Source organism: Mesoplodon densirostris, chromosome 3 (genome assembly GCF_025265405.1).
Source record: "Mesoplodon densirostris isolate mMesDen1 chromosome 3, mMesDen1 primary haplotype, whole genome shotgun sequence".
NCBI classification, from domain to species: Eukaryota; Metazoa; Chordata; class Mammalia; order Artiodactyla; family Ziphiidae; genus Mesoplodon; species Mesoplodon densirostris.
The window spans coordinates 44,335,036-44,479,214 of NC_082663.1; the positions used below are offsets into that span (position 1 = coordinate 44,335,036).

General features: G+C 40.5%; 3 protein-coding genes across 5 annotated transcripts; all 3 read right to left on the reverse strand.

Moving 5' to 3' along the window:
- Nucleotides 1–28,333: 28,333 nt before the first annotated feature.
- Nucleotides 28,334–28,828, reverse strand: LOC132486751 (developmental pluripotency-associated protein 3-like). The gene has a single exon (XM_060094328.1). The coding sequence runs from the start codon at nt 28,826–28,828 to the stop codon at nt 28,334–28,336; it is 495 nt and encodes a 164-aa protein (XP_059950311.1).
- A 1,202-nt stretch (nt 28,829–30,030) lies between these two features.
- On the reverse strand, nt 30,031–31,802 carry LOC132485209 (rho GDP-dissociation inhibitor 1). The gene has a single exon (XM_060091701.1). The coding sequence runs from the start codon at nt 31,739–31,741 to the stop codon at nt 31,127–31,129; it is 615 nt and encodes a 204-aa protein (XP_059947684.1). The 5' UTR covers nt 31,742–31,802; the 3' UTR covers nt 30,031–31,126.
- Nucleotides 31,803–40,946: 9,144 nt separating this feature from the next.
- On the reverse strand, nt 40,947–90,417 carry IL6ST (interleukin 6 cytokine family signal transducer). 3 transcript variants are annotated; one of them, XM_060092895.1, is made up of 16 exons: nt 90,183–90,417; nt 75,735–75,813; nt 69,840–70,145; nt 68,816–68,936; nt 64,540–64,706; nt 63,838–63,992; nt 61,921–62,080; nt 59,913–59,995; nt 58,698–58,908; nt 57,936–58,118; nt 56,055–56,156; nt 55,721–55,867; nt 55,308–55,448; nt 50,811–50,907; nt 46,750–46,831; nt 40,947–45,898 (listed from the first exon to the last, which is right to left on the reverse strand). In XM_060092895.1, the coding sequence occupies exons 2-16, from the start codon at nt 75,796–75,798 to the stop codon at nt 45,161–45,163; spliced, it is 2,757 nt and encodes a 918-aa protein (XP_059948878.1). In that variant the 5' UTR covers nt 75,799–75,813; nt 90,183–90,417; the 3' UTR covers nt 40,947–45,160. The 3 variants fall into 3 exon arrangements, with proteins under 3 accessions (XP_059948878.1, XP_059948880.1, XP_059948879.1); XM_060092896.1 differs by lacking the exon at nt 50,811–50,907 and having other exon boundaries at nt 45,758–45,898; XM_060092897.1 differs by lacking the exons at nt 59,913–59,995; nt 63,838–63,992; nt 64,540–64,706; ... (2 more) ...; nt 75,735–75,813; nt 90,183–90,417 and having other exon boundaries at nt 61,921–61,980.
- Between the last annotated feature and the right edge of the window lie 53,762 nt (nt 90,418–144,179).

Genomic DNA, 144,179 nt, shown 5'->3' on the forward strand with positions numbered 1-144,179 from the left:
GGCCTGTAATATTCTTTTCTTGTGTCCTTGTCTCATTTTGGTATCAGGCCTACTAAAATGAGTATGGAAATATTCCCGTCTCTTCTATATTTTTGGAAGAGTTTCAGAAGAATTGGTATTAATTCTTCTCTGAAGGTTTAATAAAATTCACCAGTGCAGGGTTTCCCTGGTGGCACAGTGGTTGAGAGTCCGCCTGCCGATGCAGGGGACACGGGTTCGTGCCCTGATCCGGGAAGATCCCACATGCCGTAGAACAACTAGCCCAAATGCCAAAACTACTGAGCCGGCACTCTAAAGCTTGTGAGTCACAAGTACTGAGCCTGCGAGCCACAACTACTGAAGCCCGTGCACCTAGAGCCTGTGCTCTGCAGCAAGAGAAGCCACTGCAGTAGAAGCCTGCTCACTGCAATGAAGAGTAGCCCCTGCTCACCGCAACTAAAAAGAAAGCCCCCATACAGCAGTGAAGAGTGAAGACCCAACGCAGCCATAAGGGAAGGAAGGAAGGGAGGAAGGAATTAAAAAAAAAAAAAAAAGAAAAGAAAACCCGAAACAAAAACTTGTAAAAAGTACAAACCCAAAAGAAAAACAACAAAACGAAACCCAGGGCTCCTATTGACTGAATACCATCCTTTGTGCTCCTCCTGCACTCCCTGGATGGGAGAGTCCCAAGCAAATGAGCTTCTGTGTGTGGGGGGTCCCTCCGAGGCCTGTGGTCTCAGGTGAGGACAGGGTGGCACTGGGGACCCATGACTATGCTGCCCACAGAACAGCAGACATGCAGGCCCACAGGTGGACACATTCCTGACTTCTTAGGCCGGGAAAGCAGTCAGGCTCCACGAGAGCCTGGGGACAGCACACGGTGGTGTCTGGGATCAGAACCGCTACATGTGAGTTGGGACCAAACCTGGGGTGGTGGTGGCAGAGCCATCCTTGGGGCTCATGAACGGGCACCCCAGCTTCCTCCCACTGCTTGCTGGCTTTGGTGCCTGGCCACCTTTGCCGGTGACGGGCAGCAGGGAGGAAGTGACCGTGAAGTCTACGGGTGTTTGAACTCGGGTACTGATGCCGAAAACTCAGCCTCTGTGCACCAGTGCCAAATCGAATCTCGGAGACAGAGATTTGGGTGAAGCAGAAGAGAATAGCTTTACTGCTTGGCCAGGCAAAGGGAGGCAAAGGGGGATCCAGAGGGCTCCTGCCCTCGAAAAGAGTGTGTCCCAACCTGGGAGGATAGGTGAGGAGTTTTACTGCAGTAGTTCAAGGGTGGAGTTGCTCACAGGATTAGGGTGTGTACACGGCCTGCACTCCTTTAATCTGGTCTCAGGTGGTCTCTTGATGAGCATCTCTGTTTCCTTTAATTTGGCCTCAGGTGGTCTTCTCTGGTATGAAGAATGCTAACGTCTTCCATTTGTTGGGTTTTAGTTCTATAAAGAGCTCAAAGATATTGTTAACGTGTCTCCCTTGAGGTGGAACAAAGACCCCAAGGCTGCGCTATAGTTTCTTGTCTGCCCCTCCCTTGTCTCTGCACACCCCCCCCTTCCCTGATTAGTAACTGTTCAAATCTGCCCTTTGGAACTCAGGGAAGGTCACGGAGGCTGGAGTCTCTTCCCTACAAACAGGAAACGGGGGACTCAGGAGCCCCATGGTGTCCTGCTTGATTTCAGCACCCTAGCATCCACAGGCCACACCCTTGGTAGGATTAGGACACAGACCCAATAACAAACCAGCAATTCTCTGGCTTATTCTCACCAGCAAGACTACAGAACGCTGGCAACAAAGCCCTCTTTTCTAGGGTTACAGGCCTACCTGCTTCTCCCTCCCGCTGTCTGCTGTGTCCCCAACTCCTGAGGGGCTGTATGCAGCCCTGGCTGTGGGTAGGGTGCTCAGCTGTGCGGGACTGACGAGTACCCTGGGATGTGTGTGGGCCCTGCAGCGCTAAAACTCGAAAGTCCCAGGCAAACCAGGATGGGGTAACCCTAGGCTGAAGCCCCTGGGCCTGTCCCCTCTTTTAAGGTTATGTCCCCGGGCTGGCATTATCTTGAGTGTGATGGTCCAGCTGTCCCCAGACCGTCAGCCAGCTTGTGCCCTGCAACAATTCCCTCAGGGAGCCCATCCCCTAACTGGAAAAGCTAGAGTGTAAGGGTGGCCCTTGCTCTCCACTCCTTGGAGGTCCGTCAGCCTCCAGTCAGGCTCCAGGGTCCCTCTCCGTTCCCATGATGCTCCTCACGACCCCAGCTGGCCCCTCAGTACACCTGGTCACGTCACAGAGAACTGCCCGAGAACACTCATTCTTTTTCTTACAACAGCAACAAACTGGACTGTCTCCTGGCTTCACCCCTGCGGCCCATCCGTCTTTTAACCATTTAACCACGAAGTGATTTTGCCATCCAGCCAGGTGGGTGTGGGACTGCAGACCTCAGGGCTTGCTCTGTCCCGTCTCCTAGGACGACCTGGGCTTTATACACAGGCCAGCCCATCCTCCCTGAGGGCCACTGGTGTCAGACGTATCCGCTTCTCCCGGTGGACCAGAGCCCTGCCAGGCTCTTGGCAGAGACTGTGGTGTCCATCCTCGTCCTCACTTTGAGGCTCCGACCAGCCCCCTCAGATTAGATTGGCCAAATGTCCCAGCCCCTTGTAACACAATGGAGAATAGGGTGATTTCTGGCTGGTCTGCCAGAGTTGTGGCTGATGAGTTGGGGCATGTTGGTTGGTGAAAGTAGGTGGGGATGGTACAGCGTATGTTGAAAGCTGGGCACCCTGAAAGCTTTCGTGGGCCGCAGGAAGCCCACATACTGTCAAATATATTGCAATTTCCACATTTCACATTAAGTATAATTTTTTTTGCCATAAAAATTTGGGGAAGGTTTTTATGTTTTTTTTAAATTATTTGACTGTATGTAACTTGTTTTGTGATTTCTCAGCAGTTATCCTGCATCTATAGGGATTCTTGTGAACTGAGAAAATCCATGTATTCTAATATAATTTGCAACTTGTTTATAAACATAACATTTTTTCTGAATTCCAAAATAATGATGTTTATTTCATGTTATGTTTGATATCAGCTTACTTACATAACCTTGAAATTTTCTTTTCTTGGTTTGTAGCCAATAATTGTTTTTCTCAGGTCACATATATTTTCTTAGGTCCCTGAAAAACTCACCCACCTCTCATGCCAGAGTATAGAATAACTCGAAACGGCAAACTGGCTGCTAATCAGAAGCTGTTGCGAGGCCAGCACTTTCAAAATGGGGCATGGAGCGGAAGGGGGAAAGGGTGTTTCCTCAGAGGCAGAGTGGGTCCACATGGAGGGCCGGCTCAGGGCTCAGCTTTCCTTGTGGGTGGAGAAGCAGCACAGCACCGGTAGGGCTGACAGGACCGAGCAGCAGGCTCCCCCTATGCCAAGGGGCGCCCGGCTGTCACATGGAATGCGTGAAGAGGCCATTCGATGGGCACTTTCTGAGTTTGGTAGGCTGCGGCCAGGCGAGAGAGTCTGACCCTTTGAGTGAGTCAGCCTCCGACCATCACCTGGGCCCTCCTTGCACACCTGTCCGCTCTCAACCCAGATCAAGCCTGGGCCCATTGTGGTCAGAGCAGTGACAGCTGCCTCTGTGCAGGGTGCTGGGAGGGAGGTTACCTTAGGTTAATTAACCCAAAGCAAACCCTGAGACACCAAGTGTAACAAATTTACCAGCAATGCGTTCCCAGAAGGCACTGGGAAAGGAGTGAGGGAAGCTTGATGGGAAACGGGAAGACGCCAAGGAGGGTGGAATTTCAGACGTGGTCCCGAGGACGGCAGCCCCGCCTGACTCCTAGAAGATGCTGGAGGTAATTGTCTGGGTCCCCAGAGTGTGTCCTCAGCCAAGTCGCAAGGGACCTGGGCTTTTAGGCTCTTAAACCCCTCGGTCATTGCTACGGGCTTCCCCACTGGATGTGTAACTTTCCAGGCACTTTGGAATATGTGTGGAGGCCGGGGACACCAGCTGCCCACCAAAGAGGAGCCACAGGGAGAGGGGCAGGAAGCAACGCTTGGGCCATTGGGTGGATGGAGAGGTACCGTGGCACCCTGGCACGGTGGCCACATTTAGCAGCTAAATATACAGAGCACATGTTTATTTAACATATACCAAGTACTGTGCTATGTGCGTTTGTCAAAGATTATGTCATTTAATATTCCCCTTTGGCCCTCGCCTGTGGGTGGGTGACCCGCAATATTTAGGCTAGAGCTTGGTGCTTGGAGCAAGAGCATTGCCGGCGGACCTGTTTTGACCCCAAGCTTTGCTGCCTGCTCACTTGTGGCCTTTCATGAGTTTCATGAGTTTCTTAGCCTCCCTAAGCCTGTTTTTTTATCTATAAAATGGGGGCAGGGGGAATAGTATCATGGAATTCAATTAAGGGGAGATAAATGAAGTGATGATTGTTCTGAGCTGAATACAGTGCTTGGCACATGGTAAATGCCCAGTAAATAAGAGATATGCTTATTGTTATGTGTTTAAAAAAAATTTTTTTAATAGTGGTTTGAATGTGAGGCAGGCTTATCTCACAGGAGAGTAAATGGTGATGGAAGTTTTGAGCAGTGAAAGGTAAGAAATAGTTCTTGCAGAGGTGAAAGAATAATTTTACGTTTGTGATTGTTTGGTCATGGTGCTGGTCTGCCCAAAAATATTTTTCATGTAGGAGAGACAGGTAAGTAGGTTTATCCTGGGTGTGGACCTCCAGGTGAATGTGATGGAGGGAGAGACACCTACAGGGTGAAGGCGGGCAAAGCTGATAGAGAAAGCAGGGGCGTGTTAGTTGTTGAAATGGACGTTTTCCTATGGGCGTGTTGGGGTGAGTTGGGAGGGGAGGGGAGCGGAAGTGCTCTAGAGATTTTGAGGTTGGGGAACCCGGAAGCCAGGTGCATTGTCTGCTCCAGACCTGGGGGTCCCGCCTCAACACTTTGTGTCTTCTTTTCACTCAGTATTCATCAGATCTTGGAAAGTAATTACTGATACCTCTTTTTTTTTTTTGTAAAAAACTTTGAAAAAGCTGTACCACCTGTCAACTGGAAAAAATGCACAACTTAAAAGCTGAGAATGATGTTTTAGTCAGTGGTCTTCCTGAGGACTATAGCCTGGGAGACAGCCTCTCAGAAAGCTCTGAGGAGCTGTTCTAGAGAGATAAGGTAGGGGCCAGTATATACAGGATGGAAAACAAAAACCAAAAAACACCTACGTAGTCGAACATCAAAAGATTACTGTGAATCACAAAAACCAGACATTTCAAGTTAATTAATTTAATGCCTTTTTTATGTATGGGAAGACGCAAGACTCTGGGCTTATTGTAATCATTCCTTTGGTATACACCTTAACTACCTGGGGCTGGGATCCTGTTTTCTCCCTCCTGAATTTCCCTCTGGTAGGGGGCAGCTGCAGTGGCTGACGACTTGATGGCCACAACATCCTTTGTTTACTGATGTGGCAGGTGACATTCTTAGTCCACACACTTTTGCTCATGATTCTCAAGCCTTTGCCTCTAGCCCAGGTATCTTTTCTGCGCCAGTCTCCTCTTTTCACCTGCTGCATATGCATTTCTGAAGCCAACTTGACTCTCCCCAATGCATTCTCTTCCCACTTGACTGCCTCTCCTCTCACATTTGGTAAAGCAGCTAGAGTGCCCGCTCCCTTACCTACCATATCTAATCAGTTGATCACATACTAATGATCCTACCCCATTAATACCCTCAGCTATCCATTCCTTCCTCTTTGTCTTCCTGACCCTTTCACTGTTCAAGTCTCTCCCAGAATTAGAGCAACAGCCTCTCCACTGCTCTCCTTGCCTCTGATTTCACACCCCACATTATACCCAAGCATTTCTCCCCGTTGAAGACAAAGTGGTCTTTTAACTCTTTCAGTTATATTCCTACCTAGTAAGCTTAGATTATGTTTGGGACAACAGTGGTGGAACATTTCCTAATCTCCTGATAAATTAAAATTCCCATCCACGTGTGTCCTTTAATTGATGCCTAGTCTTCCTGAGGTATATTGGGAAGGAAAAAAACCTTAGAAATTCAGGTTTTGTGTTCTTTCTTCTTACTTTCCATATCATTTCACTAATGCTAAATGCCATTTATTGAGTACTTACTATGGACCAGTCACTATGCAAAAGTTTTATGGGTCTTATTTTATTTAAGCCTCAAAACAACTCTGTGAGGTAGGCTCAATTATTATTCTCATTAAAAAAAAATAGAGCTAATGAGATGACATTGCCCAAGGTCATATCACTAGAAAGCGATGGAACTAGGATTCAATACAATTCAGGTCTGTTTGAGAAAGTTGTGTTCTTAATACACTTAATGCCTCTATCGTCACAATAAATTTCAGTGTTTTGCAGGGTGGATTGGGAGGTTGATGTGAATTTAGTTCAGGAGTTTTATGGCTTCAGGTCTTACATTTAAGTCTTTAATTCATTTTGGGTTAATTTTTGTGTATGGTTTACGAAAGTAGTCTGGTTTAATTTTTTACATGTGGTTGTCCAGTTTTTTTCAGAACTCTTTATTGAAGAGACTGTCCTTCCCCACTATATATTCTTGTTTCCTTTATTATAAATTAATGGACCATAAATTCATGTTTTTTTTTCTGGGCTCTCTATTCAGTTCCGTTGATCTATGTGTCTATTTTTATACCAGCACCATACGGTTTTGACTACTATAACTTTGTAATGTAGTTTGAAATCAGGGAGCATGATGTCTCTAGCTTTGTTGTACTTTCTCAAGATTGCTTTAGCTACTTGGGGTCTTTTGTGATTCCACACACATTTTAGGATTTTAGGTTTGTTCTATTTCTGTGAAAAATGTCACTGGAGTTTTGATAGGGGTTGCATTGAATCTGAGGTAACTTTGGTTAGTGTGGACATTTAAACAGTATTCTGCCAATCCACAAGTACAGAATATCTTTCCATTTATTTGTGTCTTTATCAGGGTCTTATAGTTTATAGTGTATAGCTCTTTCACCTGCTTGGTTAAAATTATTTCTAGGTATTTTATTCCTTTTTTTGAATATTAACTTTATTTAGTTAATTTTGATTTTATATTGGAGTATAGTTGATTTACGATATTGTGTTGGTTTCGGTGTACAACAAAGTGATTCAGTTATACATATATATATATATCTGTTCTTTTTCAGATTCTTTTCCCATATAGGTTATCAGAGAATATTGAGTAGAGTTCCTTGTGCTCTATAGTAGGTCCTTGTTGATTGTCTATTTTATATATAATATAAAATATTACATATTTTATCTGTTTTTGTGCCAATACCATACACTTTGATGACTGTAGTTTTGTAGTATAGTCTGAACTCAAGGAACCTGATTCCTCTAGCACTATTTTTCTTTTTCAGGATTACTTTGGCTATTCAGGGTCTTTTGTGTTTCCATACAAATTAAAATTTTTTTTGTTCTCGTTATGTGAAAAATGCCATTGGTAATTTGATAGGGATTACATTGAATCTGTAGGTTGCCTTACGTAGTATAGTCATTTTGACAATATTGATTCTTCCAATGCAAGAACATGCTAGATCTTTCCATCTGTTTGTGTTATCTTCCATTTCTTTCATCAGTGTAGTATAGTTTTCAGAGTACAGGCCTTTTGCCTCTTTAGGTAAGTTTATTCCTAGGTATTTTATACTTTTTGATGTGATGGTGAATGGGATTGTTTCCTTAATTTCTCTTTCTGATCTTTCTTTTTTAGTGTATAGCAATGGAAGAGACTTCTGTGCGTTAATTTTGTATCCTGCAACTTTACTAAATTCATATATGAGCTCTAGTAGTTTTCTGTTTGTATCTTTAGGATTTTTTATGTATAGTACTATGTCATCTGCAAACAGTGACAGTTTTACTTCTTTCCTTCCAATTTGTATTCCTTTTATTTCTTTTTCTTCTCTGATCGCCGTGGCTAGGACTTCCAAAACTATGTTGAGTAAAAGTGGCAAGAGTGGGTATCCTTGTCCTGTTCCTGATCTTAGAGGAAATGCTTTCAGTTTTTCACCATTAAGTATGATGTTAGTTGTGGGTTTGTCGTATATGGCCTTTATTATGTTGAGGTAAGTTCCCGTTATGCCCACATTCTGGAAAGTTTTTATTATAAATGGGTGTTGAATTTTGTCAAAACTTTTTCTGCATCTATTGAGATGATGATATAGTTTTTTTGTTTGTTTGTTTTTTTGTTCTTGTGGTACGTGGGCCTCTCACTGTTGTGGCCTCTCCCGTTGCAGAGCACAGGCTCCAGATGCGCAGGCTCAGTGGCCATGGCCCACGGGCCCAGCCACTCCGCGGCATGTGGGATCTTCCCGGCCCGGGGCACGAACCCGTGTCCCCTGCATCGGCAGGCGCACTCTCAACCACTGCGCCACCAGGGAAGCCCGATCATATAGTTTTGATTCTTCAGTTTGTTGATGTGATGTATCACACTGATTGATTTGTGTATACTGAAAAATCCTTGCATCCCTGGGATAAGACCCACTTGATCATGGTGTATGATCCTTTTAATGTGTTGTTGGATTCTGTTTGCTAGTATTTTGTTGAGGATTTTTGCATCTATATTCATCAGTGATATTGGCCTGTAATTTTCTTTTTTGTGATATCTTTGTCTAGCTTTGGTATAAGGTTGATGGTGGCCTCATAGAATGGGTTTGGGAGTTTTCCTTCCTCTGCAATTTTTTGGAAGACTTTCAGAAGGATAGGTGTTTCTTCTCTAAGCATTTGATAGCTTTCACCTGTGAAGCCAGCTGGTCGTGGACTTAGTTGGAAGTTTTAAAATCAGTTTTGATTTCAGTATTTCTGATTTGTCTCTTCATAGTTTCTATTTCTTCATGGTTCAGTCTTGGAAGATTGTACATTTCTAAGAATCTGTCCATTTCTTTTTTTAATTTTTATAAATTATTTATTTTTGGCTGTGTTGTGTCTTCATTGTTGAGCGTGGGCTTTCTCTAGTTGTGGTGAGCGGGGACTACTCTTCATTGCGATGTGCAGGCTTCTCATTGTCGTGGCTTCTCTTGTTGCAGAGCACAGGCTCTGGGCACGAGTGCTTCAGTAGTTGTGGCATGTGGGCTCAGTAGTTGTGGTTTGCAGGCTCTAGAGCGCAGGCTCGGTAGTTGTGGTGCACAGTATTAGTTGCTCCGCGGCATGTGGGATCTTCCCAGGCCAGGGCTTGAACCCGTGACCCCTGACTTGACAGGCAGATTCTTAACCACTACGCCACCAGGGAAGCCCTGTCCATTTCTTTAGGTTGTCCATTTTATTGGCATATAGTTGCTTGTAATAGTCTCTTATGATCCTTTTTATTTCTGCAGTGTCTGTTGTAACTTCTCCTTTTTCATTCCTAATTTTATTGATTTGAGCCATCTCCCTTTATTTTCTCGATGAGGCTGGCTAGAGGTTTATCAATTTTGTTTATTTTTTCAAAGAACCAGCTTTTAGTTTCATTGATCTTTGCTATTGTTTTCTTCATTTCTACTTCATTTATTTCTGCTCTGATCTTTCTGATTTCTTTCATTCTACTAATTTTGGGTTTTGTTCATTCTTCTTTCTCTAGTTACTTTAGGTGTAGTGTTAGGTTGTTTATTTCAGATTTTTCTTGTTTCCTGAGGTAAGATTGTATTGCTATAAACTTCCCTCTTAGAACTGCTTTCGCCATATCCCATAGGTGTTGGGTCCCTTTGTTTTCATTTTCATTTGTCTCTAGGTATTTTTTTTGGATTTCCTCTTTGATTTCTACAATGATCCATTGGTTGTTTAGTAACATACTGTTTAGCCTCCACGTGTTTGTGTTTTTTGCAGTGTTTTTTCTGATAGTTGATTTTTAATGTCATAGCATTGTTGTCAGAAAAGATGCTTGATATGATTTCAATTTTCTTAAATTTACCGAGGCTTGATTTGCGACTCAAGATGTGATCTATCGTGGAGAATGTTCCATGTACACTTGAGAAGAAAGTGTATTCTGCTTTCAGAAGGAATGTCCTATTAATATCAATAATGTCTATCTGGTCTATTGTGTCATTTAAAGCTTGTGTTTCCTTATTGATTTTCTATCTGGATGATGTGTCCATTGGTGTAAGTGGGCTGTTAAACTCCCCACTATTATTGTTACTGTTGATTTCTCCTTTTATGATTCTGAACATTTGCCTTATATATTGAGGTGCTCCTATGTTGGGTGCATATATATTTGCAATTGTTATATTTTCTACTTGGATTGATCCCTTGATCATTATGTAGTGTCCTTCTTTGTCTCTTGTAACAGTCTTTATTTTAAAGTCTATTTTGTCTGATGTGAGTGTTGTTACTCCAGCTTTCTTGTGATTTCCATTTGCATGGAATATCTTTTTCCGTCCCTTCACTTTCAGTCTGTATGTGTCCCTAGTTCTGAAGTGGGTCTCTTGTAGACAGCATATATACGGGTCTTGTTTTTGTATCCATTCAGCCAGTCTATGTCTTTTGGTTGCAGCATTTAATTCATTTACATTTAAGATTATTATTGATATATATGTTCATACTGACATTTTAAAATTATTTTAGATTTGTTTTTGTAGGTCTTTTTTCTTCCTTCCTCTTTTGTTCTCTTCTCCTCTGTTTTGGTGACTATCATTAGCATTGTGTTGGATTGCTTTTTCTTTATTGTGTATGTATCTATTGTAGATTTTTGGTTTGTGGTTACCATGGGGTTTTGATATAGCAGTCTATATGTATACAAGATTGTTTTAAAGTTTCTGGTCTCTTAGTTTCAAAGGGATTTCCAATATCCTGCATTTGTCCTCTCCTCTTCTCACTATTGCTGGCTTTGATATCATACTTGCCTGTGGATGATTTCCTACCTTAACTGTCTCTTTGCCTTTACGGGTGAGCTTTCCCATTTGTAATTTTCTTGTTTCTACTTGTGGCCTTTTCTGCCTAGAGAAGTTCCTTTAGCATTTGTTGTAAAGCTGGTTTGGTGGTGCTGAATTCTTTTACATTTTGCTTGTATGTAAAGTTTTCGATTTCTCTGTCGAGTCTGAATGAGAGCCTTGGTAGGTAGAGTATTCTTGGTTGTAGGTTTTTCCCTCTCATCCCTTTAAATATATCATGCCACTCCCTTCTGGCCAGCAGAGTTTCTGCTGAAAAATCAGCTGATAACCTTATGGGGGTTTCCTTGTATGTTATTTGTTGCTTTTTCCTTGTTGCTTTTAATATTTCTCTTTGTCTTTAATTTTTGTCTGTTTGATTAATATGTCTAGGCATGTTCCTCCTTGGGTTTATCCTGTATGGGACTCTCTGCGTTTCCTGGACTTGAGTGATTCTTTTCCCATGTTAGGGAAGTTGTCTGCTATTATCTCTTCACATATTTTTTCCGTCTCTGTCTCTCTCTCTTCTCCTCCTGGCACAACTATTATGTGAATGTTGATTCATTTAATGTTGTCCCAGGGGTCTCTTAGATTGTCCTCATTTGTATTCATTGTTTTCTCTTTACTCTGTTCCAATGATTTCCACCAGTCTGTCTTCCAGCTCACTTATTCATTCTTCTGCCTCATTAATTCTGTTACTGATACCTTCTAGTGTATTATTCATTTCAGTTATTTTATTATTCATCCCTCTTTGTTCTTTAAATCTTGTAGCTCTTTCTTAAACATCTCTTGTATCTTCATGGTCTGTGCCTCCACTCTTTTTCTGAGATCTTGGATCATCTTTACTCTCATTACTCTGAATTTTCTTTCTGGTAGGTTGCCTATCACCCCTTCATTTAGTTGGTCTTCTGGGGTTTTATCTTGTTTCTTCATCTGGATCATATTTCTCTGCTCTCTCATTTTGTCTAACTTTCTGTGTTTGTGGTCTCCATTCTGCAGGCTGCAGGATCATAGTTCCTCTTGCTTCTGGTGTCTGGCCCCTGGTGGGTGAGCTTGGTCCTGGAGCTTGTTCAGTTTCCTGGTGGGAGGGACTGGTGCCCATCCACTGGTGGATGGAGCTGGGTCTTGTCCCTCTGGTGTGTTTGGAGGTGTCTGTGAGCTCAGGACAACATCAGGCAGCCTGTGTTTTCATGGGCGTGGCTGTGTTCCCACCCTGTTTGTTGTTTGGCCTGAAGTGTCCCTGCACTGGAGCCTACAGGCTGTTGGGTGGGGCCAGGTGTCTGTTCCAAAGTGGTGACCTCTGATAGAGCTCACATCAATGACTATTCCCTGGGGCCTCTGCCACCACTGTCCTTGTCCCCACAGTGAACCACAGCTGACCCCCACCTCCCCAGGAGACCCTCCAGGATCCGCGGGTACGTCTGGCCCATGCTTCTATGGAGTCATTGCTTTGCTCTGGGCCCGAGTGCACAGAACAACTTGCGTGTCCTCCAAGAGTGGAGTCTCTCTTTCCCCCCATGCTGCACTCAAGCCCTATTGGTCTTCAAAGCCAAATGCTCTGGGGGCTCCTCTGGGAGTCTGATGTGGGGCTCAGAACTCTCCAGTGGGAGAACCTCTGCAATCTAATTATTTTCCAGTTTGTGTGTTGCCCACCTGGTGGGTATGAGATTTGATTATATTGCAAAAGCTCCTCCCTTCCATCTCATCGTGACTTCTTCTTTGTCTTTGGATGTAGAATATCTGTTTTGGTAGGTTCCAGTCTTTTTGTTGATGGTTCTTCAGCAGTTAGTTGTGAGTTTGGTGTTTTTGTGAGAGGAGGGCAAATGTTAACTGTTTTGATTTTTATACACTATAGTAAGATACTACTGCGAAGTCTGCCTAGGAGGGTCCAGGTTTGGGTTCTTGTCCTTGCTCCTCTCTTTACCTTGAACTTTTATTCAAATTTAACTCCCTTCTATTTTATTTCATTAATATATATTTTAAAAAATTGGGGGGAGATCTGCGTTGGAAATTTTCTGATTAGTTGTGTGTGACCTTGGGCAGGCTGCTCACTCTCTTCTGGTATTCATTTTTACCATCTTTTTCTTCTTTTCCTTCATGCTTGGTCTAGTTTCATTAGCTCACAAGAGACTGCATGCAGAGGCCTTGCACTAGCCCTTCAGACCAGAGTTCCTAGTGCCAAAAGGCTGCCCTGACACTGCAGCTGGGGAACCATGTTCTAGGTTTTTATTCTTTTTGATGTAATTGTAAATGCAATTGTGTTCTTAATTTCTCTTTCTGATAGTGTTATTACTGCATAGAAACACGTGATATTTTGTATATTGATTTTGTATCCTGCAACTTTACTGAATTTGTTGATTAGTTCTTACAGTTTTTCTGTGTATGGATTCTTTAGGGCTTTCTCCATATAATATCATGTCATCTGCAAATAGTGACAGTTTTACTTGTTTTCCAATTTGGATGCCTTTTTTTTCTCTTTCTTGTCTAATTGCTCTGGCTAATACTTCCAATACTATGTTGAATAAAAGCTTCAAGAGTGGACATCCTGGGGCTTCCCTGGTGACACAGTGGTTGAGGGTCCGCCTGCCGATTCAGGGGACACGGGATCGTGCCCTGGTCTGGGAGGATCCCACATGCTGTGGAGCAGCTGGGCCTGTGAGCCATGGCCCCTGAGCCTGCATGTCTGGAGCCTGTGCTCCACAACGGGAGAGGCCACAGCAGTGAGAGGCCCGCATACCGCAAAAAAAAAAAAAAAAAAAAAGATAAAAGACTGGGCATCCTTGTCTTTTCCCTGATCTTGTAGAAAAAGCTTTCAGCTTTCCACTGTTGGATAAAATGTTAGCAGTGAACTTGTGATGTATGACATTTATTATGTTGAGATACCTTTCCTCTATACCTACTTTGATGAGAGTTTTTAATCATAAATGGTTGTTGAATTTTGTCATATGCTTTTTCTTCATCTATTGAAGTAATCATATGATTTTTTATTCTTCATTTCATTAATGTGGTATATCACATTGATTTATGTATGTTGAACTATCCTTGCATCCTGGAATGAATCCAACTAGATCATGGTGTATGATCCTTTTTATGTGTGATTGGATTTGGTTTGCTAATATTTTGTTGAGGATTTTTGCATCTATGTTTATCAGGGATATTGGCCTGTAATATTCTTTTCTTGTGTCCTTGTCTCATTTTGGTATCAGGCCTACTAAAATGAGTATGGAAATATTCCCGTCTCTTCTATATTTTTGGAAGAGTTTCAGAAGAATTGGTATTAATTCTTCTCTGAAGGTTTAATAAAATTCACCAGTGCAGGGTTTCCCTGGTGGCACAGTGGTTGAGAGTCCGCCTGCCGATGCAGGGGACACGGGTTCGTGCCCTGATCCGGGAAGATCCCACATGCCGTAGAACAACTAGCCCAAATGCCAAAACTACTGAGCCGGCACTCTAAAGCTTGTGAGTCACAAGTACTGAGCCTGCGAGCCACAACTACTGAAGCCCGTGCACCTAGAGCCTGTGCTCTGCAGCAAGAGAAGCCACTGCAGTAGAAGCCTGCTCACTGCAATGAAGAGTAGCCCCTGCTCACCGCAACTAAAAAGAAAGCCCCCATACAGCAGTGAAGAGTGAAGACCCAACGCAGCCATAAGGGAAGGAAGGAAGGGAGGAAGGAATTAAAAAAAAAAAAAAAGAAAAGAAAACCCGAAACAAAAACTTGTAAAAAGTACAAACCCAAAAGAAAAACAACAAAACGAAACCCAGGGCTCCTATTGACTGAATACCATCCTTTGTGCTCCTCCTGCACTCCCTGGATGGGAGAGTCCCAAGCAAATGAGCTTCTGTGTGTGGGGGGTCCCTCCGAGGCCTGCGGTCTCAGGTGAGGACAGGGTGGCACTGGGGACCCATGACTATGCTGCCCACAGAACAGCAGACATGCAGGCCCACAGGTGGACACATTCCTGACTTCTTAGGCCGGGAAAGCAGTCAGGCTCCACGAGAGCCTGGGGACAGCACACGGTGGTGTCTGGGATCAGAACCGCTACATGTGAGTTGGGACCAAACCTGGGGTGGTGGTGGCAGAGCCATCCTTGGGGCTCATGAACGGGCACCCCAGCTTCCTCCCACTGCTTGCTGGCTTTGGTGCCTGGCCACCTTTGCCGGTGACGGGCAGCAGGGAGGAAGTGACCGTGAAGTCTACGGGTGTTTGAACTCGGGTACTGATGCCGAAAACTCAGCCTCTGTGCACCAGTGCCAAATCGAATCTCGGAGACAGAGATTTGGGTGAAGCAGAAGAGAATAGCTTTACTGCTTGGCCAGGCAAAGGGAGGCAAAGGGGGATCCAGAGGGCTCCTGCCCTCGAAAAGAGTGTGTCCCAACCTGGGAGGATAGGTGAGGAGTTTTACTGCAGTAGTTCAAGGGTGGAGTTGCTCACAGGATTAGGGTGTGTACACGGCCTGCACTCCTTTAATCTGGTCTCAGGTGGTCTCTTGATGAGCATCTCTGTTTCCTTTAATTTGGCCTCAGGTGGTCTTCTCTGGTATGAAGAATGCTAACATCTTCCATTTGTTGCATTTTAGTTCATTAAAGAGCTCAAAGATATTGTTAATGTGTCTCCCTTGAGGTGGAACAAAGATCCCAAGGCTGCGCTATAGTTTCTTGTCTGCCCCTCCCTTGTCTCTGCACACCCCCCCTTCCCTGATTAGTAACTGTTCAAATCTGCCCTTTGGAACTCAGGGAAGGTCAAGGAGGCTGGAGTCTCTTCCCTACAAACAGGAAACGGGGGACTCAGGAGCCCCATGGTGTCCTGCTTGATTTCAGCACCCTAGCATCCACAGGCCACACCCTTGGTAGGATTAGGACACAGACCCAATAACAAACCAGCAATTCTCTGGCTTATTCTCACCAGCAAGACTACAGAACGCTGGCAACAAAGCCCTCTTTTCTAGGGTTACATGCCTACCTGCTTCTCCCTCCTGCTGTCTGCTGTGTCCCCAACTCCTGAGGGGCTGTATGCAGCCCTGGCTGTGGGTAGGGTGCTCAGCTGTGTGGGACTGACGGGTACCCTGGGATGTGGGCCGTGCAGCGCTAAAACTCGAAAGTCCCAGGCAAACCAGGATGGGGTAACCCTAGGCTGAAGCCCCTGGGCCTGTCCCCTCTTTTAAGGTTATGTCCCCGGGCTGGCATTATCTTGAGTGTGATGGTCCAGCTGTCCCCAGACCGTCAGCCAGCTTGTGCCCTGCAACAATTCCCTCAGGGAGCCCATCCCCTAACTGGAAAAGCTAGAGTGTAAGGGTGGCCCTTGCTCTCCACTCCTTGGAGGTCCGTCAGCCTCCAGTCAGGCTCCAGGGTCCCTCTCCGTTCCCATGATGCTCCTCACGACCCCAGCTGGCCCCTCAGTACACCTGGTCACGTCACAGAGAACTGCCCGAGAACACTCATTCTTTTTCTTACAACAGCAACAAACTGGACTGTCTCCTGGCTTCACCCCTGCGGCCCATCCGTCTTTTAACCATTTAACCACGAAGTGATTTTGCCATCCAGCCAGGTGGGTGTGGGACTGCAGACCTCAGGGCTTGCTCTGTCCCGTCTCCTAGGACGACCTGGGCTTTATACACAGGCCAGCCCATCCTCCCTGAGGGCCACTGGTGTCAGACGTATCCGCTTCTCCCGGTGGACCAGAGCCCTGCCAGGCTCTTGGCAGAGACTGTGGTGTCCATCCTCGTCCTCACTTTGAGGCTCCGACCAGCCCCCTCAGATTAGATTGGCCAAATGTCCCAGCCCCTTGTAACACAATGGAGAATAGGGTGATTTCTGGCTGGTCTGCCAGAGTTGTGGCTGATGAGTTGGGGCATGTTGGTTGGTGAAAGTAGGTGGGGATGGTACAGCGTATGTTGAAAGCTGGGCACCCTGAAAGCTTTCGTGGGCCGCAGGAAGCCCACATACTGTCAAATATATTGCAATTTCCACATTTCACATTAAGTATAATTTTTTTTGCCATAAAAATTCTGGAAAGGTTTTTTTGAAATTATTTGACTGTATGTAACTTTGTTTTGTGATTTCTCAGCAGTCATCCTGCACCTATAAGGATTCGTGTGAACTGAGAAAATCCATCTATTCTAATATAATTTGCAACTTGTTTACAAACATAGTAACATTTTTTCTGAATTCCAAAATAATGATGTTTATTTCATGTTATGTTTGATATCAGCTTACTTACATAACCTTGAAATTTTCTTTTCTTGGTTTGTAGCCAGTAATTGTTTTTCTCAGGTCACATATATTTTCTTAGGTCCCTGAAAAACTCACCCATCTCTCATGCCAGAGTACAGAATAACTCAAAAAGGAAAACTGGCTGCTAATCAGAAGCTGTTGCGAGGCCAGCACCTTCAAAATGGGGCATGGAGCGGAAGGGGAAAGACTGTGTCCTCAGAGGCAGGGCGGGTCCACATGGAGGGCCTGCTCAGGGCTCAGCTTTCCTTGTGGGTGGAGAAGCAGCGCAGCACCGGTAGGGCTGACAGGACCGAGCAGCAGGCTCCCCCTATGCCAAGGGGCGCCCGGCTGTCACATGGAATGCGTGAAGACGCCATTCGATGGGCACTTTCTGAGTTTGGTAGGCTGCGGCCAGGCGAGAGAGTCTGACCCTTTGAGTGAGTCAGCCTCCGACCATCACCTGGGCCCTCCTTGCACACCTGTCCGCTCTCAACCCAGATCAAGCCTGGGCCCATTGTGGTCAGAGCAGTGACAGCTGCCTCTGTGCAGGGTGCTGGGAGGGAGGTTACCTTAGGTTAATTAACCCAAAGCAAACCCTGAGACACCAAGTGTAACAAATTTACCAGCAATGCGTTCCCAGAAGGCACTGGGAAAGGAGTGAGGGAAGCTTGATGGGAAACGGGAAGACGCCAAGGAGGGTGGAATTTCAGACGTGGTCCCGAGGACGGCAGCCCCGCCTGACTCCTAGAAGATGCTGGAGATAATTGTCTGGGTCCCCAGAGTGTGTCCTCAGCCAAGTCGCAAGGGACCTGGGCTTTTAGGCTCTTAAACCCCTCGGTCATTGCTACGGGCTTCCCCACTGGATGTGTAACTTTCCAGGCACTTTGGAATATGTGTGGAGGCTGGGGATACCAGCTGCCCACCAAAGAGGAGCCACAGGGAGAGGGGCAGGAAGCAACGCTTGGGCCATTGGGTGGATGGGGAGGTACCGTGGCACCCTAGCACGGTGGCCACATTTAGCAGCTAAATATACAGAGCACATGTTTATTTAACATATACCAAGTACTGTGCTATGTGCGTTTGTCAAAGATTATGTCATTTAATATTCCCCTTTGGCCCTCGCCTGTGGGTGGGTGACCCGCAATATTTAGGCTAGAGCTTGGTGCTTGGAGCAAGAGCATTGCCGGCGGACCTGTTTTGACCCCAAGCTTTGCTGCCTGCTCACTTGTGGCCTTGCATGAGTTCCTTCGCCTCCCTAAGCCTCAGTTGCTTTATCTAAAAAATGGGGGCAGGGGGAATAGTATCATGGAATTCAATTAAGGGGAGATAAATGAAGTGATGATTGTTCTGAGCTGAATACAGTGCTTGGCACATACTAAATGCCCAGTGAATAAGAGATATGCTTATTGTTGTGTGCTTAAAAAGTTTTTAAATAGTGTTTTGAATGTGAGGCAGGCTTATCTCACAGGAGAGTAAATGGTGATGGAAGTTTTGAGCAGTGAAGGAAAGGTAAGAACTAGTTCTTGCAGAGGTGAAAGAATAATTTTACATTTGTGATTGTTTGGTCATGGTGCTGGTCTGCCCAAAAATATTTTGCATGGAGGAGAGACAGATAAGCAGGTTTATCCTGGGTGTGGACCTCCAGATGAATGTGATGGAGGGAGAGACATCTGCAGGGTCCTGATGAGGGTGAAGGTGGGCAAAGTTGATAGAGAAAGCAGGGGCGTGTTAGTTGTTGAAATGCATGTTTTCCTGTGGGCGTGTTGGGGCGAGTTGGGAGGGGAGGGGAGACTGTGTGGCTGAGGGGAGGGAGAGGAGCGGAAGTGCTCTAGAGAGTTTGAGGTTGGAGAACCTGGAAGCCAGGTGCATTGTCTGCTTCAGACCTGGGGGTCCCGCCTCAACACTTCATGTCTTCTTTCCACTCAGTATTCGTCAGATCTTGGAAAGCAATTACTGATATCTTTTTTTATTTTTTTTGTAAAAAAATTTGAAAAAGCTGTACCACCTGTCAACTGAAAAAAACTGCACAACTTAAAAGCTGAGAATGATGTTTTAGTCGGTGGTCTTCCTGAGGACTATAGCCTGGGAGAAAGCCTCTCAGAAAGCTCTGAGAGGAGCTGTTCCAGAGAGATAAGGGAGGGGCCAGTATATATAGGATGGAAAACAAAAACCAAAAAACACCTACATAGTCGAACATCAAAAGATTACTGTGAATCACAAAAACCAGACATCTCAAGTTAATTAATTTAATGCTTTTTTATGCATGGGAAGACACAAGACTCTGGGCTTATTGTAATCATTCCTTTGGTATACACCTTAACTACCTAGGGCCGGGATCCTGTTTTCTCCCTCCTGAATTTCCCTCTGGTAGGGGGCAGGTGAAGTGGCTGACGGCTTGATGGCCACAACATCCTTTGTTTACTGATGTGGCAGGTGAGATTCTTAGTCCACACACCTTTGCTCATGATTCTCAAGCCTTTGCCTCTAGCCCAGGTATCTTTTCTGCGCCAGTCTCCTCTTTACACCTGCTGCATATGCATTTCTGAAGCCAACTTGACTCTCTCCAATGCATTCTCTTCCCACTTGACTGCCTCTCCTCTCACATTTGGTAAAGCAGCTAGAGTGCCCGCTCCCTTACCTACCATATCTAATCAGTTGATCACATACTAATGATCCTACCCCATTAATACCCTCAACTATCCGTTCCTTCCTCTTTGTCTTCCTGACCCTTTCACTGTTCAAGTCTCTCCCAGAATTAGAGCAACAGCCTCTCCACTGCTCTCCTTGCCTCTGATTTCACACCCCACATTATACCCAAGCATTTCTCCCCATTGAAGACAAAGTGGTCTTTTAACTCTTTCAGTTATATTCCTACCTAGTAAGCTTAGATTATGTTTGGGACAACAGTGGTGGAACATTTCCTAATCTCCTGATAAATTAAAATTCCCATCCACGTGTGTCCTTTAATTGATGCCTAGTCTTCCTGAGGTATATTGGGAAGGAAAAAAACCTTAGAAATTCAGGTTTTGTGTTCTTTCTTCTTACTTTCCATATCATTTCACTAATGCTAAATGCCATTTATTGAGTACTTACTATGGACCAGTCACTATGCAAAAGTTTTATGGGTCTTATTTTATTTAAGCCTCAAAACAACTCTGTGAGGTAGGCTCAATTATTATTCTCATTAAAAAAAATAGAGCTAATGAGATGACATTGCCCAAGGTCATATCACTAGAAAGTGATGGAACTAGGATTCAATAAAATTCAGGTCTGTTTGAGAAAGTTGTGTTCTTAATACACTTAATGCCTGTATCGTCACAATAAATTTCAGTGTTTTGCAGGGTGGATAGGGAGCTTAATGTGAATTTAGTTCAGGAGTTTTATGGTTTAAGTCTTATATTTAAGTCTTTAATTCATTTTGTGTTAATTTTTGTGTATGGTTTAAGATAGTGGTCTAGTTTAATTTTTGCATGTGGCTGTCCAGTTTTTTTAGAACTATTTATTGAAGAGACTGTCCTTCCCCACTATATATTCTTGGTTCCTTTATCATAAATTACTAGACCATAAATTCATGGGTTTTTTTCTGGACTCTATTCAGTTCCGTTGATCTGTGTGTTTATGTTTATACCAGCACCATATGGTTTTGACTACTATAACTTTGTAATGTAGTTTGAACTCAGGGAGCGTGATGTCTCTGGCTTTATAGTACTTTCTCAAGATTGCTTTAGCTACTTGGGGTCTTTTGTGATTCCACACACATTTTAGGATTTTTTTTTTTTTTTTTTTTTTTTTTTTTTTTGCGGTATGCGGGCCTCTCACTGCTGTGGCCTCTCCCGTTGCGGAGCACAGGCTCCGGACGTGCACGCCCAGCGGCCATGGCTCATGCGCCCAGCCACTCTGAAGCAGGCAGGACCCTCCCGGAAAGGGGCACGAACCCGCATCTGCTACACCAGCAGGCAGACCCTCAACCACTGCACCACCAGGGAAGCCCCCCATTTTAGGATTTTACATTTGTTCTATTTCTGTGAAAAATGCCACTGGTATTTTAATAGGGGTTGCATTGAATCTTAGGTAGTTATGGTTAGTGTGGACATTTAAACAGTATTCTCCCAATCCACAAGTACAGAATATCTTTCCATTTATTTGTCTCTTTTATCAGTGTCTTATAGTTTTCAGTGTATAGCTCTTTCATCTCCTTGGTTAAATTTATTTCTAGGTATTTTATTCCTTTTTGAATATTAACTTTTTAAAGTTAATTTTTATTTTATATTGGAGTATAGTTGATTTACGATATTGTGTTAGTTTCAGGTGTACAACAAAGTGATTCAAATATATATATATTTGTTCTTTTTCAGATTCTTTTCCCATATAGGTTATCACAGAATATTGAGTAGAGTTCCTTGTGCTCTATAGTAGGTCCTTGTTGATTATCTATTTTATATATAATATAAACTATTATATATTATATCTGTTTTTGTGCCAATACCATACACTTTGATGACTGTAGTTTTGTAGTATAGTCTGAACTAAGGGAACCTGGTTCCTCTAGCACTATTTTTCTTTCTCAGGATTGCTGTGGCTATTCGGGGTCTTTTTTGTTTCCATACAAATTAAAAAATGTTTTCTTCTAGTTCTGTGAAAAATGCCATTGGTAATTTGATAGGGATTACATTGAATCTGTAGATTGCCTTGGGTAGTATAGTCATTTTGACAATATTGATTCTTCCAATGCAAGAACATGCTAGATCTTTCCATCTGTTTGTGTTATCTTCCATTTCTTTCATCAATGTAGTATAGTTTTCAGAGTACAGGCCTTTGCCTCCTTAGGTAAGTTTATTCCTAGGTATTTTATACTTTTTGATGTGATGGTGAATGGGATTGTTTCCTTAATTTCTCTTTCTGATCTTTCCTTTTTAGTGTATAGCAATGGAAGAGATTTCTGTGCATTAATTTTGTATCCTGCAAGTTTACTAAATTCATTTATGAGCTCTAGTAGTTTTCTGTTTGCATCTTTAGGATTTTTTATGTATAGTACCATGTCATCTGCAAACAGTGACAGTTTTACTTCTTTCCTTCCAATTTGTATTCCTTTTATTTCTTTTTCTTCTCTGATCGCCATGGCTAGGACTTCCAAAACTATGTTGAGTAAAAGTGGCAAGAGTGGGTATCCTTTTCTTGTTCCTGATCTTAGAGGAAGTGCTTTCAGTTTTTCACCATTGAGTATGATGTTAGTTGTGGGTGTGTTGTATATGGCCTTTATTATGTTGAGGTAAGTTCCCACTATGCCCACTTTCTGGAAAGTTTTTATCATAAATGGGTGTTGAATTTTGTCAAAAGCTTTTTCTGCATCTATTGAGATGATCATATAGTTTTGATTCTTCAATTTGTTGATGTGCTCTATTACACTGATTGATTTGTGTATACTGAAAAATCTTTGCATCCCTGGGATAAGTCCCACTTGATCATGGTGTATGATCCTTTTAATGTGTTGTTGGATTCTGTTTGCTAATATTTTGTTGAGGATTTTTGCATCTATATTCACCAGTGATATTGGCCTGTAATTTTCTTTTTGGTGATATCTTTGTCTGGCTTTGGTATCAGGTTGATGGTGGCCTCATAGAATGGGTTTGGGAGTTTTCCTTCCTCTGCAATTTTTTGGAAGACTTTCAGAAGGATAGGTGTTTCTTCTCTAAGCGTTTGATAGCATTCACCTGTGAAGCCATCTGGTTGTGGACTTAGTTGGAAGTTTTAAAATCAGTTTTGATTTCAGTATTTGTGATTTGTCTCTTCATATTTTCTATTTCTTCCTGGTTCAGTCTTGGAAGATTGTACCTTTCTAAGAATTTGTCCATTTATTTTTTAAATTTTTATAAATTATTATTATTATTTTTTGGCTGTGTTGGTTCTTCATTGCTGTGCGCGGGCTTACTCTAGTTGCGGTGAGCGGGTGCTACTCTTCATTGCAGTGTGCAGGTTTCTCATTGTCGTGGCTTTTCTTGTTGCAGAGCACAAGGCTCTGGGCACGAGGGCTTCAGTAGTTGTGGCATGTTGGCTTAGTAGTTGTGGCTTGCAGGCTCTAGAGCGCAGGCTCAGTTGTTGTGGCGCACAGGCTTAGTGGCTCCGCGGCATGTGGGATCTTCTCAGGCCAGGGCTTGAACCCGTGTCCCCTGCATTGACAGGCAGATTCTTAACCACTGAGCCACCAGGGAAGCCCTGTCCATTTCTTTTAGGTTGTCCATTTTATTGGCATATAGTTGCTTCTAGTCATCTCTTATGATCCTTTGTTTTTCTGTGGTGTCTGTTGTAACTTCTCCTTTTTCATTCCTAATTTTATTGATTTGAGCCCTCTCCCTTTATTTTCTCGATGAGTCTGGCTAGAGGTTTATCAATTTTTTTCAAAGAACCAGCTTTTAGTTTCATTGATCTTTGCTATTGTTTTCTTCATTTCTACTTCATTTATTTCTGCTCTGATCTTTCTGATTTCTTTCATTCTACTAATTTTGGGTTTTGTTCATTCTTCTTTTTCTAGTTGCTTTTGTTGTAGTGTTAGGTTGTTTATTTCAGATTTTTCTTGTTTCCTGAGGTAAGATTGTATTGCTATAAACTTCGCTCTTAGAACTGCTTTTGTCACATCCCATAGGTTTTGGGTCCTTGTGTTTTCATTTTCATTTGTCTCTAGGTATTTTTTTTTGGATTTCCTCTTTGATTTCTACAGTGATCCATTGGTTGTTTAGTAACATATTGTTTAGCCTCCACATGTTTGTGTTTTTTACAGTGTTTTTTCTTATAGTTGATTTTCATCTCATAGCATTGTGGTCAGAAAAGATGCTTGATATGATTTCAATTTTCTTCAATTTACCGAGGCTTGATTTGTGACTGAAGATGTGATCTATCCTGGAGAATGTTCCATGTGCACTTGAGAAGAAAGTGTATTCTGCTTTTGGATGGAATGTCCTATAGATATCAATAATGTCTATCTGGTCTATTGTGTCATTTAAAGCTTGTGTTTCCTTATGGATTTTCTGTCTGGATGATCTGTCCATTGGTGTAAGTGGGCTGTTAAAATCCCCCATATTATTGTGTTACTGTTGATTTCTCCTTTTATGATTCTTAGCATTTACCTATATATTGAGGTTCTCCTATGTTGCGTGCATATATATTTGCAATTGTTATATGTTCTACTTGGATCGATCACTTGATCGTTATGTAGTGTCCTTCTTTGTCTCTTGTAACAGTCTTTATTTTAAAGTCTATTTTGTCGGATGTGAGTGTTGCTACTCCAGCTTTCTTCTCATTTCCATTTGCATGGAATATCTTTTTCTACCCCCTCACTTTCAGTCTGTATGTGTCCCTAGTTCTGAAGTGGGTCTCTTGTGGACAGCATATATATGGGTCTTGTTTTTGTATGCATTCAACCAGTCTATGTCTTTGGGTTGCAGCATTTAATCCATTTACATGTAAGTTAATCATTGATATGTATGTTCATACTGCCATTTGTTAATTATTTTGGATTTGTTTTTGTAGGTCCTTTTTCTTCCTTCCTCTTTTGTTCTCTTCTGTGATTTGGTGACTGTTGTTACCATTGTGTTGGATTGCTTTTTCTTTTTTGTGTATGTATGTATTGTAGATTTTTGGTTTGTGGTTATCATGAGGTTTTGATATAGCAGTCTATATGTATACAAGACTGTTTTAAAGTTTCTGGTCTCTTAATTTCAAAGGGATTTCCAATATCCTGCATTCGTCCTCTCCTCTTCTCACTATTGCTGGCTTTGATATCGTACTTGTGTGTAGATGATTTCCTATCTTAACTGTATGTTTGCCTTTACCGGTGAGCTTTCCCATTTGTACTTTTCTTGTTTCTACTTGTGGCCTTTTCTGCCTAGAGAAGTTCCTTTAGCATTTGTTGTAAAGCTGGTTTGGTGGTGCTGAATTCTTTTACATTTTGCTTGTATGTAAAATTTTTGATTTCTCCATTGAGTCTGAATGAGAGCCTTGGTAGGTAGAGTATTCTTGGTTGTAGGTTTTCCCCTCTCATCCCTTTAAATATATCATGCCACTCCCTTCTGGCCAGCAGAGTTTCTGCTGAAAAATCAGCTGATAACCTTATGGGGTTTCCTTGTATGTTATTTGTTGCTTTTTCCTTGTTGCTTTTAATATTTCTCTTTGTCTTTAATTTTTGTCTGTTTGATTAATATGTCTAGGCATGTTCCTCCTTGGGTTTATCCTGTATGGGACTCTCTGCGTTTCCTGGACTTGAGTGATTCCTTTCCCGTGTTAGGGAAGTTTTCGCTATTATCTCTTCACATATTTTTTCCTTCTCTTTCTCTCTCTCTTCTCCTTCTGGAAACCCTATAATGTGAATGTTGTTGCATTTAATTTTGTCCCAGAGGTCTCTGAGAGTGTCCTCATTTCTATTCATTCTTCTCTCTTTACTCTGTTCCAAGGCAATGATTTCCACCAGTCTGTCTTCCAGCTCACTTATTCATTCTTCTGCCTCATTAATTCTGTTACTGATACCTTCTAGTGTATTATTCATTTCAGTTATTTTATTATTCATCCCCCTTTGTTCTTTAAATCTTGTAGCTCTTTCTTAATCATCTCTTGTATCTTCATGGTCTGTGCCTCCACTCTTTTTCTGAGATCTTGGATCATCTTTACTATCATTACTCTGAATTTTCTTTCCTGTAGATTGCCTATCACGCCTTCATTTAGTTGTTCTTCTGGGGTTTTATCTTGTTTCTTCATCTGGATCATTTTTCTCTGCTCTCTCATTTTGTCTAGCTTTCTGGTTTGTGGTCTCCATTCTGCAGGCTGCAGGATCATAGTTCCTCTTGCTTCTGGTGTCTGGCCCCTTGTGGGTGAGCTTGGTCCTGGAGCTTGTTCAGTTTCCTGGTGGGAGGGACTGGTGCCCATCCACTGGTGGATGGAGCTGTGTCTTGTCACTCTGGTGTGTTTGGAGGTGTCTGTGAGCTCAGGACGACTTTAGACAGCCTGTCTCTTGATGGGCGTGGCTGTGTTCCCACGCTGTTGGTTGTTTGGCCTGAAGTGTCCCTGCACTGGAGCCTGCAGGCTGTTGGGTGGGGCCAGGTCTCTGTTCCAAAGTGGAGACCTCTGGTAGAGCTGACGTCAATGACTATTCCCTGGGGCCTCTGCCACCACTGTCCTTGTCCCCACAGTGAACCACAGCTGACCCCCACCTCCCCAGGAGACCCTCCAGGATCTGCGGATAGGTCTGGCCCATGCTTCTATGGAGTCATTGCTTTGTTCTGGGTCCCAGTGCACAGAACAACTTGCATGTCCTTCAGGAACGGAGTCTCTGTTTCCCCCAGTCCTGCACTCAAGCCCCATTGGCCTTCAAAGCCAAATGCTCTGGGGGCTCCTCTGCGACTCTGATATGGGGCTCAGAACTCTCACTCCTGTGGGAGAACCTCTGCAACCTAATCATTTTCCAGTTTGTGTGTTGCCCACCTGGTGGGTATGAGATTTGATTATATTGCAGAAGCTCCTCCCTTCCATATCATCGTGCCTTCTTCTTTGTCTTTGGATGTAGAATATCTTTTTTGTTAGTTTCCAGTCTTTTTGTTTTTCAGAAGTTAGTTATGATTTTGCTGTTTTTGTGAGAGGAGGGCAAATGTTAACTGTTTTGATTTTTATACACTATACTAACATACTACTGCTAAGGCTGCCTAGGAGAGTCCAGGTGTGGGTTCTTGTCCTTGCTCGTCTCTTTACCTTGAACTTTTATTCACATTTAACTCCCTTGTATTTTTTTTTTTTTTTTTTTTGCCAAAAAAATAATAAATTTATTTTTAAAAAGTTTTTTAAAAAAGTGAAGGTATTAAAAGTAACATGCCTCATATGTTTGAGGACTAGGGTTAATACATATAAAACAAACTTAGAACATCGCACAGGGCTCAAAGTATGAAAACTTTAAATACTGAAGGACACTAAAGTAGAATGTATTTTGTTCACCCATGTTTTCATATTAGATCTCACAAGCATATAAATTTAACAGGATTGCAACAAATAAGTTTTTTCACTAGTCAATGATTTTCAAATGCATACAGCACTCAAGAGGGCCTTTGCCTCTAGGAACATCTTGCAAGTTTAACAAAACCTCAAGACCACCCACATTCACCCATGCTGTAGACCATGATGGTTTGAGTAGTTCTAAGTAGGACAACCTCTGAAGACCTACTTTGGTGGATATTAATATTTAATATTCCTTTTTAACATCACTGTTGAACTTCTTTGCCATTTGTTCGCACAGTCCTCCAGGTTTGGGCTCTTTCTGCTTCTACTTCATTCTGAATACCACCAGGTCTCTAGTTGCTTTGCAACTGGATTCTCTTTTTTTTGGCCATGCCACACAACTTGTGGGATCTTAGTTCCCCAATCAGGGATCGAACCCAGGCCCTGGGCAGGAGTCCTAACCGCTGGACTGCCAGGGAAGTCTCATGTACCCAATTCTTTAATTAATCTTTTTAAAGTGAACCAAAGATGGTTGGAGGGCAGAAGATGAGTTTTATGTATCTCTTTTATCCCACAAATACATCCAGGTCTGTGTACACTTAGGTTATGAAAGAAAGTAACTGAACTAAAACACCACTGGGGCTGCATCTTCCCTTCGTATTATATACCACTATCTTTCTTTCAATTCCCTCCAACCAAGACCAACTGATAGCTTCTTCCAGGAGGTTAATATGTGCAAATATCTGTGCCCTTGTTTTCTAACCTTACCCAAATGTATAAACTTCCTTCCCAACAGGACAATATCACAAAATATTAGAATGCCAGATATTTACACCCTGGGAATGTGATGGGGATAAGTATTATTCATTTAATACATAGCCAGCAAAAACAAGTCTAAACTAAGAAGAATTATTTTAAAGGTACTCAAATAAGTCTCAAATTTTAATAAGATCCTCTATAAACACATTTATTTGCTACTGAAAATTGAAACAGCACATCAAAAAATTTTATTGCAATTCAACACACTGTTCTAACAATGCTGTGGCCAAGCCACCCAACCTGGTGTTCTTCACTTTCCTTCCACACAAGTTAATTTGTTTCACAAAGTGGAACTAAAATATATTCAAGTCATTCACATGCAAGCTACATGGATTCCTTATAAGTTACTATATTAAGGTAGAAAAGAGATGCAAGAAAAAAAGACTACACAGAACTTATAGGTTATCAAAATGTTGGTACACAATCTTTCCCAAGCTTCATAATGATCCTAAAATTACCAGCACGAAAAAATAGTACAAGGATAAAGTTTATGGTTCCTTGGACTCCGTGTCATAATTACTGTAGTACTTATTGTTGTCATAATTCTCATAATTATCCTCAGAAGTATCTCTATGAAACCGGCAAAAACGACAGCTACATCTAAATCTTTGCCCTCTTGACTGAATCTCAACATCATTCTGCCATGGTTCTCTTTCAGAGTCAGACCGAGGAACTCCTTTGCCGTAGCGTTTTTTAATGGATTGAATCAGCCGTTCCATCTTATCTCTCCGATCCGTTAACAGGGTCCTCACCCCTCTCCTATAGGGTATGTTTTCACCAAGTAACCGCCCAGTTGGTTGAGGTAGACATTCTGGTAGAATGAATGGCAATTTGATACTAGGGTTGAGCGTCAATTTACTGAGGTTCTTTATCAACACTTCAGACATAGGTTCAGAGGCAACTGGAATTGCCTGGGAATTTTCATCGATGGACATTTGAGGAGACTCCAGGGTCCAGGTTGGGTTAACCTCAGATGAATCCATTGGGAGTCTTTTCACAGCTTGAAGCTTCTCCTAGACCTTTGGGTTCCAGTGGAAGGTGATGCTTTAGACTCAAATTGCTACAAAGTAGCCTGGAAGAACTATAGAGCTGAGAAAGAGGGAGAAAAATCCAAGTTAACACCGTGGTGAGAGAAGTATCCAACCTGACTCCCTTGTATTTTATTTCATTAATATATGTTTTAAAAAATTGAGGGGAGATCTGGGTTGGAAATTTTCTCTTTCTGATTAGTTGTGTGTGACCTTGGGCAGGCTGCTCACTCTCCTCTGCTATTCTTTTTTCCCATCTTTTTCTTCTTTTCCTTTATGCTTCATCTAGTTTCATTAGCTCACAGGAGACTGCATGCAGAGGCCTTGCACTAGCCCTTCAGACCAGAGTTCCTAGTGCCAAAAGGCTGCCCTGACACTGCAGCTGGGGAACCATGTTCTAGTTTTTTATTCCTTTTGATGTAATTGTAAATGCAATTGTGTTCTTAATTTCTCTTTCTGATAGTGTTATTACTGCATAGAAACACATCTGATTTTTTGTATGTTCATTTTGCATCTTGCAACGTTACAGAATTTGTTGATTAATTCTAACAGTTTTTCTGTGTGTGGAGTCTTTAGGGCTTTCTCCATATAATATCATGTCATCTGCAAATAGTGACAGTTTTACTTCTTTTCCAACTTGGATGCTTTTTTTTTCTTTTTCTTGCCTAATTGCTGTGGCTAATACTTCCAATATTATGTTGAATAAAAGCTTCAAGAGTGGGCATCCTTGTCTTTTCCTTGATCTTGTAGAAAAAGTTTCAGCTTTCCACTGTTGGATATAATGTTAGCAGTGAACTTGTGATGTATGGCATATATTATTTTGAGGTACCTTCCCTATATACCTACTTTGTTGAGAGTTTTTAATCATAAATGGTTGTTGAATTTTGTCAAATGCTTTTTCTGCATGTATTGAAATAATCATATGACTTTTTATCCTTCATTTCATTAATGTGGTGTATCACATTGATTTATGTATGTTGAATTATCCTTGCATCCTGGAATGAATCCAATTTGATCATGGTGTATGATCCTTTTTATGTGTTATTGGATTGGGTTTGCTAATATTTTGTTGAGGATTTTTTTTTTTTTTTTCTCCTTAGGGGGAGTTTATTTCCCGGTCAGAAAAGGAGAAGCAGGACAGGCTCTTGTGTGTTCTAGGCCCGGGCCTGACCGGGGAGGGGTAGGGTTGGGTGGGGGGCACAGGGGACGGCTCCAGCTGTGCAAGTTTGGTCCCACAGTTGTCCTGGCTGGGTCCTGGTTGGCCTGCTGGGGATGGTGGCACCGAGCCTGGGGGCAGAGGCAGGCCAGTGGGCCCAGAGGACGGCACATATGGAGGCAATAAATACCGACAGACCAGGCACATGACTGCAGGCCGGCAGGCCCAGGCGGGACAGGTAAGGCTTGGCCACTGGTTTTGTCTGCTGAGGGCTCTCTCTCTTGGGGCTGTGGGCTCTAGGCACTGCCCACTGGGACAGAGAAGGCAGAGAGGTGAGGACACCCAGCCTCCCAGATGGGACTGGAGGCCGCTCAAGGTTTGGCATTTGGCTTTCCCAAGCCCCTGGAGCCGTCCCCGCAGCCCTGGCCAGGGGGAGGGGGACTGGCCAGGCCCACGCAGACCGGGGAGCAGCAGCAGCACATCCCACACACCTCTCGGGCCACGGGGATCACAGACGGGGCAGGGACTGGGGGAGACCACATGCTCATGCAGACACGGGGTTAGGAGATTAGTGACGCCCCCTCAGCACACGTTCCACATGTTAAGGCATCATGGTTAGATGGTTACTGACAGCAATGGATGGACTGACCGGGGAGAAGTGAAAGCTGGAGGACGACCGGCCCAACGAGGCCCCACGTGGTACACCCCACCCCCACCAGGAGGGCGTGCCAGAACATGAGGTGGGGCAACAGAGAAGGCCCAGGGGACCTGAGCCCCTCTGCAGTGCCTGGCTCCCTTGCCAGGACCTCAGGTCGGGTTAGGACGGTGGGGGAACCTCAAGGGATACAGAAGGGGAGGTGTAGACCTCCCTCCCCACAGCACAGGCGGAAGCAGCAACAACTAGACCACCGAGGAGGCTGGGGCCAGCAGGCTGGAAGGGTGGAGGAGGGACAGACAGGCCGGCCAGGAGGCAGACCAGGGGGGAGTGGCGGCAGCGTGGGCGGGCCCTGTCAGCACTTTGGTCTGGGGTCGGGAGGGGTGGGGAGGGGCATGTCCGTCCTTCCGTCCGCCCGCCCTGCCCACCTCCCAGCCTTGGCTCAGTCCTTCCACTCCTTCTTGATGGTGAGGTTCCACTCCCAGGACAGGTGGTCAGTCCTGTCGTCGTCTGTGAAGCGGGACTTGATGTTGTAGCTGCCTCGAGCCAGCATGCCCTTGGGGGCCTCCTCCATGGGGGTCAGGAACTCGTATTCCTCCGCTCGAGGCCCATAGCTCCCCACCATGTAGTCGGTCTTGTCAATCTTAACGCCTTTCCTGTACGTGTGCTGGATGTACTTCATGCCGGACACGATCTCTCGGTTCACCCGGAAGGAGATTTTTATCCTGTATTCCACACCCTCCTTCAGCACAAAGGACTGCTTCTTAAAGCTCTCCAGATCACCTGTCAGGTCCAGCTCCAAGGGGCCCGGGGCCGTGCTACAAACCAGGATCAGTCGGGTCACCACAACATTGGGGACGTTGGGGTCAGTGGACACGGCCACACGGCCCAGCAGGGCCTCCTTGTACTTGCGCAGACTCTCGTCGTCCTTGTCCAGCTCCTGGATCTCCTGGATGCTCTTCTGGGCCGGGGGCTTGTAGTTGACCGAGTGCTCATCCTCCTCGTTCTCAGCCGCAATCTGCGCCAGCTGCTCGGCTGTGGGCTCCTGCTCAGCCATACTCACCTCTAGCTAGGTCTGGGACACCGGAGGATCGTCCTCGCCGCTCTCGCGCTCCCTCCCGCACCTTGTTGAGGATTTTTGCATCTATGTTTATCAGGGATATTGGCCTGTAATATTCTTTTCTTGTTTCCTTGTCTTATATTGGTATCAGGCCTTGTAAAATGAGTTTGGAAATATTCCCTTCTCTTCTATTTTTTTGGAAGAGTTTCAGAAGAATTGGTATTAATTCTTCCTTGAATGTTTAATAAAATTCACCAGTGCAGGGCTTCCCTGGTGGTACAGTGGTTGGGAGTCTGCCTGCCGATGCAGGGGACACGGGTTTGTGCCCCAGTCCGGGAAGATCCCACATGCCGCGGAGCAGCTGGGCCCGTGAGCCATGGCCGCTGAGCCTGCACGTCCGGAGCCTGTGCTCCACACCGGGAGAGGCCACAACAGTGAGAGACCCACGTACCACACACGCCAAAAAAATAAAATAAAATTAACCAGTGCAGCCATCTTGTCCTGATCTTTTGTTTGTTGGGTGGCTTTTGTTTACTGAGTCAGTAACCTTACTAGTAATCAGTTTGTTCAGATTTTCTGTTTCTTCATGAGTTAGTCTTAGTAGTTTGTGTGTTTCCAGAAATTTATCAGTTTCTTGTAGGTTGTCCAATTTGTTGGTGTTATGCTTATTGTTGTTATTGTTACAGATGAGGTAAATGATGGTCACAGAAGTTGTGCCAGTTTTGTCTGCCCCCAAAGCACATGCTTTTTCTAATGGGTAACCTTGCATTGTTCGTTCATTTCTCTGTGGGTCTATCTGTGTAACTGGGGAGAGTTGAACTTGGATGGGGTATAAACCTGGCTTTACTGAGAACCTGGAGAGGGTCTGGGGCAGAAGTCCCACATTTTCCTACCCCCTATCAGTGCCATCATGCTCGATGATCTTCACGGACAGAACCTCAGATGAGTCCTGAAGTCACAGGGCAGTGTCTTGGGGAGTTTAGGTAGTTGGCACTGGAATATAGGAAGCAGGGATAAAGGCTTCCTTTATTGATTGGGCAGTGGTATTGACTACAATTGTCTTGAAAGTGGAAATGAGGTATTTCTCAGCTCTTTCCCATTAGCAGTTGCCTGGAGACACCCTTGTGAAGTTCCCTGTCTAGTCATACCCTGGAAGTCCTCCCTTGCTGTTGGACCCACCCTCCCCAGTTCATAGGTACAGCCAGAGACATGGCATGAAGGTGGGCCCCTGAAACCAACAAATTGGCCTCCCCAGGACAGAAATCTGCCAGTCCTAAAGAAGGAGGATGGAACCTAGTATCTTATGACAAGCACCTAGGACCTCAGGCTTCCCTAATTGTCTGCAGGATGTCTCTCTTTGGAGACAGAGTCAAAAGTAGGGTAGCTTTTCCTTTGCCTCCCTGGCTCATTTATCCAGATATATCTCCTTTCTCTCTTTCCTGACTGGCTATGTGGCATCTTAAATGTCTTGTGAGCTGCTTTTGCCTTCTTGTTTTCCTCCTAGTCTAAGCCCCCTTCAGTTTTCACCAGCATCAGAGAAACTCTCCTTAACAGTTTCTTATTCCAGGCTTTACCCTCTCTTGTCCATTCCTCACTCAAGTGTTAGAATAATCTTCTCAGTCATCCCACTTGCCCAGTTGGAGAACCTGGACAACTTGCAACCTCATATGATGACAGGAAACCCGGCTCCCAGCTGGGTACATGGTCACCAAGCAGGGTGGGGTTCACCCCCCCAGGGTTGAGCATGTGCACTGTATGTCTCCTTTGGCTCTGTGCCCTGGGCACCTCGCTGGCCTCATCTGAGCATCAGCCCTGTCACCAAGCTCTTGTCTGTCCCACTCACTTTATTTCTTACTATTCCCTCTGTGCTATGGGAGGACCTGGGGAGGTCTCTGACATCATGGAGTCATGACACTTAATTTTTTTTTTTTTGCGGTACACGGGCCTCTCACTGTTGTGGCCTCTCCCGTTGCGGAGCACAGGCCCCGGACGTGCAGGCTCAGAGGCCTTTGCTCACGGGCCCAGCCGCTCCGCGGCATGTGGGATCCTCCCAGACCAGGGTACGAACCCGTGTCCCCTGCATCGGCAGGCGCCCAACCACTGCGCCACCAGGGAAGCCCTCATTTTTCATGGGATCAGGAGAGAATCTGACACCTGCAGGACTGTTTGCACAAGCCCTCCTTGTTTGGAAATGGGAATGGCTTGCTTTCCATGATTCTATTGGAGAAAGGAAACCTGCTCCATGCTGCCCCAAATTCAGTAAAAATGTGGTGATTGGATGTTTCTATTGAACTTTCCTTAATTTAGGTCAGAGATTTTTTTAAAATTAATTAATTAATTTATTTTTGGCTGTGTTGGGTCTCTGTTGCTGGGCGCAGGCTTTCTCTAGTTGCGGTGAGTGGGCGCTACTCTTCGTTGCGGTGAGTGGGCTTCTCATTGCAGTGGCTTCTCTTGTTGCAGAGCACGGGCTCTAGGCGCACGGGCTTCAGTAGTTGTGGCACGCGGGCTCTAGAGCACAGGCTCAGTAGTTGTGGCACATGGGCTTAGTTGTTTCACGGCATGTGGGATCTTCCCAGACCAGGGCTTGAACCCATGTCCCCTGCATTGGCAGGTGGATTCTTAACCACTGCACCACCAGGGAAGCCCCGAAGTCAGAGATTTTTGATTAGATGTCATCTTGGGCATTTCTGTTTCTGTCCTGGGATTCCCTCTCCCTAGCACTTGACTGCGGGTTGCAGATCAACCTGACTGTGACCATGCTGAGAAAAATGGAGATGTGACAACTGGGATCCTTGATTACTTTTGGTCAAGGGCTGGAAGCAGGGCAGGTAATATCTGGATGTTGTTCAGAGAGGTTAACAAAAATTCTTTTGCCCAATTCTGCAATTTAAGTCATACATCACAAAAAGAATTATAGTTCAATCTGACCCCCCAAACCAAGGCAACATTAATATGAGAACAGTTTGCACACACTAGTCCCTCTCCTTTTCACCAATTCATGCCCATTACTTGTTCAAACTTCCACAGAAAATTATTTTCTTCCAGGCAGGCATGCCTGATGAATACAGCTTTTTGCTTGAATAGAAAATGAGTGTTTCCCTTAAAATCATTTCCTAGAAAAGGAAGAATCCCCCAGTAGTAAATTTCTTATAAGTTTCTCATTTTACAGGTTCTCTCTCAATTACTTCGAAAATAAGTTCTGTTTAGGAAAAACCCGTTCATCAAAATTCACACTAGCTTGGAAAGCATGTGGAGATCACCAGGAGAATTTCCATAAAAGGAACCAAAGGCAAAACCCAAAGATTTAGCAATAAATAACTCCTGCAGTAAGATCTCAATTTTTAATGTGTTGGATTTCATTGTAAACAACTCTTTAAAAGACTCCTTTAAAAAACAAAATGATAAGAGGTTACATTAGAGATGATACATAGGCATTTCTAAGATAATTGGGGGAAACTGTGTTAATATTACATAAGTGGTACTTAGGGCTTGGAGTGCTGTTTCCATTGACAGCTTCATCATGCTGTGTCTCAAACAACTAGATGGGTTGAGCTCTGGAAAAATGTGCTGATGATTCAAAAAGGGGAGCTTGTGATGATAAGGAAAGGTCTTGCTGTCCAAGAGCATATGAAGATTTGGATAGAATTATTTCATAAGGTATGAGTGAAAAAAACCCAATAGTCTATATTCCTATATTCTATATAGTCTGACTTAAAATATGGACTGTAGTTAGACATCTGACTATTTAATCAACATCTCTGAAATTTAAACATTCAAGGTGTCCACATTTTTTTCTTTTGGATCTTCTCAATGAGAAATTGGGGTATCACTCTACATTTGGGGCTGTCTCAACATTTAGCTTGGAGATAACTCAGAGCCTGGTGCATGGCTTGGATTTATTTGACTTTTCTGATGTGTTCTTTTTTAAGGATAAGCCTGATCCTAAGCCTGTTTATTTCATCTTCCTTTCCAGACAATGACTTCTGAGGGCAGGGCTGTCCTCTTTTTCTATTAGAACCCTCCTGATCGAGTTTTTTCCTCTTGAGGTGTTGGGAAGTTCACTTATTCATCTTCTCATTTTCCTTGTCTGCTGGATAATAAGATTGAATAAGCTAGTTTGTAAGGATCCATACTGGCTTTAATATTTGTCTTGAAATTAAAAAAAATAATTATTTATTTATTTTTGGCTGCGTTGGGTCTTCATTGCTGCACACAGGCTTTCTCTAGCTGCACTGAGCAGGGGGGCTACTCTTCGTTGTGGTGCACGGGCTTCTCACTGAAGTGGCTTCTCTTGTTGTGGAGCATGGGCTCTAGGCACGTGGGCTTCAGTAGTTGCATCACACGGGCTCAGTAGTTGTGGCTAGTGGGCTCTAGAGCGCAGGCTCAGTAGTTGTGGCGCACGGGCTTAGTTGCTCTGCGGCATGTGGGATCTTCCCGGACCAGGGCTCAAAGCCGTGTCCCCTGCATTGGCAGGAGGATTCTTAACCACTGCGCCACCAGGGAAGTCCTTGAATTTTTGTTTTTTGACTTACCAAGTATATGTGTTGCTTTAAAAAAGCTTTTGCCCTTGGTGGGGGTGGAAGTGTGCTGGGGATGGGAATCAGGACATGCTTTCATGTTGGAGGTGAAGAAGAGGGCAGATTCCAGGCTGCCCTGGTGGCGCAGTGGTTGAGAATCTGCCTGCTAATGCAGGGGACACGGGTTCGAGCCCTGGTCTGGGAGGATCCCATATGCCGCGGAGCAACTAGGTCCATGAGCCACAACTACTGAGCCTGCGCGTCTGGAGCCTGTGCTCCGCAACAAGAGAGGCCGTGATAGTGAGAGGCCCACGCACCCCGATGAAGAGTGGCCCCTGCTTGCCACAACTAGAGAAAGCCCTCACACAGAAACGAAGACCCAACACAGCAAAAATAAATTAATTAATTAATAAACTCCTACCCCCAACATCTTAAAAAAAAAAAACTATTAAAAAGAAGAAGAGGGCGGATTCCTAACTTCCCATGGCACTTTGCAACTCTGGGTAAAATGGAATCTGAGACACATGCTAAAAATTAAAAAAAGAAAAGTCTCAATAACAAATTAAAAAGTCTGTTCTGTCTCTTCATCCATCCAGCTCTTTCTATAAACAAGATTTATGAAGCACCTATAAATACCAAACGCTGTGCTAGGTGGCAGGGACTCAGAGATGAATAAGACAGGGACCCTGCCTCCAGGGGGTTCAGCTCCTAAGTCAGAGACAGACAAACACTGGCCATCGGTCTGGTCTCAGGACACAGAAGGCCCTTAACTCTGCAGGGAAGGAGAGAGGAGGAGAATGGAAGGTCTCACCCAGGAGGATCTGTTTGAGGCTATTACTGGTGAGTAGGTAAGAATTTTCCAGCTGAGCTATGGACTGGGGGCAGGAGAACATTTTAGGAGAGGAAATCATATGCATGGGCTGGGAGGTAGGAAGAAACACAGTATATTCCGGAAACGAGGGAGTGTGTACCTGGAGAGGGGGCTATATGAGGCTGGAAAGAGAGGCACAGCAGGACCAGGAAAGAAGATGGAGCCTGAAAAGCAAATGTTGGCAGTTTGGTCAGCGTAGCAGGACCTCAGCAGGCCCTTCATGCTGCCAATGCTGCCCCCTAGTGGGGAGTAGCAGGAGATGGGCAGGAGCCGCTGGAAACCATGTTAAAGGGAAGGCCCCAGAGGTGGACAGGCTGGGAGTGGGTCCCTGCGCTCAGCAGCAGACCCGGGAAGTCTGTGGCAGAAGCACCTGGGACAGGTGATCTGAGCACTCAGAAAACATGCCCTGCCCCCAGATCCTTTCGTCACCGGCTGCAGTCGCCAGATGCCACCGTTAGAGGTTCCCCCCCATCCCTGCCCCCAAATACTGAGACTGTAGGAGCTGTGTCAACATTCTGCTCAGGAAAGTGTGATATCTTTACCTCTCTTTTAGGTGTTCCTATAAATGCATGTGCTGTGGGGAGGGAAGGCAGGCTTCAGAGCTAACTCAGATGAGGGCATAAGGGGAGAGATCCTGATTAAGGAACTGTACTCAGGGCTCAAGGCCCAGTTAGGATGCTTTGAAGTGGTCCGTCGGGGAGCAGGGGACCGTGAGGTGCTGGGGTAGGGCGAGGAGGGGGAGAGAAACTCAGAAAGAAGTTAGCAAGGTCTGGGAAACAGAAGTGCATTCCTGTACGAGCTGGCCTTCCAGCATGCCCACCATCCAGGGTTTTGCTACAAGCGGTTGGGTACAGTGGGTATACATGGCAGAGAATATAGGCTTTGCAGTCAGGCTGGAGTTGGAGCCCCTTCTCCTCTCTGTCAACCATAAGACCCGGAGTGAGTTGTTCAACTTTTCTGAGCCTACAAGTCTAAATGGTTCTGGTATTTACCTCTTAAGAGTTTTTCAAGGATTTAATGACCCCAAGTGAACATTCCATAGATGGTGTGCATTTGTTAACCTGTATACACCCTGCACCAGCATGGCCCCCAGTAGGTGATCAGAAATGTCTTGGGCAGGGAAGGGCCCCTTGCCGCAGCAACATGAGCAGCCAATTTCTAGTCACAGTTCTAAACGTGGAACTTAAGATGTTCTCAGAGGTCCTTTCCTGGGCTCTGATGCCTGCTGGTAACTCAGGTGTTTGTAAGTCTAGATTGAACATTGGGCAAAATCCACACTGACTTTGACCTATAGTGAAGAGTGGCTGCCTTTTCATTCCTTTTTTGAGGGGGGGGGGTTCTTTCTTTTTAATTAATTATTTGGTTGCACCAGGTCTTAGTTGCGGCAGGCGGGCTCCTTAGTTGCAGCACGTGGGCTCCTTTGTTGCGGCAGGCGGGCTCCTTAGTTGCAGCTCGCCAGCTCCTTAGTTGCAGTACTTGGGCTACTTAGTTGTGGCACGCAAAGTCTTAGTTGCGGCATGCATGTGGGATCTACTTCCCTGACCAGGGAGCGTGGAGTCTTATCCACTGAGCCACCAGGGAAGTCCCTGCCTTTTCATTCTTTAAATGTTCCTGCAGAGTTCTTTCTGTGGTCAGAATCTCAGTGCCTTTGAGTACCTTTTTACTTAAATATTCTCTTTCAGGCCATTCATTTAAAACCATGATCCCCTTTCTGGAAGCGTACAGAACCAGTTCCAGAGAAGTTGATATTAATTCATTTAAAAGCTATCACTAGTCAACAGGTTTTTTCTGACTTCAGCCATAACTGTAGGGAAAACAATTTCCTATAAGGACAGGATCCAGGTGTGTACTTATGAGTTTTATCTTTAACCGTTAAGATTCTTCTAGTAGAGAGAGTGGCACTGACATATATACACTACCAAATGTAAAATAGATAGCTAGTGGGAAGCAGCCACATAGCACAGGGAGATCAGCTCGGTGCTTTGTGACCACCTAGAGGGGTGGGATAGGGAGGGTAGGAGGGAGACGCAAGAGGGAGGGGATATGGGGATATATGTATACATAGAGCTGATTCACTTTGTTATAAAGCAGAAACTAACACAACAATGTAAAGCAATTATACGCTAATAAAGATGCTAAAAAAAAAGAAAGATTCTTCTAGCAAAGGAAGCCTGGACTGAATCAAGGGGTGGGATCTCATTCAGTGTTTGAAGCAGTGCTCTGGGGAATAAATCACTTTTGACCGCTTGGTTAATCTGGCCACTCTGTATCAAAAGGACCGTCCACGGCCCTAGCTGATGAGGTAGCCGGAGCGAGAATTGCTTGATCTGAGTTGTCTTCTTTTTCCCCTTTTGTGTGTGAGGATTCCCACTATGTATCTCACCACATTATCCTGGAAGGATTCTAACTTCAACAAATGCATAAATGTATAAATAAAAACCATTTAATGTTTTAAAAAAAATGTTCAGGAATGAGAAAAGACAATTCTAGTTATATTTTTCTGACATGTAAAATGACAAAACCAGAGTCACAAGGGATAAATGTAGAAGAATTGGGTTTTGAATGTCCACAGATTTCTAAAACTAAGCTATGCCTTCCCATCTGTTTGAAACCTTTAGCAATTGGGAAAAAATAACTATAATCTAAAAAATTTTGAACTTTGAATTTAAAGGTAGGTTTTTCTCCCTCAGTGTAGATAGAAGTGTTTTAAGCTGTTGAGGAACCAAGTAGCCTTTCGAAGGTCTTTGTAGGTCGGCCAGCAGCCAACCTAAAGGAGCAGCAATGGGGGCATGGGCTGTTGGCCTGGGGTCACTCACTACCTGCTTCCCCCTGCTTCTCCACACTTCCTTCTCTTTCCACCTCAGGTCTTTCTCCTTCTCTCTGTACTCTATTAATTAACCAGAGCATGTTTAACTAGACTTAAACATCTATGTAAGAGCACAGTTTGTTGTACTCTTGTTTATATTTTGAAAGCATGGAAGGAATGTTTTATATTAATTTAAAAAGAAAAAAGTTTAAACCAGAAGTTAAAATTGTTTCTGTCTCTGGGCTAGGGAAACTGAATGCCGAGGGAACTCTGTAATCTTTTTGGCAGTAGGATGGATTGGATCCATAATACAAATTAGCGTAAGACAAGAGGTACCACAAAGAAGTCAGGCTGAACCCATAAGAGCCACAGCCAAAGATTTTAAACAAACACATAGCCCAAAGCCAAGACGCTATTTCTACAACCTTTAGTATATATGTGAAGGGATGAAGTTAACTTGTGTGTCTGTGGATTTTTCATTTACTGCATATTTAAGATAAAATCACAATGTGAAGACACAAATCTAGTAGTTCAGGTTTCCTTCCAGGTGGAACTGTTACTTTCATACACTACTACTCGGCAACCTCAGGGGGCAGCAGTGGGATGCTATGGATCCATCGGCTTCGTGCCTCACTGCGACAAGACTCTAGAGAGTGTGGGCACAGGCAGGCCACAGGATGGCACAGCACCTCTGTACTTGGTTGGTCCCCTGGCAACCCAGTTAAAAAATATCCACTGGGAGGTAAGATGCTGGGATTCCAGAAACCATCTTAGTAAATCCAGAAAAATGGTAAATGAATTTGCCACCTCTAAGTCTGTATTTATTAAGGCCGAGAGAGGGTACTGATTTTCTTCTAAACCCTATCCATTATGCTAAATGAGCATTTAAAGAGCCACAGAACCCTCAAAAAGCACCTAGTTTACACAAAGGCCCAACACCAGTAGTGATAAATACTGTTACCTTAAACATTACGTTTAATGACATCTGGTAGTGACCACACCCAGAAAAAAACTGAGTTAAGAATTTATTAAATTTACTTAAAGGATGCGAGCTGATATGTAAGAGAACATTTAGAGTTATGTCAACATAAAAACAATAGCTGTGGTTACAAGTTGCCCATGCAATTCACTGTGCAAAAGTGAAAATACATACAATATTCTTTCTAGACAAGCCTTCTATATGAATTTAGATTAGGTCGGGGTACAAGAGCAAGTGAACTTAAAAGGATTGCACTTACGATTAAGTGGGACGTAGGGTATAAATAGGAGACATACCTAATGCTACTCGCGGTACTGCAGTACTAGCAAATTGCACACTTATTTTTAGAGGATACTATTCTATACATATATATACTAAGACTAAAGAATTTTCAAATATCCACCTTTAAACTATCCCTTTATTTCTGACACATCACATTTTGATATTCATGTAACAGCATCTGAAGCATGTAGTTATCATTCTCAAAGCTTATGTTTAAGGGATAAAAGGTCTGTAACATCTATCACCATTGGACTTAAATTCATTTTCATCATGATCTATCAACTTTAAAGAACTGTGTAATGAAGTTTAACCCGTCTTAAGGAACTACTGACTACAAAAAGCCTTATTAAAAAATTTAGAAATAGGTAACAAAAGAGCTCATCCAGAGCTGCCTTTTTATTTTTAATGCAATGTATATTAGAATATCGTGGGAATACACATACAAGTAGCATATACAATGAAAAAAAATAGATTAACCCAAAAGATATTACATTTAGCTTTGGAAAGTTTTGTTTTGACGTACATCTAAATTCTGTTTATAAATAGCCTGAAAAGGAACAGCTACCAAGGACCAGTTTATAGAATTAGGCTGTAAGTTTGCTAGTTTAAAATTTCTTAAACCTAAATATCTTGCCATTTTATGGCTTCATATTCTTTTAATTTACAAAAGTGCAAAAAAATTTTTAAAGTAATCTTACCTGGGCAATAGAATCTAACACGACTTCCAACGGAAAGCTATCCCAATATTTTTAAACAATTGAACTTTAAGTTTTATGTAGCTTATTATTTTGACATTTTACCCATTTCAACAGAAAACTACTGAAACAGAAATGTATGGTATAGAAATTTGTTCCTAACACCAAAGAGAGGAGGAGATTGGTGTGGAATATAACGGAACAGACTAGGAAGAGTTCTCCTACTTAATTTATAGTTGGTCAGTACATGCCAGTTAACAGAAATATTTTAGGGAATTCTACTATATAATTATTCTATTTCTAAATTTATGTCATGATTTTAACTAAACTACGTGAGTAGAAAAAAGACATCTTTTAAATTTGGTTTCTATTTATAGTGCTCTATTTTAGATGTTCCACTTTAAATTTGACTTTTCATAAATATATGTTTTAAAAGTATATTTCAACTTCATTAACTCTTAACTTTACAATAAACTAGGGTCTTGGATGACTTCGTGTGTAAAAAAAAAAATCTCTTATCAAAGAAAAAGGTTGAAATTAAACAAACAAGTAGGCACAGAACAGATGTGAACACAAACCATGTGAATGATTCTTTTTCCCTTGCTTCTGCTCACATGTTGGGTATGTTTCCTAGTGCTGAATGATCCATGTTAAAAAAGAATTAAACTTTTAGATTTTAGCGGGTTTGAAGTCTGATAGTTTTCCAACAGTTATTTAGCCTCATGCCTTTATGAAGGATGAGGGTAGGATACCAAAGACACCAGTAACAATCAAATTACAATAACAACACATGTAACATACGCTTATTATTTTTTTAATCTTACAAGAGGGCAACTGCATCAAATTTTTGGATACTAGATATTTAATGAGCAGTTTATCCACTATCTTAAACATAGTCTAATTTTCACATAAATTAACTGGATTTGTTTCTGGGCCTACCTAAAATATAATTTACATATTATCAAGACAGATTATTCTAAGACATGCCTTATGAAAGTAATTTTGTACTTAAGTTTCATGATTGCTTTTCTCTTTGGGGGCAAAGATGTATATTACATAAATATATTTATTTCCTGAATGAATTTTTGCACAGTAACTATATCCATTTAATATGCCTAAAGTGCTTTTGTGGCTGGGGGGCATTCACTCACTGCACCATGCTCTGTACAAGTTTCAACATACAAATTTGCTTATATGATGTCCTTTCTTAAATAACTATTTGATCTGATTCCCACAGATCATGAGTTCACATTTTATAACTGCCCACCTCCCATGTACAATCTCGCAACACTGCTATTTGTTGGGAGGAAGGTTAGAGCTAAACATGGTTATAAGGACATGACTACTTATTTTGAGGAAATGAAAAATGTAACATATAAATTTGTTGACATTTAGCAAGATAAATCTTGTCGTGACTTGGACCAGCCTTTGATGACCAACTTAAACGGTGGTGTAATGCTTATTACCTTGTAGTGTGTAGTGTGTGTGAGTTTGGGGTCTCTCTGTCCCAACGTGACCCGTCTGTGCCTAATTTTCCTCATCTACTACTAATTCTGACATTCTACCAATCTCATGTTGGCTTTGCCTAAAGTAGACTAGGATGTATCAGAATAGAGCATCTGCTCTCTCTCGCAAAGACCATATCTGAGAAAGAACTCTGAAAAGTGTCAGGCAAGAATACAAGGGAGAAAGCATAACAGCAAGTCTAATGTGAACAATATTGAGAGAGTAATGAGTCGAATTACATCTCAACTGTAAATGTGTACTCATTTTTCTCAGCCTTTTATTCAATAACCTCTACAAACTATTTTAAGTTGGCTTGGTTTCTGTAACTTAAATATGACAGAAAAACAACACAAACTTGCTTGACAGCAGTACTCAACCACGTGACAGTTTCTTCTTACTCACTCAGCGCCTAGGTTTTAGGCCCTGCTCCTCGTCAAACGTGGTGGGTAGGGAGTAACATAAATGCGAAAGCGAGTTTAGTGCTAAACTCTGGAAGCCCAACTCACTTTTCCCCTGAAGAACAGAACATGTGGGAAGAGGTTTAAAATATTCCTAAATCATCATGTAGAACTAAGTTCCACCTACCTCAGAACTGGCAGACATTAAAATACTACCTCTTCATTAAGCGCCTCTACAATAAGGATATTTGCTAACTGTGATATTTCCTAAGATCAATATGTACGTTTTTGGGGCGGTGCTTTGTTTGTTTTGGTGAGTATTGCCCAAGTCCTCTAACTTATTAAGCTGCTTCAAACACCTACTAGAAAGAAAGAAAGAACTCAGTCTTGGCCTACTTAAAAACAAAGCATATTAAATCAAAACACATTTTAAGGTGAAGACATACTGTATAAAGTGCTTCATCAACCAAATTCTCTGACGTCTTAACAAGAAGGGTCAATAATGTTTATATACATGTATAGAAAAGTGTTAACAATTTAAGCCTTTATAAATGGCAAAGAATTTTTTAAATGTTTAAGATAGTTCGTCGCATTCATTCCTAGCTCTTATCTGGACCCTCTGCTGAGTTTGTGAAATGGATCTTCGGAGGTTGTCAATAGTGATTGAAAGCAAATGTTTGAAAATTTACTTAATTGTCTAATATTCAAAAATTAGTATTTTTAGTTTGCCAAGTTAAAACTCCAGAATTCCTTTTCTCCAGTAACTGGCAGCATCATTACCAATGGACGAGAACTAATATTTTATATGTTGGTATGATTATAAATGAGCCCAATTTTTTTCTTTTTTTTTTGTCAGACAACAAAAGCTGGGCTCATATTAGTTGTACCATCTGGACTCTTTTTAAATTATGTTGTCACTTGAAGTAGAGGGTCTAGACCTTGTTCCCCTAATTTTTATGCTAATTCTCCCCAAGATTTGATATTTGATGACTATTCTCATTAAAATCAGTATAGCTGTGCTAAGTTTACCACTGCTTTTAATTTAAATACCCTCTGTTTTCTAGATAGCAAAACAAAAAGTTTCACTTTATAAATTTCAGATAAGCTTTGTTTTTCTTCAGTGCAAACATCCTGAAACAGCACAAAGTCATTCAGCTATTTGGAGGATGAAGTCAGTTTATGTAGTGCTTAAAGTCAAATCCCAGATATTCTGGAATGGAAACAGCCCACATGGGAGGACAGTACCTTCTTGTCCTTAAGGGCAAATGATCATCTTCAGTGAGTGAAGATCTGAAATCACAGATAAAATACTTTTAGCTTTACTTTATAGGTACTTCCAAAGTTGTAACAGGAGTTAGTCCTTCACTGAGGCATGTAGCCACCTCGTCTTACAGTCTGTGGTAAGTAACTTTTAGGCATTCCTTCATCAGTTGCAGCCTCCATCCCAACTGTTTCAAATCTCTCTACTTGTCCCTCAGTGCCTGGACCAAAAGCATCTGCTGCAGGAACTTCCTGAAACATTTTCATTTGCCCAGATCCATAGGGCTGTGAAATATGATCTGAAATCTGTTGCTGTTTAAGTCTAACGAAATCTCCTTCATTGACTGATGAAACTTGCTTTGACTTTTCAAAATGTGAAGTATCTGGACTGGTTTCATGTTGACTGCAGTTTTGTTTGAAATACTGTTGCCTGGGCAGAATGCTGTCACTGCCATCTACATTATCTACCAGCTGTAGATCTTCTGGCCGTTCTTCAGAATCTAACAAGGGCTGGGTGGACTCGGATCTTGAGAAGACTTGGACCGATGGCACCTGGTGTCTGTAGCCACTGTGTACCACAGTGGAATACTGGACAGTGCTCGAAGTGTTCTGTGCAGATTCATTTTCATCACTGCTAGAAATGCTTGGCCTAGAAGATGACATGCATGAAGACCCTCCAATACCACTGCTGTGTCCTTCAGTATTAATTTTTTCCTTCTTGAATAGGTCCAATGATTTTAGATCTTCTGGGAAAGGCTTTTTGTCATTTGCTTCTATTTCCACAACACTTACATCAGTGAAATTGCCATCTGGATACATTTGATCTTTTGAATTAAAATGCTAAGAAAGAGAGAAAATGAATTAGTACCTATGGTGCATGTTCATTTAGAAACTCTGAAATAATTACATATGACATATTAGTTAAAGCCACAGAGTAATGAATCTCTAAAACTTCTCAGTAACTTTTAATGGTGCAGAGATAATCTATATCACTAACTAAATCATGTGAATCACGGATATTGTGAAATGATTCTAAAAAGTATGAATTAGACTGTATTTCCTCAGAATTCTAAATCAATATTGTTGGTGTTACATTTTGATAAACTTAAAGGTCCAGAAATAAAATTTCATATTTCATGCCTAGTCTGGGCAGCCTAGGATTAACTGGATAGAAAAATGAGGAAAACATTAAACTCAAATGACTGAAGTTTCATAGGATATACATTTCAATCTGTTAATCTAAAATTAAAGGACTGTCTGTCAGAAGATAGTAAGTACAAATCATTTCCCCCTTAGGGAAGTTCAAGGAATTTACTGTAGGTTTACAGAAGCCATTTACTCATGTTAAAATGGTAGATTTAAAATTTTATTTTAATATATAATCTAAAATGCTTGCCTTACAACAGAATTATCATATAGCAGCATTAAAACATAGTAGGTTTTCAACTTAGAAGTTCAATCAAATATTTTTAATGTATACTAAATAGAATTGGGAATATAAGGACAAATATGCTATGGTGATAATAAACTCCTAGAATACATAAATATTATTTTAAATTTTGACTAAAATTCTCATTTATGTACTATTTTCATCTACTTTTCAATCCAGTCTGATTATCTTTTGCTTGAACTCTACAATATACCCTAATATGCTTGTGTATTACAAGTAAGTCAGAAATATTTTATCTTACCCTTGGAGGTGTGAGAGGTGACCACTGGGCAATATGACTCTTTGAAGGATCTGGAACATTAGGCCAGATGTGTTTTTTAATTCTGGAGAGAAAAGAAATATCGCACATGTAGAACCACATGTAATAAACAATGAATAGTCCCTATTTCTAAACATTATCATCCAAGAATCTTAAGAATCAAACCAATTAAATAAACAAAAAATACCTACTGTATCCAAAAGCTAACAAAAATGTTATTTTTCTTGTAACCAATAGAAAAAGAAATACTGTTAAAAATGCATAAGGATCTTAATCTTTATCCTTAAAGAAAAAGTGTTTGTTTATAAGACTAAAGCTGGTAATCAGTATTCAATTTTTTAAAATCTCTGAAATTAAATTCTGCAATAAAAACCACTTAAAGGGCTTCCCTGGTGGCACAGTGGTTACGAATCTGCCTGCCAATGCAGGGGACACGGGTTCGAGCCCTGGTCTGAGAAGATCCCACATGCTGCGGAGCAACTAAGTTGGTGTGCCACAACTATAGAGCCTGTGTTCTAGAGCCCACGAGCCACAACTACTGAGCCCACGTGCCACAACTACTGAAGTCTGTGCGCCTAGAGCCCGTGCTCCACAACAAGAGAAGCCACCACAATGAGAAGCCCATGCATTGCAACGAAGAGTAGCCCCTGCTCGCAACTAGAGAAAGCCTATGTGCAGCAACGAAGACCCAACGCAGCCAAAAATAAATTAAAATAAATTAAAACAAACAAACAACAACAACAACACTTAAAAACTTTACACAGGGTCACAAAAAATTCTGGTATACCTTCTCTCCCCAAAAACCCAAAAATGTTCAATTTTCACATTGGTACAAGATAAAATAAATATGATTTTTCACAAGAAAAGGCTAACAATGAATTCAGGATATCCCCCATCATCAAAAACCTATTTAAATATGTTTACTTTAATACAGTCCCTAGCCCAACATTAGAGGTCCATAGTGTACATAGGTACACAGGAAATGAGTCATCTTGAGAATAAGTTCAAATAAAGATGAGTAATAAGATCCTAACAGACTGTCCTGCAGGAACAACTATGAAATCTGGACATAATATAAAAAGCAATAAAGTTAACAACCTAAATGAACTGACCAACCAAAAAAAAAAAAAAAAAAAAGGATGAATCCCTTGTAAGACACCAATTACCAAAACAGATTGAAAAAGAAAACTTCAATAGCCCTATACTTGTAAGAAATTCAATTTTTAATTAAAAACCTCCCCACAAAGAAAACAGCAGGCCCAGATGGCTTTATTTGTGAATTCTATCAAACATTTAAAGAGGAAATAATACCAACCCTACACACTCTCCCAGAAAATAGAGGTAATATGTCCTGAGGCCATTTGTTTTATGAGATAATTAGTATTACCCTGAATCCAAAACTACACAATGACACCACAAAAAGGACAAACCAGTATCACTCATGAACATAAAAATGCAAAAATTATTAACACACCAAATCTAGCAAAATCCAAGGAATGCAAGGTATAACATCTGAAAATCAATGAATAAAATTAGTATTTATGAAAGGAGAAAAATCATAAGCTCATCTCAACAGATGCAGAAAAAGCATTTGACAAAATTCAATATCCATTCATGACAAAAACTCTTAGCAAAACGTAAGAACTTCCTCAACTTACAGCTAACATAACATGCAATGGTGTAAGACTGAACGCTTTTTCTCCTAAGATCGGGAACAATGGAAAGATGTTGGCTCTTACCACTTCTATTCAACATAGTACTGAAGGTCTTAGCCAGTACAGTAATGAAAAGAACTACAAGTATAATCTTTTAGATTATAAAGAATTATAAAGAATCTTTACTTGCTGGCAGCATGACTGTGCATGTAGAAAATCCAAAAAGTGACTAAATTAATTTATGAAGATCTCAGTATACAAGACCAACATATTTACAAGATCAATTGCACTTTTCAATATACTAGCAATGAACAATTAGAAAATAAAAGATTTTAAATTCTATTTATAATAGCACACAAAAAAGAACACTTAGGAAGGAATAAATTTAACATAAGATGTGCAAGGCCTGAAAACTACAAAACATTGCAAAAGGAACCAAGATAAGTATAGAGATATACCATATTCACGTACTGCAAGATTTATTTGACTCATGAACATGTGAACTCATGTTCAGATTGCATTTTACCCTAAACTGATGGACAGATTCAATAAAATTCCAATAAAAATTCTAACAGGTTTTTAAAGGAAATTTATAAGCTGATATTAAAATTTATATAAAAAGGCAAAGAACCTATCAAAAATAATTTTGAAAAAAAATACTGGAGGAATTCTACCACCTGGTATCAAAACTTACTATAGAGCTGTAATAAATCAAGACCATGTGTTATCAGGATGAACAGACATATAGAACAATGGAACAGGATTGAGAGTCCACAAATAGATCCAGACTTATATGGATAATTGATTTTGGCAAAGGTTCAAGATAATTCAATAGGAAAAGGTAGCCTTTTCAATAAATGATGCTGGGAATGACTAGATATCTATGGAAAAAAAAAACTTTGACCCTGACTTCACATGCACAAAAATTTATTCTAAATAGATCACAGCACAGAGCTAAAATGATTAAACTTCTAGAGGAAAATATAGGAGAACATATTTGTGACACTGGGTTAGGCAAAGATTTCTTAAACAGGACATAAAAAGCAAGAACCATTAAAAAAAAAACCCTGATAAAATGGACTTGATCAAAATTAAACTTTTGCTTTTCTAAACTTTTGCTTTTCTAAAGTCACAGTTAAAGAGAATAAAAAGGCAAGCCACTGTTCAGAATTTGCAAAACATGTATTTGACAAAAAGTTTGTAACCAGATATATAAAGAACTCTTAAACCTCAATATTAACAAGACAAATCACCCAATTTAAACACGGGCAAGAGATTTCAAAAGGCTCACCACAAAAGAAGATGTATAGGTGGCACATGAAAAGATCTATTACTAGTTACCATGGAAACAGAAGTTACAACCACAAGGAGATAGCCCTGCAAACCCATGAGAAAGAATGGCTGAAATTAAAACCCTTGTCAGGACCAAGAATTGAGGATGATATGGAACAAATGGAACTCTCACACTGCTCTTGGGAATACAAGATGGTACAAACACTTTGGAAGACAGTTTGACAGCTTCTCATAAAGTTAAATATGCACTTACCGTATGACCCAGCAATCCCATTACTAAGTATTGACTCAAGATAAATGATAATATATCTCAAGATAAATGATAATATATCATCACACAAAGATCTGTATGTGAATGTTCATAACAACACATACATATTTTATCTATTCATAATAGCCAAAAATCAAAGAAACAACCTAAACTTTCATAATAGATGTACGGGTAAACAAATTTTGATAGCTCTATACTATAGAATACTATTCAGCAATAAAAAGAAAAATATTAGTATATGCAACAACATGGATGAATCTCAAAAATATGTCAAGTGAAAGACATCAAACAAAAAATTACATGTTGTTTGATTCCATATATGTGAAATCCTAGAAAAGGTAAAACTGCAACCAGAGAAAGTAGATCAGTGACTGCTGGGGCCAGGGGCTGAGGGAGAGGACACAGTACAAAACAGAATGAAGAAACTTTTCAGAGTGATGGAAACGTCCTCTATCTTGGGTGTGGTGGTAGTTATACATCTATATACAGTTACAAAAATTCATTACACTGTACACTTAAGATGGATGAATTTCGTTGCATGTAAATTATAGATCACTAAAGGTCGGGGAGGGCTTCCCTGGTGGCGCAGTGGTTGAGAGTCCGCCTGCCGATGCAGGGGACACGGGTTTGTGCCCCGGTCCGGGAGGATCCCACATGCCGCGGAGCGGCTGGGCCCGTGAGCCATGGCCGCTGAGCCTGCGCGTCCGGAGCCTGTGCTCCGCAATGGGAGAGGCCACAACAGTGAGAGGCCCACGTACCGCAAAATAAATAAATAAATAAATAAAGGTGGGGGAAAAGGCAAAAATATGACTACGGGTACTTACAGGTCTCGCTTATTAAAGCAGAATAATACTCCCAAAAGGGTTGTCAATAGGAATGCTAAGCAAACAGGTACAACAATAGCTTCAATTTCTCCTTGAGCTAAAGAAACAGAAAGGGGAAAGAAAGAAAATAACTGTTGACACATATGCTAAAGGGAAATAATGCAAATTCCCAACCAGATTACTGTTGAAAAGATGAAATACCATCCTAATATTTTTTTACAACCTTTTCAAACTTAAAGGTGTTTCTCTCCCCCCTCCCTTCCCCGTTGGTAAATCATATCCTAGCTACTTACACCTTACACAGTAACCTGACCACATAGTATGCATAAAATATATGTTGGCTGGGGGAATAAATCGATTAGTTCAGTTTATTGGATAGATAATCTACCTGGTAAGAGCTTTCAAACCTATTTATTACATTTATGGTCTGCACTAAGCAGAATCTTAACAAAAGCTTATCTTTGAGTTCTAGAACTACTGGGTAGAACTGGAAAAGCTTTTTCTTTTTTAAAATTAATTAATTTTTGGCTGTGATGGGTCTCTGTTGCTGCGTGCTGGCTCTCTAGTTGCGGTGAGTGGGGGCTGCTCTTTGTTGCGGTGTGCAGGCTTCTCACTGTGGTGGCTTCTCCTGTTGCAGAGCGTGGGCTCTAGGCACGCGGGCTCTAGAGCGCAGGCTCAGTAGTTGTGGTGCACGGGCTTCGTTGCTCTGCAGCATGTGGGATCTTCCTGGACCAGGGATCGAACCCGTGTCCCCTGCATTGGCAGGAAGATTCTTAACCACTGCGCCACCAGGGAAGTCCCTGGAAAAGCTTTAAACAATCTCAATAATTGAACTAGAAATGTAATCTTCTATAAGGAATAAAAATGTAAAATTCAGGCAAAATTTTTAATAGTTATTTACTATTTTCAAAAAGATGATAAATCTGACATAGGGCTAAGAATTTTAGGAGAATCTTAGCAGGCACAAGGAGTGGCAGAAGTAGGAATAATATCATCTAAAATGCAGCAAGCCTGAGATTCCTAAATACCACATGAATCCCTATCTGCAATCAAAACTACAATGAGGTATCATCTCACACCAGTCAGAATGGCCATTATCAAAAATCTAGAAACAGTAAATGCTGGAAAGGGTGTGGTGAAAAGGGAACCCTCCTGAACTGTTGGTGGGAACGTAAATTGATACAACCAATATGGAAAACAGTATGGAGGTTCCTTAAAAAACTAAAAATAGAACTACCATATGACCCAGCAATCCCATTACTGGATATATACCCTGAGAAAACTGTAATTCAAAAAGAGACATGTACCACAATGTTCACTGCAGCACTATTTACAATAGCCAGGACATGGAACCAACCTAAATGTCCATTGACAGATGAATGGATAAAGAAGATGTGGCACATATATACAATGGAATATTACTCAGCCATAAAAAGAAACGAAACTGAGTTATTTGTAGTGAGGTGGATGGACCTAGAGTCTGTAATACAGAAGTCAGTCAGAAAGAGAAAAACAAATACTGTATGCCAACGCATATATATGGAATCTTTAAAAAAAAAAAAAGGTACTGATAAACCTAGTTGCAGGGCAGGAATAAACAGGTAGACACAGAAAATGGATTTGAGGACATGGAGTGGGAGGGTGAAGCTGGGGTGAAGTGAGAGTAGCATCGACATATATACACTACCGAATGTAAAATAGTTGGCTGGTGGGAAGCAGCCACATAGCACAGGGAGATCAGCTCAGTGCTTTGCGATGACCTAGAGGGGTGAGATAGGGAGGAGGGGAGGGAGGCTCAAGAGGGAGGGGATATGGGGACATGTATATGCATGTGGCTGATTCGCTTTGTTGTGCAACAGAAACTAACACAGTATTGTGAAGCAATTATACTGCAATAAAGATGTATAAAAAAATAAGAGGACTTATTAATCAAATGAATCACTAATTGGTACAATTTATATTAGACCTTTTTTTAATGATTTACCTATGGTTGTTTCTGGTTAACTCCTCCAGCCCCCTGTAACTAGTCTTTTACAGGAAAAATGTACGAAAGTAGTACTACGGTAATACAGTATTCACTTAGTCTTATCTTTCCACCACACGTATCCCTTTGTAAGTAACTTTACCTCCTACAAAGCATGATAGGAACCAAGAAGTCAGATAAAGGCTCAGGAATAAACTGTAGGTTGGAAAATATTAATTCCTGAATGCTAAGGTTCTCATACATATGCCAAATCAAATTCAGGCAGATCCTCTCCTTTATTGGTGCTGAACTTCTGCTTACTATGTTTTCCTGCCTTGGGCCTTTGCTCGTGCTGAACTAAGATGCCTTCTTCTTCCTATCTGTCCACATCTTAACTTCAAGGCTCAAGTATTGTCTTCCCCACAAAATCTTTGAAGGTAAAACTCCCCACTACAGATATCTTTAAACTCCTGCTCTATTTACTATCTACATGGCTCAAATGTCTGTTTGTTTTGTTTACTTGTACCATATTTCTTCAACTAAGCTATATGGTCCTTGGGAGCAAATTCCATGCCATGTGAAGTAGCCATAATGAATCCATAAAACAACAGATAGGTCAGAGGAAAAAGCAGATGATGAAGTAATACTAATAAGTATGATTTCGTTTTTGGAAAAAAATGTATGCATAGAAAAGACGAGAAGGATATATAAATATGTTGAGATTATTTTGGATGAGGGATCAGGAGTGATTTTTCTTCCTCTTTTTATTTTACCGTATAGTCTAAATTCCTTATAATGAACACTACTTTTATAATCAGGATAATATTTTTAAAGTTTATTATAACTATTTTTTAAAGATCATGGCACAAAGTTTTATTTCAAATATTACAGGTATCCCCCCACTTCTGGAAGGTTCACATAATGCCACTTCACTTTCAGGAAAGACCTACATCAGTATACTACAAGCTTTTTTCATAAATTACATTAATGTCTGTTTTTGCTAACAGAAATAAATGTATGAAAAAGCTTTTTAGTGTACTAACATAGGTCTTTCGTGAAAGTGAAGTGGCATGATGTGAACTTTCCAGAAGTGGGGAGTACTCTGTGCTCTACACCACTTTGGCTTATGAAAGGTTTCGTAGGAATGTTCTACTTTTGGATAGTGGGAGAAACCTGTATTTGTTACATATATATTCTACAAACATGTCACCACAAATCTTATCCCATAGACGATATTCATTATTGGCATCACAGCAAAGCTCAGGATCTTTTAATATCTATCTTATGTAGTCACTTATCTACTTATTTGCTCTCTCGGCAATCATTCAACCAATGAGGAATATGGTTGAATGATTTATTTATTTATATAATAAACAGCTTATTATTTATCATTCACTGTCTTGGTGCTTGGGTGTGGGTGTCACAAATACAATTACAATAAAATAAGGTAATTTCTATAATGATTCAAAATGTAGTAGATACAGGAAAGAATGCAGTTTAAGTCTGCTTTAGGGAGGTTACAGGAATAGCCAAAACAAGAAAAGGTATAGGGCCACGTACTGGGAAAAGACAAAAAGGTGGGGAAAATGACGAGAAGTTTAGGGTCAAAGAAAGAGATTATGAAAGCACATGCGCAAGCAGTAATTAGAAGGCATGATCTACTGGACTCGATACTTGGTTTATGTAAGTGAAAAAGATATGAAGAAACTTACTACAATTGCACCTAAATTTCTGGCTTTGGCAAAGAGTTGTGGCATGGAACAAAGAAAGAAAAATGTACTTGAGAAGGGAAGAGAGGATGGCTGAAGTCACAGGCAGGGAATTTGAATAGGCAAATAAGAAAACAGAGCTCTGGAGAATATAGAACATTTAAAAGAGACCAAGAAGAAAGTACCAGACAGGGAGGAGACTCAGGAGAGTGCTATTAGAAAAACAAACGAAGGGAAGAGACAGTTTCACGGATGAACAGGCCAACAGGGTCAAATGCTGGGAAGCGTAGGAAAAAAAAGATGACTAAAAAGCATGCATTGGATAGGACAAGTAAGGGGTCTTCTGTGAGTGACACTAGAGAGGTTTCAGTGGAGTGGTGGGTTGGAAGACTGGTTTGAGCAGGTTAAAGACTGAGCTGGAGGTATGGAACTGAGACTGCAAGGGTGGACTAGTCTTTACAGCAACCTGCCCGTAAGAGGAAGAACAAGTGAAGAAAGAGACCACATCCAAGTTTTGCCAGTGAAAAAAGGAACCCATTTAGAAAGATATACAATTCTATTGGGATTTACAGAGTACAAGTGAAATCAGTCAGAGACAATTAAAAAAACAACAAAAAAGTAAGGAAAAAATTTTCTGTAGTTTAAAGAAATAACCAAAACCAGATAAACAATATAAAAATCATAATTTATGAACACTTCATTTATATGAATCCAAAGATGCACTTTAAACAAAATTTTAGCATATAAATTAAGCCTATTTTTAGTCTGATTAAATTTTAAAAAGAAAAAAGAAAAAAAGAAAGATCAAACATCACTATTTCTTACCAAACTTTGGTGTAGTAAAAGTGAATTCTGGACCATCCTTTCCACCTTCATCTGTATATGCTGCCATTCGTACCATATACAAAGTGTCACTAGTCAAAGAGGACAGTGTATATTCTGTGTGGGAAGAATCCACATTCACAGCTGGAAGAAATCAATAAGTGTGCTTTATTCAACTACTCTTGCTTGGTTTGGCCTATATTTGACATTGTGAGTGTCTTAGAACATATTTTACTAGAAAACAATGTTTCTTTAATAGGACCATGAAAGCAACCATAAAGCATATTCTCAGGTTATCTCTTTTCTGAGGATAATATGCTATACTAAGATGTATAACACAAGAAGGTGAGACAAATTAGTATTTAAAAGCTTAAGAAAAAACACCCGATTCTTAATAGCTGATTCAGTTTTATTACCAGTTTCATTTCCAATGATGGTTCTATAAAATATAGTATAATTTCTGATAAATCCATTCTGAACATCAACAGGAAGTTGGTCCCACTCTAAGACAGCTTCATTTTTCCCCACTTTTTTTGTCCGGACAGTAGGTCCTTTGGAAGGTGCTGAAACAGAATAGGGTATTTACCAAGTGAAAATCATTAGAATTTAGTAAATCATTAAGACTTCATAAAATTTCATTATCATGAAATTATTTGAACATAATAAGACATATCCTTATTTAAAAGGGATAAAATGTCTTTGTTAGTTAAAAAACTCAACATTTTTCAAAGAAGGTGGGTCTGGACTTACGAGCTTGTTTAAGGTATGCCTTTACAGACGCGGGGATTCCTGGTCCATCAGCATACACTGGAGTGACTGTTATCAAATAACATTTGCTCTCTGCTAGGTTTCCTAAAGTAAGAATAGTGGATTAAGCATTTTTTTCCTTATAGTGAAAAAAACCTAATTAATTCCATTACTTACTTTTACATTATAATTTCATGACCACTGAACTTTATTTTCATTCATTTTTTAAAACTGAAATATAGTTGATGTACAACATATTTCAGGTATACTAAATAATGATTTGATGTTTGCATACATTATGAAATTATTACCACTGCACTTTCCTTTTTTTAAAACTGCAACTTTTAAAGTAAGCATTGCCTTTTGTGTACTGGATTCAAGCTTAACAGAATAAAACTGTTTGAAAATAAAAGGTTACTCTTATTGCCAATACAGTGAATAAAAAATATTTATACTGTCAATAAAAGTAATGATTGCATTTATATTCAGGATTTATAAAACACTGAGTCTTCCTGGGTCTTCCTTAGAGTTTGGCAATTTTTGTACATTTTACCTACTTCTCTGAGAACTGCCTAAGTGCAAGATGTCACTAATCAGAGCTAGGGAAAGCACTAATGGCTGTGGTTTGTCAGGTGACTGGGAAAAAAAGAATTAGTGTTATTTCTCCTGGAAAGTAACATAATTTTAAAAGAAAAAATTATCTTAAATATTTCCTTTATGTATAATCTCTCCAAATTAACAAAGCAATCTATCCCATCAGCACGCAACAGCAAAAAATTTCTTTTTGTTATACTGAAGTTTATACTTTCAACAAGAATTACATATCCTTAACTATTATGCATGAAGTGACATAACACTTTTTGATTTCATAAAGAGAGTAATTTTCTTGATGATTCAATATTATCAAGAAGATAATATTTTTATATTCTGCTGTAATACAGTGATGTTTTATCAGGCCTACTGAGCTATGTGGGGATACCTGCACAACCTGAAGGTCTCCAGAGCCTATGCTATGTTATAGTACAAGTCCCTATTGTCCAGTTATTATCAATCTATCTCCTCTCTAGCTCCACCTTGCTTTTATTTGGATAAGGTTGATAAACTAGACAACCAGAATTAGTAAAACTATATATTAAATAATAGGTTAATGAGGGCCAAACAGCCTATGTTATGAATAAAGCTCATTAACTTTATGGCTATATATAAAGATATATGGTATATCTTTGTTAACATGTTTTCTCTGATTAATCATATTACTTGTAGCTGAATTCTAATGGTTATCCTTCTTTACACACATACAAACTGAATGCTTTGTTTTCTCTTTAAAGTTGTTGTATCACATGGTAAGTAGTATCTTACAATGAGAGCAACCCATTTTGGAGCTCTATAATACATTACTTTCTGTCCTTCATTAGTACTTGCAATTTAAAAGACAAGGAAATCTAAGTTCTAGTTCTGCTTCACTTCTTCAACAGCTATAAGAAGTTAAATAAGCCATCTAGATGCTCACGGAAAATATTTTCTCATTAAAGGATGAGGGAATTTAATCAGGTACAGAGATACTATTAGCAACAGAGGTTGGATTATCTTTGTATTTCTCTTACTTTAGTTTTGTGAACATTCCTTTGATGATCAAAACAACAGTGGAATATTACAAGAAGACAGTATTAACCCCACTTAGTCCATAAACCGACCCTGCAGTTTAGAGAGGTTAAGTGTGACTTGCTGAGAGTCACAAATCTAGTACACAAGACATAACTAGCAACTATGATAAACTGGGTATCTTTTCAATGGATCACAAAGCAGAAAAGAATATGTAAAAGAAAAATCTGTCTAAAGAGCTAGAAAAAGGACAGCAACTTAAATGTCTGTAGCCAGGTATACCTCTTAAATAGGTGCGATGTACAGTACCGTCTTCTTGTTGCCAGTCTGGGATACAAGGCGATTTATCTGATAACACACACCACTCAAGTACATATCTGTTTACAGATTCATTTGGAGCAGTCCATTCTACCCAAAGCACATTATCTTTGGGAAATGCTTTAAGATCCGTTATGGGGTGAGTAGCTTTAAAACAAAGTTTGAATACTGATATGACAAATGAACATTTAAAAATCTGGTATTCCAATATTTTACATTCTTTTCCATAACCATGTGATCTTGCTATCACGTTTTTGTAGCATATAATATTAACATGTATTTACATGAATAAAAGCACTTTATTATAATTTACATGTAAAGTAAATAGTTGATTTATTTTGGAACTTAAATTCTTCCCTTCCCAAAGTTCTTCAAGTGTTTTGTGTACGTAAGTTGCAATGTTTTTCTTCGAAAGCTACAGATAAAACTACAGAAACACAATATATTTAAGTCATATACATATAAAGTTCCTAAAACATTAAAAATATATTTTAAAAAAGATAAATAATCAGAAAATGCTTAAATGAATTAAGTAGCTTACTGCAAAGTTTAAGTGAGCCACAAAATGATGGACCAGGTTTGGCTGCTGACTGACTTCTAAAAATATGATCACTGTTGATACTGAGGAGACAGTCTTAGAATACTTACAATTTTTTACAGGAGCCCTGTCCATACCTAACTACCCTTTCCCATTCATAAATCAGGCTCCATCTCAGGGACACAAACCTTGAAAGTTCCAGGCAGGGATAGTTAAAACAGATGCATCTGATTTGCCAACCAGATTTCTTGCTGTCAGAGTTGCTATGTAGCGATCATTTGTGAGGTTTACTGTCAGTTTTGTGTCGTTAACTATGTAATTTTGTAAACGTGATTTCCATCTTGTGAGAGTCACTTCATAATCCAAGATTTTTCCATTGGCTTCAAAAGGGGGCAATGTCTGTAATAAAATAATTTATTTTAAAAATGTGTTTCATAAATCTTGAATAAAGTTAATCAGTTTTTCTTCATGTTCACAAATTCTGCTATTATGTCAAATCTCTAAATATTTAATTGGAAGGGACTGGCAACCTTACTTTGAACTCACTACTGAAGTAAAACTACTATACACTGAATGAAGACTGACTTCAAAAAGCATGACGTCAACTACGAGGGAAAGCACCATTCTGTTAGCCTTTCGTTCTCTACACAATTCTGCACTGTGGCTATGTTGGCCTAAATTATTTTATGTCTTGAGTATTTTTCTTTCTACCTTATTTTAGTATGATCCACTCATGAACATTTATGGAGTGCACAACAACTTTATTTCCTATTACCAGCATACACTTTGATTACCCAAAACATTGATTAATTATTTTCTATGAGGCACTGAGGAAAGTTTGGTAAAAAACAAGGCCGCTAGGACTTCCCTGGTGGCGCAGTGGTTAAGAATCCGCCTGCCAATGCAGGGGACACGGGTTCGAGCCCTTGTCCGGGAAAGATCCCAAATGTTGCAGAGCAACTAAGCCCATGCACCACAACTACTGAGCCTGCATGCCACAACTACTGAAGCCCACGCACCTGGAGCTTGTGTTCCACAACAAGAGAAACCACCGCAATGAAAAGCCCACGCACCACAACAAAGAGTAGCCCCCGCTCACCGCAACTAGAGAAAAGCCTGTGCACAGCAACGAAGACCCAATGCAGCCAAAAATAAATTAATTAATTAAAAAAAAAAAACAAGGCCCCTCTTCTCATAGAACTTTCACTGAACTATGCTGAAATATATGAGGTATCACCTGTAGTTTAGGAACCTGACTTTTTTATAGTATATATAAAGCTTTGCATTTCTATTTATTAAAAATAGTTATCAAATAGCTATAAAAAATTAAGCTCCACTCATAACACCATATAAAATATATTTATATGAGATAAAAGAATATAAATAGGCAATTTTTTTTTTACCTTCCATATGAGTTGTACAGATCTACAGCCATGAGTATGAGATGGCTCTATCTTATACCAGAAGTTTGGTGCCTTGGATGGTCCTAAAGAGATGACATAAACTTTTTATTATAACAGTAAAATAAAATCCTAGAAATTATTCTCTTACTTTGTTCTTAATATTCTTGCCCTCCAATCATATGGTGTCTCTAAGTCTTTCTTTATACCAGCCTTTTCCCATCCCAGCATGGTATGCCTGGGTCTTCCTTTAGTCAGGGTGATAGCTTGATGATTTAGATTACATTGAAACTCTTTTGTAATCTTAAAATTTTAAAGGTACAAATATATCCTAAGCAATAACCAAAGATGTATCACTATTTCTTATTGCTAAAAATCAAACTGAAAAATCATATTTAAATACATGCTTAAAACCCCTAAATGCATACATTTAAGAATAGAAGACAAATTAAAATAAATGGAGTTACATGTAGTATAAGTTTACTACCTGATGTTGGGATGAGTCAATGTAATGGGATATTATAAAAATGAATTCACAGGATTGTTGTACTAATCACCAACCATGTGAAAAAGCACTTTACAAAACATCAAATGCTGATAATTAGGTTTTAAAAATTCAAAATTTTTATAAGTATAATTGCCAAATATGGTATTCAACAGAATAAAAAAGGATCTGAATAAAATCTAAGCAGTGATGTGCTGATCATGAAGAGGTAATTACAGGTGACAAAACAGAGAAAAGAGGAAAGGCAGACCAGGAAGGCTGGGGAAAAAGCTGCTGGTACATGGAGTTCAAATAGATATATACATGAGTACAGTGCAGCGCCCCGAAAGAATAAAGAACATGAAGTTATAAAGGAAATTTTATGGGCTGGAAATGGTTCCTAACATAAAGAGGACCTAGAAGCTTCTTTCACTAATTTGAAGAAAAGCATAATCCAATGGCTCATAACTTTTTGGACACCAGATATCTCTTTGATTTGACAAGGTTATGTACCATCACTCCAGAAAATTCACACAAGTACTAACCACAATATTTTGTCAACGTTTTGAAGTAGTTCAAGAACTCCCCCAAACTGACCCAAGTAGTTTTAAAGGCCCCAAGAATATCAGCTTAAGAATTCCTGACCAAGACAAAGGGATCTGATCGAGGATTCCCAAACCAGCAATAGTAGGATTACTTTCTTTCCTGGCATTTATCAAAATGAGAGAAAATTCTTGGTGGAGAAGGGGTACTTTACTTTTCTGCCTTTGACATTCTCAATTCATGTAACTCTCACGAAACCTCTGGAACAGCTCTACGGAAGTGAAGGGATACAGGTGGTAGGGAAGGTTTTAAAGCCATGGCTGCTGCCACTGACACCTAAAGAGGGTGACCATGATAGGAAAATGTTCCGAAAAAAACCCCAAAAAACGAAAAAAAACCTATATGCCATAGGATTATTTCTTGATGTCTACAGAAGAAATTATTAACATTAGCTGCTTTGGGGAAGGAATTTTATTGTACATTGTGTATCTTTTTATGCCTTTTGCATTGTACACTATATACACTGTATTATCATGAGAAAAAAAGGGAAAATGAAAATAAATCAACCAACCAAAATGATAAAAAAGAAAAAAATGAATAAAAACTATAGTACAAATATCTTCTTGATACTGAGGGTCTAAAGCACATTTTGCTAGATAGTGATTTTAACGATTCAGGATGTGATTCTCCAGTTAGATATTTCTGGAATACTCTCCTTTATGTTCTGGATTACAAACCGTTAATGGTTTTCTCATGGTATCTAAGACTATTGCATAATTTTCTTTAATTAGGTATCAAAAAGATTTGTACTATCAATAATGCATATTAGAGTTTACACTTGATATACTTTTTTAAAAAGTGTAAAATATCAGTTTGAATAAAATGATCACAAAATAAAAAGCAATGAGATCTGTATTATTAAAACCAGACATAATTTATAGTCAGAATTCCAATGCTTTTTTCTTCATATACTTATTTACTTACTATCTTCATATGTGATCCCACTCGCTTCTTCACTCCAGTCACTCCAAAATCCTTTACCATCTTCCTTCATACAACGAATCCTAAACACATATTCTGTAAAAGGTTTAAGGTCCTGGACAGTGAATGAAGATCGGGTAGATGCTGTATCTTCAGGAGGAATCTGAAAACAAAGCAAATTGACCAAAAAAACCCCCGAAGGTATTTATTATAGGTCTTCTAAACAGCCTAAGATTTTAAAAGCTAATTAATGAAATAAGACTAATAACTAATGAAAGAAGACTAATTTGACTCAAGCTCTGGAGAGAAATAAATGCAAGTGAATAAGCAGTCAAAATCAGTAAGGTTAATAGGTTTGGGAAATACAGAAACATCTATTACTAATCCTTTCATCCTTTCTTTTCTTTCTTTCTTCTATGCTCTTATAACACTCAGGGTCTCAGCAGGAAAAAGATGGAAATTCCAATTAGAATTTAATTCAAGGAGGGTTTACTATAGGAAGTATGGGCAGAGTGTATAGGCAATACTCTGGGGCTTCTAGGTGCTACCACCTTTAGATCCAAAGGGATGAGAGGCGGTAACAGAACCTGGAAGAACAGGGTCACAAAGGGTTAACTTGAGAGGAGCAGTGACCTCAGGTTGAGACAGGAAAGCTCCAGGGAGGAAGCAGGGAAAATAAATATGCTGATCTCACTTCTCTCTCTCCTCTAGCCAGGACCCCTCCTCCCATTAGCTAGGAACTCACTAGGAAACTAGAGAGAACCAACAGATAAAATCCATACAGGTCAGCATCTCCAGACAAAGAGTAGGGTGGAGAAGGGTAGAGTGTAGATCTAGATAGGCAAATGGAAGATATCCAGCCCAATTAAGAAAAACAAAAGCTATCTTTGTAGATAAACTTGGTTTTCAAGAAATAAAGACAGAGATAAATAACAGGTTCTCTCTACCACTCTGAGATTTCAACACTGAATACCAAATAGGTGTCGAGTCTTTTTTGTACCAATGAATTAAGATTCTATGATATTAAAAAATATTTTGAAGAACTTTTGGTATGTATCCTTTCTGTACAATCCTCATGTACAACATGAAGCATTAATCCATTTTGGTTTGTTGCTTTTTCTGATTGTATTCTGAGCCCTTTAGATAAGTGGAATGGAGGACAGCAGTAGGAAGGTCATGGGCTCAATTCCCTTCTAAGCTCATTATTGCAACCAGAGAAACAAAGCAAAAGCATTCTGTTAGTGATAAATGGAGTTACAACAAAGAATAGTATTGGGAGCTCAATGCTATGATGATAGCCTTTTGAAAAGCTCCAAGTACTTCTTTTGCTGATAGCATCATCTTTGAGTACACTGTCCTTTTCCTTTTCGGTCTTACAATCCCTTCCTCATGAGTTGGCAAACTTTCTATAAAGGGCTAGATTGTAAACATTTTAGGCTGTGGGCCAGACGGTCTCTGTTGCAACTACTCAACTCTTTCTATGTAGCACAAAAACTGTCAGAGACAATATGTAAACAAATGTGTGTGGCTGTGTTCCAAGAAAACTTTATTTACAAAAACAGATGACAGGCTGAATTTGCTAACTCCTGCTCTACCTTATCTGCATAATCTCTTCATTTTTACTCCTCTACTTAATCTACTTCCTGTTATTTGTGGTCCTTTCACCTCTTGTCAAAAATGCTATACCCTATCATCCTGCATCACTTCCATATTTCACTTAAAAGCTACTCTACTGAGCAAAACTGTATTTTCTATCTGGCTGTCTTCCTGTTGGTCCTTGCTTGAGATACAGGATCTAGAAAAGGTGTCAAGCAAAATACTTCACATAACCAGAAACTTAAGACATTCAGAAAATGATTGGGATTTTTAGGTTAGTGGGTTGCAAGAAAGACTTTGAATAAACAGTAACTTTCAATTTACCTGGTTCCAAGTTGAGGCATCTCTGGTCCTATATTGAATGTTATATTTCAGTCTTATAAAACTCTTAATACTTGAGTTGATCCATGTCAATTTTAAAATACTAGACAGTTCCTCTGAGTTGCTGACTGATAAATTATGTGGTGGATTGGGCTTCACTGAAGAAATAAAATAGATCCAATAGATTATAACTTCTTATACAAAGTCAAATATACTCTTTAGATTTTATTTCACAGTATTCTTTTATTCTCACCAAATGAAATAATTTCTCTAAAAGCAATGCTATGCCATACTATTATAATGGAAAGGAAAGGCTCCTAAAGAAACTCTAGTTTTCTTCCTTGTCAGCTTATTATGTGTGTTAATCTTTTCAGGTTCAGATATTAAAAGACAGTTAAGTATTTATGATATATGAAATTTAAAAAAGAATAAAAATGGAACATGTATCTTATGATTACAATGCTATAAAATGTTTGATATTTGGACAAATACCAGAAGATAATAGTCAAAGTGAAAACAGCTGTGAGTGTGGTTGGATTATGGATATTTTTCTTTTTCCAAATTATTTTTAATGCTGTTGATAAAGTGAATTTGTAAAAGTCACTAAGATAAAATAAATGCTTGTTTCTACATTAATTTAACTTAAAACTAATTTATAAACCACTGTATATTCTAATAAATTCTCAAATTTAGGTTTATAACTACCTTTATCTACAGGATCAAAATTGATATGATCTGAGGTAACGTTCCCAAGAGCATTCTCTGCTTCCACCCAGACTTCAATGTTAACAAAATACACAGGAGAATAATCAACAGTACATGAGGTGCGGGTGTCACGTTTTGCTTTACAATCATCAAACTTCTCTGTTGCCCTAAATACAAAAATGGTAGAATCAGTCATTAAAAATAGATTTGAAAAAATTAGAGTGAAAAAGGTTATTGAAAAGAGTTTGCTGAGACCCAGATTATTATAGCTTAGAATAAAAAAGTTAATTCCAATAAGTTTAGAATAAACTGTTGAACACTAAAAACAAAATTTGTTAAAAGTTCACCTGTTTTTCTTTAAAACTAAGTTTGATCTATATCTTAAAACACAAAATTATTTTCAAAATTTTACTCCGAGAACATTTAGAACATTATGCTCTATCCCCATTGACCTTTCTCTAAAAATTATTCATTTCCTGTGATATTAGTACTGTTTCTTTCCTTTCCTGAAACAAAATCTTTACTGTACCAGCAATGTCTTTCTTTAAGCACAGTATGCTAGGAGGTGATAGGGTAGGGATAAGAATTTCTATCACCCCAGAAAATTCCTTCAATCCCTTTCCAGTCAAACCCTGGCAACCACTTTCTGATTTCTATCACCATGTAAGATTTCAAGTGATGTGACTATATTTACTCACATATGTTTAAATTATGTATCAATTAAGAATATTTATATATATACTTGCTATTTTTTAAAACAGAAGGATACATCAAAACCAAACCAAAACAGGTAACTTCTAGAGCAGCAGCCCCCAACCTTTTTGGCACCAGGGACCAGTTTCGTGGAAGACAATTTTTCCACAAACCGGGGGTGGGGGGGTTGGTTTCAGGATGACTCAATCACATTACATTTATTGTGCACTTTATTTCTATTATTATTACAATAATATATAATGAAATAATTATACAACTGGAGCCCCGAGCTTGTTTTCACTTGTCACTCACTGATAGGGTTTTGATGTGAGTCTGCAAGCAGTTGGTTTATTATGGTCTCTGTGCAGTCAAACCTCTCTGCTAATGATAATCTGTATTTGCAGCCGCTCCCCAGCACTAGCATCACTGCCTCAGCTCCACCTCAGATCATCAGGCGTTAGATTCTCGTAAGGAGCTCGCAACCTAGATCCCTCGCATGTGCAGTTCACAGTAGGATTTGCGCTCCTATGAGAATCTAATTCTGTCGCTCATCTGACAGGAGGTGGAGCTCAGGCAGTAATGCGAGTGATGGGGAGTGGCTGTAAATACAGATGAAGCTTCGCTCGCTTGACTGCTGCTCACCTCCTGCTGTGCGGCCCGGCTCCTAACAGGCCACAGACCCCGTCCGTGGCCTGGGGGTTGGGGACCCTTGCTCTAGAGGAAGGGAGGAAATAAGGTAAAGGACACAGGGAACAGAGACCTCTGTGAACATATCTTGTCTTAGAAATTTGTGTGGGTTAATTTATTATTTTACACAACGAAGAAAATTCTTAAAAACCGAAAGCAAAGGGCTTCCCTGGTGGCGCAGTGGTTGGGAGTCCACCTGCCGATGCAGGGGACACAGGTTCGTGCCCCAGTCTGGGAGGATCCCACATGCCGCAGAGTGGCTGGGCCTGTAAGCCATGGCTGCTGAGCCTGCGCATCCGGAGCCTGTGCTCCGCAACAGAAGAGACCACAACAGCGAGAGGCCCGCATAACGAAAACACACACACACACACACACACACAAACACAAGAAAACACAAAAAAACGAAAGCAAAATGAAGTATATGAATTCTTGTATTGAGTTGGTAGTGTAACACACAGAAAGGAACTATTTCAAGTAACTCTAAAAGAGTAACTTAATTATGTCCTTAGTGAGAGAAAAACAACCTTAAAATTCTTTTTAGTAATCACATTGTTGGTGCTAATATTGGAATTGTTACTCTGTAGCTGTTTTGTTTACTGTGGAATAAAGCAAATGAATAATTATGTTGGTGTTGCTGGGAACTAAGGTTTTCAGCATAGAAGAAAGGCTATGTAGATGTTAGACAGAATTAAGTAAAAACCTATAGTCTGGCTTTTAAATTGGAAATACCAGTATGAGTTCATGATGTATTTTATCTTAAAAACATTCTTAGCTCTTTCCACTGAAAAAGCCTAGAAACAACAACCCAGTAGCAATGAGATTCCCAACACCCAGACTGTAGTCTCTAAATAGTACTTCACACTAACTGGAACCATGACTACTTCAGAAATGGTTGATATTAAGATGAACCTGGAACATCATGTCACTTCAGAAATCAGGAAGCTATCAAAGACTAATGAAGCTGTGTCAAAAGAATAAGCCAATTTGAAAAGTTCCCACTAACCAAAGATGGGACGATTTAAGTTTAAGAAGAATAACAACTGTAATGGATTAAAACACATCAAATATGCTTAAATATGAATCCATAGTGAGGAGAAAAACCCCTTACATCTACCTTTGGAGGATGGTAGGGAACCAACTTATAAAACTGGTTAATAAAGGGAAAATATTAACACCATTTTGCTTCTCTTATATGAACTGTACCTCAGGGTAACCAATAGTTGATGGAGAAAAGCTTTCTTTAAGTATTTCGGGTGAAAAAAAAAAAAAGAAGAAAAGGATAGAATACCATTATTTTGTACCTCATATATAAATAATGATCACTGATGAATGCTCAAACCTTTAAGTGAAAAACTAATGGGAAACAACATGGTTAAATTCCAAAACCATTCTGCTGAGTCATTAATCCTTTCACAAAAAGAGCACATACTTTATGATTCCATTTATATGACATTCTGGAACAGGCAAAAGTCTATAGGGAAGAAATGAGACAAGTAGTCGCCTTGTGGAATGTGGTGAAATAGGGTGGTTGTTGGGATTGACTGGGAAGGGGCATGAGGGTGTAATAGTACAGTAATGTTCTATATCTTGACAGGGGTTTAAGTTAGACAGATGTATATGCACTCGTCAAAACTCACTGAATAATACACTTAAGATATGTAAGTATATCTTGAGAGAAAAATAAATTTTCTTCTTTTCTTTTTTCTTTTTTGGCCACACCATGCAGCTTGCAGGATCTTAGTTCCCTGACCAGGGATCGAACCCGTGCCCCCTGCAGTGGAAGCGTGGAGTCTAACCACTGGACTGCAAGGGAAGTCCCAAGAGATACTGATGCATAAATTTTACCTAAAAACAAAAACGTTCCTGTTTTTGTAAACATCTAGTTAATTAATCTAATTAATGGTGTAAATGCTGAAGTGATTAAGGGTGAAGTACATAAATGTCTGTAACTCACTTTGAAATGCATTAAAAAAAGAGATTGGTAGATGGAGACAAAGATGCACAGATAAACAGGTATGTGATAAAGCAAATCTAGTAAAATGTTAATTGTAGAATCTAGGTAATGAGTATGTATAAACGTTCACTGTAAAATTCTTTCAACTTTTCGTTATGTTTGAAAAAAAACTAATGGGGAATTTTATAATACCCGAAACCATTGCTCAAACTTAGCATAAGAAAAACAATCAAACATTATGTGGTTGTTCCTAATGGAAGTACACATCACTCCTATGAATTATTTTTCAAAAAAAAGAAAAAGAAAATCTGATTAAGAGTCTAGATCTAATGACAAGTTTTAGGAAATAAAGGGACAGAGGAATGTATTAAATAATGTGTAACCATTATTTTAATAACTGAATTGCAAAGAGAAAGAAGAGAGAGAGAGGTGGAAACTACGGTTAAGAGACAAGACATATGAATTGGCAATATATGGTGGTTATTTACATCTTGAACAAATGTAAAAATACATACATATATCTATGAGACAACCGGGAAAATCGGAACACTGATTAAAAATGTGACAATATGAAAGTATGTTCAATTTCATTTGGGTATGTCGTCATGTTTTTTAAAAAAGTGTCCTTATCTTTTAGATAGATGTACTAAAATATTTATGGATATGACGATATGATGTCTAGATTTTCTTTAAAGCAATCTGGGGTGGGGTATATATAAAATAAGACTGGTCATGAGCGGATCATTATTGAAGCTGGATGATGAGCACATGAGGATTTCTTACACAATTCTTTCTACTTTCATGTTTCAGATGTTCTAAAATAAAGAGTTAAATAAAATGTTTAAAACTTTGCATTTAGTATTACTACTTGACAAAATAAAAATTCTAGCACCAAAGGCTAACTTAATAAATTCAATGCATAACAAATTTAAAATAACTTGCCATTCAGATTTTAAAGTGTAGTTTGTTTCCAGGTGCGTTTCCCTTCCAGGATCCCACTGACACATCATTTTCTTTCCTTCGTTCACAATGCAACTCAAATTTTTAGGTTTTTCTGGAGGCACTAAAAGGGAGAAATTAGCAATTTTCAAAAAGCTTTATATTCACAAATAACATGCAATTTATATACTACTCCAGACATTTAAAACAACCTAAATTAGATAGAAAAAAATAAACCCAAGAAAAAAGGACATAATGAAAGACTGGTGACTAAAAAATTAATTTCTTTTCTATTTAAATTCAAATCTTTTCGATAGTAACATACATTTTCTATCATAATTATCATTAATAGGTATGTTTCAAATTAATTTTCTACACAAAATCTACTTTCATTTATAGCTGGATAGCATTATCAACTGACTTCCCCATTAAATGTATTTTAAAATAATATTTGAATGTTAGGAAGAGGCAATTAAATAGAAGTAAAAATGATTCATTTATATTTCTCTCCCTATTGCCTTCCCAAACTCTGCTGGAGGAAAAGCAAATGCCAAAATTATAGTTTTAGGTGATCCACAAATTTGGTAATCCATTCTTGGATCATACTAAGTTTACTTATTTGCCTCAACACGGAAGAAGGACTCTCTCCAGTACTTATTCACCTTCTTTAGGTAGTTGCTTTACACTGCATTTTCTCAGCAACTAAGGGAAATTGAAACTTACTATGAATACAGTCACAGATTTCAATTCAACATTTTTGGGGGGTGTCTAATGTCAAAATAATTTTCCAGAAAACTGACAGATACTTGGCTTTCAGGAAAAATATAAAACTTGTATTACTCTTTAGGTTTTTTGTATATTTGTAATGCAAATGCAGTTCTACTTCTAAGCTCATTAAAAAAAAAAGTCCAAAACTCACTGAGCTGACAGTTTCTGCATTTCATAAAGACCAATAGACAACAGACATTAAAGTTGTAATTCAACAGTCATGACAAAGTCTGAAATAAGAAAAAAGTAAAACACTTACGGCCTGAAATTATTCTGATTCCATAAACATTCTGATCAATCTGTCCAAATGTACGAATGTTGCAAGTGAGTTGAATATTTAATAAAGATATATCTGTAAATGTGACACTAGATGCTGTTCTGTTTATGACAGTATATTGTTCAAAAGGAACAATAACATGGTTTGTTTTCCAGAAAATGTAATTAGCATTCACATGAAAATAATCCATACATTTTTCCTTTAGCACACAAACTGCTGTGAAATTAGAACCAAGTTGTACAACTGAAGATTCAGGGTGGATATGACCACATGGATCTAGAAGTTCTCCTGAAAAGGAACAATAACAGAAAATATAAAAATGGACTGAATTTTTCTAGTACAAAATGATATTCTGTATCAATGCAGTTCCTCAATCTTCATTAAAATATCTCTAAAGACACAAAAAAAGAAGAAACACTGTGAAACTTAATATGATCAGAATTTAATGTCTAAATTTGTAAAGAAATATACAAATTATATGGCAGATGGAGCTGAATTAAAAAAAAAAAACCTATGCAAGCGTTAGCCCTTTTTATACTATTTTAACTTTGTTTAGGAAACAGTCTGCCTGCAGCATGATTGATATTTGCTCTGCCCCCAATCCTGTTCCTCGATTCAGACCCAGCATCTAAATTAGACTCTCCAGAAGACAGGCAGTGGTCTCTGCTCTTCGCCAGTCCTGAATTCCTTTGGAGTTGCGAATGGGGGCATGGAAAGATAGTCTACATTGTTCATATATCAAAATCAGACAAAAAGGAAAGAGCAAGGGAGCAGTAAAAAACAGAAAGACTAGAATAAGATGGCCAAATACATTGGTTTTCACAATAAGTATATGGGGTAAAATCTCATATTAAAAAACAAAAAATCAAATTGTATAAAAAATTAAAATACAACCATATGCTTTACCTATCACCTACTCCATGTTGATGACATCTAAACCCCTGTCTCTGGCTCTAACTTCCTAAGTTTTCAATGGCTTATAAGACATCCACCCGAGATATTCTGTAAGTACTTTAAAATGAACATGTCTAAAGCTATATGCATCATAGTCCCTTCCAAATTTACTCTTTCTTATTCTTATTTCTCTACCTCTGCTAACAACACCACTCCCATCCAGCCATCTAGGCCGGATAACCTTGTAGTCCCCTCTCTCTAATTAGCTTCCTCCCCTGAGTCTTCTGTATTCTTAGTATGTATATCAACCTCTTCTCATCAACCCTATTTTGGCTGCTGGTGCTTAGGCCATCATATTATACCACAATCTGACCTCCTTCTAGTTCATCTTACGTACAGCTGCCAGAGTTACTGTTCAAAAATGAATATGCCATTTCCCTATTTTAAATTATTTAATGGCTATCTATTACGATCAGAATAAAATTCTCAAATATTTGGCATGATTCTATTCTCTTTCTCTATTCTCACTGTCTAGAAACTTAAGGCAGCTTTCTCTGGTGAATCCCATTTACCAACGGGATGTGAAGTTCTATCTGAGCTTCAATTTCTTCACTCGGAAAATGAAGTTAATAATGGCTATCTTTTTTTTTTAATTTATTTTTAACATCTTTATTGGAGTATACTTGCTTTACAATGGTGTGTTAGTTTCTGCTTTATAACAAAGTGAATCAGTTATACATATACATATGTTCTCATATCTCTTCCCTCTTGTGTCTCCCTCCCCCCCACCCTCCCTAATAACGGCTATCTTGAAAAGATTTTTGAGATCAGAAATTAGTTATGTAAAGAACCTACTACAACGCCTGGTATTCAACAGGCCTCCAATAAATGGTAGCCTATCATCATTACTACTACTCTCCAGAGACAAGTAATCTAGTCACATTGATGGGGTCTGGAAGGGTCTCTTAGAGGTGACTAGTTCTAGCAGTTAAGGTAGAAGACATACAGAATCAGAGAATTACGAAACTGAGAAAAACCTTGGAGATCATTTACTTCAACACTTTATTTTATAAAGAACACTGAGATACTTTTACCGAGTCAACCTCAAGTATCAGGCAGATTCTTCCAATTCCCAACTTGGTCCCAAGTTAGACTGCACAAAGGATCAAACTACTTTAAAAAGCTAAACAATTATCTTCTTATTCCACACCTCTCATAAAACCCATAAGGCCCAGAGTCAGAATATTTATTTCTTTGTTTCAAAACCTATGATGTGGCCTATTTACATGACCTTGCCATTATTTATACACATCTATGGCAAGTCCCAGTGCACAAACTACTCTAAATTTCTATCTTGTGGCATACTAATAGGTTACCTTGTGATACTGAGCCAGTCCTTAAAACTCCCTTGACCTTACTTTATTCCTTGGTAAAATCATTCCTGTTTTACTTTCTCTATAATATTTAGAGGGAACAGTACCTATGAAATATACTTCAGAGTACTAAAGAACATTAAGACACAACCAGAGACTAAATAACAATTTTTAATCACATAGAATAAGAGAAATACTAGAAATGGGCAAACGTTCCAGTTTTCAAAGTGAAACACAGGCTCACTGAAACCACCCCATACCAAACTAAACCCATTTTTATAGGCTACTTGAGATCAAATTTTAAAAAGAGAGTATTTTAATTTAAATAAAGGTATTTAATAAAGTTAGTTGGGATATTCATGTAGTCAAGATGAAGAACTGTGGATTAGAATATACTATAACAGATATTAGGGGCTTTCCTGGTGGCACAGCGGTTAAGAATCAGCCTGCCACTGCAAGGGACACAGGTTCGAGCCCTAGTCTGGGAAGATCCCACATGTCGTGGAGCAACTAAGCCCGTGTGCCACAACTACTGAGCCTGTGCTCTAGAGCCCATGCGCCACAACTACTTAAGCCCGTGCACCTTAGAGCCCGCGCTCCACAACAAGAGGAGCCACCACAATGAGAAGCCCATGCACCACAATGAAGAGTAGCTGCCACTCGCTGCAACTAGAGAAAGCCCGCGTGCAGCAACGAAGACCCAATGAGGTCAAAAATAAAATACATAAAATAAATAAATTTATTTAAAAAACCAAAAACAAAACAGATATTAGAATGAACATTATGAAACTGCTGATATTTAGCTATTCTTGATCTACAAAAACAGAAATTTCATAGCTTCAAACTAATAGATTTTTAATTGGTCAATTACTCATACATAAAAAAATCACTGACTAAAAATATCAATGAGAGGGAGACTTAAGTAGTATGCTGAAGTGCCTGCCCTCAGTCCTTGGGGCAGACTGTATTTTCCAACAAAGGTCATACCTATATATGTGTCCCATTGCACATGCTCAGCTTACAAAGTGACTGATACTCCTTCTACAAAGAAATGGGGTCTGTATTCCCCTCCTGTCCTCAGATCTGTAAGGGTGCTTATGCCTGCTCCAGCCAACAGAGTGTGCTAAGTGACTTCCAAGGCTAGATCATCAAAAAAATACAACTTCTGACTAGCTCTCTTTTTCTCTTGGGACATTTGCCCTTGGAACCCAGCCACATGCAAGGAAGCCAAGGGCACGTGGAGAGACCACGTGTGGTATTCTGGCCAAGAGCCTCAGCAAAGCCCACAGTCTACAGCCAGCATCAACACCAGACATATAAGTAAATGAGCCTTCAGATGATTCCAGCCCCCGATCTTTGAATATTTTAGCTGAGGCCCCAGACATCAGAGCAAAGAAGAATCAGTCTGACTGTGCCTGTCTGTATTCCTGACCCACATAAACCATGAGAAATAATAAGTAATGTCATTTTAAGGCCTGAAGTTTTAGAGTAATCTGCGTGGCAGCAATAGATAATGTAGTCCTGTTATTTTCAACACTTTCATCAACAACTTGGGGGAAAACAGAGAGAGAGACAGAGAGAGAGACACACACACATTTATCAAATCAGCAAAGGACAAGACTATAATGGATTGCCAACAATTTGGATGATAACATTAGGATTCAAAATTATGTTGAAAGATTAGACTGATAGGCTAATGGATTTTGCAAGAGAGAAAATTATCTCCTATTTAGGTTGATAAGAAATAAATATGTGAGGGAGAAATGGCTTAAAAGGTAACTCATGTGAAAATGATCTGAGAGGGCTTCCCTGGTGGTGCCGTGGTTAAGAATCCGCCTGCCAACGCAGGGGACACGGGTTCGAGCCCTGGTCCGGGAAGATCCCACATGCTGTGGAGCAACTAAGTCCGTGCGCCACAACTACTGAGCCTGTGCTCTAGAGCCTGCGAGCCACAACTACTGAGCCTGTGCGCCACAGCTACTGAAGCCTGTGTGCCTAGAGCCCGTGCTCTGCAACGAGAAGCCACCGCAATGAGAAGCCCACGCACCGCAACGAAGAGTAGTCCCCGTTTGCCACAACTAGAGAAAGCCCGCGTGCAGCAACAAACACCCAACGCAGCCAAAAATAAATCAAATTTAAAAAAAAAGATGTGAGAATTTTCACTGACTGGTAGGTAGCTTAACATGAAACTATGGTGTATCTTAGTGGGCAAAAAACTATGTTGCTTTAATAAAAATAATGTTCAGATCAAAGTATGTAATAAAATCACTATACTCAGACCATGTCTAGTTCTGATACATTTATTTTTTCTTAAGTGCATTTTATTCAATAATAATAATAAAATAATAAATATATAAAATAATAATAAATATATTATTACTATCCTTTTAAATAATTCTTACTGTGGGCCAGGCACTGCCCAAATGCCTCCTGTGTATTAACTCATTTAATTCTCACAATAACCCTAGGAGTTACGGACCGTTATTATCCCCATCTTACAGATCAGGAAACTGAGACATAGATTAAGTGACTGGCTAAAGTTTCATAGTTGCTAAGTAGGAGAGGTGGGATGGTATTATATTTTAAATGTGATATGGGAAATTAAGAGAAGAGTCAGGAGGGTAATCAGCACATAGAGATTGGAAGCCAAGTCCTATAAAAGAATAATTAGGTAAATTTAGTTTGGGGAAGAGAGGGGTTATAGACACAGAAAAGCAGTCCTTCAATACTTGAAGAGTTGAACATGGGAAAGGAAAGTGGGCCTACTATAGAAGGATTTCTAGGATTAATGAGAAAAAGTTACAAGGAAGAAAATTTGGGTTCAAGACTAGGAAAGACTTAAATAAGGAAAAATTTCAACATAAGGTTTGTATAATTCAACTGTTTAAAAAGAGGCTGCATTCTTGAACTTGAAGAGGGTTTGACTTAGAGCAGTGCTTCTCAAACTATCTGTGGTGAAGGATCAGTTTAGGTTTTCTTCTCCCAATCTTTCACAAACTTATACTTTTGTTTTATATTCATGTTCAGTGGGACAAGTCCACTGATCACATGCTTGGATGTCACGGCTATGTCAAATTGTTAAAAGAGTTTCTAAACATTTATTCTTAATTTCTGTACTCATCTCATTGTGGACCAAAAACAACCAGTTCTCAAACAGGCTGTGGACTAGTATGAGCAGTACTGCTCTAGGTGACCTCTTTATTCTGTTATCACAATCACACTGCTGCTCAGTGACACCTCTGGAGTGAAGGTTAAGGAGTGAAGTGCTAAAAGTAACAAATTTCCTATTTCTTTATTTATAAAAACAAACAAAATAAACCCCTTTTTTCCTTCTCTACGTTAAAGTTACTGTTAGTATAGCTAAACAGGATTTAGGATTACTGAGTAATTGAGTGTTTCAACTCAAATTATACAAATTATAATTTATCAAGAGTATTTTTTACTTCTTAAATTCATTTTTAAGACAACATCATTCTCTCAATAATGATCCTAGAAAGAATAAATATATAAGCATAATTAATTATTCAACATAAGCTTAATTATGTAATTATACAAAAATACACAAACCTAATTTGTGGGGTTGGGAGGTAGTATATTTCATGAACCTTACCTACAGATTCAGTGGTGAGGAAAATAAACACGGCTTGCACTATCCAAGTTTGCAATGTCAACATCTTGCATAGATATTTCTGTAAAAGACACATGTAATATTATTTTAAATATTTTTACTCTTACTACACATAATAAATTCAGACAATTTCTAAAGCTCTTTTGTTTCCATTGTATAGCTGTTTTCTAAAAGGTGGTAAAATCCTTATGAGAACGCAGAAAACAAGTTGAAGTCTTCAGAATATTTTTCTTTATTCCCACTAAAGTTATGGCTACATAAAATATTACTGGGAAACAATTTATACTTTAAGGTTAATTAAAAGAGCAATTCTGTTTCCGTATTATGAAGTCTTGCACTATTAGTAAATACTCTGTGAGACTGAGAGCTTCAGAGAGACAAAATTCTACATGGCAAAACCCAGCATTAGCAACTTCAAAAGATAATCGACAAAATGGGGGAAAGAGTTTGTAATTCATAGCCTGACCAAAAATATCTCCTGACATAAGAAGAATGCCTACAAATCACTAAAAAAAATTCCAACACCTCATCTTGCCTGTTTAGAAGAAAACAGGCAAGATGAGCTGAACAGGCAGTTTATAGAGAAGGAAATACAAGTAACTCAAATATATGAAATAATACTTTCAACCTCACTCATAGTGAGATACAAATTAAAACAACCCAGACAGGAATGCAAGATGATACAGACACTTTGGAAAACAATCTGGCAGTTCTGTACCAAGTTAAAAGCACATGATAAGCCTCAGCATTGACACTGACAATTATATGAAGTTCAAAAACAGGCTAACTTAATCTATGGGGATAGGTCAGAATAGTGGTTCTCTTTTGGAGGGAAGGTGGTGGGAGGACAGAAGGGAGCATTCTGGGATACTGAACATGAGCCGTACACTTATGATTTGTGAACTTTATTGTATACAAGTTGTAGTTAGTAAAAATAATAAAACAAACAAAACGATTGCAATATCATTCTCACCTTGAATACTGGCAAAAATATAAAAACTAAAAAGTTACCAACAGCGTTATGAGAATATGACATAAAGGCATTCTCATACACTGCCAGTTATAAACTGGCATAACCTTCCCATCAAATTGTACACCTAAAACTATGAATTTTATTGTTTGTAAATGAGACCTCAGTTAAAAACAAAAACCCTACCCAGACAAGGTGTATGGCCAATTTTGCGCTATCAGTCAAAATTAAAGTACATGTACGTTTGAATCTAATGATTCTACTTCTAGTATGTTATCCTATGAATATGGGCAAAACAACACATGTACAAGGTTATTCACTACAGCATTCTTTTCTTTCTTTTTTTTTTTTTTTTTGCGGTACGCGGGCCTCTCACTGTTGTGGCCTCTCCCGTTGCGGAGTACAGGCTCCGGACACGCAGGTTCAGCGGCCGTGGCTCACGGGCCCAGCCGCTCCACGGCATGTGGGATCCTCCTGGACCGGGGCACGAACCTGTGTCCCCTGCATCGGCAGGCAGACTCTCAACCACTGCGCCACCAGGGAAGCCCTACAGCATTCTTTTTAATAGTAAAAAGCTGAAGCAACCTAAATGTTCATGAATAGGGGACTAGGTAAATTATGGCATATCCAAACACAGTATACATGTAGTCATTAAAAAAATGTACAGATATAGAATCATATCTAAAATACATTGCTAAGGTATACAACAGTGTATTTGTTATTTATGGGCAAAAACACAACAAAAAAGGCAAAACATATACTCATTTCCTTATATGTGCATAAAACATCTCTAGAAGGATAAAAATTCAAATACTGGCTGCCACTGGCTGTTTGAGACACTAGAGTGGGAGGGAGACTCTACAGTGTGCTCTTTGTACCTTTTCCAATGTTGTACCCTGTGGCTTCAGTAGAAAATAGAAAATAAATATAATTTAAATAAAAAGTACTTAATGTGTATCTCTCTAAGATAAAACTACTAACTTCTTGATGAGGGCTTCATAGTACTACACTTGAAACATAGTATCATTTTACAAAATATAAATACTTTTATACTCCCTAACCAGGTAACAGTCACTCTATAACAAAATAATTTGATAATGAATTGTTTAGACTGTCTCAGGTAAAGCTATAAAAGAACTAAGTTGCAGGATGCATTTTCCTCCACCTATTTTATTCCTTACTTCCCAACTTTAAATAGTCCCAGAGTAGAAAAATCTACCACATCATTCAACTGTTCATCAAAACAACAGAAAAGAAAAATATCTGAGCGTGTTGGTAGAGTGGTATGTGGTCATGTCATCCTGACCACCTACCCTACCAAGTACCTTGTTCACACTGTAGAGAGGTTTCTTTATAGTTCTGAAAACTGGCAATCTTTCTATTTATGTACTATAGTCTTATAACAAAACTCTGAAACAAGAAGTCCCATGAAAGTTTGATTACTTCAAAGCAATTAGATTTATGTGAGCAGTGCCATGAAACACAAGTAAAAGGAAAAACAGGCAAAGGTAGGTTTCGCATTTTAACAGTTAGAAAGTAATGTTTCCTACTTTTTAAAGGATTGTCATTGAAATGTGATAAAGGAACATCTATTAAGGAACTTGATGTTATAGTCCAAACCTAAGAGATGGAGACACAATAGTATTGATACTATCTAAAATATTATATGCAATATAGTCCACTTCATTTGGGGGCTTATCTTGTTTTAAAATTGATTGAATTGATAGTACTCTGCTTATTTTTCCCCTTTCATTCTGTTGACAGCAGATAATCAATTTAAAATTCTATTATTAGCACTATCCTTTCTCCTCATCTCTTGCAGAATATTCTATGCATATATTACAAGCACATATTGTATATACTGATTTTCCTTGAAATTTGCATGTTATTTTGGAAGGTTCTGTGAAGCCAAAACATGACCACTAACCACAGATACAGGAAAGGATTTTTCCAAGAACTAAGCGGTTGTTCTACAGCAGCAATTCCTCAACTATGGTGGTTTCAATATGGTAATGTGTTGAAAGGAGGCATAAGATGCATCATAGGGCTTCCCTGGTGGCGCAGTGGTTGAGAGTCCGCCTGCCGATGCAGGGGACATGGGTTCGTGCCCCAGTCCGGGAAGATCCCACGTGCCGCGGAGCGGCTAGGCCCGTGAGCCATGGCCACTGAGCCTGCGCATCTGGAGCCTGTGCTCCGCAACGGGAGAGGCCGCAGCAGTGAGAGGCTCGCGTACAGAAAAAAAAAAAAAAAAAGATGCGTCATAAATAATTCACTACTATTAATGTTAAAGTAACAAAGTTTATGGATGATTTAGCTAAAAAACTAGAACAAATCCAAAGCTATCCTTATAGCTGTTTGTTCTTACTTTAATTTCCATGGATGTTTTAAGTGGGAGAAAAAGTAGTGGAGTTTAATTGTTAAAAATTTAATAGTTTAACCCTTTATAAATTATTTTTATTCCTATGGATTGTAATTTTTGAGTTTTTTCCCCTTTTAATTTGATAAAAAATTAGGATAGAATGAAAAAGAATAATAAATTTAGATTTACGTTGCATGTGAGGAAGACTGTCAGTATAAACCTTATTACTATAGAAACAGTACTACTATAACTGTAGAACAGTAGATGAATTACGACTGCCAAATAGAAGGCAAAGTAATATTTGTTGAATAAATAAGCTGAGCAGGGATCAGGATGGGGAAATTTCAATATGGTACCTTTTACATCATGTCATACACAGTAGTGTTATTATGGATAAATTCGCAAAAAGTCAGTCATGCCTACATTAACTGATTATCAAATTAATTATTTAGAAAGTTATCCAACTCTGGGCTTCCCTGGTGGCGCAGTGGTTGAGAATCTGCCTGCTAATGCAGGGGACACGGGTTCGAGCCCTGGTCTGGGAAGATCCCACATGCTGCGGAGCAACTAGGCCCGTGAGCCACAACTACTGAGCCTGCGCATCTGGAGCCTGTGCTCCGCAACGGGAGAGGCCACGACAGTGAGAGACCCGCGCACCGCGATGAAGAGTGGCCCCCGCTTGCCACAACTGGAGAAAGCCCTTGCACAGAAACGAAGACCCAACACAGCCAAAAATAAAAATAAAATAAAAATTAAAAAAGAAGGCTCAACATTAAAAAAAAAAAAGTTATCCAACTCTGTTCTATTCCATTAGTACTAATCATGAATTCATAATAACTAATACTTGTATACTATTTCACATTACACAAATTGCTTTCATGTAAGTTATTTCACTTGATTCTCCCAACATCCTAGAGAAGCAGGTGGATAGGGCAGGGATCATTATTTTATTATTTTTTTAAAGTTTTTTTTTTTTTTTAACAGTAGTTTTAAGTTTACAACAAAATTGAAAGGAAGGTAAGGAGATTTCCCACAGACCCTCTGTCCCCACACACGTATAGCCTCTTGCATTATTAACATCACTTCTCACCAGAATGGTACATTTCACCAAAGATGAACCTACACTGACACATTATAGTCACCTAAAATCTCTAGCTTACTTTAGGGTTCACTCTTGGAATTGTACATTCTTGGGTTTGGAAAGGCAGGGATTAATTATTGGAACTTTACAAAAGAAAAAACAAAAATTCAGACAGGGTAAGGTACTTACCCAAATCACAAAATTAGTAAGTGAAAGAGCAGGGATTTGAAACTAAGTCCTCTGCTTCTAAATGTCCTACTCTTCTCGTTGGGTCTCACGGTAGAGAGAGGAGGGTCTTGTTTAGAAAGACAGTTTTGACAAGTTTTTATATGTGTACTTAAATTCCTGCCACCTACTGGTCTCTCAGGTTTTGAGAAAGCATCTCACTTTAGATATCTTCTGAGTTTCAGTATAAAGCACTCCCATAAACACTTGTATAAGAGTATTCAAGTATCCTAGTGTAGTTTTGCTACGTACTTGGAAACATTATTGGCTCCCCCATGCTTAATCCAAACCTCCTTGATATCCATGTATGTCATAGACATGTGAAAGGAACATTTTGTTGAATCTGATAAAAGCAGTTAAAGCAAATCTTACACAAAATCATACCTTTTGTCTTCCACTAGCAGTAAGTTAAGGCTACTGACTCCTCAACCGCCAAATTATTATATGCACACAGATGTAAAAATTCATTTTAAAATCTGCTCAGTATTAGGTTAAATTCTAGCATAAGGAGCGGTCGTTCCTCTTTGAAATGTAACAAGATAACTTCAAACTCAGATAAGGAGTTGAATCCCCCACTATTGTTTCACACACGTTAAACCTTTGATATAATTTAATAACATATAAGAAATTTAATCTATAAAAAGGATATTTTTAAATGCAAAGAAAATACATAATTATTTTAAAACTTTCAAATGAATAGGAACTGACAATATGTCATGTGAAAATCCCCTATAATCCCATCAAGATAACTGTGAACAATTTGGTGTATAATTTTACAAAATTTCTATGTGTATAACTTTATATTGTATAAATATATACTTTATCAGTGTACAAAAATGGGATCACAAAAATGTTCTGTAACTTTTTTTTCCCTTAACACTACATATTGGACATCTTTCTAAGTCAGTACATAAAGATTAATTCCTTGTTACAGCCTTTGCTCAAATTCGCCTTCTCATACAAGTCTTTTCTGACTAGCCTACATTGCATATCCTCCCTTTCCTGTTTTTTCTCACTAGCACTTAACCTTCTAAAATAGGCTGGCAAACATTTCTTGTAAAGGGCCAGATAATAAATATTTTAGGCTTTGTGGGCCTTCAGGTCTCTGTGACAACCAACTAGTAAACTGTTTTTGGAGTGCAAAAGCAGTCAGTGACAGTATGTAAACAAACTGGCATGGCTGAGTTCCAATAAAACTTTATTTATAAAAAGAGAATGCATGCTGGATTTAGTCTGCAGACCATAGTTTGCCAACCCCTGTTCTAAAATACTATTTAATTAACTTACTTTGCTTATAGTCTGTTACGGGTTGAGTTGTGTCCCCGCAAAAGATATGTTGAAGTCCTAACCCCCAGTACCTCAAAATGTGACCCTGTTTGGAAATAAAGCTGTTACAGATGTAATTAGATGTTAAGATGTCATACTAGGGGGCTTCCCTGGTGGCACAGTGGTTAAGAATCCGCCTATCAATGCAGGGGACACGGGTTTGAGCCCTGGTCTGGGAAGATCCCACATACTGTGGAGCAACTAAGACCGTGTGCCACAACTGCTGAGCCTGTGCTCTAGAGCCTGCGCGCCACAACTACTGAGCCCATGAGCCACAACTACTGAAGCCCGCGCGTACAGCCCGTGCTCCACAAGAGAAGCCACCCCAATGAGAAGCCCGTGCACCGCAACGAAGAATACCCCTGCTCACAACAACCAGAGAAAGCCCACACAGAGCAACAAAGACCCAATGCAGCCAAAAATAAATAAATAAATAAATATATTTTTAAATGTCATACTGGAGTAGGGTGGGGCCCTACTATAATATGACTGGTGTCTGCTATGAGACAGAAATACACAGGAAGAATGCCATGTGACAACAGAGGCAGAGATTAGAGTGATGCAGCTGTAAGCCAAGGTATGTCAAGGACTATCAGCTACTATCAGAAGTTATGAAGAGGCAAAGGATTCTATCCAGAGTCTCAGAAGGACTTTTGGTCTCCAGAACCTTAAAAGAATAAATTTGTTTTAAGTTTGTGGTACTCTGTTATAGCAGCTCTAAGAAACTAATACACTGTTTGTGTCCCCAAAATAGAATGTGAGCAGATGAGGTCGGAAATTTTGTACGTTTTGCTCCTTGCTATATTCCTAGTATCTAAAATCATACCTAGCATAGTTTAATTTGGGTCTTTTTCATATCTTCCATAACTCTACTTTTTGAACATATAGAACACAGTTATGGCAACCACTTTAGTGTCTTTGATAATTATAACGTGTCAGCTTTCGGTTAGTTTTGATTAACTGAATTTTCTCTAATACATATATTTTCATGCTTCTTTGCATACCTGGTAATTTTTTATTAAATGTCAGACATTGTGAATTTTACCTTGCTGTGTGTTGGATACTTTTGTATTCCTATTAAAGATTCTTGAACACAGAAGCCTGTCCTGTTCCAGGACACAGTTATTAACTTACTTGAAAACAGTCTGATCCTTTCGGGTCTTGTTTTTAAAGATAAGTTGGGTGGGATTGGAGCAGTGCTTATTCTGGGACTAATTATTCCCTACTACTGACACAAGACCCTTCTGTATACTCTATCCAATGTCTCATGAATCAAGATGGTTTTCAATCTGGCTGGTGAGGACAGGCACAATTCCTAACCCTGTGGAATCATTAAGCACTGTTACCTCTAATCCTTTCATGAGCTTCTTTCTCAGTAGTTTCTTTTTTGTTGTTGTTTTTTGTTTGCTTTGTTTTGGCTGCGCTTCATGGCATATGGGATCTTAGTTCCCTGAACAGGGATCGAACCCACACCTGATGCAGTGGAAGTGTGGAGTCTCAATCACTAGACTGCCAGGGAAGTCCCGGTAGTTTCTTTATATGCATGCACTCAGCTAAATAACTGAAGGGGACTCTGAAGCTTTCAAGAATTCTCTTGTTTCAAGAGTTTCAAGATTCTCCAGTATTCTGTTCTATGAACTCCAGCCATGTTCTTCAATTCAGAGAGTATCCACTGAGCTTAGCCTAGATTTCCCCAACCTCTGACATGGTTTGGAAACTCTCTCAAGGTAGTACGCTAGTTCAATCATAGGATCTACCTCATTTGTTTCCCATCTCACAAGATCATTGCCTTTCATCATCCAGAGTCTAGTGTCTTGATTATCTCTGTATTTTTTCTGTTTTATGGTTGTTTCAGACATGAGGGTAAACCTTATCCTTGTTTCCCCGTTTTGGCCAGAAGTTGCAGAGTCATTTGGATACCAAATCAAACAAGGATTACACAAGAAAACTATTGTCAAACTATTATGAATTGGTGTGAAAAAACCTAAATAAAGCATATGCAAATTTGTTCTAGCAATACATTTAAAAGAAAAAAAAAGCCATAAATACTAACAAGTATTTTGCCTAAAAATACAAGTATGGTTCAACATGAGAAAAGATACCAATGTTATCCGCTATATTTTCTAATAGATTAAAGACAAAAATAACACAATCATTCCACTAGATGCTTGAAAAGCATCTGATAATATTCAACAACTGTTCAGCTACAATTTTTAAATAACAACAAAGTATTAGAAAACTAGACTGAAAGAGACCATCTTTATATTCATGAAGTAGATAAGAGGATGGACTCTGTAATCAGACTGCCTGTATTCAAATTCCAGCTCCTCTATTTTTTGTAAAACATCTTAGGCAAGTTATTTAATATCCCTAATTTTCATTTTCCTTAACTGTAAAATAAGGATAACCCCACCACCTACTTTCATAGGACTTTTGTCAAGATTAAATAAGTCAGGGGAGGGGGAAGGGTAAGCTGGAACGAAGTGAGAGAGTGGCATGGACATATATACACTACCAAATGTAAAACAGATAGCTAGTGGGAAGCAGCCACATAGCACAGGGAGATCAGCTCGGTGCTTTGTGACCACCTAGAGGGGTGGGATAGGGAGGGTGGGAGGGAGACACAAGAGGGAGGAGATATGGGGATATATGTATATGTATAGATGATTCACTTTGTTGTAAAGCAGAAACTAATACACCATTGTAAAGCAATTATACTCCAACAAAGATGTTAAAAAAAAAGATTAAATAAGTCAGTATACACCGAGTGCAGTGTAGTATACATCTGCCATATACTACATACTCAGTAAATGCTAACAGCTTTATCAGTGCAGCTCTTGGTGTTGCTGCCACAGTACTTTATCAGAAACCTATAGTAAACATCATATGTAAAGATAAAAATTAAAGGCATTCCTATTAAGGTCAGGATTCAAACAAGATGCTTGATGTCATCACTTATTCAACATTGTTCTAGAAGGCTTAAACAAAAATATAATAAACAAAAAACAAGATATAAAAATGGAAAAAGAAAAACTTGTAGATGATATGAAAACAAAGAGAATCAAGTAACAAACTATTAGAACCACTGAGAGTTTAACATAACAGCTGAACAAAAGATCACCAAAAAACCCCTCTCTCAGCAATAACCAGTTAGAAAATGTAATAGAAAAAAATCCTATTGGCAATAGCACCAAAAACTAAACTATATCTAGGAAAAACAATTAAATCAGAACAATGCAAATAGTTTATGGAGAAAACTATAAAACTTTACTAAAAAGTTCATTAGTAAGACTTCAATCTCATGGAACAAATATATATATATATATATGGGGGGGAGATATCGGTTCTTCACAAATTAATATATCAATGCAATACAATTTTAATCCAAATTGCAAAGTGGTTTACTTTACAAACCAATTTAAAATTTCACATAAAATATTAGAAAATGGCCAAAAGCCAATTTTCAAAAAGAAAAAAACAGAATACTTGATGTACCATCTATTAAGATATACTATCAAGTTATAGTAATTAAAACATGGCGTTGGCATAGGAATAGAAAATAAAATCAAGTACAAAACAAAAAATACAGAAACAGACCCAAGTATATATAAGAATTTAATATCTTATGGGGAAAAAAGCTACTGGTATCACTGGGGAAATAAAGGACTATTTAATAAATAGTATTGCGACAACTGGCTCCACAAGCAAAAAAATAAAGAGTCCTACTTCATCACAGATACATACACTCCAGATTGATTAAGGACATAAATGCAAAAGTAAAATTGTAGGACTACTAGAAGAAAATACAGAGTATGCTTATGACCTTATAGTTAGAGAAGGTCTTTTACAAATTATCTTTGACTGTTTGAGATCTATGAAAAGGTTTCAAGAGTACTTTGATGACCATCCATGTTCTCACCATAGCTTAAGAAATAAAACATTACAAATATAGTTTAAGCCAAGTAAACAGTTCTTGCCCTTGAGAAATTCAGTTTAGAGAGGTGGAATATGCACAGGGTACTACCGGAGCATAAAGAATACCCAATTCAGACAGGGTCCAGGACAGCCCATCATGAAGTACGAGTAAAGGTTTTCTGGACAGAGACAGTAGCATACACTTGAACTACACACCACCTTTGACTCTGTAACTGTGGATCACCAATGGCACAATCCCAGAGCACGCCAGTCTACAAACCAGAGCTGTGCTGCCGGAAACATTTTGTGTTAGGGAGAGTGCGTAGGGGAACACACACAACAGAACATCCAAACAAAAACAGACTGTGCAGAAGACCAGTATGAAATGCATTATTCAGAAGTAATGATAAAACGAATCTACCTTAGAGCAAAGGGTGAAACTGATTAATTTGGATCAAGAGCAAATGACAATTTGGAGGTTGAATATTCAAATTTTAACAGGGCAACAGATGTATTGTGCTGAAAGGAATGAAGCTCTTGCTATGGGTATGTATACATTCAGCTTTAAAACAATGATCTATACTATAGCCACATTTCAAGAGATGTAGCTTTCTTACTCATGTCAATTGGCTAACACTTCTCATTAAATCTCACTAAGATATACTAGATAGAATAAAAAAGAGATTGTAGCCATTGTGACAATATCACAAGCATTTCTGAAGCATTTCACATTGTTGACCACCTCTGCTTTCTGACTTTCTCATATCTCTTGGTTTCTATGTAACCATATCTTGTGGTTATATTCTTTCCTTTATTTACTTTACTGTCTCCTTCACTGAATTCTCTGCTAGGTTTTATCTTCTGGCTATGAATGTACCCAAAAGTATTTGGCGTCTACTATTCTTTTAAAATACCAACTTCTTCAAAAATGTATGACTTCAACTACTACCTTCACACAAAATAATTTCAAATATTCTGACTGAGATCTTTCTTCTAATTTCAGTTATGTATCATCATCTTGGATATTCTGCCTCTGACTCAAATAAGCTTAACAGGTCTAAAAACAACGTACACATATACACATACTCATGCCCACATAAATACATAAATGCATGCACTTAAAAAAAAATCACAGTACTTTTTTTCCCCCTCATCTAAAAACACTCACCCTTCTTGAATTTCCTACGACGATGGGGTTCATCATTGCCTCTTGCCTATCCATTACATTATAGCTTTTCTCAGTTACAAATCTTATTCAGTCTTCCTTCATGATCCTTCCCACTTGTTTTGTGTTTTCTACCCTCCACCATGACCAACCTAATTTAGGCACTGCTCACCTCAATACTTATAACTGCCTTCCTGCTTCAAGTCTCTTTTTTCCCTCCAAATCATTCTGAACATTATTATTGATAGCTGAAATCTCTCTAAGCATACTTTAAACTTGTCACTCTTTTCCTCAAAAGCTTTTTAAAGAGTGAATAATAATGCCAAATATTTCAGCTATTTAAGAACCTAAAATTTGGTTTCAGTGTGCCTGCCCAATCTATCTTCTTCAATATTTAAATCTATTCTAAAAAAACCAAAACTCTCTACTCTGATTTTGCCCTCAAGCTCTAGAGAAAACAGTGAGCAATCTGGTTTCTACTCTGATCATGCTGAAATTATTCTTGTAGTTTCCCAAATGCAAAGCAAATATTTAAGCTCTTCATTTTACTTGACTTCACCATGCCATACACAATTTGGTCTTACCTTTTATCATGCCCTACCAGCTACCCCTACAGACTTTAAGCTCAAGTCACAGCAAACTACTAGACTTTCTCTAACACACTTTACTATTTCAGAGTTTGGGTTTCTACAAATGCTATTCCCTGGCTCTAGAATGTCTTTCTCCAAACTGTTCTGCACTGTTTATATCTCAGATGAAACATCATCTCTTCTGTGGAATTCCCCCCCACTCCCACAAACATCTTTGCTCCCAATGCACTTGTATACAGTTCCCTAACAGGATTCATAACACTGTATTGTAATTTTTGTTTATATGTCTTGATATCCTGAGAATCTAACATACTCTGAAGCACATAGTGGACAATTAAGAGTGGGTTTTAAAAGACCTTCTGGAATGGCCATATTATTCTAGTTAACTGTCACTCAAGTATACTATATGAAGAGGTAGTATATTTACCATCCTTAGGAGCTCAGATTCTGAAGCCAGGCTGTCTAGGTATAAATTCTGGATCTACCACTTAATAGTCGTGTGGCACTGGGAAAGTTAATTAAGCTCTCTATGCCTGGGTTTCCTTCTTTATAAAAGGAGAATAGTAAGATCTACTTCATAAGGTTATGAAGATTAAATGAATATAAGCAGAGTGTTCAAAACAGTGACTGACAGAAAATAAGCATTACACATATATTGACTATTATAATTACTATACCTTGATTATTTCTGACCCTTTCCACATATACCTCTATTGGAATGGGCTCCTTTCATTTTTCCCTTTATCCAAATCTTACCCAGGTGTCAAGGCTGACCTCTGTTAAATCCTTTGATCCTTTCAACTCTTAAATGGTTACTCCCTAGTTTAAACACCTATAGCATCTTCTGTATCACTCTGCATACAATTAAAACTGCCTTGCATCCTTGTCATTTTTCACAAAATGTCTAACCAATTTCTGTAAACTCTTTGAAGGTCCTAAGGACGACTCATGCATCTTTGTCCGTTCCTACAGCAAGTACTAAGTGCTTAGTATTTGTTATGTAAAATAATAAAGCTCAGTAGAAACTTCAACTCTGATCAAGATGTCTCTGTAATCAAATAAGTGGAGAAGACTGTGAGAACATTCCATGCTTCTCTAAGAGCCAAGCTGCAAATGTATTAGTGCCAGGGAATTCTGACTCCCATTAAAATAAGCTGCTCTGAAACAGCTTCTGGGAGAAAAAAAAAACCCTCCCTACAGAAGAGTTTTGGGGAGTTCTTAAGTTCCCAAACCAAATTGTAGCAGGGGATCCTCTATGAGAAATGTGTTAACACGACACAGTGACTGATTGAGAGTACAGGATTTGCAATTACATAGATCTAGGTTTCACAGGGACCCTGAGCTTCAGTTTCCTTCTCTATAAAGTGGGTATTGTAACACCTACTTCACAGGTATATATGATAATCGACATCCACCCTAACGTTTAACTGAAATGCAAATTCCCTTGGAAAAATTTTAAATAAACTGAAAACACGGCAATTCGTAAATAACTGAACACATTTTTCATTACCTAAGAAAATGTATTAAATTAGCTGTGTATTTATAATATTCTAAATTACCTATGAGAAAATTAAACAAATGTTGTCAATAATATGGAATTGGGATGAAAGAAAAATTGTACTACAAAATTTATCCTCCTTTTCTGACACTTTCTCCATCCTGTGATTTTTTTCTTCCACTTGTGATTAAAAACAAGTGTTCAAAATTGTCCCCAAAGAGAAATATTTGGAAAGCACGATTTAACTTAATAGCAAGTTGGTTCTAATATTGTAGTATTCCAGCTTACAGTTAAAAAATACTTCCAAATAGGAAATTAACATGAATTTAAGAAATTATGATAATGGCGAATAGCTCATATTATGATCTGAGTAGTTTCAAATTAAGAGTTGTTCCAACTTGAAGCTGGCAGTCACACAGTCTAAAGGGTTTGTTTACAGCACTGACTAAACCAAACACTCCGATCTTTTAGACTATTCATCCTGGCATTCTAACAAATAATTATTTTAAAGCAGTATAATCGCTGAAATGCCCAATACTACACAAATTAAACCGAAATGGGTTTCCTTCTGAAGAAAAAAAGAAAAGAAAAGAAAAGAAGTGGCAGGTCTTATTTTTAAGCTGTGATTTTTTTTCAGTTTGAAAAAATACTGAAAAACAGAATCTTGCTACTTGGAATCATCTTTAAACTTGGGGGAGGGGGTGAGAGAATTTAAAAAGACAGAATTCGGTGCCTTTACGATACAGTGGTATGCGGGGCCCATTAGGGCCAGGCCATGTAAGCGATCAAAAGAAGAAAAGAGACATTAGTTTGTTAATTGTATAAGTATGGTGTAACTTTCAGCAACGTTGAAACGTTACCATTTAAGTATGAAAAGATGGCTTTGGGGAAAGAAAATTCACCTCCGAGTTGAAAATGAAGGGTCAAGTGCGGGACTAGTGGAATTTAAGGGGAGATGGAAAGAGGACTGGGGAAAATGTGGGGATTTGGTAACCACAAAGGGGTATGGTCCAGAAGGGCGCGCGCGCGTGTGTGTGTGTGTGTGGTGTTGGAAGTGAGGCTTGTACTTAAATCTACGTGATAAAGTTGTGGAGATCAAATTCGGAGGTGTGGGAACAGGGAGAGGAAGGAATGTGGGGATTTCCAGGCTGGGATAACAAGAAGTTTGGGGCGCGCGCTGTCGGGGCGCCCCTCTCCCGGAGAAGGGTGGCCCCCTCGAGTGCCAGGTCCCCTGGCCGCCCCGACGCAGCCCTCCCCCTCCCGCTACACGGCCCTTCAACTCGACCACGGCCCCTCCTCACCTAAAGGCCGCGGTGACTCGCTCCTCCGCGTGTCCACAGGGCACGTCCCCCTCGGCGCCAGGCTGGGCCGGGCCCTTCGCCCGGCAGCCGCGGCCCCCAGCTCAGCTGCGTCCGTGCGTTCCCCACGGGGCTCCGCGGGCCTGCAGCCTCCTCGCCCTGGCCTCGGGTCCCTCCCGGCTCCTTCCCGCAGACGCGGCACGCGGCCCTCCTCCCGCTGCGGGGCGACGCGCCCCCGACCCCGCCCCGCGGCGCCCCGTAAAGCCCCGCCCCCGGACATGGCATCTGTAAGCTGATTGGCGCCCGCGAAACCCGACGCGCGCCGGCATTGGCTCAGCGGCTGCCCGAAGGCGATGGGGAGGCCCTCCGAGCGGCTGCGATTCCCGTAACACGGTTCCTGGCGTCCCGGATTCGGGTCGCTGCGTCCGCGTCGCCTCTCCCAGACGAGATCGAAGGGTTCTCCCCACCTCCCCTCTGCCGGCGGAAGGAGCAGAATGTTCCATTTTTCCGTGGAATAACGGGGTCGTGAACTGAAGTCCGGGTGCTGCCCGCGCCTGCCGTCCCCCGTTCTTGCCGCGGCCTCTTCGGCCTCCCTTCGAGGCCTTCCCCAGGGTACTCAGAGCCGCTAGGGACAGCCGGGTGTCCTTGGGGACCGGGGAGGCGTGGGAGCTCCTGAGGGAAAGTGAAGGGCTCGGTGGCCATGACTGCACACGAGATTACCGCAGATTGTGGCGGCTTCGGTCCAAGTCTTATGTAAATGAACCTTGCCACGATATATATATTTTTAAGTTAGTAAATGAGTTTGGGTGTGATTGATCAATGAACCCCAGAGTTGGTGACACGCCAAGAAACTAGTTTTTCTTGCGTTTTGTACCTCCCAATCTGTGACAAAACTACCGAGTAAAAACCAATTTCGTTAAAACCCCTTCTTCCCCGCTAGTGGTCCGGAAAATGAACCTTCAGGCTCACTTTGATACACTTTTTTTCCAAAGCAAGATGAGAAGCTTAAAAGCGTGTGTGTGTGTGTGTGTGTGTGTGTGTGTGTGTGTAAAGAAACACACCCAAGGCCAGAACCTTTTGTAGAAGAATGGCAGACTATAGGAGGGCAATAATGGTTTAATGGACCTGAACAAATTATACCCGTAAATTAACAATTATAAGGTTCTTCATTATATTGGGGATTCAGATAGAATAAAGCACAGACCAAATTATCATCTCATAGTTGATCAGATAATTTTTAAAAGACACAGAAAGGTGGGCCTGCTACGTGTCTAGTGCTAAGGGCGTCCCAGGCAAGCTTGGGGTTGGGAGAGACAAAGCTCCACCGTGTTCCACTCTTGCTGCTCCCTGTCATCCTGTTATCTAACCTGTAGAGAGTGACTGGATTGTATCGTAGCTCTGCCATTTATGGAGGTGTTTAAAACAAACGTATAAAATGTTAAGTTGGGGCTTCCCTGGTGGCGCAGTGGTTGAGAGTCTGCCTGCCGATTCAGGGAACACCGGTTCGTGCCCCGGTCCGGGAAGATCCCACATGCCGCGGAGCGGCTGGGCCCGTGAGCCATGGCCGCTGAGCCTGTGCATCTGGAGCCTGTGCTCCGTAATGGGAGAGGCCACAACAGTGAGAGGCCCACGTACCGCAAAAAATAATAATAATAAATAAAAATGTTAAATTGGGGAGGAGATAAATTAGGAGTTTGGGATTAACATATACACACTACTACCTGTATATACAATAGATAACCAACAAGGACCTACTGTATAGCACAGGGAACTATACTCAATATTTTGTAATAACCTATAAAGGAAAATATCTGAAAAAGAATACATATAGCTGAATCACTTTGCTGTACACCTGAAACTAACACAACATTGTAAATCAACTATACTTTGAAAAATTAAAAGAAAGTTAAATTAAAAGTTTTATTTAGATCTATTGGACATTTATTTAGGGACAATGTGTAGAGGTTAAATGTACCTTCTGTTTCCAAACTGCCTGGGTTTGAATCCTGGTACTGCTACTTCCCATGTCTATGATCTTGGTCAGGTCTTCTCAGATTTTTCAGCAACCAAATGAGAATAATGGCACCAACCTAACAGGATTGCTACGAGGGTTAAATGAATTAAAATACATGAAGTGCTTGGCACATAGTAGGTGCTCAATAGATGTCAGCTGTTAGCATTATTGAATGTGCTTTCTCGACCTTTTCGTATTGCAGTGTATATTGAAAATGATGATTCTTCTCTGGCATAGCGAGAAGACAGAGGGGAACAATATCTCACAGCACACTAGCCTGCCTTGTGCACTGGTCAGGAAAGCAAAGGACTGAGTTAGTTCTTTTGTGGATATCTTTGCATTGGCTAACACTAACCCGTAAGAAAGTCACATTTTGTGGAGAATGGTTAAAGTCCTAGGTTAAAACAAAGAAACAAGGGCTTCCCTGGTGGTGCAGTGGTTAAGAATCTGCCTGCCAGTGCAGGGGACATGGGTTCGAGCCCTGGTCCAGGAAGATCCCACATGCCGCGGAACAACAAAGCCCGTGTGCCACAACTACTGAGCCTGTGCTCTAGAGCCTACAAGCCACAACTACTTTGCATACCTGCCACAACTTCTGAAGCCTGCACACCTAGAGCCTGTGCTCTGCAACAAGAGAAGCCACCCAGTGAGAAGTCCACGCACCACAATGAAGAGTAGCCTCTGCTCGCTGCAACTAGAGAAAGGCTGTGCGCAGCAACGAAGACCCAACGCAGCCAAAAATAAATAAATAAATTAATTAATTAAAAAACCAATGAATCAATATTGGAGAAAGATTTTTCAGGACAGCAAGAGCCCATCTCTCCTTGGCTGGAATTAGATGACTCTGCAGATACCTCTGTAGGGTACTGGTCCTGAAACAACCACTTTCAGGATAAGGATTTGTCATTAGCACGCCCTGTCAAAATGCAAAGATAAGTGGGGAAAAGTGACATATCAATTGAGAACTTTCCATTTGTGCTTTGGGACTTATTCGGGATTTTAGATGTGTCAGCAGCAGAGGGGGAACCTGTACAGTGAGAGGGCAACAAGAGGACACTGAGGTTACTCAAGAGTAAATGAACAAAGCTAGGGGAAAATGCTACAGAACAAAGGCAATAAATGTCAAAGACAAACTCTGCCTGCCTTGCTATTTGCGTAAATCTGGCCCTGACCAGGATGGCCATTTACTTCCTTGCCTGTGCCCAGTTGTGTTTCTGAAACTCTGTGTCAGCCTTGAATTATCCTCCTGTCCTGCATCAACCTAATGATTTCATCAGCATCCATGATAATAACTCAGCACGCTGACCTCACAATTTCTCATCCTTCTCTTTTTCAGTCATCTTCAACTTCACTCATATCAGGAACCCACAGATGTAGCCACACCTTGAAGCCAGTCATTAGATGAAATTACTCCATCTGCAAAATTTTGGCGTGTGAGTTTCCCTCTCTACCCACAGCCACCTACCCTCTACCTCTCTTACTTACTCCCACTCAGTCTGTAGTTTGTCCTCAGTGTGACCTCCAATCCTTGTTCTCCTAGTTTATCAGTTTTTTCCCACCTTCTTTTATCTTCCTAAACTCTGAGAGCCCTTTTATCAACCATTTTAGCTGCACTCTCACTAGTGTCTTTAATTCCCTTGACCTTCAGCCATGTTTACGTTCTCAATGTTATTTCCTAACTATTTCCCTTTTTCTTGAACTAGCAACTCTATCCCAACATTTATTCTTAGTGCAGAGCCTTGTTTCATTATTCCCTGGAAAAACCAAGACCATCATTTGTGAGTATCTTCTTTTCCTCTAAGAGGAAGAACAATCTTATTCTTTTAAAAGATTTCCTCCTAAGTTCTTGGTCCTGCCTTTACCAGGTTCAGTCCCCTAGTTTTATATTTTTCGTTATTAGCATAAAATACCTTACAAAATTTTAAAAATTAAATATTAACTCAAAGAGTTGGGGACAGCTTTTCTGTATGTGTTAAAATCTTTGTAACCTAATAACGTCTAATTCACTGAACAGAATTAAAAGTAATTAATTCAATATATGTTTCAAAAAAATGAAGCAGCTTAAGGCACATTATAAACCACTTAATAAAATAAGTTTGGAATGAAATATGAACTTAGATCAAGTTGTAACTAAATTTCCAAGCTAGAAAACAGGTAAAATTCATTTCATAGCAACAAAACTTAGCAACAGGGCTTCCCTGGTGGCGCAGTGGTTGAGAGTCCGCCTGCCGATGCAGGGGACACGGGTTCGTGCCCCGGTCCGGGAAGATCCCACATGCCGCGGAGCGGCTGGGCCCGTGAGCCATGGCCGCTGAGCCTGCGCATCCGGAGCCTGTGCTCCGCAATGGGAGAGGCCACAACAGTGAGAGGCCCACATACCGCAAAAAAAAAAAGCAAAAACTTAGCAACATTATGACTCCGTTTCGAAAATACTACTGAATACAAAACTACAGTAATCAAAAACATTGTGGTATTGGCACAAAAACAGACATATGGATCACTGGAACAGAATAGCCCAGAAATAAATCCACACACCTATGGTCAATTAATCTTCCACAAAGGAAGCAAAAATATACAATGGAGTAAAGTTTCTGCTAACTTCTCAATTTTAAAATGATAGTCATAAAACTATGGTATTATAAGTCTGAATGATGGTCACCAATAACTATAAGTGGTGTTCCAATAACTAGAAGGGAGGAGGAGGGGCTTTTTGAGATTCTGGTTACGTTCTGCTTCTTGATCTAGATGCAAGTTATGTGGCTGTGTTCAGCTTGTGAAAAATTTTCAAGTTGTACTCTTTTAGCATACTCATTTTTCTGAATATATATTATTCTTCAGTAATATTTTTATTTAAGTCTTTAAGCCATTTTGAGTTTATTTTTGTGTATGGTGTGAGGTTGTGTTCTGACTTCATTGCCTCACATGCGGCTGTCCAACTTTCCCAACACCACTTGTGGAAGAGACTGTCTTTACTCCAAAGCAGGGAATCCAGTCAAGCTATACTCAAGAATCCTGACCCACAGAAACTGAGATAAATGTGTGTTGTTTTAAGATGCTAAGTAATGCAGCATAGAAGACTAATACAGCAGGCAAAAGTTCAAAGCTATCCATGTAAATGTTCATAATAAATGCTTTTTTATTCGTTTTTTTTTGTTTGTTTGTTTTTTTGTTTTTTTTTTGCGGTACACGGGCCTCTCACCGTTGCGGAGCACAGGCTCCGGACGCGCAGGCCCAGCGGCCATGGCTCACGGGCCTAGCCGCTCCGCGGCATGTGGGATCTTCCCGGACCGGGGCATGAATCCGTGTCCCCTGCATCGGCAGGCGGACTCTCAACCACTGCGCCACCAGGGAAGCCCTGAATGTTATTTTTACACATTCAAATCAAGCAGTTCTTAAGTCAATAAGAAGATCTGTATCAGGTGAAGGAAATTATATCAAACAGGAGGCTGCTCTGGTGTCCTGAAGACCCAGGAATTAAGGGGATCTCAACCATTCCAATTTATTCAGTTTATTTTTTTTCCATAAACATTTATTGAGTATCAGCTATGTGCCAGACACTGAGATTTGGATCTAAACAAGACTCACGTGTTGTTCTTCCCTCAAAGTACCTAATGAGAGAAAGAGAGAGATAAATAAACCAGCAATTATACTAAAGTCATAGAGCATTCTATGTAAGAGCATTCTGGGAGTGCTCCTGCATGAATACTTCAGGAACTGGGGATTGTAAGAACTCTGTGCTTATCTCTACCTCCAATCTTACATCCTCGACCTTGTGGTGGATTAAAGATGGCCACAAATTCTTTAATACTCCTCTGTGGAAGATGAGGTCTATTTCCCCTCCTCTTTAACTTGGGTAGGCTTGAGTGCTGCACTGATTATTAAGTAGGGTACAGAAAAAGTGACACTATGCCAGATGGGGGGACTAGCCCTTAAGAGGAGCTTTTGCCTTGGTCTCTAGAAGTCCTGAGCTATCGTGTAAGAAGTCCCACTACCTTGATAGACCATGTGAGAGGGCTGAGGCTACATGGAGAGGGACAGTGGCCCAGCTGTCCCGGCACCAGGTGTGTAAATAAAGCCATCTTAAAACTTCCAGACTGTATCAGCTGCCAGGTGAATACTACTGTGATGCCAATCAGGGCTACAGAGAGCAGAAGAATTTCCTTGCTGAGCCCTGCTCAAATTCCTGACCCAAGAAATTGTGAGATATAGTAAAATGTTTGTTGTTTTAAGCCACTGAGTTTTGTTAAGGAGCAATAAATAACCAGAATGGAACCCTCAAATCCATCATGCACAATGCTAAAATCTGACCATCTTATTCTTTGAAGGTCTATCAATGCCTTCCTATCACCTTAGCCCATTTTGTATGTCATAAAAATCCTCCTTCACCTGACCTCTACTCACTTCTCCAGCCTTATCTCTAATATAACCTCTAACTCCTGGCTGTCACATTACCAATTTGCTAATGGTTCCTGGGCCAGCCTCCAGTATACTGTTTCCTACTTCCATGCCAAAGAAAGAGCTTATGCTGTTCCCTTGGCCTATCACCACCTTCTTCATTTTCTTCATTTAACTCGATCACCTTTCTTCAGTGTCTTAGGGGTTATATCCTCCTTCCAAAAGTCTTTTCTGACTTCTGCCTGCTCTAGGCCCTGAGAAACTCACAGCAAAAGAATGCAAATGAGGGACTTTCCTGGAGGCGCAGTGGTTAAGAATCCACCTGCCCATGCAGGGGACACGGGTTGGAGCCCTGGCCTGGGAAGATCCCACATGCCATGGAGCAACTAAGCCCGTGTGCCACAACTACTGAGCCTGCGCTCTAGAGCCCATGAGCCACAGCTACCGAGCCTGCGTGCTGCAACTCCTGAAGCCCACGTGCCTAGAGCCCATGCTCCGCAACAGGAGAAGCCACGGCAGTGAAAAGCCCGCGCACCTCAACGAAGAGTAGCCCCCGCTTGCTGCAAGTAGAGAAAGCCCATGTGCAGCAACAAAGACCCAATGCAGCTGAAAATAAATAAATAAATAAATTAAAAAAAAATGAATGCAGATGATTCCAGGTGATCTCCTCTACTTCCTTTTGTCCAGAGTGAGCTAACTTCTGGGTCATTAGGAGGGGGCTTCTGTCCTCCGTCTTGACACGCCCTGGCGTTGGCTGAGATGAACAACAGCCTTATGTGGCTCTTAGGTATCATCACTGCCACATTAGGCACCTATGGAGATGTCTCTGGCCCACCTGGACTCTGGATATACATTCCATGCCACCTCCCACTTTCACGACTCATTGTCTTGACTCTGTAGCCTCTTGCTCTTCTCTTTGCCTGTGCCTCTCTGGGGCTGCTAGAGATTCAGAGGGGCTGCCTCAGGCGTTCCTTACCTATGGCACTCTGTGTGGCCATCTTTAACTTACTACTGTCAGGATATTGTGGGCTAAGAAACATCTGCTAGGCTGCTGCCCCCCAGGATTTCACAGGGTAACAGACCCCCAACATCATCATGAGCCTTCATCATCTTCCCCCACCTCAGATCTAACCTCAAGGTAAGGGGCATGGTGGAGGACCTTTTCGTACAGCTTCAATACCTCAAGTTCTCTTGCTTACCCTCATTTATCCCCTTTCGTGCTCCTCAACGTGGAAAGTCTCTATCTAGTCTGGAGGTGGGGGTGGCTGGGAGGTTGATGTTAGCAAAAGGGACAATTAAAACTGGTCAGTAAACACTCTTCCCAAATCTTTGTCGTATACCTGGACCAAGGCTTCTGAACTTGGAACAGTTTGACACCTTTATTTCTCTGCTAATGATGTGCTAATTTTTCTAAAGCAATAGGGGAAAGTTAGTAAATAGGGGAATGCAGAGAGAAAAAGCATAATTTGGAGTGAATACTAAAATATCTTGATATACCAGAATAAAGTTTTTGCACTTCCAAATCTATGCTCCTTCTTCTCAGATTGGCCAAGACAGTCGTAGGTAAGAAACCCCAAATTGGAATGAAGAGTATCTACTTCTTTAGTCGGATTTCTGCCATGTGGGGAGTGAGAAGGGAGAGATCAACTAGATGAAAACTTGCTTTCAAGTACCTGGGGCCAGAGCTTAGAACTGGATGTTTTCCCAGGGGTTGATTGACTTGCGAGCTGAGCCTCACAGGTCATGTAGAAAATTTCCCAGTGACATTCAAGGTAGCCCACACTCTCTATTGTGGTAAGTAAAGGGAAAAACTAAAAAAGCTACCTGGCACTGAACTTCTTTTGGTGGCTAGCTCAGTTCTGCGTTGTGTAGCTGTGGGAGGGAAGGTCACCGCCACATGTCTCTCCCACTTTGGCTCTTTCTTCATGCCTTCCTTTCTCCTACACCCTCTTACCTCTTAACACCATTATCGTGGATGTTTTTCCATATACAGCCTTTTTCTACATGCATGAAGGCAGAACAAGAAATGAAAGAATGAGCAATATCTCCCGTGTGTTTACCTGTAATGGTAGGAGGTAGGAAGGAAGCTGAGTATGTCTTTAAATCTCTCTAGCATCTAGCTGCAGATGGGCTTAAGAATCCAACCTCACATGCAGAAAACTATTCAAAACCATTTAGTCTGTGATTTTGACTTAAAAAAAAAAGATAAAATGATTTTTTTTCTAGGTAGGAATACATTGTGCTGCTTTCTCTAACTGCTCAGAGACAAATTTTTGATGCCCGAATAACAAGGGTAGTCATAACAGCAACCATTTTCTTGAGTGTAGCTTTGTGACAGAAACTCACTGTATTAGGTATTTTATATCCCAATTAATCTTTGCAATGTGGAAAGTGTTGTCATTCCCATTTTATATACGGGGAAGCAAAAGCTCTGAGGGTTTAAACAACTGGCTGAGGTCACACAGCTAGAAATCTGTTCATAGGGACTGAAACCTAAGTCTTTATTGCTGAAAGTCATATTCTTTAATGATGCTACATTGTCACCTCACCACATGTCTCACAAATGCCTTCTAATGATTTTCATTATTTTGTGCTTATCAAAATGTAATGGGGGCTTCCCTGGTGGTGCAGTGGTTGTGAGTCCGCCTGCCGATGCAGGGGACACGGGTTCGTGCCCCGGTCCGGGAAGATCCCACATGCTGCAGAGCGGCTGGGCCCGTGAGCCATGGCCGCTGAGCCTGCGGGTCCGGAGCCTGTGCTCCGCAACGGGAGAGGCCACAACAGTGAGAGGCCCGCGTACCGCAAAAAAAAAAAAAAAAAAAAAAAAATGTAATGAAAGAGGCTTTGGAGAAAAGTCTTTTCTACCCACAAAGCTTTGTCATGTTGTTCCCTCTAAATCAGGGATGTCATGGTGGTAATTTCTATGAGTAAGGATTACTGTGTGTGAAAAATCTGGGACTTGAATCCCGAGACTGTGCTCTTAAACACTTTGAAAACAGCTATTTATAAATTATAGTGTATAAAGTTATTTTTATAATTTAAAATATGTACAGTCAGTCTCAATTTCTGTATCAGCTAGGGCTCCCTTATGCTAAGTGACAGAATAACCCAATACTACTTCTGAGAAGTCCAGAGGCTCCAGGAAAACTGTGATCCAATAACCCAAATGATGCCACTAAGGATGTGTCTTCTCTCTGTCTCTCTACTGTGTTTCCACAGTATGGCTGGAGCCTTGGGCTCTACTCAGTGGTCACCTAAGTCATTACCATGTGGTCACCTAAGTCATTACCATGTTTCCATTCTGTGGTGACAAAATACCTGCAGAAGTTTGAAACTTAACATTACCACACCATTTTAATAGGGGAAAAGTGAAAGCTTGCCTTTCTCCAAAGCTCTAGCAAACATTTCTTCATGTCTCATTGGCTCTAATTAGGTTACATGTCCACACACAAACCATGGCAAAGGGAATGAGCTAAGCTGATTAGCTTCAGTTCACTGGGTCCCACCTCTGTGGTTCACACCAGACACATGTCTGAGAATGAGAGGGTGGTTCCCTAAAGCAAATACAGGGAATTATTTCATGGAGGGAGAATGTACATTGGGCAGGAAATGGCAGGTGTCCATGGCACCCATGCTCCTAAGGTCTAGAAGTATTCATATTTTCTAAGAATATTTTTTACTTGCATATACTTTTTGTTTTGTTTCTTCATCTACTATATGGCGTAAGCAATTTCCCATATTGATTAAAAGCTCATTTTACTAACTACACTCATCATGCTTTTATTAGCTCAATGAAATCTTCAAATAGAGTCCATCAATATAGATGTTGACAGTAGATGTAGCTGGAGGGTATGGTAACTTCAAATTAGCCAGGGTATTGTCTCAGAAGGAGGCAGCTGCCTGACTGCTCCCAACTACCCTTGCTTCTTCTACAGCTAAGCCTCAAGCCGCTCTCTGCATGGCTTTTGGGGTTTGGTTTGTGAGAGGAGAGGGTGAGGAGAGTGTAGGCTCAACCAGTATTTGGCCTACTTTACCCTGTCACCACCATCCCCCAACAGAAAAACTGTAGACACCAACACATACTCCTTCATGACCTGAGAAACTTTATAGCTTGGGTAAAAGGACCAAACAGTGGGAAGAAATTAATTAGAATTATGGCAAATTATGGGTGGAAGGAGCTGCCATTGTATGACTTTGAAAACCTTCAGCGTGGCCCTGGCATCAATCTCTGAAGATATACAATATCACCTCTGTGCGAGGTGTTTTTCATTTTTGGTTGGAATTTTCACTTGTAAGAGGGCCAATTTTGCTAGGATTTGGCCAGAATATTTTAGATCCTGAATTTGTGGGTCCAAACTCATATGTGCTTTTTCTAAATAGAATAGTTAGGTTGAATCTGTGGATTAACAGTCAACGTTGTGCCAAGCAAAATATTTTCTTCTTTGAGGCAAGTAATGAGTTCCAATATTCTTCCTGAGCCTTTCACACATAAGGAAACAGGTCACATCATTAAAACTGCCTAGGGGGAAATTATATGATAGCATTTGTGAAGCTAACATTCTAGAAGAGAGGGAACCATACAAATACAGAGAATTATTAATTGCTATTTTGTGCCCTCAGATGACTTGACGTTTTCTGTGTTAGTCTCTAAGTGAGGTTCACAGTGATCACATTATGTGTGAGGGTGCAAGGCACTGGCCAAGGGGTAGGTGGCTGTTGGCTCTGATATCTGTTCTGCTGGGCCTTGATGGAAGCAACCAGTTAGGTGAATAGAGGCAGGCAAACACCTTTTACATGATGTGAAATTGGTAATGATTTGGTGTTTATGATTATGGGTCTGAAAAGAGTCACTGGAGAGGAGACAGAAGACCAGATAACTCTACCACTTCTCAGCCCTAGTAACTTTAGGCAGGTTACTTGTCTCACCTGAACCTCCATTTCCTCATCTGTAAAATGGGAATATAATCTTTTTCAACAAGTTATTAGGGGAACTTCCCTAGTGGTCCAGTGGCTAAGAATCCACGCTCCCAATGCAGGGGGCCCGGGGTTCAATCCCTGGTCAGGGAACTAGATCCCACATGCCACAACTAAGAGTTTGCATGCCGCAACTAAAAGATCCCGCACGTGGCAACGAAGATCCTGCGTGCCGCAACTAAGACCCGGTGCAGCCAAATAAATAAATAAATAAATATTAAAAACAAAACCAAAAACAAGTTATTATGACCATTATGAAGAACAGTATAGAGGTTCCTTAAAAAACAAAAAATAGAACTACCATATGATCCAGCAATTCCACTCCTGGGCATATATCCTGAGAAAACCATAATTCAAAAAGATACAAGCACCCCAGTGTTCACTGCAGCACTATTTACAATAGCCAAGACATAGAAGCAACCTAAATGTCCATCAACAGAGGAATGGATAAAGAAGATGTGGTACATATATACAATGGAATTTTACTCAGCCATAAAAATAAATGAAATAATGCCATTTGCAGCAACATGGATGGACCTAGAGATTATCATACTAAGTGAAGTAAGTCAGACAGAGAAAGACAAATATCATATGATATTACTTATATGTGGAATCTAATAAAAAATGATACAAATGGACTTATTTATAAAACAGAAACCGACTCACAGATCTCGAAATCAAACTTATGGTTACCAAAGGGGAAACGTGGGGGAAGTGATAAATTAGGAGATTGGGATTAACATATACACACTACTGTATGTAAAATAGATAACTAATAAGGACCCACTGTATAGCACAAGGAACTCAATATTCTGTAATAACCTATATGGGAAAAGAATCTGAAAAAGAATGGATGTATATATATATGTATATATATATATATATATATATATATATATATATATATATATCTGATTCACTTTGTTGTACACCTGAAACTAGCACAACATTGTTAGTCAACTATACTCCAATAAAAATTATTTTAAAAAACCCAAGTTATTGTGAAATCTAAATAAGATAGTATATGTAAAGTTGATTTATGTGGAAAAATACTTTATAAATGTTAAGGTATGTTATTATTGTCATTATGATTATTATTACTATTAAGTTTAATCATGCAAAGACTTACAGATTGACAAGTAAACTGTCATAGCTTAGTAGAGATCTGTGGCTTGGGGTCTGAAAATAACAACAAAAACATAAATGTTGGTACTAGTCTCCATTTTACAAAAACAAACATAAATATCTACCCCTGTTTTACACACAGACACACACACACACACACAGCAGTTTGTTTAATTGGTGCCCTTGGTAATGATGGGGTAGATTATTTTGACCTTTCTAGTTCTTGCTCCCCACTTGTCAAGTAGTCAAGGCAGGATTCTTTCCAGATTCCAGAATCATAACTTCTGAGAATTGGTAGATACCCCAGAAATTTTTTTTTAATTTTATTTATTTTTATTAGTTTCTGCTTTATAACAAAGTGAATCAGTCATACATATACATCTGTTCCCACATCCCTTCCCTCATGCATCTCCCTCCCTCCCACCCTCCCCATCCCACCCCTCCAGGCGGTCACAAAGCACCGAGCTGATCTCCCTGTGCTCTGGAGCTGCTTCCCACTATCTATCTACCTTACGTTTGGTAGTGTATATATGTCCATGCCTCACTTTCGCTTTGTCACAGCTTACCCTTCCCCCTCCCCATATCCTCAAGTCCATTCACAAGTAGGTCTGTGATACCCCAGAAATTTGACTGTACATCCAACCTTCATATTTTACAGATGAGAACATTGGGACCTGCTTTGCCTCTAATTGTCCCTGGTTCAAATAAATAATTAATGGCAGAATTGGGATGACAAAGCACAGTCCCAGGCTCTTACCACTGTCCCAGGTAAGTGTGACATAGGACCAAACGACGTGGAGCAGCCTGGGTCTGACATTAAAACCCTCAAGTGATCCCATTACATGGAGATACAGTCTTTTGTCTGTAAATAACTGAGGTTTTTGAGTAACTGGCTGAGCCTGATAGAGGTCAGAGAGGGATTGTTCTGATATCATAAATTGTATTATCTGTAAGGATATTGTTTAGAAAATATTGCCATGGTATAATTCTTGTTAATTGCTTAGGATGAGAAATTATACCCACCATTTATTAATCATGCATTATGTGCTAGGTATTCTACTTAAGATAACTTAATCTTTCCACCAGTCTGGAGAGTTGGTATTAGTCTCCCATTTTACAGATGAAATCAAAGCTCAGAGAGGCTAGGGAACTTACTCAAGGGCACAGAGCTGGTAAATGTCAGAGCCAGGATTGTAAGCCAGGTCTGTAAGGCACTGAAGCCCAGACTCTTTCCACCACTTAGTGTGTATGTGTGTATGGATGACTCAGAGACAAAGACTGATTGTCTCATTGATGGCCACATCTTTAGTTGCTAGCCAATTTGAAAACAAAACTTCTGCACAAGAATTAGTAGTCCTAACCCAGAGTTGCTAGCTTAACACAATTCACACCGTTAAGATTCTCTACTTCAAACAAGTGCTCGGAATCTTCCTTGTTACAGTGAATTCACAGTGTTGTGACCCCAGCTCTCTAAATCTTTCCAAACACGTCAGGTTCCTTCCTTGATTGTGAAGGGAAGGAAAAGAGTCACTGTACCTAGTCAAATATGGAAACTTTGGTTTGAATAAACGTAAGAGGTGGAGATTTGGGCAAACACTCAAGTTAAATAGGATTTGGTTACTGCTCAGGATTAAGGCATAACAATAAATACTTTTCAGATAACTAAATGAAAGACAGATGTGTCCCCTCTTTTTCTTGGGAACCGTACTCATACTTGAACATTCAGCAAAGGATCCTGGAGAGGAAGGTGAGAAGATTTTTACTATTCTACAATTGGGCTAAAATAATCTTACATGTAGAAATACACATTATGCTTTCCTTTGGAAAACCTCATTCTATGCACAGGGCATATGGACTGTGAAGAGGGTGGGCAGATGATGAAGTTGGGGTCAGAACATCTCTGAGACCTGGCTCTGTAACTTCCTGACTATGCAGCCTTTGGCAGGGCACATAATCACTCCAAATTTCACTTTCCTAATGGGCAACGTGGGACTAACAAAGGCTGCCCCTGGGTACTGCACAGGGGTGGTACGAGGGCCAAATGACAGAAAGACCATAAAGCACTAGGGAGATGTAGGGAGTTACTATTAGCTGCAGAAATTCCTTGCTTTGTGTGTGACTTGCTGTGATAGGCTGGTGGGCGGGGAGGTGGTGGTGGGAAGTGTGGTGCTGAGGAGGATATTGGTAGTGTTTGCATTCAGATACTAAACCACAGCTGCCGGCAGAAAGCCAGGGCGAAGCCTGCTCTCACTAGCCCAGCCGCACTTGAGACTCCAGTTTTCTCTCTTCACGTTCATTCACTGCCTTGCCCGTGAACAGGGAAATAGTAGGCCCTTCACCTCCTACAGCCACAGGGAGGAGGGAAGCCAGCACTGAGCGACAGAGAGGTTGGGCTCCTAACAGTAACTGCTACCTACTGAGTGCTTACTGTGTGTCAGGCATGATGCCAAGTATTTGACCTATATGATCTTATTTATTTCTCATGTCAGAAAATGAGATAGGTATGATTATTATCCCCATCTTACAAATGAGGAAACTGAGAGTCCGAGAAGACAAATAACTTGCCCAAGATTATAAGTAGACAGCGGTCTTCACCAAATCCAGGCAGTCTGAGTCTAAAACCCACATCCTCAAACACTAAGCTCTACTGTGTCAGAAGCCCGAGCGGTCTCTGTCTCCTGTGCCTCACACCCTTAGCTTCCTGCTGTCAAACACAGCCCCGCTGGTGGGATCCTGTTTCTGAAGAAAGCAAATGCAGAGAAGGGGGCTGGGTGCTAACGATGAACTAGAAACTCCATTTCCTACTCACCACATAGACCTGCCTCAGTGCGGTCATGGCCTGTCCTGTGAGGGCGACCAAGCATTTATCTGGTAACCTGTGTCTTTTTGCTCTTGGAGATTCCAGCTAATAAATGTCATAAAGTTGTCTAACTCTAGGTTTAGGCCACAGCAGGATTAGAGTTGTAATTAAGGCAGGGTTTGGTGTGGTGGTCATAGCCAAGGAACGTCTGGGAGCTGGGGATGGGGAACAGTGGCAGCAACTGGTAGCACACCAACTCCCATCTCCATGGACCAAGGGAATCACCATCTATAGGAAATACTTCCTGAGCATTGCTGGGATGCCACCCACAAAGCCAGGTGCCGGGTATTTACACACGATAAGGTACTTAGACATAAGAGAAAGCAGTAGAAGGTAGTATATGGTGAAAACAGATCAGTAGCTCAGAAAGTAAGTGAATTCGAAAGAGGAGGAGACAATTTGGGGTAGAGCAGTCAGGATGAACTTTATGAAGGAGGGAGTGAATTGGACTTTGAAGGAGGGATGGAATTGGACTACGTGAAAAGGACTGGGGATTGAAGGGAGAAATGTGAGAAAGGATAGCATTGTAGGAGAAGGTATAGTGCCAAGGTAGGTTCAAGAAAAGTGGGAATGAGCACTAGTGTGTAAGGATGCTTTCAGCTAGTTGAAACAGAAATGGCTTCCACACACATAGTCCAGAGGTTGGATGAGCTTCTGGATGGCTTGATCCAGCAGCTAAACAGTGCCAGGTTTTCATGTCTCTGCTTTACAGTTCCTAGAGTCACCTCCAACAGTCAGGCAATATATTCCCTGCTCACATCCAACAAAAGAGAGATTGATTTATCTTTCCCAGAAATCTCCAACTAACCTCTCTTTGTATTTCATTGGCTCAAACTGGCTCTAGGCCTGTCTGTTTGCAAACCCGTCATTGAAGGAAATGGAATATTATGATTGGCTTACACCAGTGGATCTCAAACTTTAGTCTGCATTGGAATCACCTGGAGGGCTTGTACAAACACATATCGCCACCTTGTTCTACCTAAGAGTTTCTGATTCAGTAGGTCTCGGGTTGGAATTTACATTTCTAACAAGTTACCATGTGATGCTAGTACTGCTGGTTTGGGACCACACTTCGAGGACCACTATCTTAGAATAATCATTTGGGGGTGGAATGGAGGTTGGGGCCTCAATCACAATGTCTCCTACGGATATGGCCACCAAATGTCCTGGTTTGCCTGGCACAGTTCCTCTTTATGTCTGTTAAGCCAGTGTAATTATGTCCCCTTTACTCTCAAAAGTGCCCTGGTCACTTTCACATATAAATTACATGATTACCTGACTATAAGGTGCTTTAGTTGAAGACAGAGACCCTTCTCTACAAGTGAGCACAGGCTAGGATTCATCAATAAAATATGTCTTCCAGTTGGGAGATCTCTTCTTTGTCCTGTGTCCAAGGATCTAAAAGAGAGAAAAAATGGCCATCAGTATCAACCATATTTTACACTGTTGGATCCTGACTGATGTGTGTTAGGAGCATTGCTCTTAATTTATATGGAAAGTGTTCTCTACTCATTGTAAATACAGCTTTTGATATCCTTTTTGCTTAACGTTCTTAACAGTATAATTCATTTTACTGAACAGTACGGCATATATTGCAAATAACTCTTTATGTCTTATGGTCATCAAATTACAATTTTTATGAAAATATGAACCATATTTTATATAAAGCTAAAATATCATATTTTAAAAACTTTGACCATAATGCAGCTCACAGTAAAAGAGGATTCAGAATTAATAAACAGTGTTGGTTGCCAAGTATTTCTGCTTCATCCAGAACTAAAAGTTTTTGTTGAAAATTTACTACATCTGGCATAGTAGGAGGCCATGTAATTTCTGGAAGAAAAGCAGTGAAAGAATATTCCTGTTTCTCTTTCTTAACCTAGTAGCTTTTTCTTAGCTTTTTTCTACCTAAAGGTTGCCAAAGACTAGATTTGAAATGATCTTACATATTTGATACCTCCAACCTTATTCATATAATCTGGTTTAACCTCTTGAGTTTCTTAAGAAACTGATAACAAGCAGTGTTGGGGATGCAGAGTAAGTGTTTACTTCAGCCACGTCCTCCCAACCCCACACAAAATCATAAACTCAAGCAAAATCCAGATGATAGTCAGAGACATCTCATTGCTCTTGGCAAAACCAAGAATTGTGAACTTTCACTTAATCCAAAACTGTTTGAATTTTGTTGTTCTCAGCCTTTTGCTAGTTTCTTCTTATGCCAAAATAGCCACATATGGTTTCAGTCCTTTGAGAGAAGGACAATTTGGGCTGAACCTAGTAGAATAGCAACGTTTTAGAAGTTTAAATATGGTAGAATTTTTGAGTTGGAGAGAGCCTAGCAGTCTTCTGCTCTGAACTGCCGTTCATTGTAGGAATCTCCCCTCCAACATCAGTGAGAAAAGGGTTCTTTAAACTGAGTTACTGCTGCCAGTGATAGGAAGGCCACAGCCTCAAAGGGTGAGCAATTGGTTTCATTGTTGAACAGTTTTCACCAGAAATGTTTCTTACAGCGAGTTACGACTTACGACGTGTCTCCCAAAATGTTTACTTTAGAGGACTATAGACTATGCTATGGACTAAATTGTATCTTCTCCAAGTTTGCATGTTCAACCCCTAACCCCCAATGTGACTGTACTTGGAGGTAGAGGTTTTAGGAAGTAATTAAGAATAAATGAGATGATAAGGGTGGCATCCTAATCTGATAGGATTGGTGGTATCATAAGAAGAGGAGGAGAAAAAGATCTTTCTCTCTCTCCATTACATGCACCAAGGAAAGGCCATGTGGGGACTCAGTGAGAAGAGAGTCATCTGCAAGCCAGGAAGAGAGCTCTCACTGGAAGCTGAATAGACTGGCACCTTGATCTTGAACTTCTAGCCTCCAGAACTGTGAAAAATAAATTTCTGCATTTAAGCCACTCAGTCTACAGTATTTTGTTATAGCAACCTGAGCTGACGAAGACAGACTGTATGGACTGCCTTTTCAATACCAGAGGTCTCAGCTATCATGCCCATCCTAACACAGTCTTTAAAATGAAAATTCACAGTGACTTCCATTTTCTTTATCTGATTGCTGTCAGACTGCCCATTTTGAGATTACTCCAGCCTGGATCTGTCTAATCAAAATAATGTTGTCTAGAACTGAAAATATAATATTCTAAATTCATTCTGACCAATGCAGAATACATCAAAACATTATTTTCTATAAGTTAGATTCCATGTCTTCTTGTGGGCCATACAATATAACATTGGTTTGGGGTTTTCAGGAACACATTATATTCAGGTTAAATTTGTGGTCACCTAAAATCTGCATATTTTAAATAATGAGCTTCTTTCTGGGCCCTGTAATCCAGTAGCCTCTTGGATTACCAAGTATTAGACCATATGAAAAAAAAAGGTAGAAGTTTAAAGAAAACTGATACAGTTGACCCTTGAACAACATAGGTTTAAACATATACACTTTTTTCCCCCAATAAATAACACTACATGATCTGCAGTTGATTGAATCTGCAGATGTGGAACCTTGGATGTGGAAGGCTAACTGTAAAGTTAAACTCAGACATTCAAGTGCATGGTGGGTCAGCATCCCTAACCCCCTCATTTTTCAAGGGTCAAATGTATTTCACCATATAGCTGTGAACTCCAAGAGCCAGGTGGTTTACATAATATATATCAGTTATATACTATGTTGGAAGGGGTTAAATGCTATGGAAAACAAGAAAAAGTAAAGCAGAGTAGGAGGTTTGGGGATTACATTTTTCCGGTCAGAGCATAGCAAGAAGCACTAGATCTCATTAACATGATTGTCACTTTTTCTGTTTCTGTTGCCTAAAACTCAGCTGTGAGTAAATTGATTTGGAAATTTATTACATATTTCACATATTTAATATCTCTAATGCAGGGTTGTTGTAGACTATGCTAATTAATTCAGCCTAGGAAATTGTCACTGAGTTATTCATTTAGAATAACACATTGTGATTTTATTTGTTAGTGGTATATCTGATTTTGAAAGTGCCTTCACTTAATCAATTGAGTCATCACCCATCATTCAGTCAACAAATATTTATGGACTGCTTGTTAGGCAGAAGGTTGAATTATAGGTACATGTATTAAAGTTATAGTTACAGAATTACAAACTCTAGAATTCCTGGGTATTTATAAAGGTGGATAGGTGTCTAGAAATATGAAGTTAAAAATGGCTATATATATATATATATATATTTGGCTACATTGGGTCTTCGTTGCTGTGTGTGGGCTTTCTCTAGTTGCAACGAGCGGGAGCTACTCTGTTGTGGTGCACAGGCTTCTCATTGCGGTGGCTTCTCTTGTTGCAGAGCATGGGCTCTAGGCACGCAGGCTTCAGTAGTTGTAGCACGTGGGCTCTGTAGATGCAGCACATGGGCCCTAGAGTGCACGGTCTTTAGTAGTTGCGGTGCGCAGGCTCTAGAGCGCAGGCTCACTAGTTGTGGCGCATGGGCTTAGTTGCTCCACAGCATGTGGGATCTTCCCAGACCAGGCATCGAACCTTCCCTGCATTGGCAGGCAAATTCTTAACCACTGAGAAAACGGCAGTATATTCTAATCCAAAGAATATACCTGAGGTATGAGCATTTTTCTTTTTTTGCTTTTACCAATATGTAAGAACATGTTAGTTGGTCTCACAATACCTCCCTGGTAGACAGATTAGCTTGTTTTCCTCATTGTATGTGTGGGGAAACTTGAAACTCCAGGAAGATAGGTGTCTTACCCTTAGTCACTCAGGGAGTGTTAATACTGCAGTGGAAACCATAGATTTCAGGGTCATCGTCTAGCAACGTCTGATCTTCAGCCAATTAGTATGAGTTCACACAGCTTTGGCTCCAAGTCTCTGGGAGCCAGGGGGCCTTCACTGTAACATCACCCAGACCTCCCCTGTTTCTGGAGTCCACATCTTCGGTGTCAAAAGGCCTCAGGTATCAGAAGTTCTCAGGGTGCTCCAGGCTGTCTGTCTTTGCCAATGGGGTTCAGCCCTCCCTCTGGTCCAGGTATCAGTAGGTGAAAGTGAAAAGGCCAAAGAAGGAACCAATCATATTTATTCCAGCTCCTTTATCTTACTGCTGCTCCCAACTTGTTACTTATCCTTCTCTTAATGAATTACAGAAGAAAAAGGAAAATGATAATCACAAAAGAATCTAGATAAGTGACCCTGACCACTTAGCTTTTGGGAATGTCATGTTGTTGGGCTACACCCGCAGACCTGCAAGCCTTGTAGTTGCCCAGCCCTGAGAAAGTAGAAAGAGGCCGGAGACAGCAACAGAGACAGCAATGATTTATTGAACAGCATCTTACATGTCCACAGCAAAAGGTCCTGCTGTCTGCCATCCACTGTGTACGACAGACAGCAGCAGGACATGGCAGCAACCTTCACTACTCGGGGAGAAGGAGGCTACCATTTATAGGGGAAATTGACCTCAGGTTGACTCATCAGTTACCAGGGAAACAAACAGTTGGGCCACGTCCTTCCCAGCCCCTCAGGTTAATGACCATCATGAGGGCAGATGTTTCCCTTTAATACATTACAGGTAGAGCCATTCTGGCCTAAGTATTAGAACAGTCACTAGCTAAGGCAGGGGGCAAGCACGTTCACGTGAGGAGGGTGTAGGTGAAGCAGGGACTGGTTGAGCAGGGGATGTACAAACAGCAAGAGAACTTCTTGAGTGGCCTGAGCATACACGTGTTCACCTCTTACCTTTTGCACATTGTTATCTGGTGATTTTCAACCTGGATACAAAATGGGCAGAAGGCATATTACCCCACTGAGATGTATTAAAAATACCTAGGGGAAGGGTGTTAAAACATGAATCTCTGCCTCTGACCCTCCCAAGAGGATCTCATACTAGCAAAAGTTCTCAACCCTGGCTGCACATTAAAATTACCTGGGGAATTAAAAACAAAATTCCCAGGCCTGGGGCCCACCTCCAGGTGTTCTGAGCTCCTTGGTCTGAGGTACAATCCTGACCAATATTTTTTGAAAGCTCCAATGGGCTTTTAATGTGCAGCCAGGATCATTGCTCTGGTAATCCCCTGTGGCTGACAGGAGAGTGTCCTATCCTCAGTGTCCTACTTCCAGGTGTGTGAGTGTTGACGACAAAAGCTTGAGAACCATCAGTCCAGTGATTCTTTTTTTAATAAACTTATTTATTTTATTTATTTATTTTTGGCTGCATTGGGTCTTTGCTGTTGCATGCAGGTTTTCTCTAGTTGGGGAGAGTGGGGCTACTCTTCGTTGCAGTGAGCAGGCTTCTCATTGCGGTGGCTTCTCTCATTGTGGAGCACGGGCTCTAGGCGTGTGGGCTTCAGTAGTTGTGGCACGTGGGCTCAGTAGTTGTGACACATGGGCTTAACTGCTCCATGGCATGTGGAATCTTCCCGGACCAGGGATTGAACCCGTGTCCCCTGCATTGGCAGGTGGATTCTCAACCACTGCACCACCGGGGAAGCCCCAGTCCAGTGATTTTTAGACAACGGTTCACACACCAGCAGCACTGGGATCACCTGGGAACTTATTGGAAATGTGCATTTGGGGGCCTAACTCCAAACCTACGAAATTGGAAACCCTCTGGGTGAGGTCCAGAAATCTATGTTTTAAAAAACACCCCAGGTGATTCTGTTGCATAGTAAAATTTGAGATCCACTGTCCTAACCTAATCTATGGTATTCTGAATTTGTAATTTGAATATTATTGAGTTAGGTACCTGTCCTTTCTGATAGAGAGAAGATTCTAGTTATAAATGTGAATATAGATAAGGCTTTGTTTGGATAAATAAATTAAAGTGTGGCTATAGAAATCTTAGACACTAACTCTGAAGGACTCTGGGGTAAGGACAGAGGATGTATATGTTTTTTGTTTTGAGATATTGGCTCTTTCCCAAGAAATCACACTGCGTAGGCAGACACCTCCTCCCCTTGAGCTAAATCTCTTTGTATTGACTATGAGTTTATATTTTAACCTACCCAAGGTAGGCCCTTTCCTGTAATCAAACAATATTTTCAAAGACAATGAAGATCAGCAAACAAAGCCCTGCACTAGACAAAAGGACTGAAAATAATCAAAGCTACCCTCAGCCAAGACGTGTCCCTGGGAATACATCAGGTCCCTGACTACAACAATAATATTGATTTGGTAATGCCAGAGAGCTGTGGTCATCACAGTTGCGGCTGAAGAGTGACATTTTCTGATCCCTTTTGTCCCTCAGTGATCCCATTAGCTCTGAGAGAACCTTTAGATATGAATCTTTGGAGGTGAGAAGATGTGTGTTTTCATGCATGCTTCATATTATCATGTTTCCAGCTTTCGATCATATCAGTGAGGACTTGAGCAATGCCCTAAAGCAGGAAAACTGTGCTGTCATTAGAAAAGCCTTCCAGTTGACAAACTTTCATGCTGAGTCAGATTTCTTTCTCATGGAGGAATTTATTATATTATCAAAGACCTCAGATCATGTTGGATTAGACTGAAACAGGTCTAAGGGTTAGGCTGCTTTAGAGCTCACCTGCTTAAAATAGCTCATAAATTCCTGAAGAATAGATCACTCTTACTGGGACTGAGACAAATTTAAAGTCAGAATGTAATGATTCACTCTGAGATTTCATATCAAGCCACAGGAACTAAAAATGCAAGTATATTTCCCAATGGGGAACATGGCCTGTAATCTTAATCCATTTAACTTCCTCAAATTACTGTATTACTCAAAATAGCCTATTTCTTCATTAAGAATAGATGAATTTCCACTGTGGTAACTGTCACAATCTGACCCAATGGTATAGCCAGGCTCCCCCGGCCACCTGTGTGTTCTCCTTCAAGGAAGGACATCGAGCAAGCAGAATAGGTCTAGCTAAGACAATGTGCTTGGAATCAGATTACCCAAATTCAAGTCTACCAACATGGCTTCTTAGGGGTGGAAAGTGTACTTTCTAAAGTACAGTTTCCCCACCTGTAGAATGGGGAAATAACAGTACCAACCTGCTAGTATTAGCAATAGCACAGTGTCTGGTACACAGGGAGTGCTCAGTAAATATTACCTCTTATTTGAGTGGTTTACAGCATAATGGTTAAGAGCAGGATTTGAAGGCCAAACTGTTTGGTTCAAATCCTAGATCTGCCACTTACTAGCTGGATGACCTTGGATATGTTGCTATTTCCTTATTTATAAAATAGGAATAGAAGTAATGTTATTTCACAGGTTGCTGGAAGGATCAAATTAATTAATAAATGTAAAAGGTTTACAACAGTAATTGGCATATAGCAAACCTGGATTAAGTATTAGTCCTGTGATACAGGAATCATGACATAGAATTCTTTTCAGGATATAGTAGGGATGGGTCAAGATCAGGTAGAATCAGACTAATATTTCTCTCAACTTCCTTACCTAAGACTGGCTTATTTATCAAAGATAGAGGTGAAAGGGAGCCCAGAGGAAACTGGGACAACCTGCCAACATGTTTGCTCCTCACATTTGTGGGGCATCAGACAGAGTGTTAATGAGGCCCACCTACCATATTTTAAATGCTTAAAAGTTATAGATCAAGTCAATTATACCTCAGTAATAAATAAATAAATACATAAAAAGTTCTGGGGATGTAATGTATAGCATGGTGACTATAGTTAACAATACTGTATTATATTTTTGGAAGTTGTCAAGAGAGTCGATAGTAAAGTTCTTATCACAAGAAAAAAAATTTGTAAGTATATGAGGTGATGGATATAACTAAACTTATTGTGTTAATCATTTCACAATATATACATATATCAAATCATTAGGTTGTACACCTTAAACTTATACAATGTTATGTGTCAATTACATCACAATAAAAATGGAAAAAAGTTATAGATCAAGCTAAAAAGCTGTTAAATAAAACATTTAAAAAATCCTCCTATCTTGACAAATATTTCTTCATAACTGCCTGGAAGTTCAGGTTGGAATGTAGACTTCTCAGAGTTCCATGCCAGAAGTCGGAGGTCAAGAGCAAGCCAGGGTCCAGCCCCTGAACCTGAGCTTCTTCCTGAAGCCAGTCTCAATGTTCAAGGTGTACTCCCACCCCCCCGGCCTCCACCCCTTACACAACTCAGTGGTAGAAGTGTGGTACCTGGCAATCTCTAGAGAAGTCCCAGGTGGATATTCTCCAAAGAGCCTGGGCTCTTTGGGCAGAAAATTCCAGAGGCTTGGGTACTAGGAACTCATTCTAGAGGGGGATGTTGTACACTAAATGTTTGTGTCCCCCCCAGAATTTATATATTGAAGTCCTGACTCCCAGTATGGCTGTATTTGGAGATAAGGCCTCTGAGGAAGTAATCAAGGTTAAATGTGGTCATAAGGGTGGGGCCCTGATCCAATAGGATTAGTGTTCTTATGAGAAGGTACACCAGTGAGCTTGCTTTCTCCCCCCTCTCTCTTTGTGTTCACAAACTGAGGAAATGCCACGTGGAGAAGGTGGCCATACAAGCCAGAAAGAGAGTCGTCACCAGAAATCATCCTTGCTAGCTGACTGATCTCAGACTTCTAGCCCCCATACTGTGAGAAAATAAATTTCTATTATTTAAGCCCCCAGTCTGTGGTATTTTGTTATGACAGTTGGAGCTGACTAATACAGGGAGTGTGAGGCAGGCTCCTGTTGGCACACCCCTTGGCCCTGAAGAGTCCTTGATCTGTGTGGAAGAAAGGCAACCAGAGAAGAGCCCTCTAAAGAGCGGGCCTCAGGGCAGGAACCTCTTTGAGCTCTAAGCATGGTCCTTCTCCCCAGAGGTACTCAGGGAGAAGTGGAGAAACTATGACTTTCATTTGTACTTGGTCTAGGGAGAGAGACTCAGCATGGGAATTTAGGCCAAGAACTAAATGGACCTTGACAATTATGGTCATGGACTCTTCAGCTAGAAATTACCTTAGGAGTCATTTGGCCTTAGTTTTACAGTTGGAGAAATTGAGATCTACAGACTTTCTACAGTTTGCATAGAACCTTGCAGAGACTTTGACTCTAAAATCTTAGGCATATACTCTTTTAATTATTAGCTTAAGTTTCCCAATTTTTGGATTAACTTTCAGAGGCCCACTGAATTTGCTAGGAGAAGAACTTTGGAGAATGCTTTAAGAATTCTTGCTTCATTGTGGGCCAGAGCTACTCATGTCTGCTTGACCCAGGGTTAATGAGACAAAAGCATTTGGTTAAAAAAACATACATAGCCTCCATGTAATTATTTGCATTTTTCTTTATACTAATTACCTTCAGGAAAAGTGCTTAATAATGTTTTTAGGGCAAGACTTTGGATATTTACAGACTGTTATTCACCCCATTAAGACAAACATATGACTAACAGCAAATATGGTCCTATGAGGTTCAAAGGAAATGTCTGTTTACATTAAAAGTCTATTGAGGTCACATGAAGGAAGCACTTTTGAAACTGGGCAGAGGTGGCCAAGCTGTAGCTTAGTAATGGAGCTCATATTCTCTCACATTCCTGAGGACCTGGGGGAGTTGAGAGGGGGTCAGTTGGGACTTCAGAAGATCAAGATCTAAAGAAATAGGGTCAGCATCTAGCACCCATGGAGTTCAATGCAGCTTCTGTCCTTTCTTTGATGATAGGTAACCTGTTCCACCAATGACAATGAAAGCCTTTCCAGGCAGGAAGAAAAGTCTAATTATAATAATAATCTTCATTTATCTAGGGTATTTTCATTTCCAAATGACTCCTACACATTTGAAGGCATTTGAGTTGACTGGTCCTACACTTTTATTATTCCTTTTTGGGAAATGACAATATTAAGATTCAGAGAGACTAATAAAATGATTGGTCCATAGTCATGCAGCTGAGAAATTTAGAGCTGAGTTCATGTCTTTTGGCATCAACCTTGGTAGGGTGCTGTAAAAATAAAACAGCCAGAGAGTATGGACATTTCTTATCCAGACCTTGGCTGTGCTTATCAAAGGAAATTGTTTTAAGAAGGTAAGCTGATGTATTTTGTTTCCTCCTACTAATGCTATAAATTTGTGAGCATCCTTTGCTCACAGCTTGGGCAGTCCAGGCGGTTCCCAGGCCTCTCTCTTCTGTCTCCAGGAAGACAGAGTTGTGGCCCTTTTCTCTCTGAAGCTCTGCTTTTGACAAAAATGATCAATGGCCTCTGCTACTGCTCTTAGGTTTGAGTGGATAAGATTGGGGGATATCTCAGGATATGCAGTTTATCTCCTGAAAGGAGTAAAAGTCATTCAAAATGTTCCAAATAATTCTGTTAAAACATAATCTAATGTTCATTGGCTTTTCCCTGATTACAACAGAAAAAAAAATCTTACAGATTTCTTTGTAGAAAATTTAGAAGGCACAGAAGAGTATTAAGAGGAAATCAAGTTCACCTGTAATTCTACCTCTGAGATAGTCACTGTGAACACCTTGATGTGTTTGCTCAAGTCTTTCTGGTCTGTATTAAAATACTTAGACCACTCTATATACATATTACGTTATATCTTGCTTTTTTTCGTATGGTAGTATATATTACTGTATTTCCTCATGTCATTAAATATATTTTAAAATGCATATTTATTTTAGTAAATGCTTTCCTGTTGTTGAACACTTAGGTTTGTATCTAAATTTTTCAGTTTTATAAATAATTCTATAATAAATATTCTTCATGTGATTCTCTATTCTTATCTCTAACATCCTCAGAATTGAATCTTGGACGTGAAGTTATTGGATCAAGGACTACAAATCCTTTTAAGATCCTTGATACTTAGATCAAATTGTTTTTCAAAGAGGTATTTCCAATTTATTCCACCACCAGCAGCACAGAAGAATGTTTCACCACTTCCTCTCAACACTAACTCTTGCCTCATAGCTTAGCACTGGGATCAGGCTCCTGAATCAAACTGTCTAAAATTGAATCTCGACTCGACCACATCCTAGCTCTGTGGACTGGGAAGAGTTGCTTAGCTGCTCTGTGTCTTGGTTTCTCTTCTATTAAGTGGGCATAGCAATATTGCCTACTTTATAGATTAATTATGAAGTTTAAATGATGTATTGCAAGTAAATACTCAGAAGAGTGCCTAACACACAGTAAATACTCAGTAAATGCTTGTCTATTATCATTAATAAAATTCTCTTCCAATTTGATATGTGAAAAACTATCTTGTTGCATTAAATTTCATTCTTTGATTACTAGTGATGATAAACTTTTTTTATGCTTATTGGCCAATGTGTGTGTTTGTGAGTTACTATTCATGTCCATTGACTACTCTCAATTGGGGTTGAAGTTTTCTTGTTATAGATTTGTTGGTGACTTTTCCATAGTAAGGATATTTACCTCGTGCATGTCACTTATACAGCAAATATTTTTCACAGTTTGTGATTGGCTTTTAATCTTTGTTTATGAATTTTTTTTGTTATATAAATGCTTAAATTTCTGTGTGGTCAAATTTGATGTTGTCTTTGACATCTTTTTCTATTGCTTTTATGCTTAGAAATCCAACCCTTTGCCCATATTTGTTTGTAATGCATAATTTATCATTTATAAATTGAATTTTTTATATTCTAAGGTCTGTTTTGAGTTTCATGAAAGGTTCCATTTTTGCATCAATAAAACAGTGTTTTAATTATTCCAGCTTTATAATATGTTTTAATACCTGATAGCTTTTGTCTTTCAAAAATTTCTTAGAAATTCTTGAATTCTTATTCTTTCAGTTTATGATTATTTTAATATCATGTTGTAAAGTTCCCATGCATGAAAAATCTTTTTAATTAGACCCAGATTTAACTTATAAATTAAACCTGTTTTAGGAACATGGATTATTTCTTCATTTATAACAATTTTATTTTTAAAGTTTCACAGGTCTACAGTTTTTGTGGTTGTTTTCATATAGGCTTATACATTTCTTGCTAGGATTATTTCTAAGTTTTAAAAAATATTTTTGTATTATACGTGGGCTGGTTTTTCCCACTATATTACCTAACTTATTGCTGGTATGGGACATTTACAGATTTCTGGATGTTTTGTATTTGACCACTCTGAGGAACTTCCTTAGGAATTCCAAAGACATACGGTTGAGTCAGTTGGATTTTCTTAGTACATAATCAGACCATCTGGAAATAACGTTAATCTTTTTTGAAATCATTGTATCTTTTTCTGTTTCATGGATATTGTCAATTGCTGAAAATGTGTGGAAAGTGCAATGTCTAAGGCAAACTTTTCTTCCCTGTTCTCTCCACACCTATGACAAATTTGCTGAGGGAGTTGGGGGTGGGGGAGAGGAGCAGGGATGGTGCTTGTCTGCTAATCTGAGAATAGGCAGAGAATGCCTTGGGGCTCCAGGTAGCACAATTTCCGTAGCCTGAGGGCTGGCTCCTGATCAACTGTTGTCAGCAATCTGCCACCTTCCTTGTTTCCCTTCCTTCTGCCTGAAGGTGAGGTGAGGATATGGCAGTAGCTGCACCTTCTGCACCCAGGAGAGAAGTTGCTGACATGCTTCTTGCTCTACTAGGAGCCTGTTCATCTTTGGCCAGAGATCGGACCTTGGATCAGCTGTTAAGAGCCCTTAGTGCACCTGCCCTGATGCAATTCCTCCCTTCTCTCCATCTTCCCTGCTCCCACCTTCCTCTGAGCCACCAACACCTCTCACACTGACTCCTGAAATAGCTTTCTAAATGGTTCCCCTCCAATCCACTCTCCTCTCAGGGTCATATTTTTAAAAATCAAAATCAGAATGCACTCCCTTGTTAAAAACCTTTCAGTCCCCATAGGATTTAGAATGAAATACAAACTCCTTAACATGTCCCGTGTGATTAATCCCTTTCTATCTCCAATAGCATCTAGTACCACCTCTCTTTTCCTTGTTCTCTGGGTTCCTATCACTCTGCCTTCTTTCTGTCTCTAGAACACACCAAAGGAATTTTCACCTCAGGTCCTTTGGACTTGCTACACCTTCTGCCTGGAACATTTTTTTTCTCCAGCCCTTGGCATATGTTCACCTTCTTACGATTCAGGCCTCATATCCAATACCCAGGTCCCCACCCTTCCTGCTCTCAGAGCAACTTGTTTGTGTTCTTCAAGGCACTTATCACAATCCGTAATGATCGTGTTTATTTGTTCACTAACTTATCATGTGTTTGCCACCTGGATTGTAAACTTTATGGTGGCAGGAAATTTTGTTCTGATTACGTCTGAATCCCTGGAATCCAGAACCATGGCGTAGAAGGCACTTGAAAAACACTGCTTTAGCCTGAGTTATTCCTAGAAAATGGTGTCTGCTACCAGGGCTTGCGTGCATTTGGGGAAGTAATCTCATGTAAGATTGGGGCTTGGGGGACTTCCCTGTTGGGGCAGTGGTTAAGAATCAGCCTACCTATGCAGGGGACATGGGTTCGAGCCCTGGTCCAGGAAGATCCCACATGCCGTGGAGCAACTAAGCCTGTGCGCCACAACTACTGAAACCCACGCGCCTAGAGCCTGTGCTCTGCAACAAGAGAAGCCACTGCAATGAGAAGCCCACATGCCACAACGAAGAGTAGCCCCCACTCACTGCAACTAGAGAAAGCCCACGCACAGCAACGAAGACCCAATGCAGCCAAAAATAAATAAATAAAAAAAATATTAAATTACTTTAAAAAAACTTATAAAAGAAAAAAGATTTGGGGTTGGGGAAGTGGTCACTCAAAGGTGGGGGATCGTGGTGACACACACCTTCTGTGTGGCCTTCTAGAATGTGTCTCAGAACTGTCCATTCAAGGGACAGAGGAAGGGGGTATCTACCTACCAGATTCTGTTGCAGCTCTGGTCAAGGGCTCTCATTTCCATGGATGCATGCAGGACCAGCTATAAAATTCATGCGGCCCAGTACAAAATGAATTTATAGATCCTTGTTCACAAAGTAGTAAAAAATTCAAGACAATGATAGCAGAGCCTTAAACCAAGCCTGGGGCCCTTCTGAGCACAGAGCCTGTGACACTGTACAAGTCTCATGGCCAAGCCCTCAGGTCCTAGGTGTACACCTGGGCACTAAGCAGGTTCTGGGAAGGCATCCTCCTGGATGTCAGAGTATCAGAGAAGCCCCGGGGCAGAAGAGCTAGAGGGATGAGGGGCAGCTGAAGGAAGGTGCTGGCAGGTTACACCTGCAAGAAGCAGGTTTCCCAGCAGTGGCTGGAGGAAAGTGTGGGCTGAGAGGATATCAGTCCGGGCCACTAGAGCTATCAGATACCCAAAAGAATAAATGAGTTTTGTGTTACTACTGCTCATTGAAATATACCTAAAATTCCAGAAAACCTAAATGATAAGTTTGAGAGTAATCATTCTTGTATTTTTGATGTTACAGAATACATTGCTTTTGCTTCACCATTAAGTATCATCTTGGTATTGGTTTAAGTGAGATTACATTTATTATGTGAGAAAACACCCTATTCCTGGTATTCTGTACAATTAATTATTAAAGTATTAAATAATAAAATAGTTTTGTTTTCTTTTGTTCTGGTTATCTACTGCTATGTCACAAAGGACCCCAAACTTTAGTGTTTGAAAACAACTACCTTTTTTATAGTTTATGCCTGAGTGGGTCAGAAATGTGGGCAGGGCTAGGTGTTTCTTCTCCTCCACATAGTGTCAACTGAGTCACTGAGCATTCAGCTGTGGGGTAGGCTGGTCTGGAGGGCCCAGGATGGCTTTGCTTACATGTCTGCTATCTCCACAGGGTTGGCTAGAAGGCTGGGCTCAGGGACTGTCAACCAGGGCTCCTACATGTGTCCTCTCCAACATGGTGGTCTCAGGGTAGTCAGATTTCTTACTACCCTTCTCAGGGCTTCTAGAGGGTCCAAAGGGACCTGGGTGGCAGCTGCAAGGCTTCTTGTGTCTTAGCCTCAGAAATCACAGAATGTCACTTTTGCTACATTCTATTTGTCAAGAACGTCCCTAAGGGCAGCCAGGATTCAAAAGAAGGGGAATAAACTGATCTTCTCAGTTGGAGGAGTGGCAAAGAATTCGTGGCCATCTTTAATTTACCACACTCCTGTTCAAGTTTCTTGTAAATCACATGGTAGGACAACTAATCCCTTTGGTATGGAACCAGTGGTATCTTCAATTAGGGTTGCCAGATAAAACACAAATATCGAATGAGACACGTTTATCCTAAAATCTATTTGTTGTTTATCTAGGCATCTTTTTGTTCCTCCTAAATCTGGCCACTCTACCCTCATTACTCTGAAGTATACTGCATATGTACTAAAGTATACGTTGATATGCCAGTGTATCCTCAGCCAAGGGATATGAGCTGAAGAGCAAAGTGAGAGTGGATCTGTAACATAAAGCAAAGCCAAGGAGCAAACTTCATGGGAGAAAGGTCTGGTTTACTTTTCTTATCAACTGAGAATTAGCTAGAAGCCTTTTTGTTCTTAGACCTAGTTTCTAAAAATTGTCTAAAGTGTAGGAAAGACAATATGCAACAGTAGTAAAAGGTCTAGGCTCTGCAGTTAAACATATCTGGACTCAAGTGCCAGCTCTCCCCTGACTAGCAGTGATCTTGGGAAGAAAGTTGACTCTCCTGAATGTCATTGCCTTATTTATAAAAGAAGGGTAATAGTACCTTACAGGGTTGTTGTCAGGGTTAAGTGAGTGCCTGTAAAGTCCCTAGCACAAAATGAGTGCTCACCAAAGTTACTTGTTACTATCATTATTTTAAATCTTAATAAGTAGAATAGGCTGAACATAATTGTTTTTTAATTATTGAAATTTGGATGAAAGCCTACTCTTGCAAGACATATAGTTACAGTTTTTAAAAAAAATTCTTAGGGGCTTTCCTGGTGGCGCAGTGGTTGAGAGTCTGCCTGCCAATGCAGGGGACACGGGTTTGTGCCCTGGTCCGGGAGGATCCCACACGCCGCAGAGCGGCTGGGCCCGTGAGCCATGGCCGCTGAGCCTGCGCGTCCGGAGCCTGTGCTCTGCAACCGGAGAGGCCACAACGGTGAGAGGCCTGCGTACCGCAAAAAAAAAAAAAAAAAAAAAAATTCTTAGTATTTTCATATAGCTGGGCACATAGAAAGAGCTCAGCAAATATTTGCTTATCAGCCTCATTCATTTGTACACACATTATAAAAGAAAGAGAGGTTAAATGGTTCCAGCTAGTTCACTTTGACGTAAAGGAGAGACTATGCACTCTTTAGAAAACTCCCTCTAAAGTATGATTATCTGATTGTGAGACATTCGGGGTGATTGGCTTAAAGTGGTGTCATTTCTCAATAGTCATGTTGCTTATGTGCCAGTGACTAGTCTTCAAACCCCAACACCTCCTCAACCTCAAAAACCCTAACTAAAATGACTACTTTTTATCACTTGCAAAAAGATAAAAGATTTAATCTTTTGATTTTATCCTTCTGTGCTCTATTCACCCACAAAATGAAACCAGCTATAGTATTATCAACCATTGAGCCCACTTTGAATATCAACTGGCCAGTGGGGACAGCTCAGCCCATTATTCCTCAAGGACTAAAAAAGTGTGCACACTTGGGAATTCCCTGGAAGTCCAGTGGTTAGGACTTGGCCCTTTCACTGGGGGGGGGTCCGGTTTGATCCCTGGTAGGGGAACTAAGATCTCATAAGCCGTCTGGCATGGCCAAAAAAAAAAAAAAAAAAAGTGTGCACACTAACCAAGCAAATGTGTTATAAAATATTGGTGCTGTGGGCTACATCTAAGTTTATTTACTTTAAGCATTGACACAATTTTCTAAGGCATCCTAGAGAGCAGCTCTGTCCAATAGAGTTTTCTGAGATGATGAGAATGTTCTAGGTCTGCTGTCAGGTATGGTAGCCAGTAGGCACATGTGGCTATTGAGTACTTGAAATGTGAGGAACTGTATTTTAAATTTCATTTAATTTTAATTAATTTACATTTACATTTAAATCGCCACATGTGGCTGGTGGCTCCTGTATTGCACAGTGCAGCTATCGACAATGACATTTGGTCACTCTACCAATTTTTTTTTTAATTGTATTTTTAAAAAAATATTTATTTATTTATTTATTTCAGCTGTGCCGGGTCTTAGTTGTGGTATGCAGGCTCTTAGCTGCGGTATGCAGGCTCTTAGCTGCAGCATGCATGCGGATCTAGTTCCTTGGCCGGGGATCGAACCCGGGCCCCCTGCATAGGGAGCACGGAGTCTTACCCACTGGACCACCAGAGAAGTCCCTCTACCAACGTTAATAAAATTCACCAAAAGTTCACTTCTGTTCAGTCTGTGTGCCTCACGAATTCAGAAAGTTAGTCCAAGCTTGCTTAAGTCTAAGGCGATATATTCTAGATCCAGGACAAGAAGTTCCATTTCCCTATCTCATACCCAAGGTGAAACAGCTAATTGATCATGGCATTTTTTTCCCTTCTGAGCATAGAAGCTTTATAATCTTTCCCACAGCTAGACTCTATAAAGCCACTACTCATTGAGAGGAGTTAATAAGCTGATCCTTACTGAGGGCTAATGACGTGTTGAGCATTTTATAAAGCGTCACCTCATAATTAAGTCCTAGTCATTCCAGCCACACAGATCTGCATCTTCTTTGTGTTAGAAACCAACAAGATATTCTTCCAAATGTGATTGGACATCAACCTGCTCTGAGACAGCCCAGTCATTCAAAGGACAAAGGAGCTCATTTCCCTCCTCACGATATTTGACAAAAGTTTAAATACTGATCTTCCAATTTTCATTCCACTACATTAATTGCATGTCCATTATGGAGGCTGGACATGGGGGAAGAAAAGCAAAAGAACATTTACTAAGTATCTGTGTCAGCACTGTGGAGGATGCTACAGATATTTGATGTCATTTAGCAGCTAGAAGAACCACACTGACAGAATATAAAAAGCATCTTTAATTTTCCTTCTCTGCTGTACCTCCCAAGAAGTGAATACTTTTTGGCAGAGGATATTTAATTCAATTTGCTTATTAATTCATTCACTTACTCCTTCAGTGATATTAATTATCTATTAAGCATAAAAGCCAGTGCTGGGTGCTGGGAGAGGCATATAGACAAGGTCCTGGTTGCAAGGTGTTCAGCTTCTTGGAGTATAAACTTAGAATAAAGAGCCACGGCAATACAGAGAAGAGAGTGTTTGAAGAGACAAGAAAGGCTACAAAGAGAGGTGACCTTTGAACTGGGTGTTGATGGATGAAAAGGGTTCATCAGGCAGGAAAGGAGAATCCAAACTGCAGTAAAATCGTTTATAGTAGCATGGAGGCTTAACAAAATCATGTGACATATTTGAGAAATTGCAAGAGGTTTACTATTACTAAAAGTTCTGCTCTGGGACTGATGTGTTGCCATTTACTATGGTATGTTGTAAATTACTTTGCAATTTCACAATGAACTCAAAGTAATCATTTGGTATGTAAGTGAGGTTGTGCTTGTGAAGAGGTTGTCATGTGAAATATCAACATGTTACAATATTGAAGTAAAATCAGAGGGAAAGTGATCTGCTGCTAACTAGCTATCTGATGTCAGGCAAGTAAACTTAGTTACTTTAGGTTTTAGTTGCTTCATCTATAAAATTGAGAAGTTGATGTAGAATTTAGTCTTCATTTTTTTCTACTATTCCAAGAGACAATAATTATCCTAAGGAATCATTCTCAGAATGAAGGAAAAAAGGTCGATAGGTATTTATTGAATCTGCCTCCATAAGCTTGTAAGCAAACAAAGGAAAAGAGGTAAGTATATATCCAATATAAATTTGTACAAAATGATTAAAACCTGCTAAGATGGTATTAAGATGGAAGTCTAAGCATAATTATGAGTCTAAGCTGTACTGTTTGAGGCAGAATTGCCAGACTTGTACAAAGCAATCAGAAAAAAAAGGTACTGCTCTATCAATATCGTGTTCTTAAAAAACAGAAGTTATTATTCCTGAAACTCTGATAAGAAAGGCTCCAGTAGGCAGGTCAGCTGAGGTTCAGCCAGGAAGGCTATTTACTTAATATTGTTGCTGCCTGGATTGAAGGGAAAGAGACACTCTTAGTTTCAAACTCAGCCTAGGCTATAACACATGGAAAAAGGATTTGTGTGTTTTCTAGGAAGAAGCAGATGTTATCAGTAATAATAATAATAACTCTACATAGCTGCTGCTATTGTAAAATTCATGTATGAGAACTGATGTCACATTCATGTGTGATAAATGCCATTTGTTCTTTTTTTTTTTTTTTTTTTTTGCGGTACGCGGGCCTCTCACTGTTGTGGCCTCTCCTGTTGCAGAGCACAGGCTCCGGACGCACAGACTCAGCGGCCATGGCTCACGGGCCCAGCTGCTCCGCGGCATAGTTGGATCTTCCCAGACCGGGGCACGAACCCATGTCCCCTGCATTGGCAGGCGGACTCTCAACCACTGTGCCACCAGGGAAGCCCGCCATTTGTTCTTTACATAAAGAAAGATAGTAATGCATCTTCAAATGATCAGATAGTTTAAAAACTATTTGATTTGTTAAAACTAAATTAGGAGGTGAATTCTCTAAGACCAACTGGTGGCAGATCTGAGGCTCCCACACCTACAGATTTCACTTCATTCCAACAAATATTCATGAAGTATGTGCCAGGCACTGTGCTAGGGGTAGGTATACATTGAGGGATGAAACAGACACAGACTTGGTCCTCATAGAGCTTAGAGTCTAATGGAGGAAACACATGTACAAATAAACACAATAATAAATACCTCATTAAAGCCTTAAAGGAAAACAGCAGCATGCTATGAGAGACAAGAATGAGGAGAACATAATTTAGGTTGAGGACCAGGGAAGTAGATCCTGGCTGCTCTTTTCATTGCTTGTTAAACAGACCCCATTCAGCTGTCTATTAGGGATTTCTCAGAGTAAAATAATTCTGTAAGCATCCAAGTGATTTAAGTATTAATTCAGGATTTTGTGGCCATAAGAGTTTTAAAATCTCTGTCCTTGACACACTAGTCAAAAACTATTTTCACTCATAGCATCTTGACCCACATTAAAAATAGCAACATAATCCATGTCATCCCCTTCAGATCTATATAAAATTTCATAAAACCTCCCTCATTCCATGCTCTGTAGAAGTCAAAGTCCATTCCAATACTTCTATAAACTCCTTAAGACTTTATGATCTCATGGTCATGGCTGGCCCTGAACTCCTGCTTTTGTAGATGGGTTTAGATTATGGAACATATTGCTTTCCTGTAAATGCGGTTTCTGTTCCATGCCATGTTAACCCAGATGTGAAACTTAGCCTCCTTTATGAGCACCACAGAGCCCTCACTCTCACAGGACATTCATATGTATAGTAGACTTTTTAAAAAGATTTGAAAGGGGATGAGATGAAGAAGAACCTTGTGTTAGTCAGGCCAAGTCCGCTTAACCACTATAAAAAACTAGTCCCAACTGCAATAAGTTAACAGCAAGAGCAAAAGAGGAAAAGGATGATTCCTTACTCATGTCACAGTCCAAAGGAGATTGGAAGGGGCCTGATCCATCCAGTCCTTCACAGACTGAGGTTCTACTCATCTAGTGGCTCCAGCATCTTCTGGGGTCCTTGGGGTCCTCCACCTGATCCTCTGTAGCCGGCCTGCAGGAGAGGGCAGGGTGTGGAGGATAACGTGCGAGTTATATTAGCCAGGCCTGGAGGAGGCCCACATCCCTTCCGCCCACATTCCATTGACTAGAACTAGTGCTACAGCTACACCTAACTGCCAGCGGGGCTGGGAAATGTACTCTAGCTTTGAACCAAGGAAGAAAAGAAAATGGGTTTGTAGAACACTGAGTCTGTCTTGGTCAGAGGATTTACACCACAGCAACACAAACAACTTCAAATTTAATGTTACATGTCCTAACTTTTAGATTCCTTGCCTTCTCACTACTAGGGATTTTTTTTTTTTGGCAGTACGTGGGCCTCTCACTGTTGTGGCCTCTCCCGTTGCAGAGCACAGGCTCCGGACGCGCAGGCTCAGCGGCCATGGCTCACGGGCCTAACCGCTCCGCGGCATGTGGGATCTTCCCGGACCGGGGCACAAACCCGTGTCCCCTGCATCGGCAGGCGGACTCTCAACCACTGTGCCACCAGGGAAGCCCTCTCCCCTTCCTCTTGAAGAATTGTTCCCTTGCACCCCACTGCTCTAATATGCAGTCTGAATCTTCTGGACGTGACTGATGTGTATGTTTGTGTGTGTACACCCACGCAGGTTGCATTCTTTCTTCCCTCTTTTATGGTAAAACTGAAATACGTGTCTCCCAATTCCTGCCATATCCTCCACTTGCAGAGAAAAGCAGAAGCAAGAGGCACAGGGGAAAACTGTATTGGTGGTGTCAAGTCCTTGAATTATTCTTTCCCTTATCTTTTCTGGTTATATGAGCCAATAGATGCCCTTCCCTCTCTAAGCTGGTTCAAATATGGTCTGTCACAACGAAAAGAATTCCGACTTATATAATGAACATGGCAATTTTCCCCAAAAGTCATCTTTTACTATCAAATTCGTGCAACTCCCCAACATTATTTTTATTTTAGACCACTACTTGGAGGAACACTCACTATTTACAGTTTGGGGAGAGATCAAATTACCTCCTCCACAGAGAAGGAACTTTTTTTGCCTGGGAACCTGTGAAATAATGAGCTTTTTATGCACTTCCTTTTTGGATGTAATTTGGGGTGTGGGGTAATAGCGGCAGGGATGTGCAATAGAGTAGCAACACCAGAAAAGTCTACCGAGCCATCTGGCATCAGGAGAATTTGCCCAGCTTGCTTCCTGGAGGGTGTGATAAAATTGATAAATAAGTTATAACACAAGGACTTCTAGAGAGGCTTATAGGAAAACTCAGTGCTGTGTCTCAGACTGCTACGAATAAGCTGTAAGTCCTCAGCTTCCTCCCCCACTACAAAAAAGTGCTAGTTTTGAATGGAAAGGAAACACTTGTAGCTCCATTTCCTCTCAGGCACAAGCAGCTCTAAAAAAAGAAGCAACATGAACAGAATGCATCGTTTGCAAAGTGATGAGGAAGCAAAGCAATAGTGGTAACAGAAATAGTTTGAGGCTAGGGCAAGCAAAAAGAATTGTAAATTAGAAAATATACTCTAGTGGGATGGAAGCATCAGATAAATCTACCTCACTGCACAGGGAGATGTTTTGTTTTGGTTTTTTTCCTTTGTCCCACAATTGAAATGAGCATTATCTTCCAATCTGAACATTGCCTACTTCTTTCTTTTCTTATAGCTGGAAGCTTCTATTTGAATTTTATCCACCTTGTTTAAGTAGATGGTTAACTACAGCAGGATATGGCTTTTTTCTTAAAGTGAGATTGGGCACAGGTTAGATCCACAATTAATGAGGTTGGTTACTTCACATAAACATCTGTCCACAATCTTCATTTGTTTTCCATAGTTGTAAATTTTCACAAATAAAGGGATCTATGAAGAGTCTCTTGTCAAATATGCCACTGACTCACTTTGCATCTTGGTTAAATAAACCTCTTGTTTTCCTTTCTGTAAAATAGGTGTCTAATTTTATAAAAATAATCAAAATGACCTGCACTGAAGTTGATTAGGATCATTGGATTTATCACATGAAAACTTCTGGGCTTTGGTTTTGATTTGGGGTGGATCTTAAAAATAAATTGTTAAACATGATGTTAAATATATGTTTTGATAAGTTCATAGGTTGCCTTCTGATCTCCATCAGTGGAAATGATTTCTCTATGAATCTGATTAATCTGATTAAGAGATAAAGAAGCATAATTCATATTTTTAAAAAAAGTTCTAGGGCTTCCCTGGTGGCGTAGTGGTTGAGAGTCCGCCTGCCGATGCAGGGGACACGGGTTCGTGCCCCGGTCTGGGAAGATCCCACATGCCGCGGAGCGGCTGGGCCCGTGAGCCATGGCCACTGAGCCTGCGCATCCGGAGCCTGCGCTCCGCAACGGGAGAGGCCACAACAGTGAGAGGCCTGCGTACCGCAAAAAAAAAAAAAAAAAAAAAAAAAAAGTTCTAAGTCACTGCATTTGTTGTAGTGATTTCAGTTTGACAAACACTGAAACAAAACCACTGCATAGCCCATGTCTGTGATCTGCCATACCTGACAGTTTACCTTCATGCTTCTTATCTGTGGAAATGTCCAAATGCCATGATGATAAACAGAGAGATAGTAGCTGTAACTTGGCAGGCCCCAGGTGTCCAAAGTGTAACTTGACTGGGTTATAGAATAACCAAGTTGTCCAGCATTATCTATGCACTTGTTCCCCAAACAGGATGCACATCATAAACATCCAGAGAACTTTAAAATGTTTTCCAATTCATTTTAAAATTTAAACACAGTAAAATTCACCTTTTGGTATTAAGTTCTATGAGCTTTGACAAATGCTTGTTACCACCACCATGATCAAGAAGCAGAACCAATTTTACCGCCCCTCCAAAAATTCCCTTGTATTATGTTTCTGTACTCAAAACCCACCCCCACCCTTAAACTCTGGAGCACACTAATCTCTTCTCTGTCACTACAGTTTCACATTTTACAGAAGGTCATATCAATGGACTACAGTATGGAAAGGGGATTTCTTCACTTTGTATGATGTACTGGAGATTCACCCTTGTTGCTTGTATCAAAAGTTTGTTCCTCTTAATTGCTGAGTACTATTGTATTATATGGATGTATCACGGTTTGTTTATATATCCCCAACTGAGAGACTTTTAGGTGATTCCCAAATTTGGATGATTATGAATAAAACTGCTATAACCATTCATATATAGCTCTTTGTGTGGACGTACATTTTCATTTCTCTTTGGTAAATACCTAGAAAGTTTTGAAAAATAATCCCATGTCCACTGAATTTCAGTCTCTTGGGTATGGGGCCTTGGAATATATACTTTTAAAGTGCTCCTCAGGTGTCACTTCTTAATGGGTATGGAGTGTCCTTTTGGGGCAATGAAATGTCTTACAAAGAAATATAAATGTCTTACAAAAAATATGTGTGATTATTGCACAACATTGTGAATGTACTAAATGTCATTGAATTGTACACTTAAAAATGGTTGATGGGGGCTTCCCTGGTGGCGCAGTGGTTGAGAGTCCGCCTGCCAATGCGGGGGACACGTGTTTGTGCCCTGGTCCGGGAAGATCCCACATGCCGCGGAGCGGCTGGGCCCGTGAGCCATGGCCGCTGAGCCTGCGCGTCCTGAGCCTGTGCTCCACAACGGGAGAGGCCACAACAGTGAGAGGCCCGCGTACCGCAAAAAAAAAAAAAAAAGGTTGATGGTTAATTTTATGTTACATGAATTTTGCTTCAATTAAAAGAAACTAAAAAAAAAATGCTCTCCAGGTGATTCTGATTTTTGGAAGCTCTGAACTTGGGAAGCTGTGTGTGGATAGGTTTCATGTTTAAGATGTCTGTACTTGTTAGAGGCGGATCTCAAGAGAATGAACTGGATCTTGGGTCCAACCTTCAACTTGTAAATCTGTAACAAACTGAATTTTCTTCAGAAAGTTCAGGGAGTCTTAACTTTTGGTGGTTAGAAGGTAGGCCTGTAGGTTATGTGCCCTCTTGGAGGTTGCTCTTGGTTTGGATGGATCCAGAATTCTGAGGTCATCAGAATTCTGTTCTGGTCAAACCAAAGCTCCAAGGAATTAGCATGGAGCCTGGGTCCAGCCTGTCCCGGAGTGAAGCAGTGTAGCTGAGATCCTTCTCACCAGAGGATTATCAAGGGGCGGGATCACAGGGATGTTACAGGTTAGACCTGAACTGGTGAAGAAGATTCAAGGACTGAACTTCCCTTCATCCACGTAGGTTGCATCTGACCATGAACATCGTAAAGAGGAAACTACTGCCCCACCACGTACATGTTGCCTTTCCCACCTTCCCCTGCTTCTTCAGGCTGACTCAGGGCTAGGAGTATTTACTATATATTTGGTCATGGGGATGAGGGACAACCAGGCAAACTTGTAGCAAAGATAATTTGTTTGGACTGGCTGCTTCTTTATCTCCCTTTCTGGACTTCTTCCCCCAGACTTGATGCCTTTCTAGACAGACTCTGTGTGGCCTTCCACTCCAGTAGAACTTTATGTACTAGACCATTTCTGACCACTTCTCTTTCCTCAACCTTACTATTCCTGTATCCTATCCTTCCTTTATGGCTAGTGTGAAATTGGACTTAAAGTGTGGTGAATGGCAGGGTCTTAACATATTTGCCCTCTCTCCGCTTCCAGGTGATTTTTTTTTTTTTTTGAGGCACGCGGGCCTCTCACTGTTGTGGCCTCTCCCGTTGCGGAGCACAGGCTCCGGATGTGCAGGCTCAGCGGCCATGGCTCACGGGCCCAGCCGCTCCGCGGCATGTGGGATCTTCCCAGACCGGGGCACGAACCTGTGTCTCCTGCATCGGCAGGCGGACTCTCAACCACTGCGCCACCAGGGAAGCCCCTAGGTGATGTTTTATTCCCTGCTCATTACCACCTGAAGAAATGAGCAGGGCAGGAGTGTGAGGACACGTGGTAGGGCTGTTGGTGAAGATATTTTTTTGGTCAGGGGAATATTTAGATGCATATTACATAGGAAATTGACTTGAATGTAGTCAGCTGTTTACATAAAAGCTCAAAATTCCAGAGTATTCTATGGAAGCATAGAGTTAACATGCTTATCCACCCATCCATTCATCTGTCCATCCATCTACCCAACAAACAATATGGACCCCTCCTATATACTTGCTACTGTGCTATATAATATACTGTAATATATGTTGGGAAGGAGAGGGGAAGAGACAAAGATAAGATAAACAACCGCTTAAGGCAGTTATTATCAGGGTTTTATCATCTGAGAGAGAATTTGAAAATCTTGGCTGGTACCCACAGTGAGGATCCCTAAGGAAAGCAATACAACTGCTTCACAGACTGTCAGGGAGACCAAAAAAACACATAATGCCATCTTAGCAAATCGTACCCCAAGGCACATTTCCCACAGGGCTGTGGTTCCCCAGGTCTGCACCCCTCCTTGGGTATACTAGTGGCTAGCAGGCCATGTTCTGTCATTAGTAACAGCCCTCTTTGTGGGAATAGTGGTGTAATTGTGGACAGAAGTTCATGCTGAGTTCTATTTATAGCCTCTGATTACTCATTAATATGTTACCTTAGCAAAGGCTAGCTCCAGAGCTAGCCTTCTATTACCTTTAGTCACAAACATTCTCACTGGAGTATTCTGATGAAATAAAAAGCAAATTGTCTGTAAAACACCCCCAGCAATTTGCACATCAGCCTTTTAATTGGTGTAATATTAGCCACACTTACATTTAGTATTGTAAACTACAATTTTCAAAAGTACCGGCATCTCCTGGTGCTTACCAACATGTAGATTTTGTGTTAAGGAAAAAAGAAAAAGAATTCACTGGTAGTTTTCTAAAGAGTTTAACCAGCAGTTGATCTGGAAATATGTTAACCAACCTTCCGGGGCTTCCCTGGTGGCGCAGTGGTTGAGAGTCCACCTGCCGATGCAGGGGACACGGGTTCGTGCCCCAGTCCGGGAGGATCCCGCATGCCGCGGAGCGGCTGGGCCCGGGAGCCATGGCCGCTGAGCCTGCGTGTCCGGAGCCTGTGCTCCGCAACGGGAGAGGCCACAACAGTGAGAGGCCTGCGTACCGCAAATTTCCACTCCCGGAAGTCTTTGTGCCCTCTGTGACTAGGCCTTTTGTGACATTTCCACACACGTGACTTCACACTCATCACTTTGATTCCAACAGCGAAGTCGTGGTCAGGGATAACTCTGAGTTGTGTAGAGATGTTAAAGTAAGACTTTGAATATACAGTGCTTTTATCAATTCAGTCTGAAAAACAACCTCTGTGGTTAAGCATATTAAATCCTCCTGTGCTTTCACAGCAGCTTGGCTAAAGGGTATTACTGTGAACACTGGAGGGTGAGTGGGAGATAACTGAGACCAGAGTGCTGTCACTAAGATGAGTTCAAAGGAGTTACTCATCTTCTATGCATTTTGGCGAAATCTCATAATCAGATATTATTCTATGCTTTGTTAAAAATACAGCATACAACAAAGACTACCAAAGCCAAGTGCTAGCAAAGATGAAAGCAACTGGAGCTTTCATACATTGCTGATGGCAATGCAAATGGTACAGCCACCTTGGAAAAGAATTTGGCAGTTTCTTATAAAGTGAAACATACGCTTAGCCCTTATAACAGTCTCAAACGCCTAGGTATTTACTCAAGAGAAATGAAAACATATATCCCTGGCAGGGAGTGGTGCGTGTGGTAGAAACAGAGCATTCAGGCAGAGGAAACAGCCTTTCCAAGAGCGTGACAAGGTGGAGGAACTGAGGATGTGGAGGATGGAGGGTTGGGAGAGGCAACAGGATGAGGCTGGAGACGGCCAGTGTTGGGCTTGGCGGGCCATGGCAGACTTTGGTCTTTATCCTGAGGTTGATGAGAGACTATTAAAATATGTAAAGCAAGAGGATGGTATAATCAGATATGCCTTTATCAAAGATCAGTCTGGCTACAGTGTGGAAAACAGACTGGAGGGAGGCACAGATGCCTGTGGGGAGGCTGTTGAATCATCTGGGATAATTCACAGGGGCCTTGGGTTGGGGTTGTGGCCTTGGGGATGTTCTCTTTAACCTCCCAAACCCCTGAAATGGCTTGCACTGATGCCTTTCATATAGCAATATTTCTAGTAGAAACAAGAACGATGAATTGCTTCTTATAAAATTTGTTTATTATAAAATACTCAATATAGAAAAAAGAACTTATGTAACATTAAGGTAAATTAAAGAACATAAGGAAAACTATGCAAAGACATCTCCATGTTTCAGAACTAGAACATTATTGTTATGAAAACCTTCTTTAACCCAGACTCTGTGCTTAATTTTTTTTTTTTTTTTGCGGTATGCGGGCCTCTCACTGTAGTGGCCTCTCCCATTGCGGAGCACAGGCTCCGGACGCGCAGGCTCAGTGGCCATGGCTCACGGGCCCAGCCGCTCCGCGGCATGTGGGATCTTCCCAGACCGGGGCACGAACCCGTGTCCCCTGCATCGGCAGGCGGACTCTCAACCACTGCGCCACCACGGAAGCCCGTCTGTGCTTAATTTTAAAAAGGGATTGAAAACTCTCCTTGGAATGCGGTGATATCAGGACTTTCTAACAATTAGAGCTTTTAGGCAATTACAAGAAGCTGTCTCAGGAGGCCTTGGGAGGCCAAGCTGCAGTCTGTGTAAGAATGCGGAGGAAGGGTTTCCAGGAGGGGAGGAAGGTTGGGTGGATGAGTGCAAAGGTGCCTGTCCTAAAATCCTCTGCCACAAATGCAACAAAGGGAATAAATATATGGTAAGAGCAAAGCTTTCGAGAGGCATTTAAAATCCTGGAATGTTGGTTTCTTAAAGTTAAATGTGGAATTGTAGCTATTTTGTGGAGAAGTCCTTTGATTTTTAGAATACATAAAATAGAACCCAGGACTTCTCTGTTGGGGCAGTGGTTAAGAATCCACCTGCCAATGCAGGGGACATGGGTTTGAGCCCTGGTCCAGGAAGATCCCACATGCCGCGGAGCAACTAAGCCCGTGAATCACAACTACTGAGCCTGCGCTCTAGAGCCCGCGAGCCACAACTACTGAGCCCATAAGCCACAACTACTGAAGCCCGTGCACCTAGAGCCCGTACCCCGCGACAAGAGAAGCCACTGTGATGAGAAACCCGCGCACCGCACAAGGAGTAGCCCCCGCTTGCTGCAACTAGAGAAAGCCCACGTGCAGCAACGAAGACCCAACGCAGCCAAAAAATAAATAAATAAACAAATATATTTATTTTAAAAAAGCACCACGGGGCTTCCCTGGTGGCGCAGTGGTCGAGAGTCTGCCTGCCAATGCAGGGGACACAGGTTCGTGCCCCGGTCCGGGAAGATCCCACGTGCCGCGGAGCAACTAAGCCCGTGCATCACAACTACTGAGCCTGCGCTCTAGAGCCCGCGAGGCACAACTACTGAGCCCATAAGCCACAACTACTGAAGCCCGCGCACCTAGAGCCCGTATTCTGCGACAAGAGAAGCCACTGTGATGAGAAACCCGCGCACCGCACAAAGAGTAGCCCCCGCTTGCTGCAACTAGAGAAAGCCCACGTGCAGCAACGAAGACCCAACGCAGCCAAAAAATAAATAAATAAATAAACACATTTATTTTTAAAAAGCACCATGGGGCTTCCCTGGTGGCGCAGTGGTTGAGAGTCTGCCTGCCAATGCAGGGGACACGGGTTCGTGCCCCGGTCCGAGAAGATCCCACATGCCGCGGAGCGGTTAGGCCCGTGAGCCGTGGCCACTGAGCCTGCGCGTCCGGAGCCTGTGCTCCACAACGGGAGAGGCCACAACAGTGAGGGGCCCGCGTACCGCCAAAAAAAAAAAAAGCACCATGTTTATACACATATCCAGAAATATATGTGGCTGCAGTATTTTAAGTTCTTAAGCCCCAGAAGCAGTGGGTTAGGAGCAGGATGAGGGACCGGATAGAGTTTTGAATACAAGGAAAGAGTTGCAACTCCGTTTTCTATCTGTAGCAGAGGGTGGCAGACTATGGATTTGGGGCCAAATGCTGCTTGTTTTTGTATGACCCAAAACCTAAGAATGGTTTTTACATTTCAAATTTGAGATAATTGTAGATTCACATGCAATTATAATATGTACATGTATTACTATACAGAAAAATATTAGATATACTGGATTCATCAAAATTAAAACTTCTGTGCATCAGTGAAAAGGCAACCCACAGAACTGGTGAAAATATTTGCAGATCATATATCTGATAAGTGATTAATATCCAAAAAATATAAAGAATTCTTACAACTTAAAAACAAAAATCCAAACAACGTATCAAAAAATGGGCAAAAGACTTAAATAGACCTTTCTCCAGAGAAGATTAAAAAAATGGCCAATAAGCACTTGAAAAGATGCTCAATATCAATAATCATAGAGAAATGCAAATCAAAACCACAATGAGATACCACTTCACACCCATTAGGATGGCTATTAAAAACTAGGAAAATCCCTGGCAGTCCAGTAGTTAGGACTCAGAGCTTTCATTGCTGTGGCTCTGAGTTCAGTCCCTGTTCAGGGAACTAAGATCCTGCAAGCTGCACAGTGCAGCCAAAAAAAAATTTAGGAAAATAAAAATAACAAGTGTTGTCAAGGATGTGGAGAAATTGGAACCGTTGTTGCACTACTGGTGGGAATGTAGAATAGTGTAGCTGCTATGGAAAACATTACGGTGGCTCTTCAAAAAGTTAAGAATAGAGTTAAAAATTACCATGTGAGCCAGCCATTCTACTTCTAGGTCTACATCCAAAAGAATTGAAAGCAGGGACCTGAATATATGTTTGTACACTCACATTCATAACAGCATTATTCACAGTATCTGAAAGGTGGAAACAACTCAAATGTCCATCAATGTGTGATAAGATAAACAAAATGTGGTATACACATACAATGAAATATTATTCAGCCTTAGAAAGAAATGGAATTTTGACGCAAGCTACAGTATGGATGAACCTTGAAAACATTACGCTAAGTGAAATTAACCAGACACAAACAAATACTATATGATTCCACTTATGATGTACCTAGAGTAGTCAAATTCATAGAGACTGAAAAGGGACAACAGGAAGGGAGGAATGGGGAGATATTTTTTAACGGCTACAGAGTTTCATTTTGGAACAATGTAGAAGTTCTGGAGGTAGATAGTGGTGATGGTTGCACAACATTGTAATGTACTTAATACCACTAAATTGTAAACTTAAAAATGATTAAAATAATACATTTTATGTTACGTATATTTTACCATGATAAAAAAATCAGAGAGATCCTGTATACTCTCTAGTTTCCCTCAGTGGTAACATCTCACAAAACTATACAGTACAATATACAATCAGGACTCTGACATTGATATAATCCATTGATCTTGTCTAGAGTTTCCCAGTTTTACACGTACTCATTTGTGTGATTTAAAAATTCTTAAATGATTGAAAACAATCAAAAAGTAAAATTGTGTGACACATGAAAATTATGAAATTCAAATTTCAGCACTCATAAATAAAGTTTGGAATATAGTCATGCTCATTCATTTATATAATATCTTTGTCTACTTTTTAAAAAATAAATTTATTTATTTTTGGCTATGTTGGGTCTTTGTTGCTGTGTGCAGGCTTTCTCTGGTTGCGGCTAGCGGGGGCTACTCTTCATTGCAGTGCGCGGGCTTTTCATTGCGGTGGCTTCTCTTGTTGAGGAGCACGGGCTCTAGGCGCCTGGGCTTCAGTAGTTGTGGCTTGCAGGCTCAGTAGTTGTGGCTCGCGAGCTCTAGAGCACAGGCTCAGTAGTTGTGGCACACGGACTTAGTTGCTCCGTGGCATGTGGGATCTTCCCAGACCAGGGCTTGAACACACGTTTCCTGCATTGGCAGGCGGATTCTTAACCACTGTGCCACCAGGGAAGTCCCTCTATGTCTACTTTTGTGTTATAGTGGTAGAGTTAAGAAGTTGTGACAGAGACATATAGCCTACAAAACATAAAATATTTCCTATCTGGCCTTTATCTGGTCAAGTTTACTGAACCCTGTTCTAGAGTACAACCAGCTGCTTCCTCTAACCCTCCTTGCCCTCTCCAAAAAAGGTAGTAAGTGTAAAATAACTTAGGGGAAACTACTGGATATATGCATAAGTTTAGGCAAAAGAATCATAATGAAAATGGTAAATTGACATGAGTGGTATTTACATAACTTAAGTTGGTGCTACTTGGTCTTGCTGGGAATCTTAATTGTCCCCAGTGGGCATACTCACTTCTGGAGAGTGTTGAATATTATTTTTTTGGTTCTTATACTTTTGGTCATTATATCAGTGGATATGTTTCTGATGCAAGTAACAGAAAACAAAATTGAATTGAATTTAAATAATAAAAAAATTTTTTTTACCTTTCATTAAAATTCTAGAAGCAAGTGGATTCCAGAGGTGATTAATTCAATGGCTCAAAGATGCAACCAAGGACCCAGGGTCTGTCCACTTTTCTGCTCTGCCATCTTCAGCTTGTTCTCAGTCTCATCCCATCACGTCCTCAATGTGGCTGCTGTAGTTCATCAGGTCCTAAGATTGGAAGAGGGGGAAAGCCATGACCCTTCGTCATGTTCCATTGTAAGAATGATGAAAACTCTTCCAGAAGTCCCCTAGCAGCCCTGCTTCCTGCATTGCTTTATAAACCTAGATATTGATAGAATACCATGATCAGCTTAATCAGGATTCATCCCTGGAAGGGGGAAGAGCCCAGTGTTTCTGAGACACATGGTCATCTAATACTTGAATACAACTGGGATTTTGTTAGCAAAGAAAATGTGGGGGAATGAACATTGGGAAGCAACAAATAGTGTCTGCCATAGTCACAGTTTAGATCGTCTGCAACCTCAGTTGCGGAGTCTGCGAACCAGGATGTGGCTTTTACCAGACACCAACTCTGCTGGCACCTTCATCTTGGGCTTCACAGCCTCTAGAACTGTGAGAAACAAATTTATATTGTTTATAGGCCACCCAGTTTATGGTACTTTGTTATAGCAGCCCAAACTGACTAAGACACCATTCAATATCTCCTTCCATCTGGTCTTAAAGTATTTTTGAAAGTTGACTTTCTTTTCTTAGGTGACATAACTCAGTAGTAGTCATCTCAATTTGTGGGTAGAAATAAAATACTTAGATTAGCCTGGTTCATGCAGAATCTCAAATTTACCCACAGCTAACCCACCCCCTCTTTTTAGGAATAAGGAGAAAAAGTCTGAGAAATGTACCTCTGACTGAAATAGAGAAAAGAGATCAGTGGTATCAGTGAGAGGGCTTCTAGGAGAGTGAAGTTAGACAGGTGGGAGATGCTACGGAGGGACAGCCTGGGGACTGAATACCTACATAAGAGGGGCATTTGGGGCAAAAGGACATTAGAACTAAATTTTGGGGGTAATGGCAAGTGCCTTCTTTAGACTCTGTTCTCACACTGACCTGAATCTGAAATTTTGAGTGATTAGAAGTTTGGATGGGGGCTATTAAGTTCAGACTAGTCCAGAGTAAGACTGTCCTGACAAGAGTTAAACCCCTGTCCCCGCTAATCAGCAGCTTTCTGCACCTTCAGGCCTCTCCGTACATCAATCCTTGCTTGCTTCTTCCAGCAGGTCTAGTGTCTCTACAAAGATAGCTCAAGTCTTTCGGAGGGTCCAGGGAGGTTGGGCCTCCCCCTCCCATGATCAGATCTCTTTCCCGTCTGAATTATTTGTAATGCCATTCCTAGGCCAGAGTGCCTTCACACTCTTTTTCAGACTCTTAAGAATCTTCTCAAACTTCATTTGTATCCATCTGCCCTGAGAACATTTTATTGATATGCTGAGTACAATTTGAATCTTGGTAAGCATTCTCAGAGCATTCCTTATAATGAATGGGGATGGGGAGAGATGGATGGTGGGATACATTCTGAGCGTGGCAAAGATGGGATAGAAACAAGTTCCACCATTAGCGTTCCCCGAGATTAAGTGACAGAATGCTGGGATGATGTAAAAGGCACACTTGACACCCTTGGTGAGCAAGCAGAAGTATGAGTGTGGAGAGGGTAAGTGAGAAGCATCAAGAAGGATGTTTCACAGCTAAATACTCCACCTTCAAAATCTTTTTAGTTTTTGGTGTGGTTAAGTAGAGAATTTTTGCTACAAATCCTTGTGGCTATGATACAACTATAAACAGAATGTTTTAGAAATAATGTTTTATTAATTCATATCCCTACTCTCTTGAGATAGGATGCATAAAATGAACAGTATAGCAGGAAAAATAATTAGAAACAAAAGAAGAAAGCCAACATAAAACAGAGCCAGGAATGTGACTACAAAAGCACACCATAATTATCAGTCATGACCCGAGGGCAAATTTAACTTCAGGCTTACCAGCAACCAACTCAAAGTGGGAAGTATGACTGGTTACACAGTTCACATAATTGATAAGATTTTTAAAAAGGCCAGTGGCTTCGAATAAGTAAAACATTCTTGGTACTAGGACCAGACAAATTCTTTGGAGAGTCTCCTGGAGTAGGATAGTGTGAAACGCTGAACGTGCTCAAGCGTATTCTTATAGGAGATCCAATGATAAGCTCTTTCAGTCCAGCAAATTGTACTCAGGGGAAGGGTGGGTGGTGGTGATGGTGGGTTCTTTGATATATCAGTATGTGTTCATAACTGTGAAAAGCCACAAACATATTGCCAGTTTAGAACATTTCAATGTCTCAGTGAGGAAAAATCATTAATAGTCCATTTTCTAGCAGAAGGAGAAAGTCCTTCCTTCAGAGCCCTAATATCACTGTTCTCTCTTCAACCTACGGCATGCAGCATACACACACACACACACACACACACACACACACACGCACCTCTAAATTCTCATTCCATGCCTTGGCTGAATGAGGGAAACATTATACTATAATTGTTTTCATTTTTTTTAAATTTAGTTATTTAATTTTGGCTGCGTTGGCTCTTCATTGCTGTGTGTGGGCTTTCTCTAGTTGTGGCGAGTGGGGGCTACTCTTCTTTGTGGTGTGAGGGTTTCTCATTGTGGTGGCTTCTCTTGTTGCGGAGCACAGGCACTAGGCGTGCGGGCTTCAGTAATTGCAGCATGTGGGCTCAGTAGTTGTGGCTTGCAGGCTTCAGTAGTTGTGGCTCATGGGCTCTAGAGCACAGGCTCAGTAGTTGTGGTGCACGGGTTTAGTTGCTCCACGGCATGTGGGATCTTCCCAGACCAGGGCTCGAACCCGTGTTCCCCTGCATTGGCAGGCGGATTCTTAACCACTGCGCCACCAGGGAAGTCCCTATAATTGTTTGTAAAATTAAAAAGGAGCCACTAATTAAGATGACTAGGAACTGACACTAGGCAATAAATTATAATTAAATATTATCCATTCTTTTACAATAGTAGAGCCAGATTTTGTGGGTCCTGAAGCTTATACAACTTTGGGCACTCTCTTCACTCTCTTTAAGGAAAATAAGATAAAATTATGAAAAAATGGGTATGAAAATAAACATACAGAAAGAGGAAAATAAATCACAACAAATTACTAGAGCTGTGGAGATTTGAGTTCTTTCCTTCTGAGATTAGGCAATTTACCAGAAATGCTTACATGGAAATGCTTCTTCCCTTTCCCACCAGCAGCTAACCCCCAGCACTCACAGGAGCCTCTGCAAGTAAGGGGCCCTGCAGCTTAACCTTCATTAATTCATGGCTTTATAGAAAATCTTGTCCTCAGTTCCCATCACTAAGTCCATCATCTTTTCCTGGAAGATTCAGCTTCTCCCTTCCTCTGATAATGCAAACTTTGAACTGTCACTGACGAGACCCCAAATAAATCAATGCCTTTATTTGAGAATGACTTCATATCCGTCTGGAAAAAATGATAGCTTCCAGACTTGTTCTTTTAAAAGTGATCCTTCGCCCTCACTTACAGGTCATGCTCTAAATATGGGTATCTTTGGCTGTCATGCAAGAGAATTTCCAGAGAAGTGTTTTGGGGCCAAAGAGAAGGAATGTGGGATCTGCTCTGCTCTGCAGCAAACAGCAGGAAGCTGGGAAAGTCAGATATCTCTGAATGTATTTTCTGTACATCTTGTCCTCTTTTCAAATTAATTTTACTTTCATTTCTTGGATGAAGAGCTAAAACCAAGTTGCCACTGACGAGCTGTGAGAATTCTGACTTCAGTTTTGTAACAAATGAATTTGAAAGTAGAAAAGCCAGATGGAAAAACAATCTCCAATCTGAAAAGTAAAAAGTAAAATTTACTTGTAGAAAAATACTGCCTATGACTTGAGAAAAATTAGAATTATTTATAAAATGACGTTGGTTTTGCTGAGAGTGTTTCCTCTCACTTCTTTTAATTTTCCTCTGGGATTTAAGCAGTGTTAGCATATTTGCTACACAATAGATTTCCTGTAGTAAGAGGAAAGAGTCATAGGCTGAGTTTATCTGAAGGAAGGCAAGGCTCTCTGATGATTAATACAAAATGTAAAGTGGTCAGATTTTTTTAGAAGTCAGCAATCAGTTTAACACAGGAAGATTCCCCCTACATGGCCATGGCTCCTTGCCATAACTGAGCTCCTGGCGGCTGCTTCATGGCAGTGATCCCCTCCAGGTCCCCGGAAGGTTGTGTGTGATGGGAAACTAGGTGAGTCTGAGTACACAGGGGAGGCAGGGCTCCGAGCCAAGGCTGGAAAGCAAAGCCTGGGATTCTCAGGGCTGATATTTAACCTTCTGGTCCATGGGTCTCTGCAGAAATTGGGGAACCCTTTTATAGAATTGACATCTTTGCTTAGAAGGCCACAGGGCTGCCAATGAGAACATACCAAGCTGATCCACTAATGTGTTTTATAGGAGACTCTGAGAGGAACAGAATGGGAAACAATGCACAAGAAGGCAAAAAAAAAAAAAAAAAAAAAGAAAGAAAGAAAGAAGAAAAAAAAGAAGAGAAAGAAAGCAGAGGGCTTCCCTGGTGGCACAGTGGTTGAGAGTCTGCCTGCCGATGCAGGGGACACGGGTTCGTGCCCCGGTCCGGGAGGATCCCACATGCCGCAGAGTGGCTGGGCCCGTGAGCCATGGCCGCTGAGCCTGCGTGTCCGGAGCCTGTGCTCCGCAGCGGGAGAGGCCACAACAGTGAGAGGCCCGCGTACTGCAAAAAAAAAAAAAAAAAAAAACCAGAAAGCAGAGATAAATTCAAGCTCAAAGTATGGAGAAGAAGCACAGACAGACTGTTCTGAAGCATAAAACTACAATGAGCTCTCAGTAACTCAGAATAGTGTCAAAGAGGTCTGATTTCGATAAAAACAGAAATAATATATTCATTTTTAAAGTAAACATAAATTTATTATTTTCAGGCCTATTCCTTAACAGTTAAATAGCTGAGAAAACAAGTAGAAATCCTCCTGGGATTGCTTAAATGCCTAAATGAAAAAAACTTATGATGAGATTAATTAATTGTTCTTATCTAAATATATGCTGCCAAATACTTTAAGTACTTGAAAACTGTTTCCTTCAGAAGGCTAAACATGATTTTGACATTTGTTCTGCAAATCTTATTTTTCAAAATATTGAGATTTTGACTATATCTTGAAATTCTTCTGTAACTCTTTCTTTTTAGCAGGATGAGAAAGAATGTGGTCTTATTCCATGTGGAATACATGTAGCAATAATAACAATTATTGTAGCAATAATAATAATGGTTCCCATTTTTTTGTATGTATTTTATTTTGTATTTACTATGTACCAGGCTCTGTACTGATCTTTCTTTTTTAAAAAAATTTTATTTATTTATTTACTTTTGTATTTTTGGCTGTGTTGGGTCTTCGTTGCTGTGCGTGGGCTTTCTTTAGTTGTGGTGAGTGGGGGCTACTCTTCGTTGTGGTGTGCAGGCTTCTCATTGTCGTGGCTTCTCTTGTTGCAGAGCACGGGCTCTAGGCATACAGGCTTCAGTAGTTGTGGCACGTGGGCTCAGTAGTTGTGGCTTGCAGGCTCTAAAGCTCAGGCTCAGTAGTTGTGGCGCACAGGCTTAGTTGCTCCACGGCATGTGGGATCTTCCCGGGCCAGGGCTCGAACTCGTGTCCCTTGCATTGGCAGGCAGATTCTTAA

Coding starts and splice junctions, on each gene's coding strand:
- LOC132486751 (XM_060094328.1), bottom strand. CDS start 28,828: ATGGATTCATCTGAGGTTAACCCAACCTGGACCCTGGAGTCTCCTCAA.
- LOC132485209 (XM_060091701.1), bottom strand. CDS start 31,741: ATGGCTGAGCAGGAGCCCACAGCCGAGCAGCTGGCGCAGATTGCGGCT.
- IL6ST (XM_060092895.1), bottom strand. CDS start 75,798: ATGTTGACATTGCAAACTTGGATAGTGCAAGCCGTGTTTATTTTCCTC. Junction 70,146..75,734: donor CCTCACCACTGAATCTGTAG/GTAAGGTTCATG, acceptor GTTCCTTTTCAG/GAGAACTTCTAGATCCATGT. Junction 45,899..46,749: donor CACCTCTCACACCTCCAAGG/GTAAGATAAAAT, acceptor TCTCTTTCTTAG/CATTTTAATTCAAAAGATCA.